At 51.1% G+C, this 127,607-nt stretch overlaps 2 protein-coding genes across 5 annotated transcripts; both read right to left on the bottom strand.

Annotated features, from left to right (window-relative positions):
- Window positions 1-21,929: 21,929 nt before the first annotated feature.
- On the bottom strand, window positions 21,930-44,379 carry PCMTD2 (protein-L-isoaspartate (D-aspartate) O-methyltransferase domain containing 2). 3 transcript variants are annotated; one of them, XM_027046828.1, is made up of 7 exons: window positions 44,223-44,361; window positions 39,718-39,806; window positions 39,216-39,546; window positions 35,180-35,282; window positions 33,734-33,905; window positions 27,950-28,073; window positions 21,930-24,778 (listed from the first exon to the last, which is right to left on the bottom strand). In XM_027046828.1, the coding sequence occupies exons 3-7, from the start codon at window positions 39,520-39,522 to the stop codon at window positions 24,399-24,401; spliced, it is 1,086 nt and encodes a 361-aa protein (XP_026902629.1). In that variant the 5' UTR covers window positions 39,523-39,546; window positions 39,718-39,806; window positions 44,223-44,361; the 3' UTR covers window positions 21,930-24,398. The 3 variants fall into 3 exon arrangements, with proteins under 3 accessions (XP_026902629.1, XP_026902628.1, XP_053055623.1); XM_027046827.2 differs by lacking the exon at window positions 39,718-39,806 and having other exon boundaries at window positions 44,223-44,379; XM_053199648.1 differs by lacking the exons at window positions 21,930-24,778; window positions 39,718-39,806 and adding an exon at window positions 26,728-26,804 and having other exon boundaries at window positions 44,223-44,379.
- Window positions 44,380-54,798: 10,419 nt separating this feature from the next.
- Window positions 54,799-121,574, bottom strand: MYT1 (myelin transcription factor 1). 2 transcript variants are annotated; one of them, XM_053199649.1, is made up of 23 exons: window positions 121,129-121,574; window positions 103,114-103,214; window positions 94,663-94,717; window positions 93,643-93,673; window positions 87,387-87,449; window positions 86,452-86,699; window positions 83,960-84,895; window positions 82,115-82,249; window positions 81,469-81,559; window positions 80,321-80,434; window positions 77,266-77,480; window positions 75,693-75,817; window positions 74,911-75,180; window positions 71,840-71,994; window positions 70,748-70,810; window positions 70,568-70,636; window positions 65,819-65,881; window positions 65,372-65,455; window positions 61,165-61,386; window positions 60,020-60,111; window positions 59,281-59,384; window positions 57,064-57,207; window positions 54,799-56,707 (listed from the first exon to the last, which is right to left on the bottom strand). In XM_053199649.1, the coding sequence occupies exons 3-23, from the start codon at window positions 94,715-94,717 to the stop codon at window positions 56,567-56,569; spliced, it is 3,420 nt and encodes a 1,139-aa protein (XP_053055624.1). In that variant the 5' UTR covers window positions 103,114-103,214; window positions 121,129-121,574; the 3' UTR covers window positions 54,799-56,566. The 2 variants fall into 2 exon arrangements, with proteins under 2 accessions (XP_053055624.1, XP_026902373.2); XM_027046572.2 differs by lacking the exons at window positions 86,452-86,699; window positions 87,387-87,449; window positions 93,643-93,673; ... (1 more) ...; window positions 103,114-103,214; window positions 121,129-121,574 and having other exon boundaries at window positions 75,693-75,880; window positions 83,960-84,266.
- Between the last annotated feature and the right edge of the window lie 6,033 nt (window positions 121,575-127,607).

Consider the following 127,607-nt stretch of genomic DNA (forward strand, 5'->3'; position numbering starts at 1 on the left):
ATAGGTCAACACCCTCCTGTGCCAAAGTGGGGTCAGGCGCACGGGTGAACACACTCCTGTGCCAAAGGGGGACACGCTAATGCTTGGAAATCCTTGCCCGGGGAGGGGGGAAGCTTGATCAAACCCTTACCCTACCACTGATGGTACTGTTAACCCTAAACGTAACCTTAAGAGATGCATGTTTCTTCAGCTGTGAAAGTGAAAAGAACCATTCATGAAACATCACATTTAATAGTGACATCACTACTTCCTCCCTGAGGGGTGGCGCTGTGCAAGGGTGACTGACTCACATGCTGACAGGCGACCAGGCAGAAGCCTGAACCACCTCCTGTGCTAAGTGGGGCAGGGCACATGCGTGAATGACCTCCCTTACTGAGGTGGTGGTTCTGCGCATGCCTGAACACCCTTCCTTGCCCAGGGGAGGGGGGCGCATGTGCAAATACCTTCGCTCATTGAGGGGGGCTATGGGCATGTGTGAACACCCGCCAGTAGGGGGTGCTGTGCGCATGCCTGTACAGCCTCCTGCAGTAGGGGGCAGGGAGCATGTATGAATGCCCTCCCTCGCTGAGGGGGGTTGTGTGCATGTGGTAATGCCCTACCTCCCGGAGCGGTAGTTTTGTGCATGCGTGAACACCCTTCCGCCTTTAGGGAGAGCTGTGCACATGTGTGAACAGCCCCCCGCCCTCCACCCCCGCTGTGGTATTGGGCGGGGCCCACGAGCGAATGCCATCCCTCCCCTAGCTAGGGTTGTTCGCAAGTGTAAACACACTTTCGCCACGAGGGGGGACTGTGCACATCTATGAACACCCTCCAGCGCTGAGGGGGCGAGTTGCATAGGTCAACACCCTCCCGTGCCAAAGTGGGATGGGACACAGGCTTGAACCATCTCCCTTGCCGAGGGATGCATGGCGCATGCGTGAACGCCCTCCCTCATGGAGGGGTTGTTGTGCGCATGCGTGAATACCGTCCCTCACCAACTGGGGGCTGTGTGCAAGCATAAACACCCTACTGCACAGAGGGGGGCAGGGCAGATGCGTGAATATTCTCCCATGCTGACGTGTCAAGGCACAGAGGTCAACACCTTCCCATGCCAAGGGTGGGGGGGTGGTGCACATGGGTGAATGCCCTACTGCCGGGAGGTGGGGGGGGGGGGTGCCTTACACACACGAGAACAAACTACCATGCTAGTGGGGCAGGGTGCATGCGCAACCGCCCTCAGTCGCCAAGGAGGGTTGTGCGTGAGAACACCCTTCCACCCCAAGACAGGGCTGTGCGCATCCGTGAACACCCTCACCTGCCGAGCGGGGCAGGGAGCATGAGTGAAACACCTCTTGTGCAGAGAGGGGGAGCAAGCATGACCTAACCCTTACCCTAAACCCTAAATGTAATGCTAACCCTAACCCTAACCTTAAGTGATGCATGCTTCTTCAGCTGTGAAAGTGAAAAGAATCATTGATGAAATGTCACATTTAATAGTGACAACACTACTCCCTCTCCGAGGGGTGGCACTGTTCATGGGCGACACCCTCCCTCCCCGAGGGGGTGAGGAGCATGTGTGAACCACCTCCCATGCGGAGGGAGACAGGGCACATGTTTCAACACCCTCCCTCACCTTGAGGCGGGGGGGGGGACGTTGTGCAAATGTGCCAATGCCTGTACGCACTTCCAAGCGGAAGGGGATGGGGTGCATGTGTGAACACCCTCCCACGCTGAAGGGGGCAGGGTACATGCATGAATATAATCCCGCATTGAGGGGCAGTGCTATTGCATGAATACACTCTGGTGATGAGGGGGTGTGGAAGCATGACCTAACCCTTACCCTAACCGTTAATGGTAATGCTAACCCTAACCCTTACCTTAAGAGTTCTCTGCTACTTTAGCTGTGAAAGTGAAAAGAATCATTCGTGAAATGTCACATTTAATAGTGGCATCACTATTCCCTCATTGAAGGATGGTGCTCCGCATGGGTGACCTCCCACACCAAGGGGAGGCTGTGCACATGGTAAAAACCATCCCATGCTGAGGTGGGCAAGACACATGCATGAACCATCTCCCGTGCAGAGGTGGGGTGTGCCCTAGAGTGAACACACTCCCACACCGAGGGGTGGTGGTGCACATCTGTGAACAATCTGTCCCGAAGGGGGGATCTATGCATGCGTGAAAGTCCTACCCAGCAGAAGTGGAGCGGAGCACATGTTTCAATATTTTACCACTATGAGGGGGTGGGGCGAAAGGGTGAACACTCTCCCATGCTGAGGATAGTGGGGTAATGCGTGAAAACTTCCCATGCTGGGGGTGTGGGGGAAGCAAGCATGACCTACCCTTATCTTAACCCCTACTTTAATGCAAACCCTACCCCTGACCTTAAGAGATGCATGCTTCTTCAGCTGTGAAAGTGAAAACATCCATGAAACGTCAGATTTAATAGTGGCATCAATACTCCCTTGCTGAGTGGTGACACTGTGCACAGGTGGCCCCCTCCAGCGCCTCAGAGGGGCAGGGCACATGCTTGACCCACCTCCAACGCCAGGGGGGCAGGTTTGTGCACATACCTGAACACCCTCCTGAGCCAAGGAGGGCAGGGTGCATGGGCAAATGCCCTCCCTCGCCTAGGGTGGTGGTGCCCATGGGTGAACACCATTGCACACCCTAAACCTAAGCCTAACCCAAGACCAAAACGAATGCCTAAACCTAACTCTAACTCCAAACCCTAAACCATAACCATAACCCTAAACCCAACCCTAATGCATAAACCTAACTCTAACCCCTAATGCTAACCCCTAACAGCAACCCTAACCATAACCCTAACCCCTAACCCCTAACACCAAACCCAAACCCTAACCCAACGCTCATGACACACAAGAATGGTGTCACTTCAACACCAGTGAAGTCCCTGGACTGAACATTAACCATAGTTAAGAATCTCTCTGGAAGGGGACCCAATTCCCATCTCTGAGAACACCACAAACAAAGACCACAATGCGGTGCAGGATTACTCGGCATGGAACGTGAACATCATCATGTCATTTCCAAGGCCCGGCTGCAACTGCCCGAGAGGATTCCTGAGGATTACCCGACGAGTGGCCCATACATTTGTCTGGCCTTGGAACCCAAAGACTAATACTGACGGGCACCCACCCTTGTGCATTCCACTCAGCCCTACGGAGAGACAACTGCACTTCTGTCGGCCTCCTGGGACCTATCCCTAACCGTAACCATAACCCTCAATCGAACACTAACCCTATCTCAAAACCTAAGCCTACACTTGACCCACACCATACCATAGCCCCTCACTACAGCCCTCGAGGGAGATCACGAGACTGGAGTCGCTTCAGCCCTGGCGATGTCCCTGGACCGAACCTTAACCCTAGCTAAGGCTCTCTCCCCATGGGGACCCAATACCAAAGTCTGACAACACCACGCACCTGGGGTCCAGAAGCGGTGCAGACTCACTCGGCATGGAACCTGGAACCTCCCATGTCATTTCCAAAGCCCGGCTCCAGCTGCCTGAGAGGATTCCTGAGGCCTACCCGACCAGAGGCCTTGGAAGAGAGAGTTGTGTGGCCTTGGAAGCCAAAGATAATCCTGACTGGCACCCTCCCTTGCGCCCTCAACTCAACCCTTCAGGGAGACCACTGCACAGCTGTGGGTTCAGCGCCTGGAGCCTCCTGGGACCTAACCCTAACCCTATCCATAACCCTAACCATAACCCTCAACCAACCCCTAACCCTATATAGAACCCTAACCCTACAAATGACCCACACCATACCATGGGACCTCAGGTCTGCCCTCAAGGGAGATCACGAGACTGGAGTTGCTTCGGCACTGAGGGCATCCATGGACCAAACCGTAACCCCACATAATGCTCTAGCTTCATGGGGACCAATACCAAATCTGAAAACACCACACACATGGGGTCCAGAAGAGGCGCAGAATCACTTGGCATAGAACTTGGAACATCACCGTGTCATTTGCAAGGCCCAGCTGCATCTGCCCGAAAGGATTCATGAGGCCTACCTGACGAGTAGCCCATACAGTTGTCTGGCCATGAACCAAAAGACTAATCCTGACCGGACCTACCCTTATGCACTCCACTCAGCCCTTTGGGGAGACAACTGCACTGCTGTGGATTCAGCGCCTGGAGCCTCCTGGGACCTAACCCTAACCCTAACCCTAACTGTAACCCTAACCATAACCCTCAACCAAAACCTAACCCTATCTCAAACCCTAAACCTACACTTGACCCGCACCGTCACATGGGCCCTCACTTCAGCCCTCGAGGGAGATCACGAGACTGGAGTCGCTTTGGCCCTGGCAACGTCCTGAGCTCAACCAGCAACCCTAGCTAAGGCTCTCTCTTCACAAGGCCCAATACCAAAGTCTAAAAACACCATGCACGTGTGATCCAGAAGCAGTGCAGAATCACTCGGCATAGAACCTGGAACTTCACCGTGTCATTTCCAAGCCCAGGCTGCAGCTGCCAGAGAGGATTCCTGAGGCCTACCTGACAAGCGGCCTATACACTGGTCTGGCCTTGGAAGCCAAAGACTAATCCTGACTGGCACCCTCCCTTGTGCCCTCAACTCAGCCCTTTAGGAGACAACTGCACAGCTGTGGGTTCAGCACCTGGAGCCTCCTGACACCTAACCCTATCTGTAACCCTAACCATAACTCTCAACCAACACTTAACCCTATATAGAACCCTAATCCTACACATGACCCACACCATAACATGGGCCCTCAAGTCAGCCCTCGAGAGAGATCACGAGACGGGAGTCGCTTCGGCACTGGCGACATCCGTGGACCAAGCCGTAACCCTACATAATGCTCTCGCCTCATGGGGACCCAATACCAAACTCTGAAAACACCACGCACATGGGGTCCAGAAGTGGTTCAGGATCACTCGGCATAGAACCTGGAATAGCACCATGTTGTTTCCAAGGCCCGGCTACAGCTGACCGAGAGGATTCCTGAGGCCTACCCGACGGTGGCCCAGAGAGTTGGGTGGCCTTGGAAGCCAAAGACTAATCCTGACCAGAATCCTCCCTTGTGCCTTAACTCAGACCTTCGGGGAGACAACTGCACTGCTGTGGGATCAGAGCCTGAGCCTCCTGGGATCTAACCCTAACTGTATCTCTCAACTGAAGCATAAGCCTATCTCAAATCCGAAACCTATACTTGACCCTCACTGTTGAATGGGCCCTCACTTCAGCCCTCGAGGGAGATCATGAGAGTGGAGTCCCGTTGGCCCTGGCAACATCCCTGGACAGAACCCTAACCCTAGCTAAGGCTCTCTCCCCATGGGGACCCAACCAAAGTCTGACAACACCACGAGCTTGGGGTCCAGAAGCAGTGCAAGATCACTGGGTGTAGAACCTGCAACATCACTATGTCATTTCCCAGGACCGGCTGAATCTGCCGGAGAGGATTTCTGCGGCCTACCCGAACAGTGGCCCATAGAGTTGTGTGGCCTTGGAAAGCAAAGAGTAATCCTGACTGGCACCCTCCCTTGTACCCTCCACTCAGCCCTCCAGGGAGACCACTGCACTGCTGTCGGTTCAGAGCCTGGAGCCTCCTGGGACCTAACCCTAACCCTAACCATAACCCTCAACCGAACCCTAACCCTAACTCTCTAACCCTCTATCCCTCTAACTCTAACCCTGTAACTCTAACTTTAACACTAACCCTTACCTAAGCTTTAACCTAACCCTAACCATAACCATAACCCTAACCCTAACCCTCAGACTCACCCCCACCCCCACCCTCACCCTCTCAAAATTAACAAACATTTAAAAAAATAAAACACAGACACAAAGACCAACCAAGAAGAGAAAAATTGATAACATGGACTTTGTAAAATAAAACTTCTACCCTGATAAACCTTGTTCAAAAAATCAAGACAAGCCACAAACTTAGAGAAAATATTTGCAAACCATGTATCTGAATTCAGAATGTACCCTGATCCTAAACCCTAGCTCTCTCAAGGTCTTTTACCTTTTGCCACAAATTCCAGTTAATCAGTCTAGTGCTCTCCCTAAAGAGTTCTCTGGACAACCAGGTTCTCCGTGCATCTTCCACCACCCCAGCCTAAACACATTAACCATTATCTCCAATGACTCAAGGCCCACCCTACTCCCATCCTCATTTCCTAAACCCTCATGCCCTAAGCCATTAGAACCTGATCTCTCTAATCTCTCAACTAATAAGCACTCATCCCCAAAACCTTCTAAACCTACACCCGATATTGTCACCCCCTTACCACCTGAACAATTACCTTCTCAAACCCTCACTCACTCACCTTAAACCATCACTTCCAAATTCTGAACCCACTGGCTCCCCCACACACCACCCACTGAACCTCCTAAACCCTCCCCCCATAAACATCCACCAGCTTACCCCCTCATCCACTCACCCACAAGAAACATTTCATCTCAAACCCCATAACACTCTTCTTCCCACCTCCTCACACAAAAACACCCAAATCATAAGGGCGTGTGACCGAAAAGCCATATGCCATTAACCCAAAACCATACACCACTAAACAATAAAATACTGAAACCATAATCTATAAACCACACACCATGATTCACACATCATGAACTAGAACTGTAATCATAACCAAAGCCAACATAAATATTCATACCAATACTATTCACAATTGGAAAATGGTACAAAATATCCAAACATGCCACAAAGGGTAAATGAATATACAACAACATGGGGTAGATCCATAAACTGAAATGTTCTTCCAACATATCAAAAAATGAAATAAATTTGTGCAGCTACTGAGGAAAACTGAATGGGAGTTCCTCAAAATCTTAAAAATAGAATTAATCAGTATACATCCAGGTATATACCCCAAATATTTTAAAGCAGGGACTCACTCTGTATTTCTTCCCCCAAATTTGTAGCACCATCATGCACAATAGTCAAAAGGCTAAGCTAACCATTGAAGGGTAAATGGGTGATGTATACACAATGGAATATTACCCAGCCATGCAAAGGACTAAAGTACTGATTCAGGTCAAAATATGGATGAACCGTGAATTCACTATGCAAGGGTAATAATCCAATCACAGAAAAGAATCTTATAAGATTCTACTTGTTTGGGGTATCCAAAATAATCAAATTCACCTACAAAAAGTAAAATATGGTTGCCAGGCAGAGGGGAAAGGGGAATGGGTAGTTAATCTTTAAAATACATAGACTTTCACTTGGTTGAGATTCAAACATTCTCAAGGTGGAAGGTGGTGATTTGTGCACAATGGGAATATATTTAGTGGCATACAACTGTAGACTTAAAATGTTTTAGGGATGCCTAAGTAGCTCAGTCAGTTAAGTGTCCAACTTCGACTCAGGTCATGATCTCACAGTTTGTGGGTTCAAGCCCTGCATTGGGGTTTGTGCTGACAGGTCAAAGCCTGGAGCCTGCTTCAGATTCTGTCTCTCTCTCTCCACCCTTCCATTACTCATCCTCTCTCTCTCTCTCTCTCTCTCTCTCTCTCTTGCTCTCTCTCTCTCTCTTCTCTCAAAAATACATAAACATTTAAAAAAACTTTTAAAAAATCTTTTAAATGGTCACTATTATGTTTTAAAAATTGAACCACAATTAAAATAATGACTAAAGTACTAAAACATGTCACAACATGAACAAAGATTGAAAACATACTAAATTACAGAAGCCACACAGAAAAGGCTGCCCAGATTGGAGCCCTCTATGATCTTTAAATCAATCATGGTTGTGAAGTGAGTGAAAGTCTCAAGGGCAGAAAAGTGGGTCACAACAGGAGTCATTGTCACAGAGTTCGAGCAGGTGATGACACTTGAAGTGGCCTCTGGATTCGATTATAATGAGGAAACCATAATGATTTCCCTGTTTGGGAGTTCTATGACAGTTCCTGGGGAAGGTGTCCTATTTTGAATAAAAAACAAAGAAGTACATCATAAGAAGTGGCAACTGTGTAAAATGACAGCTGGTGAAGCTGAGTGTAGAGATAAAGAGTATTTCTACTGCTATTGCGGACTTTCTATATGTTGGAAATTCATGGAAACTACATTACTTCTCAAAACAACTATATTAGTAACATACCAGAAAAGTGTAGAACACATCAAACTTTATTATGGAGGCCAAACCCTACCTGGACACAGTTCACAAGATGCAGCATATTACTAAAGGACACTGTGGTAGAATTATATTAGGGCCACTATGCTATGGATGTTGTGGATGGCCAAGGATATGGTAGAAACATGCCATTTTGAGTTCCAATCTTCCACATCACTCCACCAAAAAAAAACAAAACAAAACAAAACAAAGGTAAAAGAAATAAACAAATTCAGTGAAACTGTAGGATACAAAATCAAGATACAAAAATCATTACATTGGACAAACGCATAATGAACCATCAAAAGAAGTTAAGAAAACAATTAGAAAAAAACTTTACCATAGACATGAAAAACCTATACCATGGAAATGATAAGACATTGATGAAGAAATGGAAAGATATTATGTGTTCCTGGATTATAAACGTGAATACTATAGAATTGTCATTTTACCCAAAGTGATGTACAGATGCAATGTAATCCCTCCTGATCAACATTCTAGTACCATTTTGCACAGAACTAGAAAAATCCTAAAAGGTGTATGAAACCGCAGAGGACCACGAATAGCCAAAGTATGTGTATAAAGAAGAACAAACTGGGAGGCATCACATTCCCTGATTTTAAACTATATTACAAAGCTACAGTAACCAACAGTATGCTATGGGCTAAGAGACAAAAAGACCAATGGAGCAGAATGGAGAGACCAGAAGCAAATCCACACATATGTGGGCAATTAATTCACAACAAAGGAGCCAATAATACACAATGGTGAAAAGACAGTCTCTTCAATGAATGGTGCTGGGAAAACTGGACAGCCCAAACATAACACTAGACCCCTATCTTACACACCACACAACAACTAACAAAAAACCTACAACAGCTGAGAGGAAGGAGGAGCACCAGTACGGAGGGCATGGCTGCCCTGACATCAATGACCCCTGGTGCCCTGATGGGATTCATTCCCAGTGAGGACACTGGTGGGACCTGCAGTGGTTCTGATTTCCTCCTGAGCTCCCCTGATTAATTATTAGTTAAGACAACGGTGGGCTCAGCTGTCACCTGGTGATGTTTCCAACTCTGAAACAATGGTTTTACAAAGGAACAAGAGAATGTGCTTCAGAACTTTCCTCAATGAGGGAAGGAAGAGGGAAATTGAAAGGGATGAACCCTAAGAAGCTTTTCCTGCAACGACCCCTGTGGGGAGAGGCAAGGACCAGACAGTGAGGAAGTGATGGACAACAGCACACCAAGTGCCTCCCTCGCACATGGGAAAGGCCCGGTTCTGAGGGCACAAGGACCAAGCAACTGCTTCCATGCCAGGGCTCCTTCTCTCAGTCCTGACTGAGGATGCTGTCCTGGAGAGGGGTGTTACAAGTTTGCACATGCATTTCATGGTTTAGGGTCAGAATCCTCATAGGACACCCCTTGCTCAAGTATGTGATCCGGGTGACACTTTGGTCATCAGACACATCAGAGGTTACCTACAAGGGGGCCCTCCCATGAAGACTTCTGAGAGGTGGGCCAGAGAGGAATAAAATGGGCTGGGAGGGAGGGTGCATGCCTTACCCATGAACACCATCTCTGGGCCCTTCCAAGTATCAGAGTCTTGGGGGATTCCAGCCATTGATTCCCCTATTCACTCTGACCCCCCCCCCCACCCCAGCAACTGTCTCCTCACCCTTCACGTTGGGATCAGAGAAGTTCCTTAACACATCAGGCATTCGAGGAATTCTTGTTGACCACCGATGGGCACAGCTTCTGCCCAGGCACTGGTCCTCCAGATACATTGTGCCAAGCAGGCATCAAGGGAGATACCAGAGCAGTGTGGGTAAGCGGGAGCAGCATACTGGGCTGGACTAGCTCTAATATTCTATTTTTAACATCTCCTAAGTGCCTACCTAGGTACAGGTGCCAACCAGTCATTGGGATTGCAAAGACAAAAAAGCCCCACTCTGTGCCAGAAGGACATTGCAGGGGCCCACTGACCCCAGGCCCACCACTGACCACAGAGCCCTGAGCATTGCCATGACCTCTGAACACATCTACAGCTGGCCCATCCCCAGAGCATCCAGGCCTGGGGTCTTAACCATGCAGCATCTTTCCTCAAAAACACGGGCCTAGAATGCCCCCACCGCCCACTACAGCCCTCAAGTTTCCAGAAAACCCACATATTCTGTTGGATATCTGCAGGCTGCAGGGGGATAAGCCAAGAAATTGACACCCCTTTAGAGTAAATGCTGAGAAGACTGTCTTCCCCAACCCTATGAGTCCTTCCCTCTGGACCCTTGGACCCCTGGAACTCAGGGCTGGTGAGCAGGGCTGAGCTGAGAGGCTGTCTTTGCATTGTTGTTGATCTTTCATTCCTCAGATGTGGCTTGGAACCTTGGAAATAAATGCTGAGATTAGCGTTTTCAAGTGTTTTCCTGAAACAGTAGTTGAGGCCAAAGATGTCTTGATGCTGCCATGGATGGGCCCACCGTGGGGAGCAGTCAGAGCTGGGGACAACTTGCTGCCCTCCGTGTCCCTGGGCTGATGCCCTTCACTCACCTGGTAATAGAATCTCTCAGTATCTGCTAGTGGCAGGAGGAGGTGGGAAGGGGGCATCCAGGGGTTGTTCCAAAACTATGGACATCTCTCTAAGCCAGCCCATGTACCTGGTGGCTCTGCTCTGCATACTGGATCCCCTTAGAAATTACACCTGGGATCAGAGTCTGTTAGTTCCCGGTTCCAGCCTCCATGCCAGCAGTCCATCTGCTTGTGCTGAGGCCAAGTACAATGTCATGGAAAGGAGGCCAACCCTGGGGCTGATCCCCACTTGGCAGCAGCAGGAGACCTGACACAAGCCATGGGAGGGGAGCTTACAGGAGGGTCTCAACTACAAGATGAATCTTCGAGTTGCTGCTCCATGAGTCAGGGCTCATTTTCTGGAAAACTCACTGGTGAGGGCAGCCTTCTCTGTCAACTCAAGATTTTCAGAAATATCTAATTGGATTTTATGTCAACTAATGTATTATGAAAGGACCTTATTTGATCTTATTATCTTTGATGCAGCTGAATTAACAAACATGGGCCCTATTTACAGAATTCACCAGGTTGCCAATGAATAAGCATCCTGAAATCAGAAAGTACTGCATCGGGAATCCAGGTCCCCAGTGTAATCCCTTTGCAAACTGTGACGTTTGCAAACTTGTGAAGACATAGGATGTACTTCGCAAGGACCACCGATACCCTTGATCCTCAGAAGGTGAGAAGGACACAAGCTTGAGTTATGGCTGACGAGCACACGGTAGAGATGCCTGGGCGATCCCAGGTCCCACTGGGGCTTTGGCACACATGTCTGCAAGGCCAGGCCATGGCTCATTGAACAGTAAAGCAATGAGGTTCCCAAGGAAGCAGCCCTGACACCCCCTTACCCATCTACTGGCTTTTTTATTTCTTGGATCTGCTGCTCACGGTTTCCCCATTCTTGCTCATGTCACTGCTGCCAGCCAGCATGCTTCTCCTGCAAGAGCAACCACCTCCTACCTTCCATGGTCTATGTTCCAGCCATCCTGCAGCTTCACTTGTTAGAATATAGCACAGAAGAGAGCAAGCAGTCAGAAGGTGGTGCCTGAGGGCTGCACCTGCGTGCAAAGTCATGCCATCACTGTGACTGTCTGGACATCGTGTGGCTACTTAGGGCCTCCTGGATGTCTAGGTTATCCACACACATGTCACATGGTCACATGCACATATGTGACCAACTGGCTGTGCCAAACTCTTGTTACCCAAAATGTTTGATCTTACAGAGGCTACAGCCCTACACTCCAGGTGACATTTAATTTCCTTAGGTTGACGGCCCTGAGGAACAGTTGTTTCTGGCCAGCCCAGACCTTGTGTCCGACTCACAGAAGAACACGGGGTTTGTTTGCTGGGGCCAGTTGCCTCCATAATTGCACAGTCCCTCAAAGGCAGGCAGGAAGTCTCCTTCCACCTCTGGAGCACAGGGAGGAGCTGTAGCTGAAGGAGGTGGTGAAGACACCTCTTTGTCTCCACCAGGTGCATTGCCGGACAAGCTACCCCAGAGGTCATGGACCACAAAGGCTCATCGACCAAATCAGTATGCTGGAATCACAAAGTTCTTTAAATAAATTTGAATGGCACAGTGAGGAGCAGAGGGGATGAGACAGAGGAACATATTACCTAAATCCAGGGGTGCAAACATTAACATGCCCAGTCTCACTCTGTCACATTAGCCTTTCCTGCTTGTGGGGACCAAAACTCAAGCCTGAGCAAGAGTCCCACACCTGGAAGGGCCCAGGGCAAATGGCACACACTGGCTCCATCAGACAGGCATGGGGACAAGTATGCCTTGTCGCAGCATACCTGCACAGCCCTCAGTGTTCAGATGATCACCTGGCCTACATTGTACCTGAAATATATGCCAGTGCATATATATATTCTTGATCCCCAACAGAGAGGCTACAAGGAAGGTTGTGGCTTTGAAGACATGACTGCAGGGAACAGAGGATAGGTTCATCTGGGACTTCCAAGGCAGTGTCTATGGAAGGTGGAGACCCTTCGTGAGACAGCTGGCAATGAGGCTGGAGATGCCATACCTCTATGGTCTGAATGTTCGTGTGCCCCTCAAACTCATATTAGAATCCCAACACCTAAGATGATGGTGTTAGAAGGGCCTGTGGGAGGTGCTTAGATCAGGAGGATGGAACCTCTATGGATGGGAGTGGGGCCTTTACAAAAGACACCTCACAAAGCTCACTCACCCCTCCACCAAGTGAGGACACGGCAAAGAGGTGCTGTCTGGGAGCCAGGAAACATGCTCTCAGAGACAACTGATCTGTGGGCATCTTGATCTTGGACTCACTACTCACTGAGTGCAGACAGGGTGCACAAAGAAATATCTCCTGTCCCCATGAGGAGAAGATTCATGGGCTCATGTATTCCCTTGGGCAAGGTTCTACACTGCTTGGTCTCACAGTCAGGCCCCAGCCTAAGCCAGACCCTGCTCTCTACTGTCCTGGGGTGTGTCCCCTGAGCCAGGGTGCCCCCTACACCAACATCACACAGAACATGCAGATGATGAGGTGTGGCGGGGGGGGCGGTTCTCCAGGGCCCAGGCCAAATGGCATGGTGGTTCTGCTCCCCTCCCCAACCTGGTCTTAGAAAAATTCTCAAACTTCCTGGATGTGGGCAGCATGCAGGGCTTAAGCATCACAGGCAGCACAGCATGCTTGGAAGGGCAGGTGCCACTGCCTGAGGACTCTGAGCTTAGCAAGGTGATCCTACAGTGCAGTCCTGAGAGATTCTCCAGGGGCCTGGACACGCTTCAGAAACAGAGAAATAAAAGACAGTGTGTGCCCTGTGCAGAAGTGGAAGGGGGTCTCCTTGGTGATGTTTCTTCCCAGTGGGCACAATGCTGAGTGAATGTTCGGTCTCCCACTGTGAAGGCACAGGGAGGAGACTGAGGCTTTCAGAACTAGCTTTCCTCTCTCATGCAGCATGCCCTTGTCCCATGCACTGCAAAAGCCCTGCCCAGCGAGCCTGTGAGCCCTGCCCCCTGTACCACAGCAGAGGGGAGGGAGGCCTGGAGGCTTCTCTGGTCAGGGCCCCACCGTCCTCTTCTGGACACAGTGCCATACTGCCCTGCCTCTGGTCCTGTGCGTCCGCACAAGTCTCCTGGCAGTCTTCTCTGGGGGCCTGTCACTTCACTGTGCACATGGCGTCCAGCACAGGCACATGGCTAGGCGGGGCTCCAGAGAAACAGCATTCTGCTTCAGGGAGGACAGATAATTATCTAATGCTGGCAGAACAGTAAATTTTCTGGGTCTGAAGTTTACAAACAAAATCTCTCTCTCTCTTTGAGAAGACAGATTAACAAGGGAATACCTACTACATCACTATCTATGTAAATGATTTGTCCTGAACCCAATCTCTCTATTCGTTAAACAGGATGTGGGGGGGGGGGGGGGGGGGGGGGCTTGCATCATTGTTTCTGGGCTCCAGGCTATGCCGGCAATAGAGAAGTGACCATGAAGGAACATTCTCAGAGACCAAACTGACAGGTGGTGATGTTTAGGGAGGAGCTGGAGGTGACAGCAATCAGGGGCCTTCAAGGAGACCCCAGGACCCTCAGTCAGGGAAGAGCACCTTCCATGGGGTTCCCAGGAAACTGCCTACCAGTGGGGGAGGGGAAGACCATACCCATGAAAGCACCTGGCCTCTGGCTTAGGAACCCTGGATTTCCCACCACTAATAAGTTAATGAAATGAACCAAAGGCGTTAAACAGCAAAACAAGCTGGCCCACAGTGACTAAACAAGGAGAGGGAGCCTGATGCAGTCAACTTCAAAAACAAGAAGTCCTCCAAAGATGGGAGGTTGCAGAGAGATGCCCCAAAGCTTGGCTCCTAGCTCCTGGGAGGCTCCAGGCCTGCACACACATGAATCGAGAGGGCATTCTCAGCTCTTACTTCCTTTATGAAGGATAAGCTTGGGAGAAACCAGTGCCAGGAAAGCTTCTCAATAGGGGTGAGTGAGGTCCCATGGGCTGCCCTGGATGGGAAAGCCACCTGTCCAGCCCCTTCAGGGAATAAGCTACACTGAGACTCTGACCCCAAAGGGTCCCACCTAATAGATGTGAGGGAAGAATGAATTTGGGGCACATGACTGGCACAGAATTATTAAGCAAGGAACACAGAATATTGTCATGACATTTCTACAGCCAGGATGAAGTTGCACATGGGGATACTGAGCCAAAGCCTAACCCTGGCCCACATCATCAGGAGGCCCCTGAGCCCAAATTCTAAGCCTGACATGCACCCTAACACTCAGCCCACTGGGCAGATCACTGCACTGCTGGTGGTTCAACCACTGCCACCTCCCTCAACCTAACCCTAACCCTAGTCACAGCTTTGGCTTTAAGGAGGCCCACCTCTTAGGTCTGAGGAATAAACGATAGAGGGGACCATGTCCAGAGCAGAGGTATTAAGCTACCAACACAGAATTTCACTATGGTATTCCCATGGCCAATATGGAGCTGTACATGGGGACCCTGAACGAAAACTGACCCTGGCGCAAACCAAAAGCTGTCCCCTGAGATTCAAGCCTAGGCCTGACCCACACCCTAACACATGCCCTCAACTCAGCCCCCTGGATCATTGAACTGGCACCTGCCAAGACATAACCCTAACCCTAGCCATTGCCTGGGCTAAGGGGGGATTCCACCTCCTAGGTCTGAGATAAGAATGGATGTGGGGACCATGACCTGAACAGAATTATTCAGCGAAGAACACAGAAGTTTGACATGCCATTTTCATGGCTGGGATGGAGCTGCAGGTGGGGATACTGAGCCAAAACCTAACCTTGGCCCAAACAATAGGTTTCCCCCTGAGCCCAAAGCCGAAGACTGACCCACACCCTAACACGTGCCCTCAACTCAGTTGTCTGAGGAGATCACTGAATGAGTGGTGGTTGGGCCCCTACTTCCTCTTGGGACCTAACCCTAACATTAGTCATGGCCTGGCCCCAAGGAGGTTCCACCTCCTAGGTCTGAGAAAAGAACTGATTTGGGGCCCATGACTGGCACAGCATCATTCAGCAAGGAATCCAGGAGTTTGCTATGAAATTTCCAGAGTCAGAATGGAGCTGCAGAAGGGGATCCTATGCCAAAACCTTATCCTGAACACACAAATAACTGATCCCTGATCCCAAACCCTAAGCCTGTCCCTGACCCTCAACTCAACCCCCCAAGGAGATCACTAAACTGGTGTCAGTTCTGCCCCTGCCACCTCTCAGAACCTAACCCTACCCATAACCAAGGCTCTTGCCCTAAGGGGGCCCACCTTTTAGGTCTGAGGAAAGAGCAGATTTGGGGCAAATGACTGGAACAAAATATTGCAGTGCAGAATGCAGAATTTCACGGTAACGTTTTCAAGGCCAGGATGGAGCTTAGATGGGGATGTGGAGCCAAAACCTAACCCAGGCCCACTCAGTCATCTGGTTCCTGAACCCAGTCCTAATCCTGACCCAAACCCTAACAGGTGCCCTCAAGTCAGCCCTCCAGGGAGATCACTGCAGTGCTGTTGGTTGAGCCCCTGGTGGTCAGACTCTGAGGTCCTGGGACCTAACCCTAACACTAATCATGGCTCTGGACTTAAAGGGGCCCACCTCCTAGGTCACAGAAAAGAATGAATTTGGGGCCTATTATCCCAGAGGAATCCAGGCGTTCACCATGACAATTCCAGGGTCAGAATGGAGCTGCACTAGGGGATTCTGTGCCAAAACCTGAACCTGGAATACACATACCATCAGCCATTCCCAGATCACAAACCCTAAGCCTGTCCGACACCCTAACTCACGCCCTCAACTTGGCCCTCCATGGAGACCACTGAACTGGTGTCGGTTCTGCCCCTGCCACCTCCCAGGACCTCACCCTAACCCTAGCCATGGCTTGGCCCTAAAGGGGTTCCACCTCCTAGGTCTGAGGAAAGAACAGATTTAGGGACCATGACCAGCAGAGAATATTTCAGAGAGGAACCCAGAATTCTGCTATATCTCCAAGGCTGGGATGGAGGTGCAGGAGGGGATCCTGAGCCCAAACCTAACCCTGGTCCACCCCATCATCTGGCTCCTAAATGCAACCCCTAAGCCTGATGCACACCCTAACAACTGAACTCCACTCAACCCTCTGGGCAGATCACTGCACTGGCCGGCATTTTGGCCACTGCCACCCTGCTCGATTGATCCCTGATCCTAGCCATGGCTCTAGCTTGAAGAGGGCCCACTGCTTAGGTCTGAAGAATAAATGACCTAGGGGCTCATGTCCAGTACAGAATTATTCAGCAACAAACCCAGAATTGCACCGTGACATTTCCACACCCCGTATCCCCTAGAGCAGGTCCTCAGGAAACCCAGCTTCTGTCAGCATGGACAAGTCCCCACATTCTCCCCTCCCGAAACCCGCCCACCCACGCCGCAACGGGTCCTGAGGAGGAGGAACACCAGTCTGTGCAGGTGGAAAGGTGGCCGGCTGGCGGCGCATGCGCCACTCAGGTCAGGGAGCTGAGCTCTGGCGCCCCCTGCAGGCAGTGAAGGCAGTGCAGGATTCACTGGGCTACCTCTAGTCTAGGTGAATCCGTTAACTTTTGGAAACTCAAACTGAAACGGAGCCCAATATCCCCCAACTTCTCCAGGAATACTTAAATAACAACTAATTGGAAACAAAACTCAATGAAACGAAACGAGGTGAAATGAAATGAAATGAAATGAAATGAAATGAAACGAAACGAAACGAAACGAAACGAAACAAGACAAGGTGAAATGAAATATAAACACAAACTTCGCAACTTACACCAGATTTCACTCAAAATTGCAGATCCATTTAAAGTGCAAAACTGTCAAGGCAGGTCGCTCAGTCATTTGAGTGTCCAACTTTGGCTCAGGTCATGATCTGGCAGTTCGTGACTTCCAGACCCACATGTGGCTCGCTGCTGTAGCCTGTCAGCACAGACCCCACTTCAGATCTTCTGTCCCTCTCTCTCTCTGCCCCTCCCCCGCTTGCGCTCTCTCAGAAATAAATATTTTTTTAGAAGTGCAAAGCTATCAAAATATCAAAAAGAAAACATAAAACAAAACCTACATGACCTTGGGATTTTAAGACACCAAAACCAATCCACAAAAGAAAAAAACGGTAATGTGAACTTTATAAAATTAAAACTTTTACTCCATGAAAGACCTTGTTCAGAGACCCAAAAGGCAAGCCTACAAACTGCAAGAAATATTTGCAAAACACACATCTGATAACAGATTTGTATTCAAAATACATTAAGAACTTTCAGAAAACTCTCAGAAGTCAACAATCAGAAAACACACAACCTAAATGAAAATGGGTAAGGATCTGAAGAGACACCTGGCCAAAGAAAATAGACGGATAGTAAATAAGCATACAAAAGTATGCTCTACATCCATGTATCATTAGGAAATTCCAAATTGCTACACACCTATTAAAACTGCTAAACTCCAAAGAAATTTTGACAATGCCAATTGTTAGAGAGTGCAGAATGAGAAGAACCCTCCTTCATTTGGGGAATGCATGTGCAGCCACTTTGGAAGTGAAAACTAGTAACAGGAAACCTCACTAAAATGAAGTCTAGAAAGGCTTGGCAGGAGAGACTCTCACACCTACCACTCTACATCAATTGCAGACCCAACAGGACCCTTTTACTATCCTAGCAGGAGGAAGAAAGGTTTCCTCCTCCCCAGACAACAGCTCAGCCAATGACAGACTGTCACAGGTCAGCCAATGAGAAGCCACTACACATCAAGCCCCCAGTTTACTCCAGTGAACTTTCTGTTTAGGACAGTACCTCCCAACTTCCTCGGTTTCCTCTATAGAAGACTATAAAGCTCCTCTGCTTTGTTCCGTGTGCTTGCTTATGGTTTTGCCTAAGCTTGCTTGTCTTGGATTGAAATTCTCAACTATTCCCAAATAAACCCATTTTTGCAGGTAAAATAATTGGCGATTTCATTTTTAAGTTTAACAGAAAATAGTTTGGCATTTTTCCCCAAAGCTAAACAAGTCTTGCCTTAAGAATCAACCATCATCACACTTCAGGTGCTCACACAACTGCTTTGAAAAACTATTTCCAAACAAAAACTCACATGCAGCTATGCACAGCAGCTCTATTCGTAATGGCAAAAGTCTTCAAGAAATCAGGATGTCCTTCAAAACATGAATCCATAAGCAAACAGGTGCATCCATGTGAAGGAAGCAGAATATGCCACCATGCCCAAGATAAGTCTCTTGGGCACAAGTATTATTTGGGGCTAATTGATTTTAACGGACAGAAGACAGAGGAGAATCTCTGAAAACCGAATAAAAGTTGTCCTTTAGTGAGAAAAATTTACATTTACAAAGGAACCCTCCATTTGTAACAAAGTCTCTGGACTTAAACCTGATTAACAACCTTACCCCTCATATACTCTTGCTTGGTCTGATAGCCTCCCTTAATTGGCCTTCCGACTACTGAAACATTCCAAGTGATTACTTCAGCCATTTGGGGAAGTTAATCAGTTTTCCTGAGAATGTCCCACGTATACAGGATGTATACACGCAATTACACTTCTGTCTTTCTCCTGTTAATCTTTTATCACAAGAAGTAGTCTCAGCCAAGAACCTAGAAAAGTAAAGAAAAATTATTTTTAGTCACCTATACATGCAATGCACTACTACCCAGCAGTAGAAACGAATGATCCATCACCCCTTACAAAGACATGGATGAATTTTACACACATTTTGCGAAGTAAAAGAGTCCAGTCTGAAGAGGCTACGTACTGTATGGCCCCGTTTATAGGACATTCTGGAAACGGCAAAACTACAGAGATGATAAACAGGTCATGCAGTTAGAGTTCAAGGTATTCCGTATATTTTAGTGATAGGTATGTGCCACTACGCATTTGGCAAAACTCATAGATGTTTCCAGCCCAAAGACTACATCATGATTATTCCAACTGAATTATTTAGGATGTGGGATTGTCACAAGATATAATACAGAATGTGATACATAATCTAACTGTACTAGAAATGTATGAAGAAACTCACTGTAGGTGCCGGGGCAGAAAGTGCTAACCTAAGCAGCTTTGGAAATGAATGAAATGTGTACTGAAAGCACATAAACAGTGGACTCTATAAAATTCTTCCCCATGATACATAAAAACTATCAACATAGGGGCCCCTGGGTGGCTCAGTCGGTTAAGCCTCCGACTTCAGCTCAGGTCACGATCTCACAGCTTGTGGGTTCAAGCCCTGCGTCGGGCTCTGTGCTGACAGCTCAGAGCCTGGAGCCTGCTTTAGATCCTGTGGCTCCCTCTCTCTCTGCCTCTCCCCGGCTCACACTCTATCCCTGTCTCTTTCAAAAATAAATAAACGTTAAAAAATTTTTTTTAACTGGGGCACCTGGGTGGCTCAGTTCCTTGAGTGTCCGACTTCGGCTCAGGTCATTACCTAGCAGTTTGTGAGTTCGAGTCCCCCATCAGCCTCTGTGCTGACAGCTCAGAGCCTGGAGCCTGCTTCATATTCTGTGTTTCCCACTCTCTCTGTCCCTCCCCTGCTCACACTCTGTCAATCTCTCAAAAATAAACAGACATTAAACATTTTTTTCTTAAAGTTCATTGGAGATGCCAACAGAAACCATCTCCTAGCCTTGACCTCACTGCCCCAAATTGTCCCGAAGCTGCAGGAGCATCCTGCAGCCCATCATCCCCATCAAGATGTGGGTCTGACTCTCTGAGGCCAGGATACGTTATGATCTCCTTCAGGTCAGAGAGCCAGGTTAGGGTGCCCCCTGCTGTCCGCTGGGCTGTGGCACAGGGAACACCTGACTCACAGTTTAGCCCCTCGTGGCACATCCAGTTAATCTCTGAAATTCAGTGCCACGATTTGGAAATTCCAACTGAGATAGAGCCCATCATTCTGGTACCTTGACTGGGAAAAGAGGTTTTTTTTGTTTTTGTTTTTGTTTTTTAAGTAAAGGTCAATTATAAAAAAAAAATTCCATCTCTTACATCAGTGCTATGATCTAAATGTTTGTTTCCCCCCAAATTCATCTGTTGGAATCCTAATGCCTGATGTGATGATGTTAGAACAGGATGCCCTTGGGAGGTGATTAGGTGATGAGGGTGGGGTCCTCATGAATGGGATTACTCCCCCTATAAGAGACCCTAACCCATCCCCTACATGTCAAAAGAGGAGAAGTGTGCCACTACAAACAGGACCCTCACCTGACCATGCTGGTACCCTCATCTCAGACTTCCAGCCTCAACCACTGTAAGGCATCGATTTCTACTGGTTATAAGCCACCAAAAATACCAAAATACGGTTCCGTTTTAGCAGTCCAGATGGACTATAACGGTCAGCAGCCAGTCTGATCCTGAATACTAACCCCTAACCTTGTCCCTGAACGCTGGGCCCTTACTTCTGATCTCTGGCCCTCACCCTGACCCTAGATCCTGACACTAGGCCCCAACTCTAGCGCATGGCCCTGGCACCCCAACCCCAAACCTTAACTCTAAACCCGAAATTCTCACCATCACCCTAACCCTCACCCCTTGCTGCCATGGAAGATATGTGACCATTAACCCAATTATCTTTTAACATTTTCACAAAATAGGAAAACTGTGCCAAGAAACTAACCACAAACATGCTTCAGACACATACTCTCTCATGGAGTCGTAGCTGTCACTTTTCTGTTTTCGCCATCCAAACTAGGTGTGCTTTTTTTTTTTATTTTATTTTTGAAAGAGAGAGAGAGAGAGAGAGAGAGAGAGAGAGAGAGCTGGAGAGGGGCAGAGACAGAGGGAGACAGAATGCGAAGCAGGCTCCAGGCTCTGAGCCGTCAGCATAAAGCCTGATGCGGGGCTCGAACTGACAGACCATGAGATCATGAACTGGGCCGAAGTCAGACACCCAACCGACTGAGCCACGCAGGCGCCCCTAAGTGTGCTTCATTTAAAATCATGTCTTCCCCGGGGCGCCTGGGTGGCGCAGTCGGTTAAGCGTCCGACTTCAGCCAGGTCACGATCTCGCGGTCCGTGAGTTCGAGCCCCGCGTCAGGCTCTGGGCTGATGGCTCAGGGCCTGGAGCCTGTTTCCGATTCTGTGTCTCTCTCTCTCTCTGCCCCTCCCCCGTTCATGCTCTGTCTCTCTCTGTCCCAAAAATAAATAAAAAACGTTGAAAAAAACAAAAAAATAAAATAAAATAAAATCACGTCTTCCCCAAGTGTACTACCGTGGTACAGAATGAAGCCATAACACAACAGTGAAAGAAAACACATGATTCTAATAAAGAAAAGGTTTATTTTTAAAGATTTTTGGAAAACATGTAGTCAAGAATTTCAATCCCACACAGGAAACACAAGCCATGCCAAGAAGGCTGAAGTGCCTGAACGAGGTTTATTGATAGCCTTTGTATTTACCCAATGTGTATCTACTCATTAAAATCTTGGTTTCAAACTTCTGGCATTAATTCCCTGAAAGGTCCAGACTGGCAAAAGCATTCTTACATACACAGTAGATTTTTACACTGCATCCTTGATATTTATAAATTTGACATTTGCTGTGTACGTGTCTGTGGCTTTACTACTTTCAAGACACAAATCACACACAGAAATACATACTCCTCAGAACATAAAAGTCCACAGCTGTCTAGAAAGTGGTTTACAATACAGAGGTTACAGGCCACACAGACTATACATAATCCATCTGTCGGGGAACAGACAGCAGTGCATCATCCTGGACTCTGGGGAGGGGCACTTCGGCCCGGGAAAACCCATTTACAATTCTTCTCTACGTGTATAAGATAAACACCAAACTATTTCACATATATTACATCTATATATATTTTTGTAACCAAATTCTGGTTTAAGTATCGCAAACAGACAACATGTAAATACGAACACAAATGTTAGCAAAGGTCTAACCTATGTAGGGAAAAACACGTCTTATGCACGGTGAAGAGGCTTTACAGTCTAGCGTGAAGGCAAATGTGATTTAAAAAATAAATAAAACCCATGTACAATTATAGGAAAAGAACTTAGTCAAGCCACCCAGTGTGACAGATTTCACAAATATGTATTTGACCTTATGCTCCGAATGTCCGTGGATCGCAGAGATCAGTACACTCCGGTCAGCGTGACGTCGGCACAGACATGCGCACCACTAAGTGATCTCAAGTCCTCACGTAAACGTAAACTGGGCGCTTCTGAGACACTGACGCCCAGCCTTCCGTTAGAAGCCAGGTTGAGAACAACTGTGAAGTACTGTCTTTATAAAAAAGTACATTTCCAGATCTAGGGCAACAGACATATTTTCCCAGCTCTGCATGCACATAGTATCCTGTAGAAAATGATTAAATTACTTAAAAAAGAAGAGAAGTTTAAGAATAAATAAATAAATAAATAAGCAGAACTCGGTTCAGCTGGTGAAACCACAAAGACACACTCAAGCTCAGCAACACCGGATAAAATCAGTCATAAAATCTGGATGATTGATCCCACAGCAGCACTCTGAGTTTGGGTCTACTGTTAACATTTGATACCACTGTTTTCTTCTTTGGGCACAAAAAGCAAGTTTGAAAAGAACCAATGTTTTGGAACTTGGTAAACACAGAAACCTGTCAACACAAAGGGCCTAGAGAAGGTAGAATCTACAAGTCCCTGGGGGTTAGACTGTTATTCTAATGCAATGGAGCTACTAAAATACATACATTTGTTATTAAGAAAAATTAGAAAACTAACACATCTTCTTCTCCAGAATTATAAAAGATAAAATCTATTAATCATTACTTTAATGTGATTACAGAAAAGTAGCCAACTGAAGGAAAAAAGAAAAACCAGCACAGGTTGTTGACATTGTCTCCAATGTATTTCCTGCAGTCTTAACACTTCCCACCTGTTTTGAGGACCGAGCACATCCATGCCCTAGACACCCATTAACACACTCAAGGTTGCGTCAACAGTCATCCCCACCGTTGGAGTAAAAGTAAGGCAGCTCACTGCGCACAACACTCGCTTCATTCTTGAGTATTTTCTTTAAGGGATTATCTGACACTGGTTCTTCTAAAGGTAAGAAAAGGCGTCAGGAAGATATTCCTTGAATTATTTTGGAATCCCAGAAAGACATCTGGCAGTTTGATACTTTTATTCCTCCTCCCCCATCACAAATTTCTCTCTTTTAAAATTACAGTGGACAACCCACATACAATCTAATTACATTTATTTAAAATAAGGGAGAGCTTTTCAATAATGCTCCCCCATCCAGAGAACTAAAAGGGTTAGGGGAGCTCAGCGCCAGTAATTACGAGGCTGACACCATAAAGTGCTAACTTGGACACAGGTGTGTCACACCCAGAAAAGATTTTACACACTTGCAAACTTGCACTTTCACTTTTTCTAAGCAACACAGGTTCCTTTCAACTTCAGTCTTCGTAGGTTATCTTGAGTGGGAGATGGTCACCAAAGCGGTCTCTGCAGGCAGACGTCAGTTTCATCAGCACAAAAAGCAAACACCCTTCTCAAGAGATGCTCTCCCTTCTGAGAAAACCTTCTCCTATGCACTTTATGTTTATCAGATTATGTTTACTGAAATGATACCACTGAATGGAGATTCTACAGGAAAACCAAGAACGAACTAAAGACAGGAAGGTCGAGAGGAGAGCACTTTCCTTCCCCACGGCACGTGCCCGGGCGACCCCTCGGCGACAGCAGGCACAGCATCAGCTCTGCCTCGGTGCCCTGTTCCCACAGACTCACTTCTCCCTGTAATAGAGCAAGTAGTATTTCAGGGGGTCTGGCAGAGGGAGGCTCAGGACCTTCTCCCGTAGGAAGTTCACCGGTGGGGCTGGCTTGGCTTCGGGCGGGGGGGCTCTGTCCTCCTCCCTCGACTCCTCTTCCAAGTCCTCGCAGCTGTTGTCGTCAGAGGGGCTGGAAATCCGACTGGCAAAAACCTCTTTGTCCAAAAAGACGATCGTTTCCATTCGACGGCGGCGCACTCTCCTTCGTTTCACCCCCGGAGTGCTCTTTAGTCCGTTTCCGCTGCTGCTCACCGTTTCCTGACGAATGACCTTTTTAATGGTGCCCCGGATGGCGATGCGAGCCAGGTCCTGGAGGCTTCGCACGGCCAGCGGCGCTGCGGAGCAAAGGAGGAGACGTGTCAACCTTGTCTGAGAGTGACCTGGACAGCACAGAGCCCTAACCCTGGGAAGTCTTCACGTCACTGTCATTCACTGGCGTATTCACAGAACAGGCACGAGAGAGCGTTCCTGGCAAAGTCACTTAGTTAGTGCTCTAGTGCGCATGCATGTGGTCCTTCTCAAAAGATATTTTCAAATACATCGACCCTGAACTTACATAAGCAAGATCGAGATTGTTTGGCTATTCAGTCAGAAGCAAGGGAAAACCCTGGGCTACGGTGTTATGCTTCTTGGACAGCCAGGTTCATTATTCTATTTACGTATTCATTCGTGGGTTCTAGCTCATCCAGTGGAAACACAGAGGATGTAGGGCTCCAGAATTCTTTTGTCTATCTTAATATTTTCACAGTACTTTACAAATTGAGTATTAGTTCCTCTTTTTTGATTTAAGCAGAGAACAGCAAATCCAAACGTTTTTAGTAAGTACAAAAACTCCAAAGCATACTGAGGAAAAACAGAATCTGGTGATTAACGCAGGCTCAATTTAACGCAGGCAGTACGCACATGGCAACAGAAGAGCTTTTTTCTCAAAGGGAGAGGAATGAGGGGCTGTGTGTTTAAGTACATCATACTGAAAGGCAGCACCACTTTTTTCCCTCCAGTACCTAGCTTCTGCCAAAAGAGATGGCCACCTACAATCTAGGGGGGCTCTTAGATTGTCTGTAACATTTATCACCCAAATCAGAGAGGCCTGCACACAATCCCGTGCGAGGCTCACTGTTCCACAGGAGCCCTGGAAAGTGCTCTTGCTGGAGGCTCTCAGCACCTTCTCCCCTTTGTCCACACCAGGCTTCCTCTCCTGCTCAAGTGTCCCCTGTCTCGTCCGGGACAGGCTCCAGCACTTGCCCCACTCCGCAACACCGAAATCACGACTTTCCGTTCAGCGCGTCCTGCCTTTCCTTCCCTTCCCTTCCCTTCCCTTCCCTTCCCTTCCCTCTTCACGGGCTGTTGCCACTCAGTCTGCTGAACGGACTCTTTCACAGGTCACCAGACCTCCAGGACTCACATTCTGGCTTCCCTGGCTCCCCCCCGAGGCGCCCACTTGCAGGGAACTAACTAGGCCCAAGCCTCTCCTGTGAGCTCCCTCCTCCACCCAGGCCAGTGGTGTTCCCTCACGTGCTGATTCCCACCACTTCCCCCTCTCTGTGTGCCTATCGATCTCTGTTTCGGCATCCATTCTGTGGCTTCGAGTAACGAAGACTGGGCAACGGCTCCTAGGGCTCTGCTCCAGTCCTGACTGGGGTCCCAAGCCTCCCACAGACCCATATCTCCAACAGATGCCGGACACCTCAGGCTCCACATCCTTCCTCAGAAAGGCCCTGTGTGCCTGCCCGAGTCCCTTCCACTCCAGAGGCCACTGTCTCCATCGGCACAACTTTAGGAGTCCAGAAAACTCCAGCCCAGCAAGAAGCAGTTACAAACAACTGGATTGTTCGCTTCAGGAACCCTAAACATCACATGCTTATCCGTCATCCAGCATTTGCTCTAAAGCGCTAGCCTCAAAGCTGGCATCTCAGGGTGCCCTCCATGTTGTCACAACTTTTTTTGAATTTTTTCAGTGTTTACTTATTTTGTGAGAGAGAGACAGACAGAATATGAGCAGGGGAGGGGCAGAGAGAGACACAGAATCCCAAGCAGGCTCCAGGCTCCGAGCTGTCAGCACAGCCCCGACGCGGGGCTCAAACTCACGAACTGTGAGATCATGACTTGCGCCAAAGTCGGACACTTAACCGACTGAGCCACCCAGGCGCCCCCGTGTCACCACAACTCTTACCCAGATCGGATCAAGCCCTCACACCAAGAGACTTGTCTTCAACACCCCGCCCCTGCCCCCCACCCCCCGGGTCCCATAGATACTCCAACTATGCCCTCACCTGGTGCTACTCAGGTAGCATTCTGGAAGGGAGTGCTCCGGCCAACTGCGAGCAATGTTAGCTTATCCTGGTGGGATTTTCAGAGAGCCTGCATGTGACAAAATCACCCTGCAGCTGGCCACAAGGGTAATCAAGAAGGCAGATGCCCCACATCTTTTAGTTGTACTATCTGGTGGCTCTCCACAGCCTACATGCTAAACTCATGTCTAACCTATGTACTGGGCTGGCGTCTCCTATACACCCTCACTCAGACCACACCGGGGAGCGGGCATGTGGAAAGTCCACATCAGCCTCTGTTCATGCTTTTTCTCCCTTTCTTCTCTCTTCAGAGAATTCATTTTCACCCAGAAAGACCAAGCACAAAGAAAGGTCCCATCCTCTGCCTGGCCCCTCTCAGGCACTGTCTATGTTCTACTGTTGTTTGTTACATTTCAAGGACCACACCTATGGCATGTGACCTCCACTTAGCAGAGACAAAGGCGGAGCATTACTATTCGATAAACGATTCCTCACAAAGAAAAAATAAAAAATAAAATCCTGCAAGGAATTTGCCAACACACGTATTACCTTGGGGTGGTAAGATCATGGTTACTATTTTTCCTTTTTGTACATTTTCCGAATCTTCTGAATGATCAGAATGCAGAAACCATGCTGAATAGTTTTATTTTAAATAAAGTCATTTGCAACTCTCACTGCTATGCAAACTTGTTTAAACTAGAAAACAGCATTTGGATGAATGCCAGCCCTGAGGTTTGCTCCTTCTGCGTCTACACCCTGAAGGAGTCGCAGGCACAGGCCTGGCCAAGTCAATGCTCCTCAGCAAGCCCCCCACCACACACCAGCCAGCCGGCTGAGACGCGTGCCCATGAGGTGGCCCCAAGGAGAACAAGGCCCCATGACTCAGCAAGAGCCCTCTGGCTCGACGGTACTGGGAACACACTCTCTCTGGAAGAACTTTCCACGTAGCAGAATTAACTCCCTTTTGTGGGAGTCTTCTGCTTCCAATGGCATGACCAGAAATAACTCCTGTGGATTTAAAAGAAGGCCAAAATAACCTAAAATAGGCTAAAAACAGATCATGATTTTTACAATACGTAAAAAACCATTTGTAAAACTGTAAGGCTTCAGAATCCTCTTTAATATTAAAAGGCTCCTTAAAATTTTTCTTTCTCTTCAAATTCTAACGAGATTTTTTAAAAGATCTGAAAGGTAAGTGAAGATCTTTGTACTTACGTAACTGGACAAGTCTTGATTTTCCTGTCTCTGAATGACAGGGCTGGATCAGAGGAGCAAAAGAAACAGCCAGAATCTTTTTGGTTTCCCAAGCAGAAGGACCAGTTCGTGTTATCTTAGTCAACTATCCCAAAGAGAAAATGAGAATATTCAAAAGATTTGGCTACTGTTAGTTTATATTTAACCATTCCTACACGTGAACTAAAAAAACACAGATACTCTAACAATGAAAGAACCTGACATCAGGGGCCCCTAATGTCATGTGGCAGGAAGTACACAGTACTTATTAAAATCTTTGCAAATATGTTTCGCCTGAATATGTTCAAAGCTTCTAGACCGAATTTCTGCTTACAAGAAATACATACGTTAGAGAAAAGAAGTCAAAGGATAACAAGAAGAGACAATCAGATGAGATGACTTCCCAGGGCTGTCTGCAAGAGTCCCTGTTGGGGGCAAAAGTAGGGCGGGGGGGGGGGGGGGGTGCGGGTGGGGAACACCCTAAAGTCAAAGTCATTACAGACACTCATGACCACCTATAATGCTTCAGTTTAGACTGGATACCAGGCTGTTGTTTCCAGAACAGAAACAATAAAAAGACTTTCTTGCAACATGACCACACACAAAACAACAGCTACTGTTACAGTTTTGCCATGACTTCCTTGAAGGTGACGATGCCATCTTGGGTATGTTGGAGCTTCTCCTCACTACGGTGTTTATGTGAATTTCGATGTGACATCACCACCAAAACACACAGATTTGCAGTGAATCGCAGTATTAGAAGCACAGGAAGAGCCTAATTAGACCACGTGGCCCTCCTGTGTGTTCTGTGTAACCAGTGTCTAACGACCCAAACAGGTGACAGTACTATTTTTGCCCAGCTTTGGCATGCTGAGATTATATGCTCTCTTGTCTAAAAATATCTAAGCCAGCAAAGCTTCTGAAAACTAAGATTCTATGTCATGAATCTGGGAACTGAAAGCATTAAGTGGCCATGTACTGGGTAAACAGGTCGCTCACATTCCTGTACCCCAGCATAAACTTCTTCTTCAAAAACTTTTTTTCAAGGAGAAATTCCAGTTATGCTAAACACCAAACATTTAAATATAATCCGTCAATAATGTGTGAACCCTTCAGGAAAACTGTAAATCCATATTCTACATTCCAGACGAGGAGACAGATACTGAAAACATGTCCATAATCCTCAAATTATTCAACATGTAACACAATTCCAATAAAAGGTCTGAAGTATTTCTGTGATGCAACAAAGATTGCTAAAATAATTTAAGTAAAGATGTACTTAAAACAATATTCTGAGAAAGAAGAGCAAAAATGGGGACATCCAGCCCTGCCACATACAACAATCCACTAGCAATGACAGCAACAGCAGGTGGGACTGTTAGCAAGGGCACGGATGGCTCCTCTCCTCTGCTGCTGACAGCGAAGCTGCTGGAAAGGCAGCTGGCCAAAGTCAAAACACAGAGTCTCCAATCAAGCACCCGGAAGAGGTCATGGGTATGGACAAAGACTAAGAACATCCACAAACATGGATATGCACAGCCTCGTCACAGCGGCACTGCTTGGAAACAGCAAGAAGCTTTTAGAAAGAACCGAACTGGCCATCAAAAAATCACATTCTCATACACCACCAAGAAACGTTTTTAAATAAACAAAATAAGGACAAAAAAGAATTTCTACTTATATTGAACACCAAATACCTAAAATGAACAACAAATGATGTATAAAACTTACAAACTATCAATTCCCATTTCATGTGTCTGGATAGGTGCATGGGATGGAAAAAAAGTGTGCATATCTTCACATATGAAAAATTGTGTTTGCTTATCTAGTTTTTGCATAAACACATAAACTAAAAACAAACAAAATGGTTACCTACAGGTGAAGTAGAGGGAACACAGAGGGGAAAAAATTCTGTGAGTATTCATTACTTAAACTTTGGAATCTTATAAATGTTTTACCAAGTTACAAAACCTAAAACGGCAATCCCTAAACATTGAAAACAAACGAGCTGTGAGTCAGGCTGATGACTGTGACTGAGGTTACACAACCTCACAGGAAAGCATTATTTCCAGTGACTTTAAAACATGTTAATTTCTACATCCCTAGTGTAATATAAGGGCCAAAGAAGCTCCCCACCCCCCAAGCCCCCGCCCACATCTTGACCCAGTTTCAGAAATCAAATTCTTGGTGCCGATGCTGTGGATAAACAAGGAGCTGCGTAGTCGAGGACTGGGACTTTCAAGCATGGCAGACCGAAGAAGTCAGAAAAACCCTCTCGTCCTGACTTCAAGATGGAAGTACCAATATAAATCCATGGTGTATTTTATGTCCAAAAAAACCAAACCAACAAAAACATAAGATTGCGTGTGTGTGTGAACTTCCTAGCTCCAGAGTTCCACTGGAAAACTCACCCAGCATCAAAGAGTCCCACAAAGGCCCCACCTGTGTTCTCTAAACACCAATTCCCACTGAACTTCGAATTAACAGAGATCCTCAGAAACGGCTAGCTCCAACTTTGTTGTAAAAAATATACATATGTATACAAAGTGGGTGTGGAACATCTTTTCTTACCAGAAAGTAACAAAACTATCACAGACTACTGAAATTGTATCCAAGCCCAAGAGCCAAGCTGGAGAGGTCCCCAGGGGCCAAGACAGCACATGTTAAGCTTCATTAAGAATGGCGTCATGATTAAGATATTAAGTACGTTTATATCCATTAATTTACACCGACACTAAAAATCAAATAAAATCTTATTAGTCACCACCTTCAGCAGATGCTGGAGAACCAGATTATTGAGGAAACTAGTAAACAAAAGTTAAGAATCAGAATGTATCCAGCCTCTCCTTCTACAGTGTGCCTAGGGTAACCGAATAAATGATGAGGGTGTTTCTCCTTAAGTATTCCAGGTACTATGAAGTTGCAGGATACAAAATCAATGTACAGAAATTCGCTGCATTTCTAAAAACGAGTAACAATGAAGCAGAAAAGAGAAATTAAGAAAATGATCCCATTTATAATTGCACCAAAAATAATGAAATATCTAGGAATAAACTTAACCAAGGTAGTGAAAGGCTTGTACTCTGAAAACTATAAAACACTGATGAAAGTAACTGAAGGTGACACAAAGACACAAAATGGATTAAGGAGTTAAACATGAGACCTGAAACCATAAAAATCCTAGAAGAGAGCACAGATGGTAACGTCTCTGACGTCGGCCACAGCAACTTCTTTCTAGATACATCTCCTGAGACAAGGGAAACAAAAGCAAAAATAAACTGTTGGCACTACATCGAAACGAAAAGCTTCTGCACACCCAAGGAAACAACCAACAAAACTAAAAGACAACCTACTGAATGGGAGAAGATAGTATTTGCAAATGACATTACTCAACCATGAAGAAGAATGAAATCTGGCCAAGTCAGAGAAAGACAAATACCATGATTTCGCTCATATCTGGAATTTAAGAAACGAAACAAATGAACAAGGAAGGGGGTGGGGAGGATATAAAACAGGCTCTTCGAGAACAAACTCATGGTCTCCAGAGGGGAAGTGGGTGGGGGGCGGGGGAAACCGGTGAAAGGGATGAAGAGTACACTTATCTCAGGCAGCACTGGGTGACGTATGGAACCACTGAATCACTGTATCATACACCTGAAACTAATGTAACACTGTTACGTTAACTGTATTAGAATGAAAATTAAAAAGAAAAAAGCGGGGCGCCTGGGTGGCTCAGTCGGTCGAGTGTCCGACTTCGGCTCGGGTCATGATCTCACAGCTCGTGAGTTTGAGTCCCACGTTGGGCTCTGTGCTGAGAGCTCGGAGCCTGGAGCCTGTTCGGATTCTGTGTCTCCCTCTCTCTGCCCCTCCCCCGTTCACGCTCTATCTCAAAAATAAACAAACATTAAAAAAAATTTAAAAAAAAAAAGAAAGAAAAAAGTATTCGAGGTACTAAGTGATGAGAAATGATGGAAGCAGAATTTACCATCCTGTATCCCTTAATGAAACAGTGGATCAGGACCACATTTGCAACTGCTGGCATCAGGTATGATGTGAGTGTACATGGACATACACTGTAATACCTGGTAAGTATTCTCGCACCCTCCCTCCCCACCAAAAGTTGAGTCAAACTGCAAACTAAGCAAGTCTTTGGATCCAATTAGCAATTCACAGCGAAAACAGAGAACAGAAGAAATATGTAAGATACCACCACAGAGATATGTAATCTCCAAATCCAGGCTGTAGGAAACTCTATAGGACAAATGCAAGGATAAAGTAAAAAAAAAAAAAAAAAAAAAAAAGTTATAGATAAGAAACACTTTAGACATATATCAACCAGGGGTGCCTGGCTGGCTCAGCCGGTGAAGCATGCGACTCTTGATCTCAGGGTTGTGAGTTCAAGCCCCACGTCGGATGCAGAGATTACTTAAAACTAAAATCTTTAAAAAGGAGAGAGCAAGATACCAACCAAATGCAAGACACAAACCAAATGTTTCTCACAAATTCCATCAGCACTGTAAGTTGACTTTTGCCTCCAGAAAAGTTACTGATACCACAGGTCTGGGAACTCTGCTGTTTGAACTGCCCTGCTGGAGAACACAACGCTCTGTATGTGGCCCAAAGCTGATAAACGGATCTGGAGCACATTCAAATATGTCTTACAAATGCACAGTATGAAAACACAATTGTCTTGTTGAATTATGACGCTGCACACGCGAAACTAATACGTGAATTACATCTCAAAAAAAAGGAGGGAAAGAGGGAATTTGGGGGAGCAATAGAAAATGTTCTATATGTTGTTTGCGTTGTATGCTACCTCTGTCGTCACTTGTCAAAATTCAATGGATTATACAGTTAAAATTGTTCAGTTTTATTCTGTGTGAATTGTACCTTAATAAAACTGACAAAATTAAAAAAAAGATATAATCAAATGAAACCCTATTCAAATAAACTATTCAAATAAATTCTGAGATAATCAGGAAAATCTGAACACCAGCTGACCATCTGAAAACACTAAGAATTACTCGATCGTAATTTCAGGAATTACTGAATCCTACACTAACAGCACTTGGGGTGGGATTGTAAGCAGTTTTTCTTAATTATCATATCTTCTGGATTTTCTACAATGAACGATTACTTTTTAAACAAAATAAATGCTAACATTTTAAAATTGCAGAAAATCACACAAAAATGCACGATCTCCCATTTTTATTATCTCCACTTTTCCTACTTCTTTGTGATGGAGACATTCTTCCTTAGGACCAACTCAAGTTTGATTAATCTTGCTCATTTCTTACACTTTGTTTGCCTCAGTGCAGCACAATCTCCACACCACACAGAAACATGACCAAATAGCAGACTTAGACAAGGTTCATACTAAGGAAGAGACTCCTGTAGAATGCTCACTGTCACAGAACCAAACAATCAGACTACAATCAGAATTACGGAAGTACTTTTTTATGTGTGGGCCTGACAACAGAATAAGCATACTAGAATAACTGTGGAGGAGGGAAGAGAGGTGGGAGAGAGGAAGGAAAACAGGAGGAGACAGAGGGATGTGAGCTCAGGGCTTACAGTGCAGGCTCCAGGGTGCCTTCCTGGGTCTGCCCTGGCCCCAGCTAGGCTGTCTTTACGCCCTGTCCCTGCCTGGGTCCTCATCTGTGAAATGGGCAGCATTGTTGAGGGATACAAGGCAAAATGTATGCAAACTTCCCGGAACAGAACTTGGCCCACAGCTAAACACGCCAGTTAGGAAAGGGATCTGACCTTCTCCTCCAGCGGCATGACAAGGATGCCCCCTACTTTGAGAAGACTCTTCATGTATTCTTCATGCTCTTTCTGCACGCCAGCCCCACAGTACACACGATCGTACTGAGAACAATCTGGAGAAATCTCCAGGCAATTGCCAATAACAAAGGAAGGTTCACAGAAGTCAAATCTAGAAGCAAAAAATGTTTTCCGTAACTGAACTGATCACATTACAAGTCTACAGAGTAAATCTGTGCTAACCACGGATTAGTTTTTCATTGAACAACCCTATAGTGAGGTAGTGCAATTCACAGAGCCAGAAGCGAGAAGACAGCCTTCCAAAAAGAATTATACTCTTAATTAACAGAATCCAAGAAATTCCAAACAAAACATTATGGAAGTGAATGCCATAAGCACGATCCAAGCTTAAATCATCCAACCTCCATTCATCACAGTCTTTGTTCCGTTTTTATAGACTACCTTATTTAGGATCTACTAAAAACGAGTAAAATGAAAGAAAAATACATTTGGTGTTTCTAAAAATGGTAAACTCTAAAATAAGAGCTTTAATGCCTTATTTAAAAATGGCAAGAGGTAATTATATATACTACTTAAAGACAAATGCAACAATTCTGTTCTAGAAACTATTAGATGAGGGGCGCCTGGGTGGCGCCGTCGGTTAAGCGTCCGACTTCAGCCAGGTCACGATCTCGCGGTCCGTGAGTTCGAGCCCCGCGTCGGGCTCTGGGCTGATGGCTCGGAGCCTGGAGCCTGTTTCCGATTCTGTTGTCTCCCTCTCTCTCTGCCCCTCCCCCGTTCACGCTCTGTCTCTCTCTGTCCCAAAATAAATAAACGTTGAAAATAAATAAATAAATAAATAAATAAATAAATAAAAAGAAACTATTAGATGAAAACATGTTGTCTGTGTCAGAAACACGAAAATTGAGCAAAATGAATATTCTATTTCCTTTCTCTTATTATGTTGGTGAAAAATCAGTCTTGGCCCTGGTATCATAGTTTAAAAAAAAAAAAAAAAACCCTAAAGCCCTCAAAACCACAAAATATTTACAAAACAATTACAACAGGGGGTGCCTGAGTGGCTCAGTCAGTTAAGAGCCGGACTTCGGCTCAGGTCATGATCTCACGGTTTGAGTCACACCCCACGTCGGGTTCTGTGCTGACAGCTCAGAGCCTGGAGCCTGCTTCAGATTCTGTGTCTCCCTCTCTCTCTGCCCCTCCCCTGCTCACACTCTGTCTCTCAAAACTGAATAAACATTAAAAGAAAAAAAATTTTTTTAAACAAAAAATAATTAGAACAGCTATACATATACCCCTGATTCTCCTGCCAAAGTTGAATCATGTTTGCTGGTATCCGAACACTAATAAACTCGTTTCTCTCAACTAATCAAAAGTTTAAATTGTAATTCACACACCAACCCAAGGCTAGTTAGTATCCGATCTTACTTGTCAAAGCTGTCACTGGTTCGAATGAAGAAGTCCAGCTTCTGCTTTGCATATTCTATTACATCTGAATGGAGTTCAACCCCGTGGTTCACACCAAAAGGACCTAAAAGGTTTCAGAATAAGAAAACTTTTAGAACTAGGGCAAAAATTCTTACTCTTTATTTCTATTTTTTCAATTGCAATGCACCAGATTCAGCACGTATAATTACATGAAGAAATTTGCAAGGTTTTGAGGTCTTGACACATTATTGGACCTAAATCAAAAAGCTAATCTTTAAATATGCAGGGTAGACTATGCTCGCCACATTGTAAATACTCGTTTCTTTGACATTACTAACTCCACACCTTTCCAAAGCCTGGGGCCTCCCTGCTCTCAATCATTTGAAGATGTAAAAAAAACAAAAACAAAAACAAAAACAAAAACAAAAACAAAAAAAAACAAGATCTGCAACCAGGAATTCAAGATCTCACTAATGAATTGAAGAAGAAAAATGTATTTCCAAATGAAACTGGACACAGGCCTATTTGCCATAAGAGGTCGCCCTACTCAGACATGAAAATTTTAATAATCCTCACAAATAGGTTTTGATCATCATTAAAATAAAACTATAACCAAGTCACAATGAAACATTTTTTTTATACCAAAGGAAAATTGTCAGTAATTGGAAATAAAGCTGTAAGAAAAGGTGGACGCCCACTTAACGATAAAGTTTTTGCCTCCGTATAGAACTGCCTCCAGATGAAATCTACGGACACAGACAGCTAGGGGAGTCTCTGTTGTGGGAATCCGTTTATAGGAAGGTCAGCAACAGGCAACGCTCATTTGTGATCACGGAGGGCCAAAGAGTGCTCTCCTTTCTGGAGGGGGAGGGGCAGCATGACAGCCACCGGGGTGCCGATTCTATTCGGAACTTTGTGCTTGCAGGAACGTGAATACTTACGTACAGGTTCACCGAGCCCCACACCTCACACCTGTTTGTGTACCAGAGGTAAGTCACACTGCCATTATTAGAAGCCTCCGTGTGAAAACCAACGGGGCATGTAATACCTTATTCACTAGACAGATATACTGAAGTCACAGCGCAGCACCTAACACCACAATCCAACAGAAATACGGGAAAATCAGCAACCATCTGCACACCCGTACCGTTACATCTTGCCACCTGGGCTTCCCTGGCCCCTGACGGCACTGCAGCCATCCCAAGCCAAGGCTTCCCTCTCCTCCACCTGGACAACTTACCTGCGACTCTCTTCTCTCAACACCTGTCATACACACAGCTGCGGCCAAAACATTCTCTCATTAAAACACACCTTACTTGAGAAGTCGCATTTTCACTCTTTACAACATCAAATCCAAATTATCTAACTTCAAGACCCTCTGCCCAGTCGCTGACTTCCACCCCCACTGCTCTCAGGCTGGCAGCATTGTACCGGAATCCAAGAAAACCTTTCTCTACCTTCCCAGTCGTCATAGTTTCATCCGCCCCTCTGTCAACACCTATTAAGTAGTTCATTCTAATAACACATAGGGGACATAGTTCCCAAGAAGCTTAACACCAAACACAGTGTTAATCCATAGCTCCTGACCCACCCCAATAACAAGACGATTAAGAGGGGAGGGGGGGACGCAGAGCAACAGTCAGGACGAGACATCAAGGGCGTGGCACTACACCCAGACCACAAGGCCCCTGATGAGGGCACTGCACTCCCTAATCACACTGCACTTTCGGGTCAGTGGGACAGGAATGCGGCAGAAAGGGCAAAGAGTTCAGGGCCAGGTGGAAGGGCAGCTGAGGCCAAAAACGTCAGATGAAAGACTCCAGACCTCACACCTGCAAGTACTGGGTGGCCAGCATGGCCTTCAGCTCTCCAGCGAGGTGCTTGAAGCAACGCTAAAGGCCGGATGAGCTGGAGAGAGGCCCAGGACACGTGCTGTCGGGACAGAGGTATCGGTCCAGTGCACGCAGCCTCCTCCCTGCAGATCCAAGATGTCTGTGCGGCAAAGGAAACTCTCCAGTCACCTCCTTCAGATACATCCAAGCAGTACACAGTGTCCTCTACAGCCCCCCAAAACCTCCCCCCCCTTCAGGTCTCTCTCTCCCCACTGCAACATCTAGTTACATTCCCAGCAAACAGGGCACTCAGAGAACACAAGCCATTTCTTTATGACTTCTAGGGAACGTCCAGTGCAACAGGTCACCTCAGGCTTACCATATGCCCTCTTTTCCTGAGGCTCTTAGTTATTTTCAATAGCGTTTCTAATCTAGTCAACATGATACCCCATCCCCCTCTCCGCCAAATATCGTATCATCCTTAGCTCCCCCATTTTCTGCTCCACTGAAGGGAACTGCCCTTCACTAATACCAGAATGACACATAACCTGGGGTCCTGTGCAAAGCAGTTTAAATCCAAGACAAAGTGCGTGCAAAAATCATTTAGCTTTAAAGAACAAAACAAGGGGCACCTAGGTGGCTCGGTCAGTTAAGGGTCAGACTTGCTCAGGTCACGATCTCAAAGTTCACGACTTCATGCTGTCAGCACAGAGCGCTTCACCATCGCCCGCCCCACTCACATGCTCTCTCAAAAATAAACAAACATTAAAAAGAGGAAAAAAACAAAAACAAAAAACCACATTTAAAAATTTGAAGACACCAATCTATAGCCTGAAGTCAAATGGTCAGTCTCAAAACATCACCAAATTCCCAAGCCTATAAACTTATAAAGATACCAAAAATCTTGGGGTGCCTGGGTGGCTCAGTTGGTTACGCGTCTGAGCCCGGCTCAGGTCATGATCCCACAGTTTGTGAGTTCAAGCCCCACGTCGGGCTCCATGATGACAGCAGAGTCTGCTTCGGATCCTCGGTTCCCCCCACTCCCGCTCTCAAAAATAAATAAACATTTGGGGCGCCTGGGTGGCACAGTCGGTTAAGCGTCCGACTTCAGCCAGGTCACGATCTCGAGGTCCGTGAGTTCGAGCCCCGCGTCAGGCTCTGGGCTGATGGCTCGGAGCCTGGAGCCTGTTTCCGATTCTGTGTCTCCCTCTCTCTCTGCCCCTCCCCCGTTCATGCTCTGTCTCTCTCTGTCCCAAAAATAAATAAAAAACGTTGAAAAAAAAATTTTTTTTTAAATAAATAAACATTTAAACAAAAAACAAAAATTTCATTCCATACCCATGAATACCAACTGTTACTGCTAAGATTGTCTGTAACAACCGCAAAGAAACAATGTTGTGGCCTGCACAGCGATGGCTCTCGCCTGAAATCTCCAACTAAGAACCTCACACTAGTTTGACCAAGAGGTGTGTGCGCACAGGCACGTTCCTGATATTCCTTAGCGGGTCTCGTCACGACGCCTGGCACCTGGGGCCTGTGGTCCAGATGCCACCCTCTCACACAGACCGCTGCAGCAGCCCCAGCCCCTCTTTACAGCAATCTTTTAAAGCACAGGTTAGCTCCCGTTACTCATTCCACCTCACTCAGAGTAAAAACAGACCTGAGCCCTCAATTATCAGACAGCCCTGTTGTTTCAACAACAAAAATGCCAATTCCCATGTGCAGTCTCACAACTTGTTTGGAGAAAGAGGCAAAATGTCTTCAAATAAGATAACTTGTCCTTCCCATCCCTGGAATTTATTTACAAAGAAAAACCTACAGGAATTAACTCTTTTAGCATTAAACAAAGCAAAGCAAGACTGCTTGGAACAATTTTAACTTCCAGGGAACTTTAAACTTAATTAGTCTCAGTTTACAGACAGAGAGACAAGGCAGGCTGTGTGACTGTGTTAATCAGGAAATCACTGTAAGGTCCCACTGTAATTCTCTAGGTCCTGTGCTGTCCAGAAGGAGGGTGCGCTGAACGGACTGCGGAACTTCAGGTGGGAGGGGGCAGGAACAGGAGGGGTCCCCGCAGAAAACTCAAAGGCCTCCCTCCACCAGCCCAGCCGATGGCTGTGCGTAAACAACCCCGGGGAGCAGGGGGGGAGTGCTCAGAAGGCCAAGTGCCGTGGGACAAGGCCCCACACTCTCTCCAGGTTTACCTAGAATGAGCCCCACCATGGAGCTGAGGTAGCCAGTGCCGCTGCCCAGGTTCAAGAAGGAGAGGCCTGGCTGCAGGTCCAGAGCTTCCATGACTTCTGAGTAGATGCACGGGGCTGAGAGGTGGATGTTTCCATGCTTCCACGCCAGGTCTTTATACGCATTTTCTTTAAATTCTTCCAGATAATAGTCTGCGCGGTCGACAGCTCGGAAAGCCTGCTCCACCAGCTCAGTCCGGATGTACTGTGCTTCTTTCAAATTGTCTATCAGTTCATCGTTGTCCTCACCAGCACTCACAGCACCTCCCATCGTCAAGACCACACTCAGGCAATACTGCAATGGAAAAAGTTTCCACAGAGCTGTTTACGGAACAGGTAAAAGCCCAACAGAGTTTCTAATAACAGCCAATTTCGAATCTAAAATAATACACGTGGAATGTATTTTGTCGGTACCCACCCACCACCCCACCCCAAGGATGCCAAATTCAGAAGGTTAAAAACAAACCAAAAGTTATGTATGAAATTCCATTGTATCCATCCAGAAGTAAGTTTGTAGTTCATAATATCGAATGAATCCAAATGACCCTGAGGTACCTAAAACATATTTGACAACTGAAAAACATCATTTAAGTATGAATTCGATACTTCAGCACAAATTGTCAATCTACAAAGTCAGCTATTTAGGACTGAAATTATCTTGAATATAGATCTGCCCTAACAGGGACACAAGACAAAGTCACTGAATATAAACACAAAAAGAACACAGATAGGTCTAAAAAAAAAAAAAAAAAAAAAAATCATGCTAATATCAGCTTCTCTTTGAATATTTCAAGTGTTGTAGATCACTTTTGGTAAATCATTCTTTAAAAGCAAAAAAGAATGAAATTAAGGTAAACAACAAATACTACAGTTACTCATCCTTATTTGAAATTAAAATTTAACTGGTGTCCTATTTTTATCTGACAACTCTACACCCCCACATACACATAAACATCAAGGCAAGCGATCCATTCAGTCTGTTCTTCTGGATATCTGGATGTACAAATTTCAGGCAAAAACACCACTAACAAAACTCTCTCACCCAAGTGGATGAATGGTGACGTTTTATCGTAACAAGTACAAAATCTGTTTCCAGGCTACAGCTGCTACTAGACGTCCTACACCCCCTCTGGCACTGTATGCTCGGCAACCTCTCCACCTCTGACCAACAGAAGGTCCGCTGCTTACCTTCTTCCCAGCTGCCTTCAAGAAGACAAAAGCGTGACCCCCTGTGAGCCAACTGCTAACATACAATGTTCCTCCATCTAATTCAGGGATAACATTCTCCCAGCTGAGGAGGTCTTACTTTTCCTAAACCACAAAAAATATCTTCTCCAATTTTATACTTACTCCACATAACTATTTTGAGAAGAATGACTTTACGTCACATAAAATGGTAACGTTTTACAAAACATCTGACATAAAACTGTTGGGAAAAACAGAAACCACCAGACTTTGCGAAGACTGACACATTCTCCGAATCAGGACAACTTCCTATATCATAATTTATGATCACAAGGTTTATCCTCACCTCCCCCCCCCCCCCCCCCGCCCCAGTCGTCTGCATTTCTAACAGCAGAACGAGAACCATCAGCAGTAGAGACTCCATACACACGCACGCTGCTGGCGACCGCACCGGGAGAGGTTTTCCAGGAATAAAAACAAGTGACCACACGATGAATCGTCCGCTTCTCACAACAAACACACAAAATATGTAAAACATGGGGCTTAGCACAAACGCTCTTCTATTTATGGTTGGGATCATTCACGTTCATCAAGATTTTAGAGCTAAAGGTCATACTTTCCAAAGCACTGGGGTGGTCCAATTACTAGACTCTCACCCCATTTCAACTCGTTTCAGAGCCACTGTTAGGGTTAGGGTCCACGGCCAGCAAAGTTAGCTGCAGGGAGAGTGCTAATGAGGTCATGCTTAATCTTGGATAAGCCACTTAGTGCTGAGGCGACAGTCTACACCTCTAGTCTGGGGCAGTCATCTGAAAATTTAGGTCACTGCTTAAAAGTGGAGTTGCATTTGCTGCTTAAAGGTCTATTTAGGAAAAGGCCTGGAAACCACATATACTCCACGGAGGCTCTAACCCTGCATACAGTGTTCTATCATTCTACCTCAGTATCATCATTCTATCTCCAGAAAGCAAAAACTATATATTGGGTACATTTTATTTTCCACTAAGTAATCTATCATTTATTTTCAACTTCTCCTCACTTTGAAAGTATGCAAAAGCTAGCCTTTTACTAAAAAGAGCTACAACTTTTTACAGGTACCACCTGCCAGCCACTGGAGCTCCTTTTAGTTTCACGACATGACGAGGCAAATTGAGCAGCTACTTTGCTCATGATCGCACACCAGTGTGTGAGAAGGTGGCCAGAATTCAAACTCAGGACTGTCTAGCCAAAGGCCTACGTTCGTTACCCCACACCAAAAGCAGCTTTTAAAAATTCTCAAGGGAGAAACATTCTTTAACACAAAACACATTGGTGATCTTTGCCCCAGATGACAGACTAAAAACTATGGGGCAACCCTACCTGTTGTCACCGGTGGGATGCATGGGACCATCTACATAGGGTTCGATATTGCTAACCTGCCTCCCTCACACTGGATACAATCACTGCTTATTACTGACCACCCACGTGACTTGCAATTCTCAACGTAATTCACTACTCTGCGGTAAATGGCCAACAGGACAACCTTACTCTCATAGTGCTCCTTCCAAAATCAACTGCCTGTGGACAGTGAGGAAGATGGTTCAAGCAGCAGCAGGCATGGGAAGGTCTCGTGATTGACAACCAAGGAGGCTATAGCTGGGTCAGCACAGCTGCACAGCTGTGACAATGGGGGCTCAGGATTCCAGTCCACACTGGGTTTGTCAGACTACACATGGAGAGTCGTGTTCCAACCTGAATATCCCTTCTTAAGGGAAATATGGACACGGTGATGTCATACGCAAAATGAGCGAAGGAAAAGGACCCTGCAGTGTAAGCTGTGAGGTTTTTCTTGTCTGTAATGCCAGTGCCTAAGTTTAGATTGGTGAGGAATAAACATTTTGCCTCCTGCCACTCAATGGGGTAGAACCAGGACACCTCCCCCCAGAGTATCCCCTGCTTGAGATCAGCTCTTAGTTGATTTTGATAAGAGACCTTTTGGGCCACTTATCTTTTCTCTTCCCAAGCTTTAAGTTTGGTTGTAAACTCCCCAATAAAGATCAAGCCTCAGAAACCCCTAGGCCCTCACCCTCGACTCCAATAAAAGCAGAACCCAGGCCTGTGCTCCCTCAATCTCTCTCTTCACAGCCTCCCACTTCACTGTGTGGCCCCAGGTATGCTATAAAATTTCCAGGCTCTGTAAGTAATAAACCTTTGTTTTTTTCAAAGTTTCCTGATGGTTCTTACTGAAAGGTGTCTTACAATCATAATAACCACAAGGGCCAGTCCGACCGCGTTGGTTATTAATAGGCTGAGACCAGCAGAAAACAGACCTAAAACCACACCTCCTGCTGGCAGAATAATGAAAGAAACACAGATTTCTCATCTTGAAAACTAAAACTCTCGAAAGGAATACATACAGACGGATTTTCTTCAAATACCTGAAAGGCTGCCACATATACAATATTCATGGACCGATAAAAACTGGGGCAGAACACATCAGATGGAGATCATTTCTACTAAACACACAGAAAAGCTTTCTAACAACTAGATTCCAAGTACTGCACTGTTCTCAGAACCTGGAGAGCCTCTCACCCCCAGAGACATCCCAGGCTAGGTACAGCTGAGGTGGGTCCAAGAGGTCAAGGCACTGACCCCATCACCTCAGAGGTCCCCTCTCATTCCACCTGTAAGGCTCTACTTCACCCAAGCAGAGCCACAAGTTGGGAGTTGTTTATAGGAACCTGACTTCACTGATTCTTGAAGGACAGTCTACTCAACACCCAAAACAGAGTTGTTTACTTCAGCCACTCCTCTGCCAAAAAAGAAAGAAGAAAACCATCACAGGTTTGTGACGAACAAAGGGGAAAGACCGAGATGTAGATAGCTTTTTTGAGGACGACACTCGAGCAAACATCCACCTGAGAGGCACATCCCATGGAAGAAAACAAAACTCGGGCACCCCAAGCAAGTTCTCCTTCCCCAGCTACAGACCTTCTTCAGATGCCTTGAAGTCCTGGGGCTCTGTGCCAATTCTAGTATCCCCAAGGCTTGGAAAGGCCAACCAACCATGTCACAGACTATCACCTCCTTTTTTTTCTTTTTAAAGATTTAATTTTAAGTAATCTCTACACCCATGCTCAACCGACTGAGCCAGCCAGACGCCCCTAGACTATCACCTTCTGAAAAGCTCCAAGGTAGAATCTGTTTTAAACCCTGATAAACCTTGACTTGCCTTAGAACTACAAGCGCTTCCTACTTAGTAAACTAGGGACAGATTAGATTGCACGTCTGTAGAGTCAAGCAAATCCAAGCGTGCAAGCAACGGGCACTGGGAGACCTCCGGGAAGCCCTGGAACGCTGGAGGGCGAACCGCAAGGCTCACCCCGAGACAACCCCCCCCCACCCGCCCACCCGCCCGGGCAGCGGAGCAGGGGAATGAAGGGACCCGGGCTCCTTGGAGGGGAGGTGCCGGGTCGGGGTGGGGATGGAGGAAGAGATGTGGGAGGGGGAACCCCGGGGAGGGGAACGCTGGCTGGGGGGAGGAGGAGACGCCCCGCGGAGGGGGGAGGGGGGAGTCGCCGGAGGAGCGGGGAGAGGGGAGACAGGAAGGGAAGACGGCCGGGGAGGCGGGGAGAGGATAGGAGAACGCCGGAGCGGAGAGGGACGCCACCCGGAGGAGGGGTCCAGGCGCTCGGGGGCCGGGAGCAGGAGGGGAGACAGAGAGGAGGGAGGGGCCGGGGGGAGACGCCGCCGCCCGCCGCAGGCCGCAGGCCGGGCCAAGGGCGGCGGCGGTGGCGGCGGCTCTACCTCCGGGCTCGGCCGGCCCGCGAGATCAGGCCGCCTGGGCCGCGACCAGCAGCTCCTCGGGCGCCCCTCGCCCGTCCGCGGCCCGGCTGCGCTGCCCCGACCTCTGCCGCCGTAAACATCAGCCGCCCCACTGCGCCTGTGCGCGCAACGGCCCGACTGCGCGTGCGCCCCCGCCTGGCGCTTAAAGGGGCGACGGCGAGGCTGGTGGGCCCAGGCACGGTCCCCGCCGGACGACTTTCCGACCCACCGCAGACTGACCTCGAGGCGCGTGCGAGGCAGGAGAGAGACGCAGGGCCTGAAGATATTGGGGAGGGGTTGGTCAAAGGACAGCTGCAGGTGAGGACAAAGGACAGTGCAGGTCCGCGCTCCACCAGGCAGGGACCCAGCAAGGAAGGGCTAACCGGTGAAGAAGAAATGAAAACGCTGTGTGATGGACAGTAACTCGAGGCGGTGACTACTCTCGCTTGGGCGACACGGAAGGGACATTGGAGCAAAGGTCTGCAGGACAAGAAGGATCCAGCTGAGCCAACAGAGGGGCCGATGGCTGCAGATCGGGGAAAGCAGAAGTGGACAGGAGCCACCTGCCGTGCCCACACCTGAGAGGAGGCCACAGCAGGCCCCCGGCCCACCCACCCCTACTCCTCTCGAGTAGGCTGCCAACTCCCACACCTGCACCCGGGCAAACCCTTCACCTCTTTTCTGGGCCTCCGCAGAGAAACGCACAGTTGGAACAGACCCCGTGCAAGTTCTGTCCCACAAAGTGAACCGTGAACCCGTACATTCTCATGTTGTGGAGCTGGTTTACATAGCAGTCTCCATAACAGACAACTGAAGACATCCCAAATGACACAAAGACCCAGCACAGTAGATTCTCAAGAAATGAAAGTTACTGTCGTAAGGTTTTCATTCCTAGAGGATGATGGAGTTTGGGCAAAGGGGCAGACTGGTCAAATTTCTTTGGGTCCTTCGAGGCAAAGAGAACTGTTTTTGAGTAATATGAATAGGAGTGATATAAAAGGGAACATTATGCCAATATGAACTTCCCACTGCACTGGAGGAAGGAGGAGGAAGCTGCCCCTAGGAAAGCATGCTGGGCGGGCCATGTGCTGGATGACAGGAGAGTGTGGTTGCAGACCCTGCAGACCTGGAGGAGTCAGGGTGTGTGTGCACGCACATGTGCGTCCCACACAGAAAGCGCAGAGTAAGGGTGCGTCTCCTTTGTTTGTCTCAAGGTGAGTCAAGGTTGTCCTCGTGAACCTAAGCTTTGGGGCCCGTGGGACACCACGTAGGCGGCCAAGCCACTGAGGGTTGAAGGTGGACGTGATCTCGGAGCAGGGAAGTTGTGCTCAACGGCATCATGCTTTAGATGTTGTTGACCAGGGACACGGACCCTGCACAGGCTGCCTGATAAGCCCTCCACGTGAGAATAGCCGGAGATACCTTCACCGGACACGAGGCAAGATCATTCTGCATCTCGAAAGGGACCTCGTGGCTCTGTGTTCAGATCCACTGGCAGTACTTTCTTTAATGCTGCCTCCCCTCACCAGCCCCAGCCACCCTGGGGCCTGTCCTCTTCTGCCACCTTGATGCCACGTGTCCCTTTGTGAGCCACCTGCAGAGCTACCCAGTAAGCTTTGCGACACTCCTCCCACTCTTCCTCTCACTTCAGCCCGACCTCACATGTGCCTTTCCAAATGAGCTTTGAGCAGCAGACCCTTCCTCTGAACCTAGCCTTGCAAGCCACCCCGTTTACGTAACGACTGCAAGCATCGCTGCCATGGAGGAGAGGGCTTGCCACCAGCCTCACAACCTTGACCCTGGCTTCAAATTACAGAGGTCCCACCGCTCTCCTTGACCCTCTCCCCACTGTCAGCGGTCACGCCTTCCATATACTCCACCCCGTCTTGTCTCCTGTATGTCTCACCTGTCACCAGGATGATGTCTTAACTGGCCTCCTGCCTGCTTTCTCACCACCCCTCCCTGTTCTCTTCCAAGTGGACTTCCTAAAGCACAGTCTGATCACGTGAGCCCTCTGTTTTTCTACCTAGCCATGAGACCCATCTGCTTGGCTCTCCAGGATCATTCCCTGCCCGTTCCATGTCAACTCCACCATCCATATACCATCAGGATTAATCTTCACAGGGTGTCACGCTAAGCACTTTATGTGGATTATTTCCGTGAAGTAGATACTAGTAAGATCTCTGAGAATGACGAGAGCAGTCCCTGACACTGGAAGCTCACCTGGCGCTCACAGCAAGGCCATGTGTTCTCCCGTTGGACCCAGACAACCTTGCAGAGGAGCTCCATTATGATACAGTGAGACAAAACGTCGTAACTGTGCCCAAGCACAGACCGAAACAAGGCCCCTGTGTCACCCACAGAATCTCAAATATATTCTGTCCCAACCAATACCAGTGACCCCTGCTCCTTCATCACTTACAGATGAGCCTCCCCCTGCCCTGCCCTCCTAACACATATCTCTGAGATGCCTCTGCTTCCTGACAGCATCCAATCCACTCACAGTTTCCCCATCTGTAAAATGGAAGTATCAGCGCCTTGCAAAGGCCACCGGACCAACCTACAGTTGGCTGAGCTTGTCTTTCTTCTTCCAGTGTGCAGGATGTTACCATGGGGAGCTGTGGGGTGTCCCTGACAGGTGTTGGGAAGGCTTACTGAAGGGTATGCACTTGGGATGGGTGATTTGTGGGCCACTCGTGCTTAGCATACCTACAGGAGGAGTCCCCTGGCACAGGGAAGGTCACGTAGAGGCCTGAGGCAGGGGTGAACCTGGGTACTTGTGGCTGGAGCCACAGGCAGTGGGTTGTGTTGTTATCTTCAAAGTACAGTACTAATACTTCCTTTGGCTGAGATAGCTTTAAAAATGTTTTTATTGTGGTGATATAGAGAGAGCATAACATGTATCACTCGAGCCACTTTTAAGTGCACAGTTCAGCGGCATTAAGTGCATTTTAAGGGTTGTGCAACCGTCACCACTATCCATCTCCAGAATTTTTTCATCATCCCTAACTGAAATGTGCCAAGAAACTCTGAAACTATGACCAAGATGGACTGGACTTGCCCTCGTGCCTGAAACAACCAAGAAATGGACAAATATGTGTAGCAACAGTTCTCAGAACCTGGACGTTGTGCAACAAACCTCAGTGACTCCTGAGAGACGAGAAACCAAAGGGCTGAGCCCTTACAATTGCCCCATCTCAGCGCTGCGAGAGTCTTCAGCCTGCAGTGGCAGGGAGGAGGGCATCCCAAGCGGAGCCGGGAGGACTCCCTGAGCGGAGGAGACGAAACTGAGAATGCAGGGAGACCAAGGTAACTAGAGGTCCCAGGGCAGACTACAGGTGGGGAGAAAGATACATAGAGGACTTGGGGACCTGCAGCAGGTCCCCATCAAGTGTTCAGTTAGAGAACTAATCAGCACACGTGTGTGCAGAAACAACCCAAGGCCAGGGAAGGAACTGTCCAAAAGAGTTAGAGGTGACACTGCCCACAGTTGAGCGGGGCAGAAAGTAACGTCGGTTACCAGCAGCCACACTGGGAAACCTCTTGGTCTCTGGAACAGTGAGAAGAGTACACAGGAGGATCTTGCCTCAGGAGTGCGTCAGAGCTCCCCGCAGACCCGTCGCTGATCAGACCCCTCCTAACATATCAGAGAAAGATCTGAAAGATCAAAATGTGTCCTGGCCACTGTGTCCAGGAGCAAAGCTCAAGAATATTCACGAGAAACAAAATGTCCAACACTCAACAAGATAAAATTCACAATGTCTGGTATCCACTCTGGAATTGTGAGGAATGTAAATTTAATTTTTTAATGTTGATTTAATTTTGAGTGGAATAGGGGCAGAGGGAGGGAGACACAGAATCCGAAGCAGCCTCCAGGCTCCGTCCGAGCTGTCAGCACAGAGCCCAACGCGGGGCTCGAACTCATGAACCACGAGATCACAACCTGAACAGAAGCCAGAAACTTAACCGACTGAACCACCCAGGCACTCCTAGAATTGTCAGGAATATAAAGACGAGGCATAATGAGGAGTTAAGTGCAGACACAGAGCTTACCTAAAAAGACCCAAATATAACCTCTAGGAATAAAAATTACAATGTCTGAGTTGAGAAATATAGTGGATGGCATTAGCAGCAGACTGGATGTTGCTAAAGAAAGGGTTGAAGACACAGCGATAAGAACTCTCCCAAATAAAAAGTGAAAAGAGAATAGACGAACAGCACCAATGGCAATTGTGGGGTGACTTTGACCTCGTGTGTCCTGAAATACATGTAATTAGTGTCCCAGAAAGAAGGAAAGACACGATGGGACAGGAAAAAATAACTTAGTAAAGGCTGAAAATTTTCCAAATCTGTTGACAACTATACACCTCAATGAACCCCAAGCACAGGAGCATGAAGGAAACTAGCAAGGCACAGTATAATCAAATTGCTCAAAACCAATGATGAAGAGAAAAAAAAATTTAAACTCCCAGATAACAAAGACACGTTATAAACAAAGAAGTACAGACGAGGATGATGGCAGGTCACAAGATGCCACAAGGCGTCGCCCCTGCACAGCTGTTGTGTTGAAAGCATCCACACTCTCCTCCAAAAAGGGCAAAAACCATTTTCCTCACAGTGAGCCATTTGTGGCCAGCAAGTGGAATTTACCAGTTTCAGACACACCTTACGGCTTCTCTGCTACTTGTGCTGTGCAGGTGAGTGCACTTTGAGGTTATCTGAAAGTGCTGGTGAACTCCAATGTATTCATAGATGTAAAATGATTGAGAAGGGGGTCTAAAAATAATTTGTCATCTTAAAACAAACCACCTTAATAAAAAATTAGTAATGTGTGGGCACAGGGAAGAGGTCTGATGAAGAACGATGCTGAAGTTTATGTATCTGCTTGGCTAGGATGTGGTGCCCAGATGTTTGGGTAAAGAGTCTAGATGCCTGACAGGATGTTTTAGATGTGATTAACATTTAAATCAGGGGCGCCCAGGTGGCTCAGTTGGTTTAACGTCCAACTCTTGATTTCAGCTCAGGTGTCGGTCTCTACGAGGACAGTGCAGAGCCTGCTTGAGATTCTGTCTCTCCCTCTCTCTCTGCCCCTCCCCCGCTTGTGCTCATGCGCTCTGCGCGCGCTCTCTCTCTCTCTCTCTCAAATAAATATAAACATTAAAAAATTTTAAAAAAACATTTAAATCAACAAACATTGAGTAAAGCAAACACCCTCCATAATGTGGGGTGGGTCTTATCCAAGCACTTGAGGCCCTAAGAGCAAAGACTGGGATTCCCCAGGGAAGAAGGAATTCTGCCTCCAGATGGCCTTTGGACACCAAACTACAGCATCAACTCTTCCTGGTCTCCAGTCTGCCACCTGTCCTGCAGATTTCAGACTTAGCCACTGCAATTGAGTGAGCAGATTCCATAAAATAAATCCCCTCCCCACCCCAGTTCTAGATAGATAGATAGATAGATGATAGATAGATACATACATGCATACATACATAGATGATAGATGATAGATGATAAATAACATGAAGAAGCAGTGTCAGCCCAGGGTCCAGAGCCCTGCCTCCAGGGCACCTGGGGTGGAAGCTTCCTGAGGAGCGGACAGCCACATTTCCTAAGCTATGAGTCCTAGGGTTCAAGGATCTCCTCCCCCTTTGCCAGCCCCTCCGACTCTCCTCCCTGGCTCCTGTGACTTACGAGAGGAAAGGCATCAGGGGAAAGCATGGGTGGGCAGCAGCCTTGGAGAAGGAAGGCCGGTCTGGAAAGACCAAACTTCAGAACTTCTGAATGCAGCTGTTGGCAGGCCAGACCAGTTGCTAACAGTGGTGACAGCAGCAGATGTATTCAATCCTCGGGCACCAGGTGAGAGGTACCTAGACTTGGAGGGCCCTGGGGGGTGGCTAGCACCTAACAGAGGCAGATCTTGGAGCTGGGAGTGATGACTGGTATAAATGGGGAGATGCAGGGAAGGGGAGGTGGGTTCAAGGGTGTCCTCAGAGTGTCAGGGGATAGTGCATGACCTGTGGCCTGGGCTAACCCTTTCCACCTTCCTCCTCCCCTCCTTCAGTAGCATGTGCTGTGGACCCCTTTACAGAGAAGAAAACCAAAGCACAGAAGTGGCATGCTCAAGGTTCCCAGGTGTGAGATGGCCTCTGACTCAAACAAAGCTGCTGCCAGTGCTACTATGTCAGAAACCGGGAGCCCCCACAAAGGGGACTTGCCCAGCACCTCTAACTGTCGTCCACGCAGTTGCCTTTTGCAGACATGCTTCCTGCCCACCCCCCACCCAACAGAGCACACATCCTGTATTTGGCCCTTTCTCCCCACTTGGTCTCCTAGGCTCTGTACTTGGCTGGTGAGGGAGGTAGCTAGAGACCCTCTGATGGGACATCTGGTTGAACCTACCCCAGGGAACTGGACATCTCCCTCAGGCCACACCAGTTCTGACCCTCAACCTTGGCCAGAATAGCACAGGGACTCTGTGTGACATTCCATCTAAACAGTTTACATGCTTGAACAATGTTTGGAGATGACCAGTCCTGACCCAGGGCTTCAAAATGCAGGGTGGTGACAGCAGCCCCTCCCCCCATACCAGTAGCCACCCAGGGGTGCCCTAGGACCGTTGAAAGCTTCCCCAGGACACTTTGAGCATGGTAGGGTGGCAAATGGATGGTGTCTGGATCAGAATTCTGTGGGCATGGAGTGAGCCTTGAGGCCTGAAGCAGACCACCATCATCATGAGCCCCTGCCACTGATGCCTCTGACACAGCTTTCCAGGGACCCTGAGCTGGTGGGGAGCGGGGGCGTTCAAATGCTTCAGCTGTTTCAGAATGACCAGGCCCCCACTGTGGTGAATGCACATGTCTCAAGTCTTCATATGCCCCTCCTTCTGTACTTACTAGGAAACTGTAGCACAGAGAGTCAACTTGTCAGGGGCTACTCAATGCGAGATGTGGTCCCTAACCTATGGCCACCGGAGTATCATATTCATAGGACACTTTGGGACTGTGAGCTGAGAAGTCTCCCCACTGCTCAAGAGTGTGGGAGGGCTGTGGATCAGGAGAAAGATCCCCCGCCAATCCCGTCACCGCACATGCACACATAATTTCTCAAACAATGTCAATGGGTTCCAAACTCCAAAAAGGCCCCCACAGATTCAGCTCTACAAGAAGGAAATGTGCTTGGGGGTCTCTCCCCGTGATCCCAGACCTGCTTCCAGGGCCCCCCTCAGACCTGAGCTCAGCAGAAATCACACAGAGGGCCAGCACATGGGATAGGGTCAGGCAGCTAGCTGTCATACCCTCTGGGAACAACATGAGGGTAAGAGGTCCTCCAGGGAGGGTACAAGCGTGGTGATGGCTAGGGAATGATCAGGAATATTCTGGAGATTGTGGTCCCAGTACAAGGACCACACCTTAGTTCTTTCTGCTATGGACTGAAAATGTATACATGGGAGAAACTGCCTTTAGGAGTGTAGGAAACAGATCTTGGATAAGCCTAACTGCCCTGTGGGAAAGCACTGGCTGGCACAGTGACAGTGAATCATCCAGGCAGGCCAGCCCAGGCTGATGGGGGCCAGGAGAGGTCCCCCCGGGGACAGGCTATACCTTGCTCAGCCCCACAGGCAGGAGGAGCCATAGGAGTGCTGGAGAACCCCCTCCACCTCAAGGAGGCTTCAGAGTCTCTGTCGGTCCCAGCTACCTTAGGGAATGGTCAGAGCATCCTGGGAGGCAATGGTATCTGTCAGTACGACTCTCCCGAGACGGGGGGACCTATCTGTCCATGCTGTGCCTGGACAGATTCTTCCTGGTGGCTCCTTCTCTGTCCACTGGCCTGGGGGTCATAGTAGCTCCTTCTCCTGTGGCTCCTCTGTGCCCACTGGGTCTGACTGCTACGTGGGGTTCAGCTGAGCTGGCACCCCTTCCTCTTCTTGAAGAGGACAGACCCCAGGGACCAGAGGGCTGGTGTAAATCCTGGCAACATAGCCAGTCCTCTGTGTGACCCTGAGCAGCTTCGTGGGCCTCAGCCTTCTGGTGTATATGACAGGGACAATCCTAGTGCCTGCACCACAGTCGTTGACAAGAGGTGGGTTTGTCATTACTTCTCTCCTGTACCTGCTCAGGGCTGATCCAGGTAGGGTTTTATGTGGGGTGACCCAGCTGTGACTGAGCCCTTCTATGTTTGGTGCCTGATGGTGTCTTGGATTATCGAGCTCTGTGTGGGGATGCAAGCAGTGGCCCTGGGAGGCGTGTTGGAGGACTTACAAGCTCTTCTGCTTGTTCACAATGCAGCAGGTGAGCCTTGGGTGGACTCCTTACCATCTTTAGTCATAAACAGCACCAGGTTTCTCCTTGGCTGTTTTGACAACTGCCACAGAGAGAGCCATGACAGAATTAAACACAAGGAAAACATTTTTGACAGTGTGTGAAAGACACGGGCAGAAATGTGTCCAACTTGGCAGAAGGTACCCAGTGAGCAGAGATGGGTGGATCCAACGAGGGGGTCCATTGGCATGGTGCTGGGGAGGGAGCTGCACCTGTGTCCTCCACATCCACTTCCAGGATCCTATGTGAGAAGCAGGGTTGCTCTGTGGGCTCCCCTGCCCCTCCCCCTTGGCCCCTCATCCTGGAAGCGGGAGGCTTGGGGATGGCCCCACAGGGCTGAGACTGCACCAGCTCCTCTGATTCTTTGGGGCTCCAGGTGTGTCCCCAAGACCTATACTGGCTCAAGAAGCTGCTGGGGGTGTGAGCAACCCTCAGAGCCAGAACCAGCCCAAATAGATACCTCAGTGGGAGGACCTCCCTTGGAGTTCAGTAATCACTGAGTCCACCCCGTCCCCTGTGGTAGGCAGGGCATGGCTGATGCCACCATACATGCATCCCTGCACAGCTGGATGTAGCCCTAATACTCGCCTGTTTTTCATCAAGTCATACGTTGGCCTCATTAGGGCAGCTCCCCTGGGTGGCCCCGTCTGGGGGGCACACACGACCCAACTGGTGCTCCATGGTAACATCCACATCCATGTGGCACCACAGACACTGTGGCCCCTCTTGGTAGCTTCCATGTGGCCACGATCTCTTCAGCTGGATGAATCAGGACAGGCAGCTAATGAGGATTGGCATCTTGCTGGGCCCAGGGAGGGTCAGGCTAGGAGCAGCAGATGGGCTGTTGTGGTCACTTGGGTACATGTCCTGTGGCCTGTGGAACATCCAAGTGGAGACCCAGAAGGTTCTAGAACTGGGAAAAGCAGACTTGGAAAGCAGTGTGGGAGTAGTCTGCACATGGCAGACATGAGCGGTAGAGATGTTGATTCGGGGAAGGAGAGAGGCCAGGATGCGGACTGGGGCAGCCTCTGTGGAGCACACAGGAGGACAGCACACAGCAGATGCAGGGTGGGGCAGAAACCAAGAATAGGCTAGGGGAGAGGCCCCGTGGCCAAAGGCAGATGAGAAGAGGGACCAGTGGAGGACGGGAGGAGGGAGCCATAGACGTTGCCCAAAGAAAAGAGGCCAGGCCTCAGAGGCCTGCACGCTGTAGACACTGAAAGGAAAGAGAGAAAGACAAGGACAGTGTGGAGTGGGGTGGGAAGGGGGGTTGGGGGTACAGCGAAGGCCCAAGCGCAGCTGCCCTCCAAACACACCAAATGCCCCCAGGTGTCCTGGACCCTGTCTGATTCAGACAGTGGTTGGAAATGAGGCTCAGAATTTCTAAGAATTTTCCTTCATCATGTCAGGTGGGAGCTCCAGGTTGGCCTTCAAGGCCAGATTCCCAAGGAGGTCAAAAGGTGTGGACAGTTCAGGCTGAAACTCCAAACCTAAGTCTCACCCTGTGAGAGCTAGAGCTCCACCTGACATCAAAGTGTGAAAATGGTGAGGCGCCACTGCAAGGCCAAAAAGCCAAGCGCAAGAGCTTAAGCAAAGAAGGAGGAAGAGGAGGAGGAGGGAGAAGAAGGAAAAGAGAAGAGACGGAGAAAGAGGAGGAGGAATGAGGGGAGGAAGGAGAAGGAGGAAAGAGAAGGAGAAGAGTTCGTTCCCTGCATAACTGGGAAATGCGAGGATGGGCAACCTTCAGGTATGGCTGGACCAGGAGCTCTGAAAAGATTAGAGAGTTCTCTCATCCCCTCCCTTCCACCTCCACCTTTCTCTTTCCATTTCTCGACTCTATCTCCCTCCAGAATGTCCAGACTCTCTCCTACTGCAGCTGGCTTCCTCCTTGTGGCCAGGAGAGGTGGTCTGTGGCAACCCCTATTCCACCCCTCAACCCCACCACCCCTGCCACCCCACCCTGTCTGACAACCCCAACAGGAAGACTTCTGTCCAAGCCCAGGAGAAAGTTCTGCTCTGCACATACCCAGTCATGTGGGAAGAGGCAGAGCACAGTGACTTAGACCTCCTAGAACCGCCCCTTAGGGGAAGGATGTTGGTTCCACATTAGGGTCCCAAGAAGAGACCACAGGTGGAAGAGGCCACCCACCCACCCAGCCACTCCCCAGGAAGGTGACTCATTAGGGCTCTCAGGGACACAGACCGCCGGCACAGTACAGACCGCTCCCACACAGTCAGAGTGGACTTTTATTAGGAAATCACCCTGCAAACACACCGAGAAGTGCTGTGCTGTGGGTTCCACGCATTTCCTGAGGAAGGGGGGGTCACAGTTTCGGAGCTGTCGGAGGAGCAGGGAGCCTGTGAGCGGGGACTGCTCGGTGCTGCCTGTGGCCAGCACTCCTTCACAGCAGCATGACTCAGCCATCAAGAACCAGCACACAGACGCAACACAAGAAACACGCCAGAGCACACACATCTGCGCTACACTTAAATAAATAATAAATACAGAATTCCACTTGCTGTTGTCCATGCCTGAAACAAAAGGAACCGAAGGGATGAAGAAAACCAAAAAGTCTTTCTTTCCATTGGACCAGGGGGAAAACATCCCCAAATTATCAAAATTCCTCAGTTACAAAATACTCTTTAAAAAACTCCATTATTAAAAGAATAAATAACAAAATATATAAAAAATAACTTGGTTGCATCAAAATTATAAGAAGACTTCCATATATAGAAGTTATAGCAAGATTTTTTTGTGGCCTATCCTTGTCAAATAGTCAATTTTGCTTTGATTTCATCTGTTTCCCTCTCATGGTGTCCTGGTGTGGGGTCTAGTTGAAACAGTACAAAATTAATAAATAAAAATGTTAAATAAATAGCAAATGTTAACACAAGAGGTTGTGAATATAAATACTTACATCTTGACAAAATTAAATAATGTACAGAATAATTAAACTAACTACTTTTTTTTTCTTCCAGGAAGTGCAATTTCTCTACTTTTAAATACTAACTTGGAATTGCAGTCACAACTGATTTGGACTCTATTTACACGTTAGGAACATTGTGTTTAACACATTATATTAAAATTTTTTTTCGCGTCTTGAATGGATCTAAAAAGAAGTGAAACCTTGGTGGTCTCCTAATTAGGGATTTATCCCCTGACCTTGCTGATGCCACCTCCACCCCAGTCAAGCTCGGCCATGACCCAGGTAAAGCGGCAGTGACGGGTCACAGGCATGAGTGGACGCACAGACAGCCAGAAACCCTGGCCCTGACCCAGACCTGGGTCTGAAGGCGGCAGCCCCGAGGGGGAGCGTGACCCCAAGCCTGCACGTGTCTCTGCGGGCTTGGGGTGCCAGCTGCCCCTGGAAGTGAGGTGCTTTAACGTGGAACTTCCAGGGGTTCCCAGGTTAGAGTCCTCAAGTTGGCCATGGGCTGCAGGTCTGTTTCTAACCCTCTGGAACAGTGCTTTATTCCATCCTTAAGACAAAACTGAGTTAAATGAAAACAGAAAACACACTTGCCACATTGACCTCACTGAGCAGACGTGTGCCCAGGGGCACATGCTCCAGGCTGACACTGTCACACGCACCACCCGCCCCGTGCCCACGGCTACCCTCCCAGCCTCGACAGACAAAGGAATACTGTGGTTGCAAACTCCAAAACTTCCCTGAGAACCTTGTCCATGAGCTTTCACTGGAGACTTTGAGCTGCTCTTCAGATTTCTTTCAAAAAACAAAAATAAATCACTTTGTAATACTTCATGCCCTGCCCTGCATTCGTGTGGGGAGGTCAAGGCCTCCAGCCTGGCAAGTGCAACGAGAAAGACACTGATTTCCAGGCACCCCTGTGGATAAGCCCAACTGAGGCCTCCCCGGGCTGCCAACTGGAAGTCACTGTGAGTTGGGACTCCCCACTGCGGGGGCAGGGCAAGGGAGGTGAGCGCGGGAGCCAAGTTGGGCTGCCCCGGATGTCCCGATGGGCGGGGTGGCTCTGGAGTGATGGGGTCTAGACCTGGATGCCCCTCACGGCCCGTTTGATGCTCTCCAGGAGGTCCTTGTTCTCGGGGTTCTGGTAGCACTCCTGGTTGGAGTACATGTCAGTGAGGGTGCTCACGTAGGCATCGAAATTCTGCTCACATATTGGCTCCTGGAGAACAGAACCAGGTTAGCAAGCTCCATCCACACGGTGGGTCCCGTGACTTTCAGAAGCCACAGAAGTCTGTGGCAGGACATCAAACCCATCTCCTCACACCTGCTAGGGCCACCACTGGCACCCTTGGGCTGAAACAACCATGAGCATCCTGCTGTGGATCCATAAGCTCTTCGGGACAGCTGGGACCACTGTGGCCAGCAGCCTGTCGGGCAGAGCACCTGCCCTTCTGGCAGGACCCCAGAGGTAGAGGTGTGCCCCGCCCTCCTTGCCCTCCCCAGAGTCCTGGCGGGGGGTGGGGGGACAGTCAGCCACAAGCTCCTGGTGTGCCTACAGGGCCACATACTGCTCACCATGTGCGGAAGGCGGATGTTGGCGAGACTTTGGATGAGGGCCTGGCTCAGGCCCGACAGCTCCAGAAACAGGGCTTCATTCTGCTCCTCAATGAGCTTGTTCTCCTCTTCGATATTCTTCAGGCTCTTCTCCATGGAGGAGATCTGCACCAGACCAAGGTGGGAAAGGCCTCCTGTCATGGGAGCCCCATGAACCATATCATGTCCTCCTGGGACACACCCAGCATGCTAACTGTGCCACATCTGCTGTCTTTCTGGGAGAAGGCAAAGACGTAGGGACTCTGGTCCCTGGATGGAGGAGGGGACACAGCGACTCAGCCAGGAGTGGTGTGGGACCATGGGTTTCTATGCCACATCTGTCATACGGGGGCAGAGAGGAACACAGACTCTGAGCACCCTGGGCTCAAATCCCAGCCCACCACTAGCCGTGCAGTTAACCTCGCCATGTTTCTTCTTCCTTGTCTATAATGGGAATACTGCACGCACTTTGTGGGGTGTCTGGCTGCCTTTGGGTTTTCTCCCCACCAGAAAGGCCAACAAAGTGCCTTAATAAAGCTGTGGAAGACAGCCACTCCTAGCTGAGTGGAGCCAGTCAATGACTCCTCCAGCACACCCTGAGAGTGACAGTGACAGCAGGGCTACGGGTCATGGGCAGTCCGGCCTACCCGGAGCAGCTCAAGCGATCAGGTGAGTCCTCAGGGTCTGCATAACCCTATGCAGACATTCACAGCCAGCATGGGGAAGGTGGGAAACCTTCCCTGGGGCCTGATCTGGAGAAGACTTGCTTGGGAGGGCAGCCCCCAACCTGACCGCATCTTAAGGAGGGCAGAGGCAAGTTCACATGACATGTGTGACACATTAAGCTGTCCCCAGATAGAGACAGGTAAGCTGCCTTTTAGAAAGCTATGGCTCAGGTAGAGTGCTTTCCTCCAACCACGTGGCTGGGAAACACCATGCTTCATCACCTGGTGACAAATCTTTGGCTTAAAACACTTGGGAGTAGGAGTTAGGGGCCTGCCTTCTCTCTGCCTGAGCCTTCGGCAGAGCACATGACTCAAAACTCCCTCTAGAGGAAAGGGGCCTCTCGGTCCTTCCAAATGGATGCCGATAAATAAAAAGGTGGAAATCAGCAAAAAGGGAGAAATCAGAGGTGCTGCCCCAAGGGTACACTCTGAGAAGGGAGGGAGCAGTGAGGGACAGAGGGTGGCAGTCACACAGTGATATGTCTCGGCACCCAGAGACGCCCCAACACTCCTCTGCTTCTACTGCCTGGGAACCTGGGGAAAGTGCTGCAGAATGAAAATCCTTCCTAATCTCCATGGGCTGATGCTCTGTTTACACAGGAGGTCAACGTGAAAGCCTGTTTTCCAGTGGAGGAAGGAACAGAGGAACAAGACATGTAGAGCTCCAATGTGTCACACTGCAGCCTCTGGGAAGGAGCCTCACCACCTTCCCATCTGTCCTTCCTGCCCTCAGATCCTGCAGGGCCCAGTACCTCCTTGTCCCTCTGCCCCTCAAGCCATAGGGGACACAGCTATGTGTGACCATTCCTTCTGTGCTCCAGGTTCTGCTCCAGCCCCCTACTCAACAGCTAAGGACAGGGCACTGTCTTCTTTTCGGAATAAGGCTTTCGCTGCATTTTTTCCTGATGACAAATGTTCATTTTGGGGAAATCAGAGAGATGACAAATACCCTTAAAGAAATGTGTAACTCTATCACATGGCAACAGTGGCTCTTTCTGGGCCAGGCTCCTCCTCATACAAATGTCTTTACCTCACAACAACCTCACAGAGTTGACTCCTATTTTTCTCTTCACTCCACCAGCAAGGACATCAAGATGCAGATTGTCAACGGGTTTTCCAGGTCACTCGGCTGGCGTATGGCAGTACTGTGGTAGAGGCAGGCTCCAGCCAGACCCCCAGAACCCACCTGGTGGTGCTACTCCTACAGGGCTAGCAGCCAACTCTGATGGCACCAGTAACCCTGATGGGACCCCCGGCAGGGCCACCTGAAGACCCCTTACCGCTGGAAGAACAGCCAGTGCGGGCGGGTGTGGCATGTTCTGAGTCTCGCTGAGCGCTACGCCCATCAGCTCAGCTTGGCAGCAAGTTTGATAAGGGGCTCAGTTTTCCTGCCTCACTGAAGCGCAGGCTGAGGACCAGGACCTCTCCGGTGGGGAGGGAGAGGGCGTACGTGCAGGTGGGCAGCACCACCCACCTGGGACTGCAGCTGTACCATGGCAGCCTCCATCTCTGAGTTGGACTCGTTCAGGTCGCGAATCTCCTGGTTCAGCTGCTTGATCTCTTCATCGTTCTCCAGAACTGCCCCAGAGAGAAACCTTGGTTGTGGCCCTCAGCTTTGCGCCCAGGCCAGCAGGTGGGAGTGCAGTGGAGGCCTGTTTTCTAGGGGGGACTAGGGAGCCCGTCCAAGCAGAGGCAACCTGCCTGGCTCGGTGGGCAGCTCGTATCCCACTTCTGTGCTGGAAAAGTCGATCTTGGAGACTAGCAGCGGTGTGTCTACATTTTTCCCCCTGACCCTGGGGCACGGATAGGAGAGTATAAATCTTTGGCAAGTGTTAATTGCCAAGATAAAGACGGAAGTTTTCCAGGTGGTGCTGAATTTCCTCAGCTTCCCTCTTCGTTGACACTAACTGAGTTCACGAATCCACAAACCCTGAGAGCGTGGCTTCTGATGCCGCCATCAGGGTTCTCTGATGCCACCACTTGTCAATACCCAGGTTAGAGCAAGCATGGCCTCTTGAGGGCCAGGATCCCAGACTTGAGGCGACCAGGGGTCCAGAGCTAGGTTGGGAGACCCGTCAACTCAAGTAAGCAGTCTGTCTCCACCATGACTCACTCTAGGAGGGGCCTTGTCTCCCTACCCCCTCCCGCCAGTACCTGCTCACTCACCCATGTCACAGACATCGCTCGGAGGAACTGCAGGAGGGACACCTTACCATCACTCGTCTTGAACTTCGTGCTGAGAACCTCATCCCCTGAGACTTTTCCCTTCTTTCCAGCAAAGGTTGCTCTGGGACAGCCAGATAAGCTGGAAGCAAAGGTCACACCAAAAACCAGTCCAAGGTCACATACCAAGGGCCAGTCTGTGATGACACATCACAATGAAAGCCAAGTCCTCATTGGCTGGCAGCCTGGTAGGACCCTGGTTGGAACTTTCTCATTCGTTTCCTCTTGCCACCTGCTCCCCGGCTCCAGCCGCCAAGCTTCCACACCCCTTATTCAGTAGCCCAGGACTTTCCCAGCTTAGGCCCTAAAGGCTTATCCCCAGATTGCCTGGGCCAAGCTCCTCACCCCCTTCTCAGAGAGGCCTCCCTCCCTCCTCCCTGCCACTATCCTCCCCCACAGCATCTATCCTCTTGGCCACACTGCAATATCTTACTCATTTGTTTGGTTATAGTCTGTCCCTCACTTGGCCCAAATCAACTCTTGTTCTCTGCTCTCCTGAGCCTGGTATTTGGTGGACTCTAAGTCAAAGCTTGTGGAACGAATGAGTTCATTAATCTTTAGGTGGAGAGACAGGGACGGAACAAAAGAAAGAGAAGGTTTCTGATGAACAGTGTAGTGACCCCTGCACCTTGGCCAATACCTCAGCTGCCTGGCACACAGAGGAATAGAATGGGGGAGGCAAGCCGTCCCCAGGCCTGGGACAGGTGTTGGGGGCAAATGAGAGCCCAGGCAAGGAGGGGTCTTGTCGCCATGTCCCTTCCACAGCAGGCAGACGTGGGCCCAAAGTTCAAAGAAGAGACCCCAGCAGGAGGGGCCAGCTTTTCATGAGAAGCCGGCAGCCTGTGTCGAGAATGCACACACGAGACTCAGGGCTCCACTCACTCTTGCTGGAGGGACTCCACGTGCTCCACGTGGAGCAGCCACATGGGGTGCCACATGTCACAAACACCATGATCTGATACTAACAGATTTTCTATGGCTTCCTCCAGTCGGCTACCAATCCGGGCCTTGCTTTTCCCTGGAGAAACTATAGGCCACAACTGAGCCCTTCCTGAGTCTGGTCCTTCCTGAAGAACCTTGCCCACATGCCCAAGGCCAGGGTCCCTATGAAATGCGAGCCGTGCAGGGCAGTTACCTCCGGTGGGTGAGGAAGCTACCGTTGGCATGACCGGAGCCATCACAGCCTGGAGTGGGGCAGGTGGGCCCTTCGTTCTTCAGTGACTTCCAGGAGAACGGTGAGCCATTAAGAGAACCCTCTTTCTGCCTCCGAGCGGCCAGCGGGCAGCCAGATGCACTTCTGTGTGAAGCATATTTGCCGCTGATGTGACCGAGCCCCACACAGCCTGGCACAGGGCACCTGGCACAAAGAGGTCAGAGGTGAGCACTGAGCACTAGATGGGGGAGGTGAAGCCCAGAGACTCTCCCATGCCAGACACTGAGACTGCTGGGGGCTCCTGGATGAACTACCACGTTTGGAGTGATTCCTGAAGCCACAAGTCAGAACCTGGGCCTTCCCAACCAGATGTGAAGGCAACAGGGATCACATTCCCTCTCCAGCCTCACCCTCATGCCTCCTGCATAGTTGGAAAGTCAGCAGCTACCTTCTCTGGAAGGAGAAGCTACCTTCTCTGGAAGCAGCTACCTTCTCTGGAAGGAGCTACCTTCTCTGGAAGGAGAAGCTACCTTCTCTGGAAGCAGCCACCTTCTCTGGAAGGAGCCATGATGCCCCTGTGCCCTGGGATGTCTCTCAGGGGCCTCTGGGTCCACACCTAGACCTCTTGCTGCCACATCACTTCTATATCACCCCAGCCATGTGTAGTGAAGTGAAGGTGTCAGATGAAACCATCCAGAGGCCACTCCCTGGGAGATTGCACCAAGCACAGAGCCTGGGGGCCTGGGCGGTCACAGAAGTCCCAAGAGTGCCCTGAACCAGGCAGCGCGGGGACAGCAGGGGCTCCATCACCCCACAGCATCCCAGAATGAGACTGTCATGCCATGATGTCCATGGATGTCCCCACATCCGAAATGTGTGTTCTGGAAGGAAGAACACAGGCCACAGTGCTCATTCAAGAAAGACTCAGTTCAGACATTCCATAATGACTCCTGCCAAGCTGTTGCAGAACAGGGAGAGAATCCTCTTGGGAAATAGCAAATGCCCCAGGAATGGTTGAAGTAACTTGAGAAAAGGTTCAGAGCAAATCCCCCTCATGCTGCCATTGGAATGAGTGCACCACAGAAAACTGGCTGGAGCAGGGGGCTCTGGGCATCCACTCTCATGGGATCCAGGTGGGACCTGGGCCAGGAGCTCCCTGCAATGCCTTCTGAGCACCGACATTTCAGAATCATGGTATCTGAGCTCAGGACCACCTAGGAACCAACAACTGACTGGGGACAACATCCTCCACCTATAAGTTCTGTTTTCTCCCCTGCAACAAATGAGACTCATGTAATTTCCCATTTGTTACCCACTTTTTATAAACCACAGACCTGGCAAACACACAGGGCCCTGAAAGGGGACACATGGCCCCAGTTTACAGAGGTGGGGTTCCTTGGGGTGGGGAAGTCAGAGGCACAAAGCCTTCAGGAGGGCAAGGGTCGTTTCGGGGCTCCTGCTCCAGCAGGTGAGGGGACGGGGCCTCGTTGCCCAGAAGTTGTCCCCATACTCGGGCGTCACTTCCAAGGTGGCCACTGCAGACATTTTCCCAGCCTCCTTTGCCTGGATCCAGCCCCACTTGTCTCCTCTCCTGGTGCCCATCCCTCTCTTCCTCATCCCAGCCACGTGGGCCTCAGACATGTGGAATGGCCACCGATCCGGTCCAAGGTCATCTCAGCCATCAGTCCAGAGTGGAGACACTGCCAAGGGCCTTGGAAGGACCCCGGGGACGTTCCATTCTATCTCTGCCCCTCGCACCTGGACACCTCTCTGCTGTGGGGTCCCAGGGACACCGGGGCCAGGTGCTCTGAAAGTGCCTGTGAGCACCTGCCATCACAAGATCAAAGGCCAAATGAGAGGCAGCCCTTCACAGTTACAACACACAGTTGAATCTAAATTCCTTTTTTCAACTTTGTTGGCAAAACTCTAACCCTCCTCATCACAAATAACCCCCTGGAATTTATTCGTAGTGAGTATTTCAGACATGTGGGTGGTAACACCACTTCTCTGTCCCTCCACAACCAGTGTCCAAATCTTCGGAGCTGTCGGGTGACCTCACATTAAGGTGTGTGTGGAGTGCCAAGTCAGGCAGCTTCTGTACTTGCCAGGTAGGCCGGTGGTAGGGCACAGGAGCTCTGTGCCACCAGGGTCCCAGGGTCAGAGGCACATCTCTTTTGTCAGATGTCAGTGTGGCTGGGGATAGCGCGGGGGTGGGGTGGGGGAGGGGGCACGGCAGGGGCGGGGAGGGCTCTCCACAGGAGATAGGCGTTGAGCTCCTAACCCTACACTGGAACACCCACGGACTTTTACGGCCAGTTATTTAGTTTTGGCAAAGGGATTTAGCAGAATGTGCTGACATGACTTAATCTCAAACGGTGCAGACACAAGATGTCATAAAGGGAACTCTTCCTCCAGCAGCCTCCATAATCCCATCTAGCACGCGCTCACAAAATCCCGTCACGCAGCAGGACCTGATGCCCCGGTTAAAGTTTCTGCTGCAGTCCGCATTCGTTTAAAGATGATAGTCAATTATAAATACAGTTAAGGTTTATGGCTGGGGAGGAGGCCCTATAAAATGGAGGTGCTGAATAGGCACCCCTCCCCCCCCACCGCCTTGCCATGAAGCCATTAGGAACTTCAGCCATCCTGTAAATGCTGACCTGCTTCTAAGTCATATTCTCCACTTGGCTGAAAAAGTCTTGTTTTTTAAAAAGCAAAGTTGACAGCACATTAGGAGGAGGAAAACCATTTTTCCCAGTTAATGTGAAAAATGCTGATCTTGATTTTAATCATTTGCAAATGCAGCACAATTCACTTCTCATACCCTTACAGCAGGATCCTTGCGAATTCCATAGCAGCTTGCATTTATATGATCGCAGGCAAATTCCTGGCGTCTCAGAAAGATAAATACTCTTTATCCAGCCTGGCATTTAGTAGGCTGCATTCAGGACACCAATATCCACAAATTTTGTGGTTTTGATTTAGCATTCATTATAGTTTCATTGTAAAAAAATAAATTAAATAAACCAGCCACAGCCTTTTACCATCGAACAGCTGGTGGAGCCGGCCCCTTTGAAGGATGTGACGCTGGTCAATCACACCTCTCCTCCTGTGGCCAAGCGGATGTTTGGGCGCAGCTGGGGTGAGCTACGAGCTGAAGCTCCAAGGAGGAGCAACCTGTCCAGGTTGCTTCCCTCTGTAGGGGCGAGCATCCGGTTGCTCTTGGCCCAAAGGTAACACGCAATCAGGACAGACCCGCTTTCTGTGGACGTGCCTGGCTATGCCCTGACCAAGCCGGCTCCAAGGCGCTGTGCCACAACACAGCCAGGACCATTCCCTTCTACTCCTCAACTGGCAAGGGGACCCACTGCCTGCTTCGTCCAGTTTTGGCTCTGAAAGTCCTGGGCAAATCGAATGGTGGGTCAGTCTGTTAGCCATACCTGCAAGTGGGGGGGGTTGGGGGCAAGTTTCATTCTGGAAAGATAAGCTTGCAATGATACAGGCCCCTACCAAGTGGGGCACTCACAGGTTCAGAGTTCACACACAATCCCCCTGATGACACGTTAGGTACCCCCAGTGGGACAGTCTGGAGAGGGTTTCAGGGACTTCAGTCACGTAAGGCCCAGGATGTCCCCTTTCCTCCCCCACAGCAGTGTCAAGGTCCCAGTTCGGGGCGACCCTCCTGGGCTCCCTCTTTCCACACCAGCTCCCTGCAAAGGCATGTGAGTGTGCAGACACACACGATTTGAAGACTGGTCATCTTCCTCACCCTCCTCTCCTCCTCCTGCACCTGACCTTTCCCATCGGACCACATTTGTGCAGGTTGCAATACCCACGAGCGCCCTGTGGGGCTGCCCCATGCCCTGAGCCTACACCCGGGTGGCCCCCCACCCCGACCACGGTGCATGGGCAGCAGGGCCCTCTGCCTCTCCTGGCCCCATCAAACACCCCCAGAACTGAGAAGCCCACACAGGAGGGCACTGTGTGTGCCCTCAATACAACACACGTGGCTCACAGCCTCGTAGGTGTCCACATGCACAGTAGGAGGACTTCTGTAAAAATGGGCATTGTCATTGACCAGCTGCATTAATTGAAAAAGGAGTCTAGAAGCAGCTTTTCAGGATCATAACACACAGGAAAATCCCAATTCTGCAAAGCAACCAAGGGCATCAGCAAGATCCCAACTTACTTCATCAGCTCAGGATCTTCCTTGTCATCCTTTGTGGGCGTCACCCTGGCTCCGCTTTTCTTGGCACGAGGGCAGCCTGACAAGCTAGTTTTGAAAGAGGAACATAAGCCGTGGTCGTTCCAGAACAGCAGCTTCTCACACCCATCTGCCCCTCCCCACCCCTCCAGCTCTGTGATCAGCAGCCCCAGAGGATCCCAAGGAAACTTCTGTCATCGAGCACTCTACTGGACAGTAGGGCTACGACAGGAAGTGGCACCATGAGCCCTCTCGTTCTGGCTGCTAATAGCAACACGATCAGGCTTTGGGCATGGCAATTCAGATGACAGCGAGGAAACAGGCTGTGGTTGCCGCAACATTAATGTCTTATCTGGGGCACCGCAACTGCGTCTGAGGAGGAGACCCACCCCACCCCATCCAGCCCGGCACCCCAGGCCACGGCAGCCTCACCTCCGGTGTGATGCGTAGTTCCCCGTTATGTGGCCAGAGCCGTCACAGCCGGGTGTGGGGCACCTGTGGAGGACAGCGGAGCTGGAACCAGAGCCAGTGAAGACACTTGGCCACAAAAGGACCCCCTCTGTGCTCAGCCCCGATGCAGGCCCACCCGCCTCCCTAGCACTGGTCTCATAAACAGTGTGTGCGTCCTGGCTAGCCTGCTGCCGAGACGTCCGGCCTTCAGAACTTTGCCACCCCATTTCCCCAAGGGTTCCAGGAAGGCCAAGATGAGAGCACATCTCCACTGCAGGAATGATAGGCTCCCGTTTCGGCTTTCTGCAGGGTTCTAGGCTGGATTAAAAGGTTCCAGGACACACATGGGCCTTTGAACAGTGTTCAGGAAGGCAAACCTAACACTTAAGACGGGTTCATCTTCCTTGACTTGGCTAGGAGGAAGAAGGGGAGGATTACCACCATCTGAGCAAAGGAATAGATATTTACTGAGCACCCATGACCCACCATCCACAGCGCTGGTCACCTAGAGGTGTGATTCTCAGTGAGTGCAGAATTTGCACAACCAGAGGCTTTTCAGGGGTGGCAGGCACTGGCCAAGGGTAAGGAGGTGGGGGGGGGGGGCCACAAGACACAAAAGCCCAACTGTATGCATCCAAAATGTTTGACAAACATACCACATAGAAAGTAAAAATTCCACTTTAATGTACAAGTATGGGTTTTCTCAAATTGTTTTTCCCTGAATGTCCGTGGAGGCAGAATGTCAGAGTGGGGAGGCGTGCCTGACTCTACAGGGGAGTCCACCAGAACCCTCTGGAGCAGGAGCAGGTCTTGCGCTCTGCACCTGGGTCCGTGTGAGGGTGCAGCTCTGACCCCGTGGGACTTGGCAGGATCTGAGGGCTTGCATCTGGAAAGCCTGTTATTCACAGAATACTTATCTACCGTTTCTGGTTTCAGCCTCGCACACAGAAAAAACCATGGGTGCCGAGGCTCTTTCTCAATATACGAGTGGCCCCAAAAGGGTTCTGGAGACTTGCATCAGCTGGAACAGGACATAGGTCTCTGCCTCTCAATCAGCAGAGTTCTCTGAGGCACTCAGGCCCCTGTGATGTGCCCAAGGCTTTGTCGGCACCCTCTTCCACTGGCAAATGCAGCATCTGACATTTGGAGTGAGACAGAGGAAGCCAGCACAGCCAAAGGACTCCCCCACAGCTTTGGGCTGCCTCCCACACCTCAGCAGGCCAACACTGCCTGTTCCGCATCAGAGGACGCTCAAAGCTGGCATGGCAACACGGAGGAGTTCAATGCCAATCTGAACTGCTCCTTCTCCAGTCCCTTGGACTTTCTCAAGGCACCCTCCTCGTCCCTGCCCTATGAGCCACACATGAGATGCCTCCCTGGCCTGCTGGCAGGCCAACCGGTCAAATCACCATTTTGTCGGATTTAGGGGTAACTCAAACCCCTTGAGGTTATCATGGCTCCTGCTCCAGGCATGTGTGGTCACATACCAACACACACACATCTAGGGCCAGGAGGTTTTTGCATTTTCATAGAAATCACACACCACCTCCATCTAGGTGGGCTTCATTCTCTCAAACAAACCCCGAACGGGTACACCACTCCTCCTGGGATGCTTTGTGTCTCTGCATCATCCAAGGTCCCAGGGTGCAAGCTGCCGGGGTCGGCCCCCGGCTGTGGGCACCAAGTCCTTCAGGCATGTCAGGGTATGCCTCACATGACTCTCTGCTGAGGCCGAGGCCCCGTTGATGCCCTGCTACCCCCTCCTCAGCTCAGAGTGCCCTGCTGAGCACTCTCCTGGCCTGCCGAAGCTAGAGCCCTTCTCCTGCCCTCTGGAAGGCCAAGTGCAGAGAGTGAGGGTGGTGCTTCTCCTGAGTCTGTAGCAGCTCAGGTGGCTGCCTGGGCTCTGCTTCTTCTCGGCTTCAGGGAAACGTGGCAGAACTCAGGCTCAGTGCTACGGGTGGTGGCCAGGGCAGCATGGCCCCGCAGCAGCCCGGGGCCTCGATGCCCAGAAGTACAGGTCCATACTGTGGTGCGACCCCCAGTGGCACCTGTGAGTGAGGCTGGCAGGGGAGAGCATGCACGTGGGGGTGGACCCTGCCAGGCCCCAGCACACGTGGGCCTGGCGTCCCCGGGGGTCCCACTGAGGCACGCTGTCTGCAGGCAGGTGGGGCACCGGCTCTCCTTGCTGAGGCCTGACTCAATGGCTTTTCCCCACAGCTGTATCCAGCAGAGGATGAGGTTCATGTGCCTGGAGAAGCAGATACCCAAGCTGGGCGCTGGCAGTGTCAGCCACTCTTGCGCCCCTGAGGACCCACAGGGTCAGTGGCAGGAACCCTCCCAAACATTTGCTTCTGGGTGCATCGTCTGGGTAAGAGGAAGAGTCCTGCGTCTCTGGGACTCACTACAGCTTGGCGACGCACACCAGGTCTTGCCTCTGAGCCCCCTCCCTGACCCACGGTGGCGGGGGGGGGGGGCTGTCCCCCACCTGGTCACACACCTTACAGGGTATGTGGCTGCACCCCAACTCCCCGCACACAGAGTGGGCTGAGGGGCCCAGGGCAGCTGTGTGCCCCGCCCCCGACCACACTGGGCACATGAGAAAGAAGAGTAAATGCCCCTGAGACTGGATTAAAACACGGAAAACACATCACCCGAGACTGTCGCTGCACCCAGTTACTGACAGGGAGGCCTTGCTTGCAAGGCAGTGATGTAGACGTCTGTGCCCCTCTGGGGTCAGGTCACCATCACGCACCACTGCCACAAGGCTGGTCAGGAGCAGCCTCTCCGAGATAGCCACGGGACAAGAGAAGGGAGGAGGGAGCAGAAGCACCAGCACACCGGGAACACAGTGGAGCCCCGCCACGTCCACCCAAAGCCCACGCTGTGGCCTGAGAGGGCAAAGAGTGGACTCCCACACAGAGACCTCTGGGGCCAGAGAAGAGCTTGGGAGGAGTCGGGTACCTCGGCCACCTTCCCAGACCTTGCTGACCCTTGCTGAGACTGATGCAGGACTTGTTTTCACATGGGGAAGACTTCCTGTTGCTATTTCTAAACAAGTTCAGGTTAAAGTTCCCCACAGGCTCTTAGTCTCAGAAGAGTGCTAACCCTCCCAGACGGCCACGTTTCCAGGCCCAGACCAGGCCCACGTTGTCCTTCCAGCAGCCCCGAGCACCTGCTCTGCAGGGAGGGAGAAAGGTCCACTGCGCACACATGTGTTCACACCTAGAGCTCTAAAATCATTCAGACCCTCAAACTGGAAAACCACGAAAACTAATCATAGTTAAAAAGCAAGTCGAATTGGAAAAGGAAACAGGAAAAAGGGAACGTGGGAAAGACGGTAAGAGAAGACAGGGAGGAAAGGAGGAGGGGAGCTGGGGGAAGAGGGTCCTGAGCCTGCAGGACTGATAGACTTCTGGGGCTGGACCTGGTGAATGGATGAGTAGCTATGCAAATCAGCCATGATGAGTTGAGCCTCAGAAAATGTTTACATTAGAGCTGTCAACACTTAGAAGGACAGTTCTGGTGGTGAACCCTGCTCAGGGCAGAAAGCCCCATGGGTAGCAGTGAGCAATGACATGCCATGGCTGCCGGGACCAGATAGGCCCCCCCAGAGTGACAAAGAGGAGACCGGCAGGATGGGGACCTTCCAGAGATCTACAGCTTTCTGCCCTGTCTCTAAATCAGCTCAAGCCCCTTGGACGCCTCTGGCAATAACAGCTCCTCATCTTACAGTCTCCAGGGCCCTGGCTCCTGTCTGGTCCCAGAACAGGATGAGCCTCGATTCAGGGCCCCTCCATATGGAGAGGATGAACACCCTGGAAGAGGGAGTGACCCTTGAGGAGGAGAGTAGGGCCTCCTTCCTGAGCCTTTGCTCAGCCTGAGAGCCCAGGGTCAGCACTGCAGGGCTCAGGGTCACAGCGGCTGCAATGTCGCAGCTCAACCAAATGCATAAAAATCAAAGGCAGTGACAGTCCCCAACTCCGGCCCCAAGAGGACACTGATACCTGGGAAACCTCTGGGTGCTTGCATCGCATTTGAGCGGGGCTATCAGGCAGGCTAGATGGTGCCCGTGTGTTAGGGGCAGGGAGGAGAAGCAGAGAGGGGGGGTGCTCAGCAAAAAGAAGGGATGAGCGTGGGAGGATCACCAGGGGCCAAGACAGAAGCAGCTGCAGGGGCAGTAGGAGAAGGAAGGGCAAAGAGTTTTCTCTTTCATCATCAGCACCCAGTTCCTTCAGTAAGAGCTGCACAGCCTAAAGCCCGCTGAGCCACAGCAAGACTTAGAAGCCAAGGCCAGCTCTGGGCTTCTCCCAAATCTCAAGGGCGGTGAGAAAAGCAGGCCCAGACAACCCCGTACAGGGTCCTCGGGAGAGGGAGAGACGGGCTGGGCCACCAGCAGCCAGAGGCGGGTCCTGCTCCCCTCAAGGCCCTCCAGCCCTCGGTCCTCAGAGCAGCTAGCAGACCCGAGGGCAGCACAGGAGCCTGCGGCAAGGGACAGGCGGATAGCAGCACTCAGAGCGAAGAGACACAGGCAGCAGCGGCAGCAGCAGCAGCAGGAGCCCCAGGCAAGCAAGTCGGCCCCTCCATGGCCTCCCTCTCTGCCCCATCCCGCCGGGAGGGGCTCCCCTGGGGCTGGAGCCCTGGAGAAGGCCGACTTTGGCTGGAGTCTCATGGAAGGAGAGAGCAGAGCAAGGGAGCCGCCCAAGAGATGGGTGGCCAGGAGGGCAGACATACTTGAGGTCAGCAGAATGGGCAGCCATGAGGTTTCTGAGGCTCTTGTCAGCAAGAGGGCAACCAGAGAGGCTGAAAGAGAAGAGATGGGACATTGGGGTGAGCCAGAGGGGGAGCAGAGGAGGAGAGGGGAAGACCCACCACGCAGCACCCAGGCCAGGCTGGACCCGAGCAGGGACAAACCTGCGGTGAGAGGCATAGTTCCCGGTGATGTGGCCGCTGCCGTCACAGCCAGGGGTGGGGCAGCTGAACAAAGGAAACAGAGCGTCAGAACAGAGAGCAGGGCACACCTGCCAGGCCAGCCCCCCGGGCGGAGCCTACTCAGCAGAGCAGCTAACACTTGCTCTCCACTCACCCCCTCAGTCCTCAGAGCACAGCCCTCACCGCTCAGACTGCAACTTTCTCCCACACAACTTAACTTGAGGAGGAAAAAGGAACCGAATGAAAGCTCAGCTTGAAGCTAGAGTGTCCCTGCAGCACATGCGCTCTGCACGTGCACACGTGTGCACCCGTGAACGCGTAGGCAGGGAGTTCCTTCCCTGGGGACAAGGCCAGAGAGCAGAGCCTGGGGAGAGCCAGCAGCAGGGTAGGAGGAAGCTGGTTGGGTTCCTCGCAAGGAGAACAGGAACCCCAGAAACAAACTGAGCACGGGTGAGGTTCCACCTGTGGTGCAGGTGCCAGGTCCCACCCCCCACAGTCCTCTAAGGAGAAGCAGTTCTCAGCGGGGGTGACCGGAAGGCTGTGGGGTGGCATCTGACCAGGGGATGACTCATATCTACCAGCAGCGGCCCCATTCTGTAACAATGTCTGCTTGAACCCCGCGGGGACAAACTCAAAGGGGCCGCTGGCTGGGCTGCCAGAGCCGAGGGCACCGTGCCTCAGAGCAGAGTACAAGTCAGGCCTGGGCTCCGTAAGCCAGGGCAGAGAGCTGGGGCTCGGGAGAGGGTTGGCTTCCCTCAGCCCTCCCGCTCTGTGGGCCAGAACAGAGGCCCTTCCTTGCTCTGAATCACTTCAGAGGGCTGTGTGAGATTCCAGCGCGGTGCCGAGATGACAGGAAAGCTGTCACCCATCGCCTGGCTCAAGAGCATTGCAGTGCAGGACGCCCAACCTCTGCCCAGCAAGATGGTCCGGCCAGGAGGGCGGTCAGAGCTAGGCCAGGGCAGGGACAGGTCCAGGACTGAGCAGACCTGGTCATTCAGGGCTCAGACTAAGACATGCTTTTTTCCGGACCAGGCAGGTCCTCAAGCAGCCCTCTTGGCCCAGGTGGGGACTTACGTGAGCAGCTCCTTCTTTATGTCCTTGGAGAGAAACTTCATCTTAAAGTTGGCCAGGGTGACTTCCCCAGGGTACTTGCGCTCCTCAAAACTCTCTTCCGACACTTCCTGGTCATCTGCTTCAGAAGAAGCAAAAGAATGGGCTGCTGGCTCTGACTGCAAAAAACCAGCAGGGAGACGTTTTAACCGGCTGGAGGGGGGCCGGGTGCCCGAGCCGAGGGCTGAGGGAGAGGGGCCTTCAGAACAGTGTTCACAGAGACATTTTCCGGTTTCTCCTGCCTTCTGGATGGGGGAGGAAGACTTGCCCCCAAGAACACAGGAGACAGCACCCCTGAGGGGCTAGAGTGTCCCCCCCCAGCAAGAGCTCCTGAGCCGCCCCAGGAACGAGGAGCCCTGCCTACTGCCCGGAGCGGTAGGCTCTGACACCTTCCCATGGCCTCAGGCCTGTGGGTCACCTCCACCTAACTGCCACTGGGTCACCTTCTAGACACAAGAACTTATGCAAAGTGCAGCTCTTTCAGTGCTCAGTAGACAGTAGGCACTCAACAAGTGCTTGTTGAAATGCTGTAATGATGAGATGGCACAAGGAGAACAGTAACATAAAAATGTGATAAAAATACTCAGTGACCTTGTGACCCCATGGCCCTGTGGCTCCCCACCCAGCACGACACCCTGACCACAACAGGCAGTTCATAAGCTCGAGTTCTATGTCTGCAGTTGTTCAGCAACCACCAGAGGGCAGGGTACTACGGACACAGGGGTGGACAAGGACAGTCCCTGTCCACAAGAGTGGGAAAGCTCAACGCCCGGCAAGTGGGTCTACATCAGAGGCAGTTAACCAGTGTGACAGTTCGTGGTCCACATCCCAGTGCTGGCACTTGTGTGTCCCAGGCAAGTTGTTCAACCTCTTGGGGCCCAGATGCTACACTTTGATTTTTTTTTTTTTAAGTTTACGTATTTATTTTTAGAGAAAAAGAGAGAGAGAGAGAGAAAGTACAAGCAGGTGAGGGGCAGAGAGGAGAGACAGAACCTCAAGCAGGCATCAGCACAGAGCCCGACACGGGGCTCAAAGCCATAAAACGCGAGACCACGACCTGAGCCAAGACCAAGAGTCAGTTGCCCAACCGACCGAGCCACCCAGGCGCTCCTAGAGGCTACACTTTTAAACTTGAGAGAACAGCAGCCCCTCACGGGATTTCTGGGGAGTGGATCCCAACGTAGCGAAGGCTCTGAGTCACTGACAGTGACTCTTGTCAATGTGGTGGGTGTTGCTATTACTGCCACAAATACTATTATTGGACAAGGTGCAGACCAAGTGGCTCATTCCCTTGAGCAAGTTCGACTTAAGGTGGGTCTTCGGAAAAAATGGCAACTTCCCGGAAGCCCCAGGGAGGAGGTTGTCCCAGAGCAGGGAGAGCATCCCAGAGGCCCGTGGATACTGTCCTGGCTGCTGCCCAGTGCAGTGGGCTCCTTCCCATGGCTTCAGGAGTGTGGGTCACCTCCACCTGGAGTGGGAAGTGAGACTGAGAGTAGAGATGCAGCCTCACATAGGACAGATCAAGGAACCTTGGGCAGAGCTGGAAGGAGAGTCTGAGTCGGGAGCCCAGGGCCATGACAAAGGGACTAGGAAGGCCTGATACAGAAGGCCTTTCTGGGGATGATCCTCCTGTGCCCAGGAGGAGAGGAAGGGCCTGGGAGTGAGCCGAGGCTCTAGGACAGAGAGTGACTGTGGGGTGGAGTGTGGGGACCGACTTGACTGGGCGGGGACCTCAGGACCCCTGAGACTGATGACATGAATCCTCTGGGGTGCTCAGAGGGTGTGTGAAGGGAGGAGGGGAGGGGCAAGGCAGCCAAGGATGCAGCCTGAGCTGGGGATCACGGACAGGTGCAGGGAGGGGTCAAGGGAGGGACTGTGGTCACCAGCAAGGGCAGGGAGCAGCTTAGACCTGGGGGCAAGACTGGAACAAGATAAGAGCAGGCTCTCCTGGTGGTCTCTGAATAGGAGGGCCCCATCTGGCCTCATACTGGGCTCCCAACCACCACAGAGAAGACCACCCACACAGTTCAGCCCCCTCCACTCAGGGCTCAGTCTGAGAGGTACCCCTCTTCTGCGGCCTGACACCAAGTTGTAGCCACATGACTGAGCCAAGTGACCTCAGCCTGGGGCCCAGTCTACTCTGCAAAGTAGGGGTACACGTGAAGTGTGTAGAGGGAGCCTGGCTCACTGGGGAGACTGAACTGCAAGGGTGGTGGGTTCCCGGAGAGGAATCCTACTCACCCCACCTCCTCCTCCGCAGGGACCTGCCCCCCTGCCCTTCTAGGGTTGGTGGGGAGCTGGCAGAGATGGGGGGGGGGGGAGAACGGAGGGGACCTGCAGGCCTGCCCATACCGTGCAGAGGCTGCCTGAAGTCAGCACCATCCTCACGGCTGGGCTTTGCTACCCAGGATGCACACCTCTTTGAGGAAGAGCCTTCAAATGGCCCCCACTCTCGGAGGGTAGAATGATTGGAAAAGGATGTTTCACTGTCCCCAGACTGCGGCTCCAACACAGACGCCTGGCTTCTTGCTCTTTACCAGGTGGTGCTGGTCTTGGGACTCGGGCCATTGACCACCACAGGGGCTCCCAGGGCCAGGAGCTTTCTCCTGCCTCTGTCCAAGGAGCCAGGTGGCCAGAGTGTCCTGTGGATGGTGAGGAAGGACTGCTGCCGGAATTCAGGGTGTCCCTATCGGGACAGCAGGTTGGGGGGAGGCCACAGAACCAAGGAATTTGGGGCCACTCCCAAATGTCTCCGATGAGATATGAAACAGGCCCTTCTCCTCCCCATGCTTCCCCCGAGGCCACAACGGTGCTGATCACCGTGTCCACGGAAGTGAGAAGACCACTTCTCTCTTGGATGGGACAAGATACACCACAGCCCAAGGGTGAAAAATTCCCCAGAAGGGCGGGCCGAGTCCTAGCTTCCTAGAGGCGGCGAGGCGCGGTGTGGACAGGGCTCGGTGTGGACAGGGCTCGGAAGCTCCTCCTGGAGAAGCAGGCACTGCTTTACATCAGCCCTCGGGTCCCACACCCACCTCCTCAGGCTCCTCCTCTCGCTGGCGGCTGGGCTTGGTATAGTCCAGAGGTCGATCCCACTCGTCCTGGCGGGAAGCCTGGCTGGACGGGGGCGAGGTCATGGAGCCACTTGGGGCACTGGTGCTGCTGTGGCGCTGGGAAGCATCAGGGGACTTCACGCCAGGGCTGCTGCCGCTGCTGCCGCTGCTGGGGAAGGCGCTGTCCCGCTTGCGGTGTTTGCGCATGCTCAGGTCCAGGGTTCCGTTTTCATCCACCTCGATGTCCGCAGCCTGCAATTGTGAAGGTGGGTCTGTGCTTCCCACGTGTGCCTTCTGGCACTTTAAGTCAGCGTTACAGAATGCCCGGCACAGGGTTTCCCTTGGAAGGAAGCAGAGCCACGCAAGAACAGAAGAACCTCTGGGAAGCAAGAATCTTGACTTGCCCCTCCCTGCACCTCACACGGAGGAGCCTCCACTGCCTCTCAGGTCTTGCTAACACCACAAACCCAGACGCCTGAGACACGGTGAGCATGATCACACATGGGCAGGCGCTCGACATCCAGGCGCGGGGGCAACGCGAGGAAACGTGCGTGTGCAGAGCCCTTTGGTCCTCCTCAGGCACGGCCCCCAGAGCATCTAACCCCCTCTGGTCATCAGGAGCCACAACCGGGAGGAAGACGAGTTTCTCAGGTGGACACCGGGTGTCCCTGAGCACCTTTTGTGTGTAGGCTCATGGTCCTGACTGTGAATCCCACCAGCCCACCGCTGTCTCAGACAGAGCTCCTTGTAGGGGACACACCGACCTTGCCGGGCAAGTCCTGTGGCTTCGTGCTGAGATTCTCAGGCATTTCCCAGCAGCGCGTGGAGAGGTTCAGGATGGCTGTGGCGGCCATGTGTGCAGCCTCAGCATCATGCGTGTAGTCGAAGCCTGCAGAAGAGGATGAAGTGCTGGGGCTGTGCCTGGGGGAGGAGGCCTTTGGGAAAGGTCTGGCTGCAAAAAGGGAACAACACCAGGCTGATATAGAACTTGAATGCATGGTGGCCACATAGACACGGGTGGGGCGGGAGGGTTGGGGGGAGGGCGTCTTCGGGATGGCTGGGGGAGCACAGGGTACAGCTATGTGGAGGGGCTTGGGGCAGGGTCTTTGTCCCAGTCACATGCGCCCACAACACACTCCTACTCGTCCTCCCATAGGGTACTGAGGACGCTATTTCTGGCTCATCTAAAATTTGGGCAGAAAGAACAAAACCTTCCAAAGACATTCCAGCATCCCTCTTATTTCAAACAAATACAAGTCGTCTATTGGTGAATGCTTCCTGAGACAGGAAAGAATTCTATAAGAGGAGGAGTGTATGGGACTATCGCTCAAGTAGAAAAATTTTTGTCACAACATCTCAAAAGGCTGATTTTGGTGTCCCCATAATACCACTTCAATAAAGTAACATTACTGTTCAAATAAACGTGACAAATGAGGACATAAAATGTTATCTCTTCCAGAAATTGTACGGTAGTCATAAAGTGACTCTCAAGCATGACATTTCTGATATCACAATATCACCAGTAAGTTTCCAGATATACGAAAAGCTCCTTGTGAGTGTTTGTTGGTGCCTGTACATGGTGGCAGGAAACCCCTGGCCCTAACAAGGGGAAGAGGTGTCCACACTGTAGCTGGCAGCTGCATCAGTTAGGATTTTCATTATTAACATGACAGAAACTCCTCACTGCTGCATTTCAGGGCCAAATACCCACTCCGAGATGCCAGTTCCAATCTCATGAGCACACTTCCATTTCATATGTGTTTCCAGGGCTAAGGGGCTTGCAACCCACAGATTAGTACACTGAGTAACCAAAACAGTAAGGCAGGATTTTTCTCAAAAGTTTGTAGGAATGCATTTTGTTAGTTACAAGTATCCAGAACACTTGTGGCTAACACAACACACTGTATCCAGCAAGATGGTCCACATGCAGGAAAGCGAATAGCTCCTGTCAGGCACCCAGGCTCAGCACAGGCTGGCTGAGTCGTCTGAGCCCCTGCAGAGTGGACCGTATCAAAGAAGTTATTCTCAAGCCTTTGGACATGCACACCATAAAGGACTTGGGTTGTTTTGTTTTTTGTTTTTTGTTTTTTGTTTTTTATTGGGGGGGGGAGTTGTTTGTTTTTTTCACAAATAGTGAAGAGATACATCAAGCTTGATGGGGAACATGGTGGCAGAAACATGGGGGAAATATAGACCCTGGGAAAGCCACCTCAGTGGACACTGGGACAGCTAGGGTCCCCTAGGGGAGAGATTCCCTACATGCTCCTGGTGAAGGGGGTCCCTCCTCCCCCATCTCTCAAACCCTGCGTCTCCCAGGAGCAGATCTCCCCTACTTACATTTAAAGGCTTTAGGTGAGGTTTCGCTGGTCTGAATCTTTGGGGCAAGCATGCGTTTGCCAAAAACCTGAGCGTCAAAACTTGCGTAGTCAAAGGTGACCTTGGAGAACTTCTCCAGCTCCTTGGCCAGGTTGGCCCTGGGTGTAGCAGGGGCCACACTGGGCCGGTAGCTTCCATACGGAGGGACTTCAAGCTGCTTCACGAAGCACATGGGCCTGAGGTGCGGATAGAGGTGCAGAACCATGAGGACAGGGCTCAGGGACCCCATGCCCCATCCCACAGCCTGGGCAGGAACCCTTCAGAACCCTTTGTGCACAGAAACCCTCTGCCATGTCCCTCTACTAAATGGTGCCTGGGACCTGATGTATATGAAGAACTGGAACCTTGGAGAAACAATGCCATGTGCCCTTGCGGACGGCGTTAGCCAGAGAGGGAGGGCCCTAGACTTTGCCCCAGAACTTAGGAGAGCAGGTTTCAAACTGCTCTGCTACAAGAGGTATGAGTCCTTGGCAGGCAACCCTACAGGGGCATCCCTAGGATGGTGGCTAGCCACACCTAGACAGAATTCTCCTGGTGGAATCACAGAGCTCCCCAGTGAGGAGGGAGTCAGGGCACCTAGAGGGGACGGGGTGTGTTTCTGAGAATCAGGCTCAGGGAGGGCCCAACTCAGCTTTGGCCCTCACTACCCTTTGCTCGAAGGCAGTTGAGAAGAGCCCTGGTGCGGCTGAAAGAGTTAAGGACAGGAACGAAAAGGCCACCGCAGGCATTCGGTTCCTCATCTCTGAAGCCCTCGGGAGAGCTCGGAGTTTTGAATGCACAAGAGCCAGCGTGAAGACGCAGCCCAGACAGCACAGGACCCAGGGCAGGAAGAGCAGCCGGGTGGAGGATGGCAACCACACAGGGTGTGGACAGGCTTCTGCGCTACCAGCTCAGAGAGAAGGAAGGAGGAAGGGAGGCCGGGAGACCCGTCTGCACACCCACTCTCTCTTTGCTCCTGAGTCTGAAGCAAGAAATGACTCCAGTCTGAAAAGAGTGGATCACAGGAATTAAGAAGGGGTCAATGGTGAGGTCTTCAAGGGGCTGAGTACTACAAGAACTGGCATGTGGCCCCAAAACAGGAGCCTGGGGACAGAAAGACCTGCAACCATGAAGAGACCAGCTCTGAGTCTGCACCTCGGAAAAGCAGATACCCCCAAGCATGGGCACGTTCTCCTTCCCCAAGGAGGGTGGAAGGGCCTGGTAGCACCTGAAGAAGGTCCTGGAGTGTGCTCAGGCACCTCCCAGGAGAAAAGAGAATCCTAAATTTAACATTGGTACCATGGCTTCCTGGGCCAGGGCTCCATCCCACAGCAAAGACTCAGGGTCCGTGACACTAGCAGAGATTTGCAAAGGCTCTCCCCACACCCCAGGGCGTGACACCCAGAAACATGGCCACGCAGGATGAACAGAACCTGAACAGAAGGCTTCTGCATCCTGGTCACCATCACGACCATTGGAGAGGTTCCTCACCACGGCCCGGGGAAGCAAAACATCACTATCTTGTTCAAGCCTCATGAGATACTTTTGAAGCCCACAAGAAAACATTGTTGCCCACTTTTACAGGCAAACAAATGGAGGTCAGACTTCCTGGGGGCACAGCCACCATGTCTGGAGCCTCCTTGCCCCCCACCCTGGGCTCACTGGGCCTCACCTGCCTGCTGGTTTGGCATGTTACCAGTGACTTAGATTGAGGCAGGAAAAGAATCGAGATAGTAAATGGCAGGAAGCTGGAAAGAGCAGTTACAGGATGAAGGTAAGAAGCCGCTTCCAACCATCCTAAGAGCCAACAGGTGGACGGAAGCCAACTGCACGTGCAGGGCCAAAGACACGCATAGACGGAAGCACAGGAAGGTGAGGCCCCGACCCCGGCCCTGGCCCCGCCCAGAGACTCCACACATGGGACCCACAGAGCAGGTCAAGGCGGGCAGCCAAGTTCCTCTGGTTGAGAATTTGCCAGGCACACACCAGGGTTGGACGGGCCCTGAAAGGAGGCGGGCCCCTCTCCAGACCAGGGTTCGTGCTATTGCCCACGTCTGTGACTTCCAGGTGTTAGGCCTTTTCAGGGTACAGTGGCCCTCATCTCCCACATTCTCCTTTGGGAGGCAGACATGGAACTGTGGTCTGGAAAACTGAGGAAGGGGAAGAATGTATGAATCCTAGTCCCTCAGAGAAACAGGAAGCAGCGTGTCCGCTGAGGGAGGACAGTGAGGGGTGGGGTAAGGGAATCACCCAACGGGTAGAGAACTATGTTGAAGAACAAGACCCTGAAGCCAAGCTGGCCGGGGGCCAGTGCCAACTCCCCCAGCCAGTAAGTGTTACCTTGGGCAAGTTTCCAAGACTCTGGCCTTACTTGTGGTACCCGCTTCACAGGGTCACATGGATGGCAGGAATGCTAAGCAAATGCATTCTGAGTGCTCTTTCAGGAACCCCCTTATTGCTGACACATGTCTACATGCACGCACACACGTGTGCACACGTGAACACATGCATACGCACACACACACAGGCCCACTGCTGCCTCAGAACCTCTGGGGCCAATGCTCTGAAGGGTACCACATGCACCCACTTCTCTCCCTTGGTTTATGGTCCTTCCTTGGAGTGAGACAGCCAGAAGGAGCAGTTCCGGTGCTTCTGGACAGCAGTGACCCTCGGCTGGTGTGGTCTGCCCTCTGGAGACAGGACCAGCGTCTCCACAAACAAATCCCTGAGTAATCTCAAGCGGTGAGATCAGACGCCTTTGGGGAGAGCAAGGCAGGGGCAGCCTCGTGGGTGTTTGTGCCACAGCCGAAGCACCGGTGAGGGGGGCAGATGTCAGACGCTGTCCTGTGTGTGCCCAGAAACCGTCCTCTGGGAGGCCCCGAGGGCAGCTGAGGGCATCAGCACACACATGCACATGCACACACATGCAAGCATAAACACTCACACACGCACACATACACACACATGCACATGTGGGAAGCCCCCTCTAACCATTTTGGGAGGCAGCCCCTTCAGTTGTGTGGCTCAATTCACTCACCTGAGGATCCGATCTGAATTGGAGCTATTCTTGGAAGGATCTCCCCCTTGCGGCTGTTGCTTCTCATGAGATTTGGCTAATTTTTCAGCAGCAGCAATGGGGCATCCGGACAAACTAGAGAAAAGGCAAGGAGGGCAGCTGAGCATTCTCCTTCAGATCCTGCCTGTCCAAGCCCAGGAGCCCACAGACACCAGCAGGAGCCCAGAGAAGGCTCCTGTCTCTCCAGGCCTGTCCTCAAGCCCTCAAGGTAGCAGCTGCACAGTCACTTTCTGCTTTGGGAAATTCTAAGCATTGATGCACACAGACAAAGTACATCCTAAAAGCCTTCAGGGCTCTGGGCAAAGGCACCTCCTCTAGGCAGGTCTGGGCAATGGGCCTGCCTCTCACCTCCCTGCTCTCCCCCGATATGCCAACACGTCTCTGGCTCAACTCAGGGAAGCCCAGGGCCCCATGGGCCACACAACCTGGGTGCTAACCCTAGAGGTTACAGACTGTACCAGGGCCACAGCAAGAGGCCCCAGCCCTTCCTAGGGAAGCACCCAACCTGGGACATCAGGGAAGCAACTTCATCTGTCAGGACAGAGCTGATCATGGCTGCTGGAGAGGTGACTAGTCACAAAAGGGCTCAGGAATTTAGCCTCTTCTCAATAAAGTGACCTCAAAAGCTCTGGCCTCCTTTGTGAGAGCACATCCCATCACAGCCCTGCTGCCCAAGGCGCTCCAGGCAAGGGTGGGGGGTGTGGTCACCTCTCACTGTGGAAAACAGCAGATGGCTAAACCCTGAGTGCATCATGGGAGTCTCGCTTCTACCTGGGTCTCAGAAGCCACAGTGTAGCCCAGAGCTCGGTCCTGGCCAGCCAAGGCCCGCCACGAGCAAAAGCTAGAGCGCAGAAGCTTCCCAAACATCTCACAGCCTCCACCTGGCTTTCCTGACAGGCAGCAGGCCTCTCTGAAGAGCACATACCCATCCCTGCAGCCGCCCTCTGGTCTCTCAGGACCCCACCACAGCGACCATGCCTCTGGGTGCCACGCTGACTCCCCACCAAGGGGCCTGCTCCAACCTTGCACCCGTCCCAGGCCAGGGCTCAGCCCACGGCCCCGCCCATCCCACCACACAGCCCTCGCCACTCCCAGCGCAGCCCGAGTACCTTCTGTGCGTGTTGCGGTTACTGTTCACGTGGCCTTGACCTGTACAACCAGGAGTGGGGCACTTGAGCACATTCTCGTGCATAGCCAAGACTGGAAGAGAACCAGGGAGAGGGAGATGGTGAGCCCCACCAAGGAACATGGAGGAGCCCCATCTGAAGTCTCCAACTCTGCAGGGCGGCAACTTAGAGCAGCAACCCAGAGTGGCTCCCAAGCCTCAGCCCAGTCGAGGCACACTCCCTCCCGCTGTGGCCCCTGCTTCCCTCGCCTTCAAACCCCCTGGTTGTTCTGTGAGTCACCCTTTGAAATGAATGCTCACAATTACTGCCTCTAGCTTAGGAGTGAAAAAGCTTAGGCTTTCTCCTCGTGGCCCTCAGAGCACAGATGGCTGGCTCTTCCCTGGCTTGCTGGCTCCTCCTCCCTCCCGAGTACCTGTGTTTGTGGCAGGCCCGCCTGGGGGGGCCTGACCCTGGCTGCCGTCTCAAGGTAGGTAAATGGGCACACTCCATATCCCCGGCCATGTAGGACTCAAGTTTGGGCACCTGGACAGTGCCAATCCAAAGGGACAGGGCCCTGGGATGGGGGTGGGGGTGGGGGGCTACATCATCCAAACACCAAAGATGGCTTGAGCTGTGCATAGCTACTCACTCTCCGGGGGAATCCTGTCCTTGTGGGGGCAACCAGATAGGCTGCGGTGGTGAGGGTACAACCCTGTCACATGGCCAGTGCCATCACAGCCTGGTGTTGGACACTTGATCTCGCGCTTCTCAGCTCTGGAGGGATCTAAACACACAAGAGGCATCGGTTAGAGGGTAGCCAGAAAGCCAAGTGGGGAGGAGGACAGAACAGCCATGACTCTTCATTCCGGCTGTCCAGAGAGGAGAGTGGCCAGACTGCCCGAGAGCCTGAGAGGGACCAGGGGATGGCTAGCTAGTTCTGAAGAAACTGGTCCACATCAACTGTCCTCATGGAAAAGCCCAGAAGCTGCCCAAACTGTAAGTTTGTAAACTGCCCAAACATGTAGTAAGTTGTGCAGCATTTTAAAGAGGACAACCCAGGTAGCAGCTGGTGCCCTCTTTCCCTGCTCCTACTGACTCAGGGTGGGGCCATGCCTCCAAGAGCCCCCATGCCTTGAGGTCCAGCCTCTGCACAGAGAGGTGAAAGATGTGACGAGGTCCCTGCCAGGATATGTCCTTTGGATTTGACAAAGTGACGAGGACAAAGAAGTTAACTTGCCCAAAGCCACAGGACTAATATAAATGCCTGGGCAGAAACTTAAACTCAAAGCTCAGTTGCTGACCTCACCTAGGCTCTGCAAGCCCAGAGAGGTCACTGTTGAGTGTGGGGGCCAGAAGGGAACACCTGCCAGGACACAGATGATCCCCAGAGCACAGCCAGTGTCCCAGAGAAGTTCCTAGGTGGAGCGGTTCCCCTGGGGAGAACACAGAACTCACACAACCACACTCAGAATGCCCACCCCAGCTGAGGCAGAAACCCGAGCGGGTTCGAAAGTGCAGGACCCCTGGCTCTTCCTCTTCACATTCAAACAGGCAGGAAGCTGGACCTTCACCAACCTAGCAGGCAGGGTCATCACAAATGATCCCCGGAGCCTGCCTCCTGAGCTGCTACTGCTGCCACACGGGCTCTAGCCGGGCTCGCGCTGTGGCGGTGCCTCGCCATCAGTCGCATCTCGCCCACTGCCAGGTGCTTCCAGCGCCGCTGTTTGCCTCACCCTGAGGCTCTGTCCCCTGGGCCCGCGCCCTCAACTCTACCCCTGAAGGCAAGGCACCCTGCGTCTGGGTCCCCCCAATGTCCCACAGGCCTGCGTCACCCAAACACCTGCACCCGGGCTGTCACTCTGCCTGTGTCCCCCAGCCATGCCACTCCCCAATAGTGTCCCACCAATATCCGCCCTGATCTGTGGTCCCCAAGCCCACCACCCTCAGGCTGATACCCTACACAGGCCTCAACACCCTGTCCCTAAATGTGTATCACATTTACCTAGGTCTCCTTGTGTCTGTGTTCCCTCAAGACTTGTGCTGGCCTGAATCTGGGCTCCCAAGCAGCTGTCCCCCACACCTGTGCCACTCTGAAGTGTGTCCCCTTGAGAGCTGTGTCCCTCAGTATCTGCCCCAGGCCTGTCTCACGTGAGGATTCCCAGAAAATCTGGGCCCTGTGTCCCCACCTGTCTTCCAGCTGGGGCTCCCCAGGGCTCACTTGAGTCTCTTCCTGACCCAGGTGTGTCCCCCCCAGGGTCTGCCTGTGTCTCTCCATGACCCAGCTAGGCCCCCCGGGCTGTGCCTGAGGTGCTGGGGCCAGCTCACTGTCCCTCCCACGCTCCTCCTCCCACCTGGAGCCCTGTGTCTGTCTCTGGATCGCCCTCTGTGAGAAGTGTGAGCATGCCTCTCACTCAGCCCGCATCCATGCCTGCTGGGGACAACCCTGGACGGAGGCATTAAGGGTGGGTGTGCAGGCCCGGGCCTCCAGCCCTACCTTTGCTGCAGTAGTTCTTCCGTGCGGCATCCAGAGGCCTCACCACCTTGCCCGGTTCACCAGGGCCCGGCTGGCCCTGCTCGGTGGGTGGGCAGCCTGGCTCGCAGACGGCTTGCACCTGCTCAGCCTTCAGGGCAATGGCCTGCTCCAGGAGGCCCAGGTTCCCACGTGTCATCATGTCATACATCTCTGACTCATCAGTGACTGCAGACTTCTGGGAGCGCGAGTCTTCGTCCTTGCCATCATCAGAGCGCACCTCCACGATGACAGAGTACTCGGGCTTGGGGCTGGGAGATGCTGGGTGCCGGGGTTCCGGGGCCTTCTGGGTGGGGGCATGGGGGGCATCCTCCTGACAGATCACATCGGGAGCGGCTACTTCTTCCTCCTCTTCCTCCTCCTCCTCTTCCTCCTCCTCCTCTTCTTCCTCCTCCTCCTCTTCTTCCTCCTCCTCCTCCTCTTCTTCTTCCTCCTCTTCCTCCTCCTCCTCTTCCTCCTCCTCCTCTTCTTCCTCCTCCTCTTCCTCCTCCTCCTCCTCCTCTTCCTCCTCCTCCTCCTCCTCATTACCCAGGTTGACTTTCATCTTGCTTGACTCCTCGCTGACCATGCCCTCCCCAGACTGGGGACCCAGCTCCTGGGAGCGTTCCCTGGTGACTTCCATGACTTCCTCTGTATCCTCTGGCCGGATGAACACATCCTTCTCCCCCTCATCACTGGTGGCCCCTTCTTCGGCCTCCTCCTGCACCAGGTGCACAACACCGGGGCCCGGCTTGGCCACCTGACCCAAATCCTCCCCAACTAGCGTCTCTACAGCAATCTGGCCCAAATTTAGGAGAGAAGTGGCGATGATCTCCTGATAACTGCTGTAGCTGCCCTTGGTGGGGCCCGTGGGGCTGCTGATGGGGTTGGATCCGAAGTGGGGCTTGACAGGGCTCCTTCCTGCACAAAATCGGAAACAAGTGTGAAGAGCACAAGAGGCAGGCTGTCCCAGCACAGCCTGGGGCTGTGGTCATTTCTGCCAGCCCCTCTGCCTGGACCTGGAGACACGGTGAACTTATTTTCAGTCCTAGATGGAGTAGTCACTGCTGTCTTTGAAGCTGAGGAATACTCCAATATGTTTTACTAATGGTCCTCCCCTCGATGTTTACTTTCTCAAATCAAGTAAACCTGCATCTCATAAGATGGACCTTAAAGCACCATCGGGGTGTTTTTTTTTTTTAATTTTTTTTTCAACGTTTTTTATTTATTTTTGGGACAGAGAGAGACAGAGCATGAACGGGGGAAGGGCAGAGAGAGAGGGAGACACAGAATTGGAAACAGGCTCCAGGCTCTGAGCCATCAGCCCGGAGCCTGACGCGGGGCTCGAACTCATGGACCGCGAGATCGTGACCTGGCTGAAGTCGGACGCTCAACTGACTGCGCCACCCAGGCGCCCCGCACCATCGGGTTTTTTTAATTGCTCCATAATTAACAAGTACTAAATGAATTTATGTTTTCAAAAGACTCAAAGTTGAACCTCTTAACTGCCATGGCTATGACGTAGCAGGTGTTCGCCACACACAGGCCCTGGAGGACAGTCGGCAGGAGTGTCCAGGGTACAGGAGCCAGCCCTGCTGTCTGACCATTCCCAGAGGAGCCCAGCCAGGGCCGGTGCCCAGACCCCAAACTCACTCCTCGGTAAGAAAGCAGGCAAGCTAGTCCTTTCTACCTAGAGCCCTTGGGGCCACACGCCGCTTGAGACACAACCGAAGACTTGGGAGGGAGGTGGGTGTAAGGACTCTCCCTGAATTGGCTCCAAAACAAAATAAAGCTCCATCTCAGACCCTGCAGGTTCAGAAGACACAGGCAGCTTTGGGGTGGGGGGTGCTGGGGGATTTGGACCTCAGGTCTCAGTCCCACCCCCAGGGTTCTGTAGTCTGCCGGTATTCTCGGGGGACATGGACACTTTTACACCAGCATTTGCCAAAGTCTGGGTGCCCCAACGACGCTGGTGCTGCTGAGCCCCACAGGGAAGAAAGTGAAACAAGGAATCCCTTCATTTCCCCCTGCCACTCCGGGCTTCCCTGGGCACCCCCACAGATCTCATCTGATGCCAAGCAGACCCCTCACTCCCACCCCCAGGCTATGCTTTCCCAGCGCCAAGTGGAGTGGGGTCTATCCCCCTCTGCTGTACATGAGACCCTCCCCCAAGCACAGACGCACAGCCCATGTCCATCTGTCCATCCATCTCTCATATGCACATAGGCACACATCCACAGTCATGCACACAGTGTTCACACAGAGATGCGCCCACAGACCCCCCAAGCACCCTGTACCAGCCCCTCTCCAGGAAGCCCCAACAAATGTCAGGACAAGACCTCGCTTGTTCTCAGGAATGGCTTCCTCGGCAGCCCTTTCACTAACTCAGAGTGGGCCCCCTCCCCACTCACAGGCTGTGATTCTCCAGGGCCACACTAAGCGCCCTTTATTTCAGGGGAGAAAGAGCCACAAAGCACCTTCAGCTGGTTCAGGACGATGAATCTCCTCCTGTCCTGACATTTCAGCCTCGTCCTCCTCCAGAGTTCCTTCCGATTCATCCGAAACAGAGGCGTCCTTCACCTCAGCATCCTCACTGCCGTCGGTGTCCACACTGTAGCCCTCGTCCAGAGCCAGCTTCAGGGGGTGGGACTTCCGCTTGGACACCAGGTGCTCTGGCTGGGCACCCTCCAGCTTCCTCTTCTTGGCCAGAGGGCAGCTCTGCAAACTGGGAGGAAGGAGACCAGGCCAGGGGCCACCTTGTCAACACCCCCTGGGGGGTCCTCCCTCCGGCTCCTCCCCTCACCCTCCGCAACCCCTTTCCCTGTTGTGAAAGTTTGTCTTTGCGTCTCATCACCAACCCAAGCCAGAAGCCCCACATTCAAGACTGGCAGGCTGATGTGTTTAAAATTTTACATTAATTGTCCACATTAAAAACTTAGATTATTTCCTGCTTCTCTCATGAGACCTAACCTCAGCAGTCCCATCCCAACGGCACCCCCTGTTGAGAGGAGGAGGGGACTGGCCCCAGGCAGCTCTGCTTCACACCCTCTGTCGGACACAGCCCGCTTCCTCCCACCAAGCAGGTCAGCAGGGTCCCCGGCGCCCTTCCTTCTCCACCTCCAGACCCTGCACACCCTCACCCACTGAAGTCAAGCTGACACCCCAGGATGACAACAGTGACAACCAGGTCATTTGGGTCATCAGTGTGTATGAGGTCTGCTCTGAGCTCTCCCCCATGGACTCATCCAGCCTTACAGCCCCCAACAGAGAGACTGCGGTATGACGTGCCATGACCACACCGGCCTCAGCAGCCGCAGGTGGAAATGGAAGGTTCTAGATCTACAAAGGGCCAGGAGTGGGGTTCCAGCTCCCCAGCAGCCCAACATCTCTCCCAGGAACCCCCTTACCTTACCTGCGGTGCCTGGAGTACTTGCCCCGGATGTGTCCTGAGCCGGTGCACCCTGGGGTGGGGCAGCTGGGGGGAGACAAGCAGGACTGGTCACTCAGTGGAAGGACCCGCCCACCCCAGGCCCTCACCCTGAGGAGCAGAAGATTGTCTCCAAACAGTGCGTCTCAGAATGGCTGCTTGCAGTTTGCTAAAAATTAATGAAATAACTCACCCCATTTAAATAAACGAATGGTTCATTACAATTTTATGAGTGTGTTTAATTAAAGATCTGTATGTACGAGACCAAGACTTCCAACATCGGCGCCTCCTAGATGGCTTCTTTTTTCTGTGGATAAGTCTTTCCCACTGCAGGCGAACTGCAGGCTTCCAAGCAGCTGGGACACAGGACCCTCTGTGGAGCCCCCAGAACCAGCACCTGAGGCTGGCCCAAGGGCAGAGCAGAAACACTGGGCTTCTCTATGGCCATCGCTGGTGCTGTGAGGCCTGCAGCCCCTGCCAGGCATGCCCTTGGCCTGGCAAAGTAAGCAAGTACCTCCAGGCAGGAACGGCTCTCTGTAAATATCCAGGCCTGGCCCAAGCTACAGGCCCCCAGCTGCGACCCTCCTCCAGAACCTGCAGCCTGGTGCAGGAAGGTGAGTCCAGGAAGGCTGATGACCCAGAGACTGCCGTAAGATGTGGGTGGGGGTGCTGCTGGGCCTCGTGCTTCCCCCCCGGGGGCCAGGAAATGCGGTTAAAGGTGCAGCCCCCAGGAGTTCCCTACTCTCCACTGTCATCTGTCTCCCCACTGAACCAAACCACAGAAAGCTCTGGAAACTTCTGATCGTGGGCACAGGGTACGCCACCCAACCCTCTTCTAGAGTCAGCTCCATGCGAGGCCACGGTCCTGTGGGCTGCTGAGCACATCTACAAGCCACAGACTGCAAGTAGCTGCCATCACCTCATTGTCCGGAATGGCAAATTGATGCCCGGAGAAACAGAGACAGCATGGGAGATCACCCAGAGGAGGGGCACCTGAGCTCCTCCTGGGAGGGGCCATCCCCAGGTGCCCAAGACAGGAAGACCTTGTTTTTAGGTTTTAGGTCTAGGATTGGCATCACGGGGTCAGAGCTCCCCACCGCAGATCAGGCTTTCCCAGATCCTGCGAGGGAAGGACGGGGTGGGCCCCAGAAGGGGCATGGCCCTAGACTTCTGTCTAGGCACACCTGATAGTTTCTAATTTGATTGATCACGGACCTGACTGCAGAGCACTGTGGGCCCAAGTAGCCACGCAGGCCACACTTATCAACCGGTCGGGGAGAAACAGAACAGTCTGTGGAGACAGAGCCCCACCCACCCTGAGCTCACCAACAGCCCTCGGGGTAGCAAGGGGAAGCAACAGTGTCCCTGAGGCCCTCCCTGCAGCCCATGGCCACCATGGCTGATCTCAGTGCTGGTTTTCATGCGTTTAAAAGTTAGAAAGGAAAGGAGAAAGGGAAGAAGGGGAAAGGAGGAAAGGGAGGAAGTGGGTAGAGAATGGGAGACAGGGAGGGAAGACATGCCACATTTCGTTGTGGGTTTCCTTTCCAGACAGACAGGACTTAGCGCTGCCCCCAGCCTGTCTATTCTAAAATCTATGCCCCATGCTTGCTTTCACTCTCTCAAGAGCTAGCTTTGAGACTTTTCACAAAAGGTCCTTGTTATTGGGGATTTGAAGCTGAGGTCCCAATTAGCCGATTAATCACTGAGTTAATCAGGCAATTATGTGACAGCTGCCGTGGAGGCCTGCAGGCCACTGGCACTGCCCCCAAACACGTCACCAGCTCCAAGCCACACCTCCACCCGCCAGTTCAGAAGAGTCCTGGCCTCCAGCCTAAACGGAGCAGGATAGGCTGGGAACCCACGTGTGTGGAACAGGTGAGGGCCACTCTGGGAGGAGAGGCTGGAACCCCCACGCTCCTGCCCCCCACGCAGCAGCCAAGGGAACGTCCAACAAGGGCAATGTGAGACCTGACCAAAGCCCAGGGGCTGTGATGCCAGCAGCCTATGCCTCCCAGTTCACACAGCTTCCCCTACAAGCTTCCCCAGCGTGGCGTCACTGAGGCCCAGAGGGTGCTCAGGGCCAGAGTGTGGAAGCAGCATCAGCTCCAGGCATCTGGAGCCTCTTCCCAGCATGTGGGATGAGGAAGACCCAGCCAAACCCTGTCCCTGAACCCCCCAGGCTCCCTGAGTGTGGCAGAGATGGAGAGATGGTCAGGAAGGCTCACAGACTGCCTACTCACAGTCAGCACTGAGCAGGGTCCGGGCCACCGCTCTGAGGTGTCTGAACGTAGACAACAGGTGTCAAGGGAAGTCGAGGCCGAGGCCGAGGCCAGGAGGAGCCAGATCCCAGCTGGAGCCCCACACTCAGCTCCCGTTCCTCCAAGGGATTGGCCTCCCTCCAGCCCCCTGGAGACAGGTGGAGAACTCCGCCCCCACTCCCATCTGTCCCATAGGCAGGAGCTGACCACTGGCTCACAGGAGGCCCTCAGCCGAGGTCAGGTGGGCTGGGCGGGAACCAGGGTGCAGTGGTGACAGATGGGCAACTCTCCTGGAACCTGGAGGCGGCTCCAGAAGGGGTCCAACCGCTTCCGTCTGCAGAGGAGTTGGGTGCCCCAACTTCACACTAGCCGTCGCCTCTAGCAGAGTCACTCTGAGGTTGTGTGACGGCAGATGGGCCCAGACCAAGACACAAATGAAGTGTCTATTGGTTCTTTACTAACGTGAAGGGGAAAAACACCAGATCCATTTGCTCTCTCTTGGGTGCTCGGTATTAACTTCAGGGCACGGAGCAGCAAAGTGGGCTCCAGAGGCAGGAGAAGGCGATGAGAGCCTCACCCACTCCTGGCCAACCTTCTGCTCTGCTCTCATCACAACAGCCGCCATGCCACTGCCCCGAGAACAAGCAGCTTCCTAGGAGCTCTGCGTGAGCTGGGGAAGAGACAGACCGGAGCAGGGGATGGCAGCAAGTTCTGGGAGGCATCATTCCCTCATCCATGTGGCGAGCCCCCAAGTGGAGCTTCACCCTAACGCAGCCCCCCTTCCAGTGATGCTGCATGACTTCGTCTAACATCACAACGTTTCTCTTCCAGGTCCCAGCGAGTTCTCTCCCTGTGCTTGCATCTTTCGTGTACACCTCACCAGGACGGGGGTCTCTTCTGCTTGTGCAGCACAGCCGCTGCCATGCCAGAGGGGGAAGAAGTCCTGGCTTGCAGCATTTGCCCATTCTTGCGGCGCAAAGGTGCCTAGGGCGGCTGACGTGCAAATAAAGGGGTGAGAGCCGTGAGGGCACCACAGATCACAACCCCACGTGTAGCTCACGGCCGGTGCACGGTTGTGAACACAGGAGTGACTGGCACCTTCCCGGCAGGACATGGGCAGTTTTTTGGCATAGACCCCTCCATTTCACTCCAAGCAGCCATTCCCCAAAACCGGAAGAATTGCCGAAGACCTTGCTGCTAGCAGACATCAATGCGTTTGTCCCTAGTTTCCCCACTAAAAAATATAAGGGTCTCACTATCACCAAGTAAATAGGTTGAGACCACATAAAAAATGAAGGTGCTCACGCAACCCTCTCCCATGCACTGGCTGGGTCCTCTCTGAGAATATTTCAAAACAAATCTATTTTCAGAGTCATTTTTGGTTCTGGTATTGCAGAATTATGAGAGAATACCTAGCCCTTTGGATCTGCCTTTCCAACTGCCGCCGTAACTTCACCTCTTGCCAAAATTAACTGCTATTACCAAACCCCAGAGCTTCCTCAGGTGCTATGCCCAGCCTCCTCCCCTTCACTGTCCTGAAGATGTCCCCACTGAACGTCACACGGCCCAGGGGAAGTGGTACCTCCTCCTGGAAACCAGCTCTCGCCCTGTGCCCCTGCCCCTTTGAGCATCCATCCACTGTCCCACACATCAGAGAGGGCACCTCCCCTCCAGCAAGCTAACCCTGTGCTCAGGGAAAGCGTGTTCTGTGCAGCTTCCATCAGCCTGGTCTGGCTGCCTTTCCACCCTCACCCTCCCACCCTGTGACCGAGGCTAGGGCTTTGAGCAGTGGAGTGTGTGATTCAGCTCTTGTGGTTGGACAAACTTTAGCCCTCTGAGCCTCGGTTTCCCCACTTCACAAACAGGACAATAATAGCCCTGGGAACCGTGTCCTAAGAGCAACACTATGCTGTGCAGCTATAGCAGAGATCGCCACACACCTGGGCTCTGAGTATGTGGCCTCCTTTTGTGCCCCTTCCTTTCTGTTACCAACTTATAGCCTCAACAGTTAGAGGGATGCTGGGACACTCTGGGGTCCTCTCCTTTCCCTGGCTGGCAAAAGCCACTCATCAACAGGTCTGGTGAAGAATAAGACAGTCCTGGGGTGCCTGGGTGGCTCAGTAAGTTGAGCGTCTGACTTTGGCTCAGGTCATGATCTCACAGTCCATGAGTTTGAGCCCCACATTGGGCTCTGTGCTGACAGCCTAGAGCCTGGAGCCTGCTTTGGATCCTGTGTCTCCTTCTCTCTCTGCCCCTCCGCCTCTCACGCTCTGTCTGTCTCTCTCTCAAAAATAAATAAACATTAAGAAGAAGAAGGAGGAGGAGGAAGAGGAGGAGAAGACGGGGCACCTAGGTGGCTCAGTCGGTTAAGTGTCTGACTTCGGCTCAGATCACGATCTCACAGTTGGTGAGTTCATTCGAGCCCCCCAGTCAGGATCTGTGCTGACAGCTCAGAGCCTGGAGCTTGCTTCGGATTCTGTGTCTCCCTCTGTCTCCTCCCCTCCCCTGCTCATGCTCTGTCTCTCTGTCTCTCAAAAATAAATAAGCATTGAAAAAAAACTTTTTAATAAAAATAAATTCAGAAGAAGAAATAGAAGAAGAAGATGACGATGACAGTCCTGGCCCCAGGCTTGTTCAGTTTAGTGAGAATCTTTCCCCCTAAGAACTGAGAAGCGCTGATGCCCTGGATTGATGCAGTTACGTAGGAAGAACTGTTCCAGGCTGGTGGCAGAGAGAGCAGGGAAGGCACATCACTGACCCTCAGAAACTAGACTGTTCTGTTTGTCCCCAGCTGGGAGTCTGGAAGATCACAGAAACCCCCCCTGGGGTGTGGTTGTCACCCGTGGCCCTTGAGCATGGACAGAGCACCAAGCCGATACAGTCCTTGCCCACTGTCTCAGGGTGCGGGGGGCACCGGGGGCTCTGTGGTGTGCTCAGCACCAGAGCTGCTATTGGAAAGAGGGTGGGCTTGGAGCCCTTCCTTCCTCCAAGGATGAGCCTCTGGCAGGTGACCTCAGCTGCAGTCCAAGTCTGGCTTCGTCTCACAGGAAATTTGTGAAAATTAAATGGGGCCCCTGGTGCCCACCTGACACATTGGGACCCTCAACAACATCACTTCCCTTTCTTCTCTCGTGTTTGAGCCAGAACACATTGGCACTACCCCTCCTCAGAAAAGGTGGGGAGAACTAGGGGCTGATTTTCTTGGTTGGTTGCAGGACGTCATCAGCGCTGTCTGAACAAAACAGCACTGAGGGCTGGCACCAGAAGAGCCCAGGCCCACAGAGTCGCGAGTCCAAAGGATGTGTGGGTGGTGCTGGGGGAGCAGTCCTTACACACAAGCACTGGGGTGGCTTTCTCTCTGGCCTCCCCCACCCCCACCCCCCACAGCCCCAGGAGCCGAGCCCAGGACAGAAGCAAGCAGGTGAGGGCAAGTCGACCTCTGGGGAGGAGAGCCTGGCCCTTCTGCCCTGACCCAGCAAATCTCCGCAGTAGGCTGTCCTCCCTTCCTCCTCAGGGTGCTCATGCCTTGTGAGACGTGACCTAGAATCTGGAAAGTCACAGGGCTAAGCCATTACAAGATCACCAACACACAAAAACACTGTCTGCATCTAGAGTCAGCGGAAAACTTGGGACCTGGACAGCCAGCTTCCTCAACTCTGGCCAAACCACCAGACACAGAAGCATTTGTGAGAGCCCTCTAACACAGCACCTTGTTTCTGGCTGGGGACCGTGGGGACTACCAGGGCCTGGTGGTGACCAGATGCGAGCGTATCTGTGCCCCTGTGTCGAGGCTGGCTGCATGGTAGGGCCAGGACAGAGGTGGAGGGAGGGCCGAGAAAGGTGAAGATAGCTGGACTCATGGCGAGGAGGAAAGGGGTTCAGGGGTGTGCTTGGTCAGTCCAAAGTGCCCAGTGTGGGACATTTTGGGTGTTCGGGGTCACAGGCATGCGCAATGCTGGGAGCTAGCAGAAAGCCTTTCTTACCTGAGGTCGGCACCTGTGGGCTCTGGGGGCACTGGGTGAGAGAAAGAGAGAAACAGGGAAACACATGTGGGAGTCCGAATTGAAAAGGCACATCGCCCTCATGGCACAAATGGAATAAAAAGTGGAGGCAATCCCAGTGAGAATGGAACCCCGTCCTTTCCTGACCTCCTGGTATGTCCTGCAGGGTCCAGTGCAGCGAGCTGCCACCTCTAACCTGATGCTGTGCCAGACTCTCCCCATGAGTGGCTGGTAGTTTTGCAGACTGGGTCAGACGCCCCACCTAATACAGGCTCTCTGGGCCCTCAGGGCCAGGATGGTTTCCCTTTCTCTAATTGCAGCTAGAAGTCCGCTTCCAGCAGGAAACTTGACCCAGCAGATAAAGCTGGACAGAGAGAACAGATGGGCCGAGCGGCTGGTCCCTCAGTGATGTAGGCCACCGGGGGCAACATGCACCATGGTCCAACTGGGCAGCTCACCTGAGAAGCTCAGTGTTCTAGCCCCTCCGTGAAGGCCACCCACGCACGGGGACACGCAGCCCTGGCCCGTGTGTGCTCATGGAGTCAGGAAGGTGAGGCTGGCCAAGGGTTCAGCAGGGCCTTGGCTCCCTGTCTTCCCACCCCACTGCCAGTTAAATCTGACAAGTGCCCATGGCCATCCAGCACCAAGACTGACGTCCTGGGAGGCAAGGAGGCTGGGGACGGGAGCCTGGCAGCATCTCAGTTCCAAACAGAAAGGTCTGCTGGGCGAGCTCTGCTTTCCCCACTCTATGGGACTGCCTGCCTCCTCACCTCCACCCCAGGCAGCTTTGTCTGGGCCCCACAGCAGCCCTCCTAGGCACCTTGAGGCTGAAGAGGCCTGAAGCCACCAGACACCATGGACCCCAACTGCCCAGCGTAAGGGGAGGAGCATCCCAGGGCCTGGTCATCACTGTGGGGTTCTGTTTTCCTGAGGAAAGTGACATTTACTGCTTTAGGGCCTGGGACTCACAGCCAGACCCAGCTGGGAGGGGACGGCACTCACCTCGGAGGGCCTTGGATCGCGTACGAGCCCGCTTATCCTCATGTTCTAAGCTCATCTGCAAGCAAAAACAACTGTGATGTTAACCGAAACCCAGCACAGAACCACCCCTCGAGGGCCACACTGGACCTCCAGCCATTTTCTGGCTCAAGTTTTACTGGTGAAGGTGAATCTGTGACACAGAAAGACAAGGAGTGGGCTCCGAGGAGGGGGAGGCCTGAGACCAGGAGCAACAGGTACAGGGGAGGTGCTTCAGGACAGAGACCACCAGTCAAGGTGGGGGGGCATCCCTTGCCTCCTGCTCCCAGCCCTCCCACTGCCCCACACACACCCGAGCAGGAACCTCAGGCAGGAGCCCTACCCCACCCACCAGCTCTTCATAAATGTTAGGGTCTCATAGAATATGGCCTCCTGGCAAGGCTGAGGGTTCCACCCAGCACTCACTGGGGGTGGCAGGTGCTAAGGCACCATAGCAGGTCACCCACTGGGCCCCAGAGCCCGGCTTCCCACAGGAGTGAGTGCCTTACCACACTGGGATCATCCTCTTAGAAACAGGTGGCTGGGACTAGAACAGGCCTCCACAAAGTGTCCAGAAATGAATGACTTCAATTTTTACTGCGCCGTCCCAGGGAGAGCCCAAGGACAGGCGGCCTGAGCAGACCTTCCCTAACGTGAGACGGGACGCTCAATGAGTGTGTGCTCCTACACTCCATGAGCGTGTGCTCTGAGAGGTACAGGGGCCGCCAAGGCACCACCACCCTGGGGAAACGAAATGCAAGTTATGACACCACTGTAAATGTTCTAATAGTCATGTTATAAATGTAAAAGGAAACATGAAGCAGATTTTAATAGTAAACTTTACTTAGCCTAACCTATCCAAAACATCATTTCAACAGTAATCAGTATAAAAAATTATGAATTGGATTCTGTTTTGTGCTAACTCTGAGAAACCCGGCATGTCTCCTGGATTCACAGCACATCTCAGTGTCACCGGCCACATGTTAAGTGCCCGTGGCCACTGTACCATATAGCCCAGCTTTAGAGGTGGGAAGCAGTCTCAGGTGAAAGCCGGTTAAAAACAGGAATGCAAGCCAAGGGGCCATCTGGACAGGACCCACAGTCCACCCTCCCAGGGATGTCCTTTCTCCCAGGAGAGGGTGAGTAGAGCTTCCCAAGGGGGATGGGGCACCCCACACAGTGGAGAACCCCTCATATCCTCTGGCCACCCCACCCGAGCCCATCAGTATACCCCACATTCCCTGCCCCCTGCTAACTTCCAAGGGGAACACTGGTCCCATGAGGGAGTCGAGGGAGAGCCTGCAGGAGGGTGAAGCCTGGGGACAAAGGTCACAGAGAGGCTTGAGGTGGGGGACGCCCCCAGGGGCTACAGGTCATTACCTAGGATCTTGGACCTATGTCACCCAGACAAATCTGGGCAGATATGTAATGAAGAGGTAGGAGATGGGTGGACCCCTGAAACATTCCTTGTCTCCAAGGGAGAGAGTCCCGGTGGGGAGGGACCTCTGCCTGGTAGGATGAACCCCAGGCACCCCAGGAGCCCCAGGAGGCTCCAGGAGAGCCAGGGCCCACAGGGCTCACCACCTGTCCCAGGCCGTAGCCGAGGTCGTCAAAGGGAAAGCCAGACAGTGGGAAGAGAAGCAGGAGAAAGCAAGGAAGGGCTACAAAAGTGGGGCTGTAGGGCCTCAAGACCTGCAAGAGACGAGTGCTGAGGTACCACCCTCCAAGAAAGAGAAGGAATCCCCCCAAGAGGTACGACAAAATTCGCAAAGTGAACCTCCCCCCCACCCCCCGCCGGTGGCACTAACATGCAGTGATTTATGTGATTTGTTAAGGAAGAAAAATCAAAACCTGGGGTAATTTACGCAACCTGTCGACCCCAGGCTGCAGAGCCACGGTGCCATGAGCTCTGCGTTTATTACAGCCTTCCAAAAGCTTGGAAGACAATTACTATAATCTCTATTTTTAAAGCAGAGGTTCCCCGTGGACCAATGACTCATATTTAAAGTGAAGAGAGGAGCAGGTGTCAAAGGGACTTCATTACATTTATGAGCCTTCAAATGTCATCTGCACTGAGCCCGAGCGCAATGCCTTCCGATGTAGGCCGCACAATGGAGCTAATGCGTCTGATTGCCGGGCGCCTGCTTTCAGCTGAAATGCAATCTACAGCTTTTTTTTTTTTTTTTTTTTGTCAGTTTTCCCAAGGAAATTGGCAATCATTCTGCTAGGTTAAAGCGTGCCTTGGCAATTTGGATTTCCTGCAGATAAATTATTCAAAGAGCAGAGAATAGAGAGAGTTGCAGGGATGCGTAATGGGCGCTGCTTGCAAACTGCGAGCTCCCATTGATGAAGCTAACAGCTGTGGCATTCATTTTGCTGAGCACCTTTCCATTTGCAATTTATCTGCATCAAACGGTCAATAAGTGAGAAGTTCTCTTCGGTGCATGTAGCTTTGATTTTAAAGGGGGGAAAAACACTCAACCACAGGAAGAAAAATGGGTTAGCTCTTTAATATGAGGATGGATCTGTGAGACCCGATGACGTGGGACATCAACAACGAAGCAGGGAGACTTTGATTTCTGAGCCGTTTGAAACTAGCAGTGGTGGCTGCCTCGGAAGCATCTGGGCAAAGCTGTGATAAAACCAGCTCCACTTGATTTACGATTTTACGTTGTTTTCCTTCCTGGAGAACTGACAGCACTTCGGAGGTGGGTTCTCCTCTGGCCTCGCGCCCTGTTGTAGACGGAGAGCCGATGCCCATACAGCCCAGCACCGCCGAGGCTTGTGCTGCTTGGCACTGGCAGCCCCCCAGGGCCCTCTGTCCCTCGGCACACAAAGACAGGCCACTCACTGGTGCAGAGACAATGAGACACTTCCCAGTGGCTCACTGATTTATTTTTAAAAACCATTTGTTCCAAGCAAAAGCCAATCAAGTCCCTATTTTTGTACAGCCCGGAAATAACTGAATGGCCTCTCACCTGGAGGGTGAGAAGGTCCCCTTGTCACAGCCAAGCCAACCTCAACCCCCACTCTCACTGTGGGGCAGTGATCTCTCTCAAGAACATTGTCTGCGCTGTTTCCATAAGCCAACTTCATTCTGCCACCAGGAGCATGTCTAACAGCTTCCCTGTGCCCCTTAAACCATCACTCCACTCTAATAAATATTTCAGTGGTTCCATCTTCAATAGGAAAACTATGGGAGGAGAATAATTTACAAATGCAAATACATCCTGCTTTGCCACATCCATTAACCGAAGAGAATTGTCTCTTCACCCTTCCTTTTAACTTGCTTTGTTAGTACCATATAATGGGTCTCATTCAAGAAGGTGTTACTATTTTGTTCTGTAATGTATTTTTTTGTAAAGTCAAGATTAATCAGGTATGCTCTTTTTAAATACCAACAGTTCTCACAACACCATGCTACAAAGACCAGCCCCTTTTAAGACCTATCTGCATAGCACCCTTGCCAAAACTGAGTTCCTTAAGTTGGACATTTATAAACTTGGGAACCAAAAAAGCAAATGCAGTAATTATGCAGCCTTGAAACCCATGGGTTTGTCTGGATTCTTAGGCTGTGGTTGTCAGAAATGCACTCAGAACCCAGACACACAGCCAGTCACAAAGCAGAGAGAGCAGACTCTCAATGTCCGAGAACATCCAGTCATCGATTGTTCATGAAGTGTGCAATGATGCTTAACAGACTTCGTGCCGATCTTCTCCTTTACCCTCAGAGACCAGGTCTGCCCCACCCTCACCCCCACATTCAGGAGTATCCGTGGTGGTCTTGAAGGGGTGCCCCTCCCTCTTCTCTCTCTTACATCCTTCCTCTCCCTCTCTTCTTCTCTTTCTCTCTCTCTCAGTTCTTCTTGGCTCTTCCCAGGCATTCACAACTCCAGCTTCCTTCCTCTCCACCCTATGCCGTATCCCTGCCCTTCTGCATGGATGGCTAAGGGCCAAAGAACAGAATTCATGCTGAAGCTTTCCTGCCGCACCGCCCCCCCCCCCCCAGCCCCTGTAGGAGGAGAGCCAGCCTCAGCACCCAGGTGGCAGGGTAGAGCTCAAGAAGGAGGGAACTGCTTAGACTTGGGAGCCTGGGTGGGAGTGAGGAGGCTCAATGAATCAGTGAAGACCTGAGGGTCTTAGGGATGATAGCTTCAGGGTGGGAGGTCCTCCAGTCTTGGGAAACAGGAAACATCCCTGGGTGGCCTCTCAACAGTCAGGCCTGCACCTCCATTTTCCCACCCTTTCCCCCTCACTCTCCATTCTGTGCCTTGTCATTTCCCTCATGGCCCTCACTTCAGTCTGGAAGAAGCTCATTCATTCATGCTTTCAAAGCCATTGCCTCTCCTATACAGAGCCAGGTACCATGGCTTCATTCACTGTTCAGCACATATTATGTAAGGACAGACAGACAGGTGAAAAGATGAATGACAACAGTTGGAAACATGTCTGAGATCCCGGAACTGCAAAATGTGGCCAGGAGCAGTTGGAAGGGGCTGAATAGGGACCAGACCCTGAAGCTGGGTGGGGTCCAGACCCCCTGAGACCACTGGGGACATTCATCCCACCCCTGGCCTGGAGGGAGAGACAGGTTAGTGTTCATTTTGTTTAGAATGTGTTCCAACAGCTAGCAAAGCTGGAAGATTAGACTGGACTTGGGACAATTTTTTAAATCCACAAGATTATATGGATTATAGTGTCTCTGTGGGAGGATTTTGGTGTTTTCCCTGCTGGAAGACCTAGACAAAGAGAGGGGAGCACTCACTGACTCCCAGGAGACCACAGGCAAACCTGCCTGGAAGGAAGGGGTGACATGGGATGCGGAGGGCGGAGGGACATAACAGGGGCGTGGCAGGGAACCGGCTGTCACCTACCATATTGGCTCCAACAGCATCTGCCAGTGTCCCCTTTCTCCAGGGGAGGGAAGGGGGGGCAATATGGGCTGTTTTATTCTCTCAATTGTGCACAGCCAAGGGCAATGCCAACCCAACTCACACATCACCACTATGAAGCCCTTCCAGCAGATCCATGTACCTAACACTGAGATGAAGCTTCACTGAAGGATTTGGGAGCAGCATTAAAGTGTCTTCCTTGCTCCTTCTCCCCATCAAGCTTTCCAATAGAATCCTCCAGAACCCCCAGTGCCAGTCCCATATGCTGCTGCCTATCTGCACAATCTTCCTGGCTTCCTGTTCTTTTGAGCACATACCTGTATGACAGATCAAGAGTCAGCCCGAAGAGCAGCTTTCTTCTTCAAAGGTGTACAGGTTCTACTACCTCAGGAACCCTCTGCACACATTCTGCTTTCCATTCTCTGATATGTGAGGCTAAATCACATGCCCACACCCCTGCTCCCCACCATGGCTACCACAGCACCCTTGGTTCCTTGAAATTATAGTTCTGTCGCCTCTTTGGGGGTGTCCAAATGCATGTCTGAAATTCTCCGGACACCCACCCATTGTTCGACCTACTGGCAGCTGAATAGAGCAGACTTTGCCTTGGTTTGTAGAAAGGATAACCCATGGAGCATTATCTAGCACATGTCTTGGGAGGGGTTCTCCTAACATCTCTGGGCAGGGAATTGTGGCTCACTCCAACCCCAAATTAAAAATTGTATGCAAACAGGGGTGCCTGAGTGGTTCGCTTGGTTAAGCATCCTACTTCAACTCAGGTCATGATCTCATGGTTCATGAGTTCAAGCCCCTTGTCGGGATCTGTGCTGACAGCTCAGAGCCTGAACCCTGCTTCGGATTCTGAGTCCTCCTCTCTCTCTGCCCCTCCCCCGCTTGTACTCTGTCTCTCTCTGTCTCTCAAAAATAAATAAGCATTTAAAAATTTTTTAATTATATGCAGACAAAGAAACAAAAAATAGACTCTTAACTATGGAGAACAAACTGGTAGTTACCAAAGGGGAGGTGCATTGGGGGGAGGGGGGAGAATGGGTGAAATAGGTGAAGAAGATTAAAAGTACACTTATCGTGATGAGCACTGAGTACCACGTAGAATTGTTGAATCACTGCATTGTATACCTTAAATATAACACCATATGTTAACTGTACTGGAAATTAAAAATAACTAAATAAATAAATTTTTAGAAAATTATAGTTATATAGTAGACACTCTGATAAAGCAGCCATGTCTGGGTCCATCTGTTTAAAACTCCAACATAGGGGCCTCTAGGTGGCTCAGCTGGTTAAGCGTCCAATTTCTGCTCAGGTCGTGATCTCGCAGTTTGTGGGTTCGAGCCCTGTGTTGGAGTCTGTGCTGACAGCTCAGAGCTCGGAGCCTGCTTTGGATTCTCTGTCTCCCTCTCTTTGCCCCACCCCTGCTTGTGCTCTCTTGCTCTTTCTCTCTCTCAAATATAAATAAGTAAACATTAAAAAAAAAGAAAAAGCTCCAACATAAATGGAATATCTACCTACCCAAGTGTAGGAATCTAGTAACATCCAGTGAAGCAGGCCAGAAAGGCCATGCCCAGTGGCACCTCCCTCCCTTGTCAGGAGGAAGGGCTGCTAAGCGTCCATGCAATCAACCTTCTCCTGGATTCATACCTGGAGTCCTCCATTCAATATTATGTGATTGGGGCCCAAATGTTTCATTCTTGAAGGTCGGGAGGAAGTTTAAGTACCTACCATCAACACCTATTCCTTTTCTCCTTAAGTTAAAAAATAAAAATAAAGAGCTCAACGCCCAGCACCTTCCCCAAACCCACAACCACCTAATCTTTTCTAACAGCCCCTTCACAGCCCATCTCTGAGCTGTCCACATGCCTGGTGCTGAAGCCAGAGGCACACAGCAAACCAAGCCATGAGTACCCACCCACTCACACGGGACTCCTCTGCTCCCACCACCCTCCAGGAACTGAGGCTCCACCACCCCACCCCCACCATGTAAAGCCAGTCCCCACTTGCTGTGTGGCACTCTGCTCTCCCATGGCCTCCACTGCTCCCATGCTTTGGCCTCCCCAGCCTCCTCAGTCAGCACATACCACCCTACAGTCCTTCTGGAAATCCGCTCTGTCAAAGGAACATCCTCCCTCCTTGTCCAGCATCTTAGCTTCTCTGCTCAGAACAGTAACTCAGGCCCAAACTAGAAGTAAGACTCTCTAATGGGGCAGTTGTGAAACAGCCAGTGTTGCCAGGAAAGCCTGAGCAGGGGCCACCAGGCTGCTCACAGCAGGTCCTAACACCCTCTGCGCTTGTCAGCTGGAGCCACAGGGGGACAGCAACCTTCCTATCTGTCCCTTACACAGATCCCACAATTGTAGATACATGTTATCCAGAGCCCCTGGCCTCGCAACAAATAACTTTGTCAGTCACAATATCTCTGTTTGAATGCTCAGCACTGGAAAGGGGCAAATGAAGAAGGCAAATTTAAGGTGGAAAAAAAACAAGATAAATAACAGTTTAATGCGATACTTTAAAACATCAAAACATCAAAATACCTGATGTACAAAATACTAAAAATGTAAAGAAAGATAGGATCAGCATTTACTGACTTTTCCTTTTGCCTCAGGCTCCAACATGGCTCAGCATAGCAGTGATAACCCTACAGGAATAAGAGTGGGAGTGGAAGTACTTAACAGGGTACTACAAGAGACCCATTAGAACATATATTTTAGTCACCACATTCAAAGGAAAAGTGTTGGGTTTTAAGAGCAAACTACAAGCACCCTCAAGTGAAGTAGCCACCTAAAACTTTGTAGCCCTTCCAGACTATTCCCTGGGCCATCACATCTGGGTGGCCATGGCCTGCATCATGGCTTGGATCTTTGTTGAGGACCATCTCCATGTCAGGAAAATGAGAGACCAGAATCTGAGGTCTGGGAAGGAATGCCCACAAGCCTGTTGTCACTTTTACTTCCATCTCTGAGGGTCACCAGATCTTGGAAATCCAGCTTCATCCAGAGTATGTCATGGGAAGTTCTGGAATTGGAGGCTTGGTGTGGCTGTAGGCATATGGGATACCCTGGGTTGGGAGCAACCCTGGGGAGGCAGGGACCCTGAGTCACCTCCATCACTGAGTTCTAGTGGTGACAGGGATGAGAAGGGCATGTACCATCTACCTCCACTTGGGAAGATGGAAATAAACATGATCAACATACCAAGGAGAAAGTCTACCAAGGATTCTCAGCCTACCTGGGCAACAGCTATGGACGCAGCCCAGGTATGACCAGATCCAGAGCAGGGACCTGGCCAGAGGTGACAGTCTGTTGTCATATTTTAGTTTTACTCTGTTCAGAGTCGTTTTTCTTCCTTTAATTTTACAGTGACCAGATCACTGCTGGTCCTAGCCCCCACTTACCCTCTCTCTAGACTGATGTGACCAGACTGAAAGTCACTTCCATGCCCATGCCTGGAAATGAGAAGGACCCCTGCCCAGACCTGAGGGTGGGGCAGGTGTGGCAGGGCAGGGGCTGCCCTCCAGGTGCCTCACCTTGCTGCGTCTGCCCAGGAGGAGCCTCGAGGTCTTGCAGTTGCTGGCTTTGTCTCCTTGTGTCCACCTCTGACTCAGCAGCTCACCCCGGAACTCATTTTCTGAGGGTCAGAAAAAGAAAACCTAATGAAGGCAGCTGTGCCAGCTCAAGGGGAGAAAAGGGAAAACCTGGACTACTCTTTTCCAAAGCATTAATGTAAACCTTCTTTCCTGGAATCCATCAGAAAGACACACAATGTCACGGCCCCGTGGCTGTTCCAGGGACAAGGGACAGGAGCTCTCTGAAGAAAACTGGTCTATGATTGGGATGCTCAGAGGCTCCTAGCACCCTACATTCCTGCACCATCTTCCTGGAACCTGCCTCCAGTGGGTGTGGTTTCCATGAGCAGCCACTCCAACCAGGGGGCTGGTGCAAGTCCAACACTTTGCCTGCTTTGCCTTCCCTCTGCCCTGGTCCTCGCCATCTTTCCTCTCCTTTCTGCCTCTCTCCAGGGCAATGTCTCCAGTCGACATTTAATTTCTCACATAAATTCATGTGTCTAAGCAGAGGCTGAAGGCATCAGCTGGACATGACAAAGAAATGCCTATTCCCTGCATGGCACTCCCTGTTTCCATGACAACTAGCTTTCTACAACTGCAGCTTTTCAAAGGAAGGTCATTAAGTAACCAACAATAAAAACAGGAAATGAGTATTTCTGCATTCTGCTCTCTGCTTCTCTCTAGAAGTAAGTTTGGATTCTGCTGAAGGTAGGTCAGCACAGTGCTGTCATGCCCGTTATCTTTTCTCCCCTCACGAGCGCACTCCAAATGCTGTTTTTCTAAAATTCCACCACTCCTGCCCCAGACAGCCCTGTGGCTCCAGCCAGAGCATCCTCTTGTCTGAAAATGTCTCCATCCCATTAAAGGGCCTCCTGTGACCTCAAGGAGCACAGACACAGAGGGAAGCAGATTGGTTGTCAAGGAGACAGCCTAATGCAAGGTCTTCAAAGGAATGAGTAAAACCACCAGGATTTGACCCCTACTGTGTGCACCTACTGTGTGCCTGCCCCTCACTAAGCTTTGGGTCACCTGCAGGGGACCCTGCGAGGACTGGCCTTGACCAGGGAAGTGTGAGCAGTAAGGCTCTTCCTGGGGCCAGGAGGGTGCCCAGCAGTCATGAGCACACTCTGAAGTGGGGCCAGGCCACCCGCGGGGTATTCACATTCCCACACCTATGCTGGGAGTGTGGGGGATTGCCCTGAACTCACAAAGAGGATGCCGCAAACAAACAGGTGAGGGTGGAGGAGGAAGCATCCCCAGGGGGTGGAAGAGAGGAAATTTAGGAGGCAATCAAGAATCACCTGTCACACTTTAGTTGCATCTCTGGTGGCAGTGGAAGCTGGAAGACCCCAGGTCGCAAAGTAGGTGGGGTTCACTTTGTACACATACCTCCCAGGAGAGAAGACACTGCAGAACCCTGCACACGGGGCTGATCTGCAAGGCTCAAGTGGAATTTCTTGTCATGATAACATATGTAAAAATATGAGGTAACTGGGGCACGTCTCACTGACAGCTGGAGGAAAGGACATAAGATCCTAAGATCTTGGCAGAAGCAGGATTGTTCTCTGCTCCTCATATCCCAGCAGGGTACCTGAGAAGCTGAGCAGGGCCAAGCTCTTTCTGCCCTAGGTCTCTCCTGCTTCCCAGGGAAGCCCAGCCAAGATGAACTGCAAGTCTCTGTGAAGGGGCCTCTAGTTTTCTCTGTGATACTCTCACCTGCCCCTGGGGGTCTGGAAGTAGAGACCCATGGAATTCTCTGCAGCCACGCATCAGCTCAGGCAAAGTACTAGGGGTCTTCAGAACATCTGCTCCAGCATCACCACCTCTAAACATCCACTCCTGCCTCCTCTGGGCAAGAGAGCCAAACAGCATCCTAGTGATGCATTTAGCCCACACCCACAGGACACAGAGCCAAATAAAGCAAGACGTACACACCCCAAGGTCAGAACTTCATTTACCAGGACCCACCTTTACCTTGACGCAATTCCTTCCTTTTCCTGGGGAATTTTTGGCAGCAAACTATTGTCACTATTAGAAGCCCCGTAAAGTATGGCAGTGTTTCTCCTTTGCTGGGCAACGGCCACAGGCCCTCTTTGTCCCCTTTACCCCCTGCTGGGGGCTGTGTGTAGTTGGGCCCTACCACAGACAAGACCCCTCCTGTCTGGACACACTGAACAACCAGCTCCCCAGCTTGCACAGAAGCAGCACATGGAACCCCCCTCACGAGACAACTGCAGAGTTTCCAAGCCAGAGGAAGGCCCTGCACAGAGACACAGGGGTCCCATCAGGATGCCCCTTCTAGAAGTCATGCTGCCAGTGGACACTCAGAAGGCGGCGGGGATGGACGGGGACCTGCTCCACACCTGACCTGCAAGCCACCTTCTTTACCTGCACATGAAGCAGAGGGAAGAAGCGTTAGGGGATTTAGAGCACATGCAGAAAGTGGCCCCTCGGCATCTGGCACGTAGTGAATGCATGAGAATATCACCTCCTTTATTACCAGGAACTGCAAGTGAGGAAGACATTCTCCTCAAGACGGGTGCTTTCTTTGGGTTCTTGGGTCTCTAATGAGGTCTTCTGAAACCTTACTCATAGACACAGATGTCAAACAAGCCGATTAGGAGCAGGTGGCAAGGACAGTGTCACTGGCCAGGACCCATCTTTGGGACCTGGCACTGTGCTCCCTGCCTGCTCTGTATTGCCCCAACATCTGTCTCTACAGAGTGCCCAAACTCACTTTTATGGGACTCTGGCAGACAGATAAGCTCAGGAAACTAACACGGCCTGTTAGCAGATACATCTGGGTCCTCAGGGAAGAAAATCTCTTGACCCATCAGTTGTCCTCTCCTTCTACTAGGCTAGAGCCATGACCCAGGCGACAGCCAGGTCTATCCCTCTACTGATGACACCCACCCACCCCAACTGAGAACACTGCAGACCTGCAGCCAGCCCAGCCAGGCCCCTGAAAAGGCAGCAGGAAACCTTAGAGCCAGAGCACATTCTCCTTCCCACAGCTGGGGACACCCCCAGGTGGCCCATCTAGGAACCCACAGATGGCATCCACTTCTCCTTCCAGACGCTGGTGTTCTGTGCCCACTTCCAACCCCACAGACTCCTGGAGGGAGGATATGTCCTCCTAGAGGCTTCCTGGACTACTCTCCCTCTAGCCCTGCCAAACCACTGACAGCCTGACACCTTCCTCAGTTCAAACCCTCCCTCACCCACCCCAAAATAAGAACAGATGACAAGAAGCCTGAGCAAAGGGTCAAGTGGTAATTGCAAAAAGCCTGGATGTGTTCAGAGTCTTCACATTAGGTTTTGTGTCTGGTAAACCACAGGCAGCCTTTGGAGCCAGAAGCTGTTCCTACCTGCCCCTCACCCAGCATGTAAAGAGGGAAGTGTCTTCACATGGAGACAACCCACATCTGGCCTCTCCCATGTCCCCCCACCCCCACGGACACAAACTCATCAGAGATTCTCACTGTTTAGTGGGACATGTCAGTCCCTCATGACAGCCCTTCTCTGTCCCCTCTCCGTTCCCAACATAGGAAGGGAGGCCTTGCATCCCAGCTGAGCCAATCTCTCCATCTGGGCTTGATATCCTCTCCTTCCCACTACTGATTAAAGGGTCCCTAGAGTATCAACCATGTCCCATATTCCTCTTGAATATTTGATCACTCCCTCTAACCTGGACCCTTCCTGGGCCTTTTCAACCTTTCAGAAGCTTGAGGCATCCATGTTTAAAGAACATAATCTGTCTGGACTCCACACCCCAGCCCCACTACCTCTGCATCCCCACCCCCTTCACAACCACGTTTCTTAAGGAACTCAGATTTGCTGACTTTATTCCCCACTCTCCACTCCAATTGTCCTCCACCTACAGCAAGTGGAGGGTCACCACTAATGTCTATGCCACATCCCCATTGTCCTGCACATCCCTCCCTCCTTGACCCATGAGTGCTCCCCACTTCGCCCTGTATCCCAAGCTTCCATTCCATCACCGTAAAGGTTCTTGCTGCTCCACTCACTGGCCCATCTGCCATGCCATGGACTCCTCTTCCAACTCCATCCCTGCTCATAACACCTTCTCACAGGACTCAAGCTTTTCCTTCCCCAGTCTCAGTAATCAGCTCCTTGAGCACAATCACTGGGGATCATCCTGGGTCCCAAATCCTGCCACTGCTATTTACTGAATCTTGCCAGAATCTGACCATTTTTCACCTCTCCAGCTGTTTTGTTTTGGTGGCAAATACTGACAAACTGATTGAAAATTCATATGGCAATTCAAGGAACATAGAATAACCAAAACAATGAAATTGAACCCCTCTCACACCGTACACAAAAATTAACACACAATGAGTCACAGATCTAGATCTAAATGTAAAAGCTAAAACTCTTGCCTAACATTATAGTAAATCTTCCTGACTTTGGGTTCGGCAGTGGCTTCTCAGATGCAACACAAAAGCATGCAATAAAAGAAAAGATGGGTAAGTCATCCTTCAACAAAGTTTAAACTTTTGCATGTCAAACAATACCATCAATAAGGTGAGAAGACAACCCATAGACTCTATAATCATATATCTGATAAGAGACTTCATTCAGAATACATAAAGAGCTCTTAAATTTTCATAATAAGACAAATAACACACTTTAAAAATGGGCAAATTATCTGAATAGACATTTTTCCAAAAACAACTTATAAATGGCCAATATGCACATGAAAAGATCCTCAGTAGCTACTCATTAGAGAAATGCTAATCAAACCCACAATGAGATACCACTTCACACCCACTAAAATGGCTATAATTAAAAAAAAAAAGACCATAACAAGTACTGGAGATAATATGGAGAAACTGAAATCCTCATACATTGCCAATGGAAACACAAAATGGCACAATTACTTTGGAAAACAGTCTGACAAATCTTCAAAATATTAACCGGAGTTACCATATGACCTAACAATTCCACTCCAAGGAACAGATCCAGGAGAAATGAAAACATACATCCACACAAAGTTTTGTACACAACTATTGATCACAGCTTTATTCATACTAGCCCAAAAATGGAAACAACCCGAGTGTGTCCATCAACTGCTGAACAGAATGCCACTTATTAGCATTTGGCAACAAAAAGGGTTAAGGTGTTCCTCTGCGGTACAATGTGGTGAACCTCAAAATCAGACACAAAGACCACATGTTGTGCAGTCCCATATTTATGGAACAAAATCTGCAGAATTCCCAGTAATGGGAAGTCCACAGAGACAGAAAGCAGGTCAGGAGATTAGGAGATTGTACCTTTCCAAGGGTACAAATGGGGAGCAGCTGTTAATGGGAACAGGGTTTCATTCTGGGCTGACAAAAGTGTTCTGAAATTAAATGTGGACAGAGGCATGGCTATCACTATGCTAAGACCACTGAACCGTATTCTTCTAATGAGTGAATTATATGACATGTAAATTATATTGCAAGAGTGCTGTTTTTTTTAACAGTTCCTGGCATACACACACAGGAAGGAGCCTAAGTGTGAATCTCGTGACACACTGGAGCTCTCACTCACCAGAGCTCACCAGCGGGACTAGAATGACCAGCTCTAAGGAGAGGAGAGGCCCGCACATGTCAGATGGCCTCTGCAATGTCCTGCTTAGCCCAGGGGAGTGAATCTTGAGGACGTCAAGGGAGAGCAAGTCCTCCTGCAGAACACCAGGTCACAGAAGAAACTGGGTGCGGGGTGAGTGAGGGCTGCCTCACTCATCAGGGGTCATCCACAAAGGATTCAGTGTGTTCCGCCTAGCTTTAGGAGGACCACCAAGTGGATGTTCACAACAATAAGACAACAAGAGCTGCCTTACAAGAGATAGATTGCCTCCCGCTATGATGTGTGACCCCTGGCCGGGAGGCATGTGGCTGGTCACTGGAGCCACCTCTAGAGACTCTTGCAAAAGGCAGGGGTCTGAGGGAGTTGCCTTTGGTTCTCCCAGCCTGGGTTCTGCGAGCCCATGTTCTGGTCTGGCCTGGACTCCCCCCACCCACTCCCTATCTTGGAGACCATGGAGGGCAGGGGGATGCATCAGAGACCCCACCCCAGCAGCTTAGAGAACACTGACAACCAGAAGGCATCATGAGCCAGGTCCGCATGAGTGCAGCACAGACACCCCTCTGCCATCAGAATGTGTCGGCAGCTTTATCGCTCAGCCAATCTCTCACCCACCCCAGCCTGTAACTAAACAAACACAGGGACCCCTGTCCTGCCCGTGCCTGTGCTTGCTGGGCATGCTCCAGCTGCCCCTGCCTGGGGTGCTGCTGCCCTGGACAGGGCAGGCCCCCTCAGCCTTCCTGGCTTCTTATGCAGGGTGAAACTTTGGCAGTGTGCATTCCTCCTCCCCTCTACCTCACATCACTTCAAAGACATGAACTGAATATATCCATTGAAAACCTGGGCCCTGGAATTGAGTGTAAACAAATCTTGCCATTTAAACATTCTTTTCTGTTTTTCATCTCAATCTTCATCCATCCCCTCAGCTCCAAGGCCTCCTTGTCTGCCACTCAGACATAAGGCAAAGCCCAGAAAGGCAGGGAGAAAAAGGTTAGGATAAAATTGTAGAAATAACTTAAGGCCCACACAAAACTGACCACATGTCACTGTAGACATTTGGGGGGAGCACAGCCCAGAATTCCTCCCTCTAGACCCAGAGAATCTCTGAACCCAAAGCCCTGAGGTCCAAACCATGCCTCCGGAGGCAGGAAGGCAAGGCCCTTAAAGGGCACAAAGGCCCCTGTCACACAGCTCCCAGTGGCTGCAGAAGGCAATCTAGCACCTCTCCAAGTTCAAATTAAGACCCCAATCCCAGACCCTTGTTCCTAGGACCTTTCCCACATCTATGGGCCAGAACCTTGGTGGGTGCAGTGCATCTAGGAACCTGTGCTGGATGAATAGGCCCATGTCTTAGAAGGCTCCCTCCTCCACAACATGGACAGCAGAGCAGGAACTAGAACAGAGCCCAGGACAGCTGGACAGAGTAGACGTGGCCTGGCCCAGCCAGTGGCAGAAGCTGGAGACTGGTATGGGAGTTGTTTGGGAAGGCTCCCCAGCACCATGTCTGTCTTTCCCAATTTGGAAATAAAATGTAAACCCAACATGAAGAATCCAGTACAAGACCTAGCAGGTAGAAGTGAAGATGTTTACGAGAAAAGTAAATAAGGAGACAGGAATAAGGAGGGAAACTAGGTGAGACCTCCCACCCGAATCCAGAGGTCCAGAAAAAAGAGAACCAAAAAAATGGGAGAGAAAAGTATGAACTAAGTAATAAAAAATAATTTCCCAGAACTAAAGGAAATTATATTTTTAGATTGGAAGACCCATTAAGTATCCAGCAGTTAGTGAACACACACCTGCTCCAACCAAGCTGAGCCACAGTAAAATTCTGAACTACCAGGAGTACCGAGAGGGCCCTACAAGCTTCCACAGGGGAAAGGTCACAGACGAAAGATATTGTCAAAATGGTATCAGGTTTCTCAGTGAGGAAGCAAGAACTTCAAAACTGTAAGGTTGGAAATCAACCCGTATGCTGTCTATGCCCAGACAATATATCAATCAAGGGAAATAGTAGAATAAAAATACTTCCAGAGACACAAAAGTCCCCAAAGCATGCCACCCACTGGACACTAAGTAAGCCAGGGGGACGGGGTGGGGATGATTATCTACAAGAAAAAGAAAAACAAAAACTTGTATGAGAAATAATCCTGGTATATATTACTTGGCCCAACAGTGAAAATAAATGGATAAAAAAAAAAGATGCTGCTCAATGTAAGAAAGTTGCTCGAAGGGAAGGTAGCAGAAGAATCCAGCCCTGAAGCTATATATATACATTACACTGGGTTTCTCCTGCAGCACAGCCCATGAACCCACAGTCCTGAGCAGACTAGGCCCTTGAGTCCCCCTAGTGTCAGACTCCAAACAGGAGGAGAAAGCATCCCCTAGAAGGTCTGGCCTGACGTGGAGTACAGGGCTGTCCCATGAACTGTGGATGAGGAGGGGGCTTTGGCATAGTGGGCAGCACCCGAGAGGAGGGAAGGGGTGTTGATCAAATAAGTATATATATTCAGGACAATGGAAACAGCCAAGTTATGGACAGAGCCCAAATGTCCATCAACTGACTAATGGATGAAGAAGATGTGGTTTATATATACAATGGAATACTACTTGGCAGTGAGAAAGAATGAAATCCTGCCATTTGCAGCAACATGGATGGAACTGGGGGATATTGTGATGAGTGAAATAAGTCAGTCAGAAAAGGAAAGAGCATATGTTTTCACTCATATGTGGAACTTGAGAAACTTAACAGAAGACCATGGGGGAAGGGAAGGGGGGGTGGGGAAAGTAGATACAAACAGAGAGGGAGGGAGGCAAACCACAAGAGACTCTTAAATACAGAGAACAACCTGAGGGTTGATGGGGTGTGGGAGAGGGGAAAGTGGGTGATGAGCATTGAGGAGGGCACTCGTTGGGATGAGCACTGGGTGTTATATGTAAGCCAATTTTACAATAAATTATATTCATTTAAAAAAAAGGATAATGGAAACCAGGTTTCTTGCTGTTGGGGCAAGAAGTTACACAGAAAGGCAGAAACCTAGAATATACCCTGTGGGGGAATTCATACTGGAGGGCATCAGTGTGAACTTGTGCTTTTTGACATATAGAGAAAATAGAGAAGTAAGTCCAGATGTAGGTGCAAGTATGCACGTGTGTAACTGTGTGTACGTGCACACACATGTCCACTGAAAGGCTGGGAGCACACCCAGCACCAAGCCCTCCCCCGAAAAGGTGCTGTGGGGTGGGTTCTAAGCTGTGGACAGGAAAGCACAACAGAAGCCTGGGGTGAGCAAGGATGCATTCAGAAAGCAATGGGGAAGCATCAGGACTTGAAGCCACTTTGGGTGGTCTCACTGGCCCACAAGGAGAAGCATCGAAATAACAATTATAGCCCATTGGATAAAATAAGTAATGAGTCAATACAGGGATCAATAAAAATAAATAAATTGGTAGTTTGATGATGAGTGAGGTATTTCCATAGTTTCCAAGTACCTTCCCAAATACCTAGGAATTGTAAAGAGAAAAAAGTGTCATTGCAGCAGCAAAGGGTGGAATGGTGCCATCTAACCCGGTGACCAAAGTAGCAGCATCAAGGTGCATGGAGAAGAGCCTCACACCTGGGTGTTTCCACATAAGCCAAGTCCAGTCATGGGAGCAGCCAACAAACCCAAATTGAGAGGCATTCTACAAAAAACTGACAAGCATTCTTCCGAAGGGTAAAAGTCATGACGAAGACTGAACACATAGCATGATTCTCAGCCCATCCTTTGAGGCATCTGGAGGAGTTTGGACACTGTCTGAGGACCAGATGCCCATACAGGTGACCATGATTCTGCAGGAGAAATTCTTCTTTGTTGGAAACACCCAAACAAGTGGGTCATGGACATAGACTTGGCAAATATACTCTCAAGTGCCTCAGGAAAAACGGATTTTGTCCTGCATTTGAAACGTTTCCATGAGCTTGAGCTTGTTTCAAAATATATTTTTAAAATGTGGGGTGTGGGGTGTGATTTCACCAACGGGTGGTCAGGGGAGGCCTCTTTGAGGAGGGGTTGAAGCCAGAGCTCGGGAGAGGGGCCCTCAGGCCCCTCTAGCTTCATGTCTCCACCTTCTGGTCTCCAGTACTGCTCCTTAAAGCCTACAATGGCCAAAACATCCTGGGCCAAGAACAGCTCCAACTGTCTCAGCCTGCCCACTTCCCTCTAGAGAGCCCAGGGACAGCGGGGCAGGGCGGGGCAGGCCCTCGGGAGAGTCTCACAACCCTGAAAACCCTAAAGGAAGGGGCACCTTGTGCCCTGAACATTTCAGGTAGGGGCTGAAGGAAAGGTGGGGCACCCTCGAGACCCCTCATTCCCCCTCCCCCAGCTATTCCTGCAGCCCCCAGAAGCTCCCAGACCTGAGCAACCTGTCCTCAGCCCCCACTTCTCAGGGGTCCTTCTCTGCTCCAGGCCCTGGAACGGCCAGCTCTGCTGCAGTGGGGTCTCTGTCCTGAGTTTGGGAGGTCTTGAGGCTGTGTTGGCATCCCACCCACTAGACCACCTTTTGGCAGGAAACACAATCAGGGCCAAGGGGAAAATGAGGGCAAGGTTTGCTCTTTTTTTTTTTTTTTTTTTTTTTTTTAAGCTGGAATTCAGAGAGAAGTAAAATGGAGACTTGCTGAGTGGAGCAAAGCAGACCTGCTTTTGCTGAGTTTAAGTGAAAATGATGGAAGAGAGAGGTGGGGGCAGGGGAGTTGGCAGTTCTATAGCTTTGCACATTTCTCTCATTATTTTGCTTCTAAATCAGCCTCGCTGGTACTTTCTCTATTCTATAAAAGCCAAATCCAAGCCATGTCCCTTAATCTCTCCAACAGCAGCTCACTGCTGGGAAAATAATACAGATGTAACTTCCAGCTTCATACACTTTCTTTTCCATTTATATGCAAATAGTGACCTTTCACCCAAGCTGTCTCAAAGAAGTGTTTCCTTAAAAATGCAAATAGCATGTTGCAGGCAGTTACTGTGGCTGAGTCTTTCCTATATTATTATTATTATTGCTTTTAACCTTACCAGTGCTGTAAAAACAACAGCTAAACTGCTCGGCATAATAATGACTTTCCAAAAGAAATCACAAGACAGCTCTCCAGGAGGCCTGTCAGTGAGCCCGCCAGCAGGGGAGGGAGGGTCTCAGGATCGAGGGGAGAGTGCTCAGCCCCAGGGTGCCCAAGTGTCCCAGGAGGGGCACAACAGTGGCAACCTGCTTCTACCTCAGAATCACCTGGGCCAGGCCTCCAACACCCAAGCAGGTGCCAGGAATGACGGCAACAGGAACAGACCACTCAGCACAACTGGGTCCTCCATGCAGGTCCACAGGAATTTCAAGAACATTTCCACCCCAAGTGGGGTTCAATGGTGACCCCAGTCGCCACCTCCACCCGGGCTGGTGAGTCAGCCAGCAAACTCACATGCGCTCTGCCCCCACATGAGGAGCCAGGTGGCTTCCAAAAGCCCTTGCATTCCCACATCCCAGACCCCTCCAGGCCAACAGGAAAAACAGAGAACAGGAGGCTGGGAGAAGCAAGGAAGGAGCCCAAGGGAAATGGATGCAGCTAGTGTGTCTGCGAAGGTGTTGGGGTGGGGACCTCCGTCCCACTCCTCCTGACCAACCCCACTGACCAAGCCTGGCTACAGGCCAGAGGAGGAGCTGGGGAAGGGGTCCACTTTATCACTGAAACCCACTCACAGCCTCCAGGACCCCACCACCCGTTGCTGTGTCCGTGGCTGCTGCTCTCCAAGGCCCAGAGCATGGGACATGCCAGGTGCTCAGAAAGGAGGGTGTGGAAGGCTAGGCTGACCCCTGGGCTTGCCTCACTGAGCCGAGATCAGAGACACCGGCTACATCTAGAGTGACCTGCCTCAATCCTAGAGAGCACACGGGGAAACAAAGGCTGTGAGAAGGGAACAGGACGGCTCTGGCCTCATCCACCAGGTTGAGAACCAAGAGGGCTAGTTTCTGGGCACCCTCCCTCTGGGGTCTTCAGAGCACATACTGGCCTCCCAGGGTCAGGAGAGGCCTTCTCTGGAATTCTGCTCCTGTGCCTCCTGTCCATGAGTCCCAGAAACGTCTTTCTTAATCAGAACTGTCCAGCCCAGGGAGAGGAAGGATGGTCACTTCCGTCCTCATTGAAAACACACTTTATTTAGGGTTTGAAGGTGACCCGACTAGAATGGGCTCTCTCTCGTACAAGCAGTAAAAGTAAGCTGCTTGAAGCTTCCTTTAGGGTCTGTCTGCACCCTGGCTTGTGTCCCCCTCAGTCAGAAGCCTCTCAGGCGGCTGACCTGAAAATCCAGGCAGGAAGAGCATTCTGTAGGCAGGCACAGGCAGCTCGGGGGGGCCTCAAAGCCCCGGGGGTGGGGGAGGCAGTTTCGACAACTGTGCCCTTTTCCTTCTCCCACCCCCAGTCCCTCTGACTGCAGGACATGGAAGCATTCCTGTTTCGGGACAGAAGGGTGAGCCCCCAGGCGGCTGACATGATGCAGCTCTTCCCTGGTGAGTTTAATTGTAGCCTCAGCTCCAGGGCTGAGTCACCCCCAATTTTCAGGCGGGGGGGGGGACCCGCCTGTCATCCTCCTAGCACTGCCCAGCAACAGCCCACCTGGCTGCCTTTTAGGCTTAGAAATATTGGGGAGTACACATGCTAATTTCCCAATCTGAGTGTTCAGTGCTCAGCACCCAGAGAACCAGCACTCAATAGAAATTGGAGAAAACAAAAACACTTCACACAGACCATAAGCCACTGGCCTGGGAGTGACTCTGGGCAGGAAGGGGGCCCTCACTGGGAGGGTGCAAAGCAGGACAGGGCTGGGAGAACCTCCCACCCTGTGCTAACACACGTGCTCATCAGAGTGCTTTCTCTAGGAACGCATCCTGCATCACAAGAATGGGCTCTAACTCATTACCAGAGTCCATTTGGGCCTCTAGATGCCAGAGATGCAGCCCACAAGCTGAGCGAGAGAGCCCAGATGCTGGGGCATGAAGGGAGCTCCACACCCAGCTACAGGTTCAGAACTTAGAAGCCGAATGTGTGTGTTTGGCAGCCAGACAAGCAAAGCCAGGGCCCAGCAGCCGACAGCTGATCCCTCATGACCTGCTCCAGCCTTCCAGGGGGCTACAAAGCTTCGCCGGAGGAAGTTCTAATAACAAATCTACCTTTCTTCTCCCTGTGGGCTGATGCACCGAGGACTCAGACCCCCAACTTCAGTACTTCAGGGCCTCTGTGGGCTTTTCTGACTGCTTCAGTGGCCTCTCTAGGAAGCATCAGAACCACTAGATGAGAGAAGGCTTTAGGCCCTTCACAGATGGTGGAAACTGCTGGCTTGCATGTGTTGCAGGGAGGAGAACCCTCCCAGCTAATCTGCTTTGGTGCAAAATGAGGCCTCAAGAAGCACTCGCAGCTGGGATCGGGCTCCTGGGATTGGGGCCTCGGCTTTGTGGAAATAAAACAGATCACACAAAAATCTAAACCATCTCTCCAAAACAAAGTCAGACCATTAAAAAGTACTAACAAGAGGCACTCTCTACTTTGGATGCCAGACTCTGACTTTGCACAGTTCCATGTGCAAAACAGTGATCAACAAACCAATTAATTGTTCAGTTAGCAGTCCTGTGACTGAGCAGGCTGCTTTGAACCACCTAGTCTAGGGGACCCTAGGACGGTCACTGCCCCAGAAAAACCGGCACTGAGAAGACCCCTGTCCCTAGGCTCCTTATTCACATCCCAGGAGAAGCTCTGAGTCTATGAAAGGCCTTTCGGAGAACAGCCTGCCCTTCCAGTTAGGAACCACTCGGATGTACACAGGTTGGCTGCTGATGCCGATTCATGTCAGGATTCAACAAGTCCCGTAAAGACTGAAGGGCTTCGAAATCAGCGATGCGCCTCAGGGACCCTCAGAACTACGGGTCTGGTGCACTGCGACCCAGGGCATCACTCCCGGGGCATTTGCTGCTGTCAGTTTGAGGTCTGGGAGCGCCACAGTCCCTCTAGGACCTTCTAAAACAGGCACCAGAGCCTGGTGGGGCGCTAAGGTCCTGCCCAGCAGAGAGAACCTAAGACCCTCTCCCTCCAGGGCAGAGGCAGAGCAGCCCTGGGGCTCCAGGGACCCTCTCCCTTGTGCTACTCCTCTCATGTGTCGTTTTTAGGCAACAAAATGGGGAAAAGGGAGAGGACCCAGATGGCTTTTGCCGGCACCCTCAGACTGATGTCGAGCACGATCAAGGTGTGAAGCCAGGCGTGAGGGTGAGAGGTGGAAGCCCGGCAGGCTAATCTGTCAGCAACTCAGACCATATGGCGCGTCCGCTTTTCCTCACAACATTCAAATCACACACGCTCACTCGCACCTTGCCCACCACCCTGAGCAATGCAGGGAGACCGAGCCAGCCCGTCCTTCAAGGACCTGCCACACGCACCCTCCGTGCAGGCCACAACCCCCTGGTGTACTGAATCCGAGCGATCCCGGGGCAAACCGCCCCTTCCGGTCCCCAGGGCTGGCCGGAAGGTGGCCACAAGGCCCTGGACGCTCGTCAGTGCTTGACAACCTCTCCAACCGCTGGACTAATCCCCACAGAGGCAGGTATATTCACAGCTTGGCTGGGGCACATTGGAACTGTCCTCTGAGTTACTCGCACGTCATTTGATTGAAATAACATTGCGTTTTTTAAGTACACATTGTAAAAGGCAGGAAGGAAGAAACAATGGGTAAAGCCCCTGTTCTCATAAGTAAAGCATCTTTGCTCCTAACCGCATAAGCCAAGCAAGGGGAAACGTGCGAAACCAACACAGGGTCGGCTTCAGTAATGCTGAAGATAGAGAGGACACCAATTGTAAGTATTCAGTAATCTATCTTCTGTGAAGCAAGCTTGATGGAAGTCTGAGAGCAAAAGCATTTCAAGTCAGGTGAAAAACGTCTATCCCATTTTGTTTTGAGGATTTTCTTTAGGTGACATTTGGGGAAATTCAGCTGTTCATAAAAGACAGAAAATATGTGGAGAACCTCAAGACATTCCACTCTAGCAAGCACTCTAGGCTGGGTAGCAGGCTATCCCTATAGAGGGGCTTCTAAGAAAGAACAGGTCCTGGGGTCTTGAGGGAGCACAGAGCTGGGCAGGGGGGGGGCAGTCTTCAGGGAGCACTGAGCCACCCTGGGGGGTGGTATTCAGGGAGCACAGAGCCATCCTGGGGGGGGGGGGTGGTCTTCAAGTAGCATAGAGCCACCCTGGGGGCACCACCAGTGGCAGCTGTTCTCATTCCTTCTGGGAAACACAGCATTTTGGGGGCTGATAATCTCGAAATGTTGCTGGCTCCCAAAGACCATTTTTGTGTAAAAGTCACACCACAAAATTCCCATTAAAATTACGTCTGTAGACAACTAAATTCTGGCTTATTCCTGGGTGAGTTCACAAGGAAAGAGCAGAGGGGGAGAATCTAGAAGCTGAGGGGAGTAGAGGGAGGGCACCCCCAGCCAGGCCCCCTCTGGGCTCTCCTGTCCAGTACTCTACAAGATAAAAGCCAACAAAAGGGAGATCTGGAATGGGTCTTCCAGGGCCAGGACAGGCACAGGGTTTATCTTTCCAATATGCCTGAGTAATGTGCAAGTCTGGCTGCCCAGTGCCCTGTCTGCCCCAGGATCAGGTGACTACTGGCTGTCCCCTCCTGCCCAACAGACACACCTCGGTCCTGCCGGCCAGGCCAGCTTCCTGCCTCCCGGTCTGCTCCAGGACAAGAGCTGACCAAGGTGTTCTGGTCGACTCTGGTCTCACCATCCCCAGCCCAGGCAGGGTTAAACAGCACCATGACCTGCTCACTCTTCACCCAGAAGACATGCCTCTTGAGTGGAGTCCATCAGGGAGGAGCTCGGACCCACCAGCCTGCCCACTGCCATCAGGGTGGCTGTGGGAGGCCCAGGGGTACTTGTCTGGTACATTTTCAGTCTGCAGGAAGCTTGTCCTGCTGTCTCTGCCCAGTGCTGGTCCACACAAACTTTTGCCCAAGGGTGGGTACCCCCAGGACAGCTATCGGCCCAGCTCTGAGCCGCACACACTCCCAACTCCACCAACCAGAGTTAGCACAGACCCTCCCTGCCCCACCCCACATGCTCACTCAGAGCCACCCATGTCCTCATGGACACATTTGGTGACCCCAGGCCAGAGGAGGACAAGAGGGCCCAGAGAGGAGGGGCTGGGCTCTGGGCAGCACCAAGGAAGAGTGCCCCCCACAGCCAGGGCCAGGGGATAGGTCAGCTGCCTGGGGCGTGTCTGAGTGCCCAGTGAGGGCTCCCATGGCAACACTCTCTGCCAGCCTCTCCCTGATGCCTCTGGGCATTGACAGGGCTTTCCAGTAAAAGCTGCTGAGTCCCCTGCCCCAGCTCCAGGACAGAGCAACTTTGTAGCACCAAAGGCTCTGCCTACAGATTCTCCCCCTCTGGCACCAGGAGGACTCAGGGCAATATTTGGGGCTGCCTCCAGACCTGCGGACAATGCCTGAGGGTCACACAGGCCCCCTGGGTTACACTTTACACAGAAGCAGCTCCCCTGCCCTGGAGAGCTCCCAGGCCCACATCTGGGCCCTGTGGTCCAAGGAAGTTAGAGCCCAGGTGGTTCCAGGATGGAAAGGCCTCCACGTCAAATTCTCACACACGTCAAGCTCTCCACGGCCCCTGCTCAGGTCCCTGGATCCTTAAACATCCTGTGAGATCAGGTGGTGCCGGGGGTGGAGAGGGAACTTATAGGGGCCTCCAGTCTCCAGGTCCAGGAACACAACGGGTCATGAAACTGCCACCTTGTCTTTGCAAACAAACTGCTCTCTAAATCCCGATCAGCCTCCTCTGCACAGTGAACAACTCTGGGGAGACAGGCAGAGTCCTGCCCTGTTGGTGACACCCTCCCTGCTGGCACCACAAAACTCCAATCTCTGCTCTCCTACTATTTTGTTTACCATTAATTAACAGGGCCATATGGAAGGAGGTGATAATCACAGCCAAGGACCAATGGGAAGGAAGCCCTGGTGGTGAGGATCCTGGGCCTCTCCCCGGCTTCCACCCAGCCCCAGGCAAGGACACTCCCCACACACACCAGGCTGGAGTGAGGGCAGGGCGGGCTCTGCCAGCATCTCAAGAGTCAGAGTCCGAGCATAGCCGCTCGCCAAGACTGAGGCTCACCTCCTCGAGGTTTGTCCCACCACTGTTCCTGCCTTTTGTTCGCTCAGCCACCAGCCTCAGAGATGCCCTCAGGTTCCTCTAACCTCAAGGTTTGTTTTTTAGACCACTGGGGCAAAATTCCTCACCTCCCTCTCCCAAAAGGATAATAGTAATAATCACTATCATTATCACCACTATAGTGACACAGCCTGACGGCCCACTACCAGACACACCTCTCAGATGTTTTGTTTCAGAAATTACATGCCCAACTTGACCAGCCAATGATGTCCACTGATGCGAAGGAGGCACTGAGACCAGAAAAGCCCTCTGTGACTCAGAAACAGTAAGTAGGACCCTCGTGGTGAGGACCCGCTACCACAACACTAGGGCCACCATGGGCTTGTTTATTTCCTGATTCACAAAGAAGGAAATGAATCCAACGGACAAAACAAAGTCCCTCGCCCCAGAACATATCATCCCACGGGCAACAGCATTATGTTGTTCAAAGCTCACACCATCTTTCCTGGCCAACCCTGATTTTCAGTTTTAAATACACAAATTCAGTTACACTAATATTATAAGCAACCACACTCATGACCCCCCTCACGGCAGGAAACGGAGCTGAGAAGGACAGCCAGTATTGAGTTCTGTGCGCCTACCCCACAAACACATGCACCCTAGACGCTGCTCCTTAAGTTTAGAAATACATGACACGCAAAGACAAAATGCTCACATGACCATCTCTCCTCGGTGTCTTGGGTGGGGGCTCACACGAGGTACCAACTCTGAGATCCCCACTTCAGAGAAGTCTTCTGTTTAACAAGGCAGCATTTCCCCCCACCACATAGCTGCTGGGTTCCTCTTCCAGAAATGCACATAAAGTTTCTTGCCTTGGTACACGATACCCCCAATGTCTTTTCTGTCAGACGCACTACGTGTCCACTAGACTCTCAGAGAGGCCGAGCGCGTGAACAAGCCAGGGAGAGACAGAAAAAGAGAAGGAAAACAGCCACGGGCAGACCCGGTAGGAGAAGAAAGCCTCAGTCCAACAGAGCAGCTTTAAAAAGCCATCCCCAGACCTGCTTTTCCTGCAAAGAAAGCCTTCATCTTAGAAATTAACTCTGCTCGCGCGCCCTCTCCCTGTCTCGGTCCAAGGGGAAAAGCCAAGCGCTTGGATATCTGCCTTTGTCAGCGAAAGAGCATAACATGGACTTACCTTTCCCCACAGCTATTGTCTGTCCTCCTTCAAAATGACATCACGGAAAGCAATCATGAAATTTACATGGGGGGTGCAGGGTGGACGGGGGAGGAGAGGGGAGGCAGCTGCCTCCCTTACAGCGGTCACATGTGGGGAAGCCTGTGTGCGGGTTTCAATTAAATATCTTCTCCCCTTAGTGTGCGACTCCTAAGCCAGCTAAAGGCGACGTCTCATTTACTTAATGACCGCTCTCATTAGCAGCGGTGGCACGGGCTGGCGGAGAGGCTCCTTTGTAAATACGCTACCCATGAACCCTTGGGGCTCCAATATATCTGTTTACTCTCCGAGGTGAAATAAATTTACAGTATAGCATCAGAAAGATGGGACTGCTGACTTGGGGAGTGAGAGGTGCCCAGGCCGGCAGAGCCCCTGTCTCCTGCTCCAAGCATCAGCCAACAGAAGGTGCCTGTGTTTGCCCACACTGAATCATAATTAATATGCAGCATGATTGGGGGTTTTTTATGCAAAACACACAAAAGGGCAGAGAGCGTCACAGCCGCCATACTCACCCCCCTGTGCTGTTTCCAGCAGTGGTTCAGTCCAATAATTCCTAATAGCAGCAACCAGAATGACAGATGCCCTGGGTTAGCACGGCTGCAGCGAAAGTACTTTACAATATTTATTGGTGGTTAGGAATATGACCTACCATCATAAAGAATGGACTGCAGAATTTATTACTCAGATGAACCAGGAGGGTTACATAGTGGTTCATCTGCATGTTCAAGTATCAGTGACTTACAAGGATATGTGTTGTGTTTTTTTTTGAAGTTCGTAAAAGGTACCTATGACCACAGACCCAAAAATAAAGGCATACACACAAAGAATAGATCAGGAAAAGATATTTTTTCTTTTATCACACATTCCGTTTTTGGTTTAAGTTTTAAAATAATAAAATCCTCTTAATGAGATCTTGGGCACAAGTACTCTATGCCCTAAAGTCACTAAGCTTATCCCAACCAGAGGGAAACACACAGCTCAAGTTCTCTGCTCTTTTTGAGTCTTTTTCAACTGCCTGACAGGAGCTATCCAATGAAAATCGAGAGGAGGAAAAGGCATCACACACATAATGGAACTGCCCACCTACTCCTCAAACAGCCGAATTGTTTTCCACTTTCAAGGATAAATGCAGGAACTACCTCAGTGAGAGCCAGGGTATTCTTGCTTACTATCCAAACTTCCTTCCAAACTTGCCTGATAAATCAGGCAAACAAACGTTCATTATCATAATCAGTTTGTTAGAAACTGTACCGTGAGACAGGACACAAGCTGGGTTTTAGATGCCTGTGAAGAGCGGCTGCCTCAGACCAGTGCAAAAGCAGGCCAGCCCTTGGCTCTGAAGTTCAGGGCAGAGATTTCAACGTAGTAAATATCATTTCCTGGTTCATTATGCAGGAACACAACCCCCACCCCCACCCCCACCCCCACCCCCACCCCGGCAACTTAATCAGCATTAAAAAGCTCAGGCTACCAAAAGCATGAATTAGAGAGGAAACAGCTTCCTCAGAGAAAGCATGTTCTAAAAATCAGCTGAAACTCTTCCGCAAGCGATTATTTTTAACACGCAGTGTTGTTGCCACATTACACGTAAACCAAGGAGCTTCATACTAAAAGCAAGTATGTTCAGTTCTTATATACACACACATTATTCTCAACAAACAAAATGCATAATGTACTCGGGGCAATCTTTTAAACTGAGTAAAAGGAAATAAACGCAAGTGTTCACTAGTAAAACTGAGGATGAAATATTAATTAGCCAAATGAGAACAGTTTGAGGCTCCTACAATGACTGCCTACCATTGTTTTTATTCTTTTGTGAGCTCACATCCATTAGCATAGAAGGACATATTCAGTTGAGAGCTCTCCTGAAAAGCCATTTTCTGTCTCCTCTGGACACGCTGTGAGTGCTGGGATATTTTACATCCCAAACCTTTGGCATTCAGAAATTCTATTAAACTCTTATCGGCAGGCTGCAGGCTCGGGCAGCCCTGCACGCCATTGTTCCTCGAGGAAGATAGAATCAAAGGGAGGGCCGGTGCTGAATCAGCCGTATTCCCCAACAATACCCAGTGTTTCATGAAAGTATTTAATTCAGATATGTGACAGTCAAACTTAGAGAACAACAACAAACAGAATCAACAACGGGGAGAGATCAGTATGTGCAACCAAAGGCCCCGGTGCAGCATAACTCTTTTCCAGGTAACATAAATTGTACTTGTGCAAACCTCTGCCTTTCAGCATTTCACACCTCCCCCATTGAGCAACCACGGCTTCCTGAGGTGTGTAGCTCCGGTGGCCGGGAATGGACCCTTCGGACTCCACCTGAGGCTGCTCGGGTGAGCATTTCTGAATGTGCTTGGAAATTTCAAATCGCTGCCTGTTCCAAGAACCTGGAGAGAAGCCCCGGGAGGTTACAGTTGAATGAGCCGTTTCAGAAGATGGGTTTTGATGAGGAAAGGTTCAAAATCTTTAGCCGACTCCATCTAGAGAACAAAGAGGGGTTACAGGCAAGGAGAAGGGAAGGGACTGTGCCGGCAACTTGCTAAGGTTTGGCTTCTTCCTTCAGCCCGAGCGGTGGGTGCGGACGCGCCTGCGGTCTGATCAGCACTTTGGACAGCGCTCCCGCCCCTGGAGCCAGGCCCTTTGTTCTCAGCACACTGAAGTCTTGTCAGGACTCCGGGCTGGGAGAAGCAAGTCTAACCCAAGTCCCCCGGCCCTGCTTGCAAGGGACAACAGCAAGGCATAACTGAAAACTTTCTTATACAGGGTGGAAAACTGCCAGGACTCTTTTAATCATAACGTATTTTCTTTTCCATAACTAAGAATGGAGTATATTGTTCTTTAAGCTTTATTTGGTAAAAATCTGTCGGCAAGTTGCGTAGGACTTTTAAGTTTGGAAGATCCACAGGGAACAACATCCGTCCGACTGGAGGGTCCTCCTAACTCCACACAGGGAGAAAAGGGGGAGATTTGCAAAACCAAACTTGTGACTGCTTGCTAAGGAAGTGCTTTGTGGGAGGTGGGGGAAGCAGGCTTAATGATTGCTTAGCTGGTAAGATCATTTCAAATAAAATGTAATTACTTGTGCAAATCTGCACACAGACATTCCAAGTGTCAGTTCATTTGCTTCATAAAAACTCTTTCAAGTAATTTTGGTCTAAACTTTCTGCATCTGTAATTGGCACCTTCTCCGGTGACCAGCTGGGGGTGAGAGTTTTCTTGTTTCCTTCTGAAAGCTTCCCTGCAGATGGGCGCCCGCCTTAAAGCTGCAGACGACAATTAGGGCCGTTGTGTGTGGAGCCGAGATGGTCAGCATTAATATTGTATAGGAACAGCTGAGGGCGAGGGGGCCGCTGCCCCAGGCAGGCTCTGGCAGATGGAGCAAACAAAACCGAGAGCCTCTCTTACCAACACCCTGGGCTGACTCTGCCTGTCTCACACTTGCTGGGTTGTGAGCCTTTCACACACACACACACACACTCTCTCTCTCTCTCTCTCTCTCTGGCTCATATTGTGAGATGGTTTTATGCTGGAACATCAAACACACGAACCCTTTGACACTGTGTGAACATACATACTAAGAAGACATACAAATTTGGGAGGATATTGTGGGGCTCACCCACTAATTCTTGCTCTAACACTGTGTTAATGTTTCACACACACACACATGCACGCACACACACACACACACACACACACAGGACAACTCTGCACATGCTAGGAACACAAACAGCAGCAGTCCCAGCCAAAGCCCCTTTACTACAGTTAGTCTCAGGTGCATATTGGTCAGTATACACACATGCCTTCTTTCCACCCCACCTTCTCCCAGAGTCTCATGGTCCCTACACCTGCACACATACACCTCCCCCCACCCACTGTCCTTCTCACCTTCAACCTTTGAAGGCAAGCCCACAAACAGGGCAGCCTTAACAGGGGCGTCTGCAAGCCACGCAATCAGCTGAAAGGAGAGGCATCAGGCCAAGGACCCTGGCCTCACTCAGGAACAAGCGTATGTCTATCACCTCCTCAGCTGCCCAGAAAAGAGCACAGAGTGCTGACGGACACACAGCTAATTAGTCCCTTTGGCAGCCAGGCAGAAATGTGTGAACAGGCCCAGGGAGGGGTGCGCAGGGCTGGAGAAAGGTACGCACCCAGGAAGGTCCCACAGAGCATCATCCTGGCTGGGCGGGCACACCTCCACTCGGAAGCTTGGACACACGGTCACATCATGCTGGAAAAAGTTGCTACACAAACTTCTGTGTCACAGGGCCCTGGGGAGTCCCCTTCTCATGCAGCCAATCAGGGCCAGGGAGCAGATAATCACAAATTGATGCCCTGCCAATGAGGCTCCCTTCCCCACACAATGGGCTGGAGACCCCAGACAATGAGCCCCGCCTGCAGGTGGGGGAAAGCAAAGAGGAAGCCTCCTCACGCCAGGGGACAAACAAATGAGGGAGGGGAGGGGCTCTTCCCACTTTCCCTCTCCCCACACTCTCCACTCCTTCTCCCCTCCCCTTCCTCCTCCTACTTTCCCTTTCTCTTTGCTGCACCCCAGACTGGAGTCAGGCCAGAAACCTGGTGGAAGACCAGGCTGGATGGGTGGGGTGAGATCAGGTCCAGACTCCCCAGAGTCCTAGCCTCCCCCTGACACAATGGGAGCCAAGGGGACAGGCCCCTGTACCCCTGAACTATGGACTACTTAGCACCCACGTGGAAAGGCTTGTGGGGAGGGGTGAAGGAAGGTGAATGGGAGGAGGGCCAGGAACCAACTCCCTCAGAGATGTAAAGTTAGGAGGTGTGGAACTTGCAGGGACAAGGGGAGGAACTCGGGTTGGGACCTTCAACTGCTCCCCAGACCAAGAGTGGGGATGATGGGGGAGTGGAGGTGGAGGGTGGGAGTGGAGGAGGCCTTTCTGGCATGGCCCCTCTTGCCTCCTTCCATGTCCATGACCCGTCACTGCCTACCAGTACCCTTTGGCACAATGATCGGACCTGGCTGGACAGTACCAACTCAGAGCCTGGCCATCCCCTCTGCTAGATTTCCCTGATGCTGGGAGGAAGCTCCCACTTACCCCTGAGGCAACTCAGATGTCACCTCCCTAGGAAGCCCCATCCCATCCTCAGCTCTAGGTACTGGCCTGCTTGTGTGCAGGTGTCTACCCCCCACAGGTGGAGGCCTGGGTGCAGTGTGTGGAGGCTGAGGCCCATAACAGGAGTCCTACATTCACTGACTCTGGAGCAGGCCTGAAGATAGGACTGGGTGGGGCTCTCCAGGCTATGAAGGGCCCCAGGCATGGACCCCTGCAAGGTAAGAGGGGTACATGAAGCCCCATGTCTTCCAGAGCATTCCTCTAGAGCAGAAGCTCTCAAAAGTGACCTCTCACATGATATGGCTGAGAAAAGGAACTCCCAGTCTCTGTCTTCATAGACTCACCCTTAAATAAAGCCTGTTGGTGATGAAAACCATCTGCTCAGGCCAGCAAGGGTGCCGGGCACTCCAAGGCTGTCTTGCAAGCTGGAGGAATAGGTGTTGGGGGGTCAGGCTTCACTATCCTGGAGCCAGGGGAGGCAGATCTGGCAGATCCCCTATCCCCTCACAGCCCTGTGACTGGTGGAATGTCTCCACACCTGCAGTGAGGGCTTCAGTGAGGTCAACTGGCAGGAAATAGACGGGCAGGTGGTCCAAGGGCAAGAGTACCCCAGGTCAGGCTGCTGAAGGTCTAGATGTGAGGTGGGACTCCAGGCTGTAGCCTGAGCCATTGGGTGGGGGCAAAGCTGACTTACTAAGAAGGGGAGCTGTGGCAGGGGGAGCAGGTTTGTGGGCTCTAGTCTGAGGCTCGGGGCGAAGATCAGTCTGGAAATGAAAGATGAGTCATCTGGTTAGAGGTGGTACTGAGAGAGCCTGGTGAAGGTGTGGGGAGGCAGGGAGAACAGCGGCAGGTGGGGGAAACGGGCAGGTGGAAGGCAGAGCAGAGGCAAGTGGGAGTGGAGGCTACCGAAGTGGCTGCAGAGGCTGTAGGGCAGGGTGGGCAGTCCCTCCAGGTTGGTCACTGTCTCTCATCTGCAGTGATGATGTGCCTGCAGAGAAGTGACCTCTTATCAAACCCTTCCGTGACTCAGTTTACTCATCTGCAGAGCCAGAGCAATTGGGACACCTTCCCTGCGGGTCCTCAGGTGGGGCCCATACGTGTTGGCTAGTGGTCATCCCCTCACACCCCCTGGCCTCTCAACCTTGGAGACCCCTTCCCTGAAAGTCTGAAAGGCTCCTTCCTGGCACAACAGATACCATCTGATGAGGACTCCCTAACTTTGGGAAAATGCATCCTTTGGATGTAATTAATTAAGAATGGTTATTTAAAGTCACAAAGGGGGGAGTCTGGGAACACTGGTGCTGTTTGCTTTACTAAAACCAAACAGCTTCATAATCCGTCACGTGGCAA

Source organism: Acinonyx jubatus, chromosome A3 (genome assembly GCF_027475565.1).
Source record: "Acinonyx jubatus isolate Ajub_Pintada_27869175 chromosome A3, VMU_Ajub_asm_v1.0, whole genome shotgun sequence".
In the NCBI taxonomy this organism is placed as follows: domain Eukaryota; kingdom Metazoa; phylum Chordata; class Mammalia; order Carnivora; family Felidae; genus Acinonyx; species Acinonyx jubatus.

Excerpts from the sequence above, each read along its gene's own strand:
- PCMTD2 (XM_027046827.2), bottom strand. The coding sequence starts at position 39,522 with ATGGGAGGTGCTGTGAGTGCTGGTGAGGACAACGATGAACTGATAGAC. Across the intron at positions 33,906-35,179 it reads ACCAGTGACAGCTTTGACAA|ATTTGACTTCTGTGAACCTT; the intron begins GTAAGATCGGAT and ends TTTTGCTTCTAG. Across the intron at positions 28,074-33,733 it reads TCATGCCGCTGGAGGAGAAG|TTGACTAAGATAACACGAAC; the intron begins GTCAGATCCCTT and ends TCTTTGGGATAG.
- MYT1 (XM_053199649.1), bottom strand. The coding sequence starts at position 94,717 with ATGAGCTTAGAACATGAGGATAAGCGGGCTCGTACGCGATCCAAGGCC. Across the intron at positions 77,481-80,320 it reads AATTCAGATCGGATCCTCAG|GCCCATGTGCTTCGTGAAGC; the intron begins GTGAGTGAATTG and ends TCCGCACCTCAG. Across the intron at positions 70,637-70,747 it reads AACTATGCCTCTCACCGCAG|CCTCTCTGGTTGCCCTCTTG; the intron begins GTTTGTCCCTGC and ends CTTCTCTTTCAG.